Raw genomic sequence first — 103,070 nt, 5'->3', positions numbered from 1 at the left:
GTTAATTTTTCTCATCATCACCAGCCCCCTATAAAAAGCAGCACATTTTGTATCCTGCCCCTACTGATTTGTGGAAATAAGAGATACCCTATTAACAATCCTTGTCCAAACAAAGTGTTGGCCTGGTTAGTGCCAGCACTTTCCATCCAGCACTAGTATTTGTTTTTCCATGCTCTTAATCTTATAAATTGAATCGAGTCTGATAAAAGTGACTTCCTGAATATTGCATAACAGTTTGTGTCTGTCAGGGTGGAAGACAAACAAACCTGACCTTGAACTCGGAAAGTTTCCTCCCAGCAGGTAGGACCTTCCAAAAGTCTGTGCTGATCTGGGAAACGCCAGAGGGGGCTCCTGGTCTCCTCCCTGCCCTGGGACAGCAGTGGGACTTCCTGGGCAGCCACCCTCTCCCCAAAAAAACCTCTGGAAGATGCTATGGATCTTCCTCTGGGGACCAGAGAATCCCCCGGAAGGAGCTGCAGCAGGAAGACAGCAGTATGTTCTAGCTCCAAAAAGGAGGCAGTGGAGAAATCCTGTCCATATCTGGCACAGTTTAGCCTCCAGGGATTAATTAAAGGCTTTTTCAGTTTTTCTTTCAAACCTCACAACATTCATCTCTGCCTCACTGAATAGGAAAAAGGGAGAGGCATTTTCTCTGGTGAATCACCAGCCTGTTTCAATTTTCAGTTTTACATTGCAGTAATATTTTTTTCCTAAGGGAATACCACAAGGAGGGCAAACTTTGGCTTCTCACCATTGGAGCATTATGTCATTAATACGAGCTGGAAATCTGAGTAGTGGGCGAAACAAATATTGCTTAAATTTAGCTATCCCCACTTTCCTTGCTTCTGTCCCCTCTTCCCTGCCCAATGGGTAAGGCAGGTGAAGGTGTCGGCAGAGCTGGTGCAGGATGGGGGACCAGGGGAGTCCCCTGAGCTGCCAGCAGTGCTGGGACTGGAGATCTGGAGACTAATGGAGCTCTGGGGCAGCAAAATCCTTTTTTCTGCAACTCAGGCTTGTTGTGATGGATGCAAGGAGGGTGGAAGGAGCCACCTGACTCTTGGGGCTCCATGGGAAACATGTGGTGTCTTTCACACAGGTTTCCCAGTGCTAGAAAAGCTCGGGACTTGGAGACTGTTTTTTGGGCAGCATCCTGGAGCAGCACCACAGCTCCTGGCTCAGCCTGCCCTGAATGTGTGCATGGTGCCCTGTCCCTTGGGCCCTGCAGACCCTCTGGCTGTGCCCTGGCTGCAGCATTTGTTTTCTGACCCCATTATCTATTCCAGTTTGGATTTCAGCTGCTTAGGCTTGATTATTTTAAACCCCCTCTATCTGATTATCAGCAGCCCAGCCAGACCAGATAGGAAGCTTCCTGGGGGATCCCCAGCAGCATTGCAGAAGGATAATTTGCCTCTCATTTACGCTCCTGGAGGGGGTTGGCCAGCAGAGATGGGGGGGAATTATGGGGACAGCACAAGACTGGGGGAAGGCAGCTCCCTCTGTGCTGCAGCCTCACAAATCTGAGAAACTTTGCTGCGTGATTGATTACCTTGCTGCCGTGGGCGTGCAGGGAGATGCGCGCTGGCAGGCGCCCACCACCCCCAGGAGGTATCGGCGACAGGCCCCATGGCACAGGCTAACCCGTGTCAGCAGGGGAAGATGCTTCTGGAAGCAGAGCAGCGACAGGCTGGCGTGGCGGGGTGCAGCAGATTGGTACCAGGGAGCCCTGTGCAACCTTCCCAGAGCTGCCTTGCTCTTGCTTTTCGGTTTTCTATTGTTATCCTAAAGCCGTCCTCCTCCTCCCCCCAGCAGGATGAAGAAGCCTCCAGCTGGCCTAGGAGGCTTATCAGCTCTGTCTGGCTGGGTGTTAACAGTCTATTTGCATAAGTACCTGTCCCCGTCATATGCCGCTTGCCTTTGTGACTCACTGTATGTGTTTATTTTTCCTCCAGCAGCCAGGCTTGCGGTGTGCTGCTCCCCGAGGTATGCCAGGGCAGATGCCACCACCCCCGGGCACCTCACGATGCCCTGTGTGCTTGGGCCAGGGTGCACACCCTCCCTGGCTCACCTGCTCCTTCTGCCCTGCGGGACCAGCTTGGAAATTAAATGTGTAACTCCCTGGGTCCTATTTTCTCCTAGCTGTCAAGATAAAATTAAACCGAACCCCCCCTTTCACACCTTGGCAGCTGTCCCTGGCCGGGGAGAGCGAGGCTTCCCCTGGGAGCACAGTCCCAGCTCGTGTTGCAGGGAAGGGTGATGCATCTGGGTCGATGGCTGTGTGATGGGTCACTCTCTCCTCCCTGCTGTTAGGTGGGCATGAGTAGAGATCTTTAAAGCCTTTTCTGAACTCAGGCCTCAGCTCCAAAGGCAGAGGCAGCGTAGCCTGCCAGACCAACTCTTCTGGATTTGCTGTGCTAAAGCCAGTATCGCTACAGCTCCGCTCCAAGAGTTGGTCATGACCGTGGAGTCACCTCCTCAGGTAGGAGCTAAGCGGTCTTGTTTCTGCTCATTAGCTCTGAAAGGTTTTTCCATCCATAATAAGAAAGTCATTAATGTTAAACTTCCGCTGCCAGGTACAATTGATTTGAAGATTATAACCACTATAAAGGGGGTATGCGTTGCATATACAATGTGTTAAAGTCCTGGCATGCAGGAATTGTTGCTTTGATGGTTGTCTGTCATCCGTGGAGCTCACCAGAAAATGGCTCAGGTGGATGTGGGGCTGTTCAGCTGCCTGGCAGTACTAGTTACAAGTAGCCTGTTTTCAAAGGGCAAAGGTAAATTCAGATCAATAGCTGGTACGTCCTCTGCGGCGGGGCTGAAATCCTATCCTAGGACACGACGGACTCAGTGATTTCACAAGTCTTCATCCTCTCGTTGCTGTGATATTTTACAAATATAGCGCATAACCTCGAGGTCCTCTGCGCTTGCAGGAGGGAAGTGCTCAGTGTGGGATCCCCTCTGCAAGGAGCTACCGAGACTGAAGTATTTTCTTCCGAATGTGGCCCAGAAACCTGTCCTGCTGGTGTGTTCTACTTCCCTCCATGGCTGATGAGCCAGTGAATCAGCTGGCTGTCCATCCAGCCGCTTCTTGTATGTAAAAGTTATTTTAGACACACATTTCCAGCATTCATGATATATGATGAATGCGCCAGGCGTGTGTTGCTTCTCTGACCAGGAGAACGGATGGAGGAAGTTGGGCGAGAAGAATGAGGGATTCAGCTCAGCTCAGCACATCCAGGCTCAGTGTAGACTGTGTTGCCTGGGGTGTGATGTGTCGGGGCACACTGAAACACGCTCTGCAACGGAGACAGATGTGCAAGCGTGGAAAGGCAGATAACCAGCAATTTGATATGAATATGATCATCGACGAGGATCAGTGGACTGGATTGTCCAAAGAAAAATGCAATAGGTAACAGGGGGAAAATAGAGGGAGGAAGAAGCAGACAACACACCACATGAGCCATCCGAGAAGTGGCTAAAAGAGGAGCAGAATTGTAAAAGGATAAATTCATGAAGCCGGGAGAGGGCTGCAGGAACCCCATCCCTTCTTAGAGCAGTGCTCGAGGCAGATTCAGTGGCTGCTCTTGGAGGCTTTTGAGGGTGGTAAACCCACTCTGGCTTCTACTGTTAACCAGAAAAGTGTCTGATTTGTGACCAAAATTCAAATGCCCTCATTTTCCCACCCTGGCACTGATGAGTGCATGCCCATGGACTGTAAGGTGGCCATTCTGGCTTTACAGACAACAAAATAAATGTTATGGCTGCAGCTTTCTTGAATTTACAGGCAGACTTTGCTCCTAAAAATGATCTGAGAAGTACAGATCCCATAAAATGTGGATTATCTGGCTATGTCAAACGCAGAACAATTGAAATTAAATTAGGAGGATCACTCCAGAGGCCGTTGGGGCAGTGGGTGCCCCTTGTCTGCTCCTCCCGTGTCATGATGAGCCTCGCACCTCCAGCAATCTTGCTTTGGTGGCAGTGGAGAGGCAGCTCACGTGGTGGGTCCTGGTCATGTTGGAGCAGTGTTTTCCAGTCTTGGCAATGCCAGCAAATGGACCTGTGGTGCAAAAAGCACATGAGATGCGTGAATGGCAGTGTGAGCCTCATTTTAGTCTCGTTCTAACAGGAGACAGAAAGATGAGATCAATGTCTTCACATTTCAGAGGAGCAGAAATTGGAGATCTTGGATCCAAAATCTTTCTTACGGTCCCTCTCTCATAGCCCCGTGCACGTTATGCTAATGAACAGTGCTGCACATGCACAACTTGATCCAAACCTTGAAGAAATCAATAGGAACTGCCAGGTGCTCCATCCTCTGAAAAACAGATCGTGCATTTCGGTGACTAAACGTGGCTTTCAGAGCCAGCTTTCAGGCACCCTTTTCAAAAGCTGGTATTGTGGTAGATTGTATTGGGTCCTGGCTATATTCAAACCTGATGAATTTCCTTGAAATAAATATTGTGTGAGGTTCTAAATCCCAAGAAATCCCTCACTTTCCGTCTGTATCTCTTCTTGTCAAATGAATTAGCAGCTGATTTTGTCCTTTTGGCTACTCCCAGGTCTTTCTGAACCGTCATCACCTGTCCCACACGCCTCCCTCTCTGCTCGCTGCATCCAGGCTAAGTTTGCTGCTTGGCACTGTTGCTCAGGCGATGGAGTGTCCATGTCAGCCCCCCTATGGTTAAAATCAACCCCGTAAGCAAACCCTCATCATTTTATTTATGACTTTTGGATGAGATAATGGTTTTCCACTTTGAAAAGAAAGCTCTCTACTTCAACATTTATTTTCTATAAATGCCTTGGCATTTATATTGCAACAGGAGACTATTCAGTGACATTATCTGATAAATATCATGTTATACAGCTGCAATTTACAATGCATATATTTTTAACAGTGCTTCTAAGCTAAATTAAATGCTTCTAAAATATGGTACTTACGGAAAACAAATGTCTGTTCTAGCAATTTTGTTTTTCAGGGTACGCTATTTTTTTAAAACCAGATACCATCTTTATCCTGTCAGGCAGTAAATTATGCACTTGCACTTTCATAAACTCTCCCCTTGGGAACTTAGTCAATGAAATGGAAATGTCTTTTTCACACCCTCCAACTCCAGAGAAATACAGGGAAATAGCCAACTTGGTTATAAACCGAATGTCTAAAGGGAATCCATATAAAATGTGGATTAATGCAGTCTTGATGCATGTATTGTTTAGCATATGTACCGTTCACTCAAATGGTGCACTGAATTGTGACTCAGATCTTTAATGTCTCTTTTTTTTTTTTTTTTTTTTTTTTAAATGAGAGAGTAATTGCATGTTCAGTGGTGGGATCTGCAGGTAGGAAGACACCCGCTGGCACCTGGCTGTTAACCTCCCTCTCAAGCCTGGGCAGCTGTTGAAGGAGGAAAACTCTGCTGGCCTGCTCAGGGGAGTAAAACACAACTGCTTTTACACCTAGGTGGATCCTTCCCCAGGTCTCAGGGTGGGAATGGGCAGGACAGGGGTTTGCAATGGCATGTCCTGCCTTTGGGATAGCCTTCCACAAGGGAGAGAAGAGGTACTTAGGCAGATGATCCTTGTAGGTCCCTCCCAACTGAACAATTCTAAATCTACTTCTGTTTCCATCGTCCATCACCCAGAACTACAGAGTTTCCTCATAGCAGCCAGATGTCTTCATGTGAAACTCTGAGCGGTCCAAGGTGCCATGTTATCCCTTTACCTCATATAATGTGGAAAGTTTGAAATTCCAACAAAAAGGGAGCAAAGGAATGAAAGTGGGGGAGTCTGCTGTGATGCCCAAGGATCCATCCAAAGCAGGAGGAGCTACAACAGGTCTCCTGCCGCAGGAGCAGCACTGAAGCTGTTCAGCTGACCACTGATGGTTCTTATTTCCCCAAATCTACCCTCCAGAGAGCCCTTTGAAAGCCCCAGTTCTTGCAGTCTGGGGACTGGATGAAGCGTGTGCTGCATTAGATGTGCTTTGTAATAGAAATGAACTTAAACAGAGAAACCACCACCAACAAAACAGGAATCTTGAAATTTGGCAGAAAAAATTCAGTGCACAAAACCCACAAGGACGTGAGCATCTTTGCACAAAACCACTTACGGATGCATTCCTTCAAGGTAATCCCTTCAGACAGAGAGAGGCTGCCATTTCTTTGAAAGATATTAAAGCAGCTGTTGCTAGAACATAGAGAATTTTTGAGCTATGCATCAAGGGATGGACATTTGTAATGCTATATCCTTTTTGTTTGTTTGTTTACAGTTTATTTTGATACCAAATTTCTAGCTGCTGAAGGTAATTGAGACTGCAAACAAAATCTCACTATCCACTGATCTGCCAAATCAAATTTTCTTCTCCTGTAAGTATAGTGTTTTTCCTTAGCTTCAGAGAGGAAAAGAATTATGCAGAATGAATGAGAAAGAAAGGGGATTAGTTTATATGATGACCATGGCAGCCATCTCTCCCTTGATCTTCCTGTAGTAGTTCATTCTCAAAGATGGGAGTGATTATTATTGTAATTTAGAACAGAGCTTGTTATTTTTCCTTCTGCTGCATCTGCCTACTACTCTCCAAATTAACACATATTTTAATAAAAATGAAATAACCTGATTATAGCTGGGATATTGGACGACCCTACCTGGGATATGGATGCAGCAAGGTTTTCATCATCTTTGTGTTCCCCTCCTGGAATGGCTGTGTACTGCTCTGGTCCTTGATGGAAATTAAAGTAGCCATGAGGCTATTTTGGTGACTTCTGGCCACCAGAGGCCTCAGAGGAGGGTAGTTAAGGCAGTAAATTAGCAGCCACGTGTCTCCTGCACAGTTTTCAGGTTGTGTGGTGCTTCTGAGGATCTCCACAAGCTCTTTGTCATCAGAGCATCTCCCTGTGCTGTGGTGGTCAGCAGGAACAGGCTGAGGGAGCTGAGCTCTCCTTGTGGTTTCTCACTAGCTAATGTTAGTAAATAGATTGTTTCTAAAGGTCTTCAAAATGACACCGGATTTTCATTATATTTGGGGACTACTCGTGCTCCCTTGGACCTGTCCTATCCGTGTGTCTGGTACTACAGTAATCAAATTTGATGACAAGGCCAACTGAGTTTTCCTCTTCCTCTCCTGTGAGATCTGTCTGCACCGAGTTTTTCACTGGTCTCAAGTCTAGTTGAGAAGTTTTATTAACCCAGAGTGTTGGGAGATGAACTATTTTATACGCTTGTTCTCCTGAAGTTGCTTTAACAATTTTGTAATCGTAGCTCTAGGGTGAGCCAACTCACCCCTAAAATCAACACATTCACACCTGGTCACCCCAGAGCCTCGAGGCACGGGCAGTGGAAGCAACAGCTCTGCAGCACTTTAGGGGACTCGTGTTTAGTGGTGGGATTTAACTCTGCAGAACTCATACAAAACTCATAAAGACTCCGTCCTCCACTTAAAAACATCTGTTAATTCTACTTATGTGCTCATCATCGAAAGGTTGCCTATATTTTTCTTGCAAAAATAAGCACCGGTGAATGAAGATGAAAGGAAAATGTTCCTGGTTTCTTCCCTGGAGATCGTATTTCTTACTTGTTGCATAACTGCTTATTTTAGCATCAGTCAGCCGAGCCTTTGTTGTGTAGACAATTCTGTCCTTTTAGAGGATTTGTGCAGTATTATTTTTTCCCAAATGCTTTTTTTGGTTTTATTATTACATTTATTTCTTCTCTTAGCAAATACCAACTGACAACACCCTGTCAGAGCTCTTCGTAAGTGTTACATAAATACCATACTATGTAAACTGAGTATCATATGTATCATATACATGACCTTTCTGTAGAACCATCCGTCAGGTGTTATCTCTGTGTATTTTATATGTATGTGTTACATATGTGCATTTGTATACCAGTTTTGTTGAAGTGTGCATATATGGTAGCTAAAAATCTCTTAAGCACGTGATCGCTACTGCCCAGGAAAGTACTCAAAGCGCAGAAACATCCCAATTCTTGTGTCAGTGCAACTTAATCTACGCCCTTTTGTTGAAGCAGAGCAAGATTTTAATTGCATGTTCAGATACTATTTTTCTTCTGCGTCGCCATGGCGTGCAGTGCATGAGATGGTCAGCGAGGGGCTCAGCAATGCTGGCTCGTTCCTATTGTTCAGCACATGATCCTAGGCCTTAGCTCAGCACATTATTCACATGTCTGACCACTTTTGGATTTCGCCGCAATAGAAAATACAGCTCCAGTATGTCTGTGTGCACTTTTCAAAGCAGAACAAGGTGCTTATCTTCTGGATAGCAAAAATGTATTGAGGTTGCGTCTGGGGATGCTGCGGACCCATCTGCGCCGAGGAACTTGTCTGTGTACCTGGATTTTGACATCCTGTGACCTCCTTTAGAGGCGTTCTCCAGAAATCCTGGAGAAATGGCCAGAAGGGTCGTAAGGCTGTAGTGTGCTCTACAGGACCAGAGCAGGGACGTTGGCAGGTTCCTCTGAAGACAGAATTATTAATTTCCTCACGGCTTTTTCTACGGTACTTTCCACTACACTGCCTCAGTGCTTCAGCACCTTCATTAATCCTCCCCAAACACCCGTTATGAAGACAGGTCAGGGTGACACATGGATGGATTAAGGTCAGTTTTGACTAATTCAGGGTACTCCATCTGAGAAGCGTAATGTCTGCTTTTTCAGAGCATTTAACATGATACAGCACTTCATACATGCAAGCACAGCACCCACTGCTTCCAGCTGTACTAAGATGGATGTCAGCAATTCAGGCGAAAGGTTTCAAGCTCCACACCCGCAATGTGGGCAAGACAACCGTCAGCACCCAAAAGTTTGGTTTAATGACTTTGTGAGCGTTATAAAGCCTGTGGCAAGGGCAAGGAAAAAATCCTCTTCTTTGGGAGAGTTTAATCCTGTCCTCGCTATCGGAGTGTGTCTGCGTCTTGCAGCCCTTGCTTTATTCCGTGGGCAGTTTTTGGTTTTGCAGATAAGATGAGGATCTGGCCAAAATTTGTTTCCTTTTTGACTTACAGAGGTCGCTGGCATGCAGGTGTCATATGGAAAACAGATTGTGACAAAGTAATTAAGAACTGCATTAGAATATGCGTGCACAAGAAAATCTCCATAAATTGGTACAGAATGCCTCACTTTGGCCATTTCTGATGTTCTGACCTTCAAAATATCCCTTCCCTCAGTGTGTGCACACGGATGGGGTGGGATCTGCAGGTGAAGTCCTGGCAGTGAATGCTGCTGGAGCAGGGGGGCCAGCGCCCGCCCGGGTACCGGGGCTGGCGGGGACCGACAGAAAGGGGCCAAGCTCATGAGTCCCACCGCTCTTGTGCTTCCAGGAAAGGCTCTTTTCACTAGGGGCTGAAGTCTCCCCCTTCCTGGGGGGCTGCTGAGCAGGCTCTGAGCACTGGGGCTGCAGGTGCCCCGAGAGCAGTATCCTGAGAGATTTCAGCCGCCAGAATCATGACTAATTTGGATGGGCTCATCTAAAAGACCATGAAAGGCTGCCTCATGCCAAATTTCAAGACCCTATTTCCAGAGGTACAGTCCTAAAAACAAAACAAAACACCTCAACAAGCCCAAGAATGACCAGAATGACCAAAGCAATGCTCCTCTCCTGCTCGGCTTTCATCCTCGGAAGAGCCAAAGGACTTGGAGCGTTCGGAAAATGTCCAGCACAGGTTGCCAAGGCAGAAAGTTGCAGCCTAATTCATTCAAGTTTGGCAAATTATAAGGAGTCAAAACCAGGGATGTACAGTGGGGGACACCTGACTACTGTAGCTGCAGTGGTTCTAGCTGTGCTCCCAATGGTTTTTACCAACTAGTAACTCAGAGTTTTAGAGTTGACCGGCTTAACGAATTCAAGAGATGATGGCAGATTGTAACCCAAAGACTGTCTTTAACCTGAATTTTAATCTTTTGCAGCAATGGTTTAGAACGGCACAAGCCAACTTCTGCAATTTGTTTTACCGTAGGGCCTCCGGGAGTTTGGAAAGCTGTTCGCTGTAGACACTGCTCCATCCAATTATTATTATTTTAATTTCAGAAAGCGATTCTAGCTCGATAGCTGCGTTGTTGCTGTTTTTAATCCTGGGGAAACAACCGGCCCCAGCCAGCCCGGAGCCGCACAGAGCCCAAACGACGATTTGGGGAGCACACGGCGGGGTCACCCCGGGGCGTGAGGGACCCGCGCTGCTCCGCGTCTCTCCGCGGAAACTCTGAGGAGTTTGGAGGGGGGGGTGTGTGATTCCCCACCACCACCTCCCAGCTCCCCAGGGCTTTGCTGCTGCAGCCGCATCTCCAGCCCAGCCGCTACTCGCCCCTCCGCGGGCGCTGCGCGCCCCCACAGCGGCCGCGTGTGCCGGCGGGGCCCGCGCAGCCCTTCCCGCGGAGCAGCGCGGAGACACCGCGGCCCTCCCCGGCCCATTCCCACGCTGGCGGCCCGCCCCGCTGCCGCGGAAGTTTGCTACGCGGAGGGGGGGGGGGGGGGGAGCGGCTCCGCACCGCGGCCCCCGCCCGCTCCGCGATGGGCAAGAACCGTCTTTTTGACGCAGGAGAAATGGCAAATTTTAAGTACGTCATTAATATGGCGCCAAAAGGTTTTTTTTTTTTTAAGTATAAGCTTTTTTTTTTTTTTTTTTTTTAAGGTTGCAGAAGCGGCCCCGTGTACGCCTGTGCACAGCGCGGCGAGGGGGAGCGGAGCGGGGTGGGGGGGGGTGGGGGGGAGAAGAAGAAGAAGAAGAGGAGGGAAAGAGTGTGAGTGTGTGCGGGTGTGAGTGTGCGAGTGTGCGGGGCCGGCGGGCTCCGGGCGTGCGGCGCTGGGGCTCCGGGCAGCGCCATGGGGCCCCGGCGGCCGGCGGGGGGGTGAGCCCCGGGGCGGCGGCACGGCCCGGGATGGGACCGGCGCTGGCCGCACCTGGCCCTGCCGCTGCGCTTGGGCGCGGAAAACGGCGCAGGAGGGAAAGAAATTGAAGATTTGGGGCGGCCGAAGCAGAGCTGGGGAGGGGGGTGGTGGTGGTTGGGGAGGGGGGGGGTGGTGTGTGGAAGCGCCGCCACCATTATCCGTCCCCGCTCCGAAAGTCGCTTCCCCGCCTCCCTGCCGGAGCCGGGGCGGGCGGCGGGGCCAGGAGAGCCCTGAGGAAGTGCGGGGTAAAAAAGAAAGAGAAACAGGCGGGCAGGGCTCGCCCGGCCGCCGCGGAGCGGCCATCTCGGCTGGGAGCGGGGCCGCATCCATGGAGTTGCCGGGCGGGCGCTCCTGAGGAGGGCCCGGCCGGCGCGGCCCCGGCAATGACACCGGATTGAGGCGGCGAGGGGGCTCTCCCGGCCGGGGACTGCGGGAGCATCCCCCGCCCCCCGCCTCCTCCCCGCCCGTAACCCGAGAGACAGCCTCAACTCTTGGAGGACACTCTCCTGGCAAAGGTAAAGGCTCGGCGGGGCTGGCGTCGGGAATGGGCTTATTTTGCAGCGGATGGTTATTTTGCAGCTCCCCCTGCTTTGCTTGTATTTATTTATTTTTTTAATTTTTTTTTTCTAATTTTTTTTTTTTTCTTTTCCCTCCCCCCCCGGCTGCGAGGCGGGGGATGTGCAGCATTTCCAGGGGTGGATTGCGCATGTTGGTCACTCTTGTTTTAAAGTGTACGAGGGAGGCAGCGGGAATGTAAACAAGAACTTTTAAAGGGTCGGGCTCGCAGCTTCGCCTTTTTATTTTCCAAATTAATGACTGCGGCAGAGGCTGCCGAGCGCCCTGCCCGCCGGGGGGAGGGGGCGCGCACCGCGGCTCCTCGGGGCGATGTGCGGTACCGGGGGCCGGGGGCTTGGGGAGGGGTGGGGGGGGTGGGGGGTGTGTGTGTGTGTGTGCTCCGCGGCCGCGCAGCGCTACCGCGGGGCCGCCTTTGGGGCCGCGGGGAGCGGCGGGCCCGCGGGCGCGGAGCGCTGCGCGGGGCCGGGATGGCGGTGCCCGGGGGCGTGGCGGCTGCCGGCTCCCGCCTGCCCTCCCTCCTCCTCCTCCTCCTCCTCCTCCTCCTCCTCCTCCTCTTCTCCCTCCCCACCGTTCCCGGCCTCGGGGCTTTCCCCGCCGCCTTCCCCCGCCGCCGGCTGCCGGGCCCGGGAGGCGGCCGGCCGTCCCCCCCCCTCCTCCATCACCCGAAAACATCCCTCCCCCCCCTGCATCCGTGGCGCGTAAAACATCCCCCCGTAAAGCGTCTCCCCCTGAAACATATCCCCCCCCCCCCCCGCCGCGACCCTGCCGGGGGGTCCCACGGGGCGATTTCCCCCCCCCCCGCGTCACCCGACCGCAGCCGGCCACCTGCCCCTTCCCCGGGCTCCCCCCTCCCCCGGCGGCAGCCGGCGGTTCCCGCACCGCTCCAGCCCCTTCCCATCGGTGTTGGGATGCGGGGCTGGGACCACCTCACCTGCTCCCCCCCCCGCTCCCCGGGTCCAGTCCTGGGGATGGAGGCAGCGACCTGGAAGTTGGGAAGCGCCGCAAAGGCGGGGGGGGGGGGGGGCTGCTGAATTGTCAACCTCGGGTGCAATTGGGGGGGGGGAATTAAAAAAATGTATCTCCATACCTGCGTGCTTTTTGAGTGGGAGGGGGAGGATGGCATTCACGGGGAAAATTCCCAGCTCCTTCTCTCAGCACCCACGGTGAAAATTATTTATTTAGACCCTCCTACCGCTGGGACATTTCTAAGAGGGGATTTTGCTTGGGGAAAATATCAGTGATCTCAGCCTTTCTCCCAGGGGTAAGGAGCCCTGCTCTTAGGAATGGTGCTTGACCTTTAAGCATTTATTGGCTACTGAGGTTAAAATAAGCTTGAGATAGAAGTAAAAATAGCTTGCAGAAAGGTTAAATCAAAGGTTAAATTTGTTTTTCCTAGGAAAATTGAGGCTGATGTCCAAAAATGAAGGCTTGGAGCAAAGGGTGGGAGGGTACGCGTTAGGTCTGTAGGCGGGGAGACGCGATTCATTTAAAGTATTGGTGGCTGCTGGTAGTGTTTGACACCGAGTTCGGAAAGTTGGCGGATCGGTGGTCCTCAGACTACGGTATTGGAAATACGGTCTGGTCCTTGCCTTTCTCTGGGTGTTTGGTACAAAGCTCGGAGTGTCCACAGCTCCTGTTGATTTTCCTCTGAGTTGGGGATGCTCAGAGACCTGCAGGATGGAGCAGCCGACTGCGGGTGAGGAGCACAGTGTCCCTGTGTCCCTGTCCCTGCCCTGTGTCCCTGTCCCTGCCTGCTCCCTCCTGCCTGAAGGCAGGGGTGGCCCCGAGTGCCCGCAGTAACCTTTCTGATTACCTGTGCTCTGCCTGGGCATGCTGAAGAAAAAAAAAACCGGATAATTAGAGGGTAACAAGTCAGAAGAGGCAAGCAAAGTTGTGAGTAGTAAAGAAAAAAAATCCCCTTGTAGATGTGGAAAAAGGCAAAGCACAGGAAGTAAACGAGGGCTTGTTTTGTTTTAAATTTAAATGAGATTAAATTTTGCCCCAGGGAGCCAAGACAGCAAGCAGAGTTGCTGTGGAGGAGAGGAGGAATGGCTCTCTCTTCACCTGGGCAGCTGAGCTGCTGCTGAAGATGTTGGAGGTGAGAGTAGCCGGTGGAGGAGGCGAAGGCGCAGGCGAGCCCCGGCTGGCAGCACCAGGCTCCCGCTGCTCACGACACGAGTGGGGCTGGGTACCAGGATCGTGCCCTTCTGGATTTACACTTCTCAGGGTTACCAGGGAGGTGAAGGAAAGAGCAGCGTGGCTTCCCCTGAGATGGAAGGGCTGTGCACCAAGATTTACTGACGGGCTGTTGGCACAGCTGACGCGCATCCTTCGGTCGAAAAGTTTGTTCTGTTCTTGTGAAATTAGGGCTGTGCCTGTGTCAGGGGATGCTGCTGCTCTCTCCGAGCCTCCTGTAGCTCCTCTCTCTGAGCCTCCTATAGCAGCACTTGGCTCCAGAACTATTAAGAAGAAAAGGCAATCCGACGAGGACAACCCTCCTACAGTATAAAGGCTTGGACCTTTCAGCCCTCCACCCTTCATATTATACTTTCTAACAACTGGCTGGTATTCCTAGACAGAGCAGAGGAATAGTTAAGGCAGAGGGGAAGCGTGGAGAGCAGCCCCTTGACTCCATCCATGTCACCCACCCGGGCGCAGGCGGTGGGACGGGGGGTGCTGGGATGGGGGCTCAGGGACCGGGGGTCCCTGGGAGCGGGGGTCCGGGCTGGCCGGAGCAGTGTGGGTGCCGCTGGGGGCACTAGTTTCTGTTTGTGTTCCTATTTCTGTGCTGGAAGAACAAACAGGGAAGTGGTTTTTCTGCAGTCTCATTGCAGCTCACAAACAGAGCACATAATTCAGCCGGTGTTGCTCAACTGTCACAGCGTCAGAGGTGACGGCGCAGGGGGACCGAGCGCGGCGCATCCCTCAGCGTGCGGATGAGCGCTGGGAAGAGGTGATGACCAAATACTTTTTTTTTTTTTTTTTTTTAACTGCAACTTGTGCAGGTTTCTGTGCCTATTCCCTGTGGAAGCAGGGAGCGCAGGCATGTATGAATTTCTCTAGTTTGCTTGCCACAGTCCAGGCTGGTTCATTCCTGCAGGCAGCCCCTGCACAGGGTGCTGCGATGCCACTCCGAATCCCACGTGGACTTGATGTACAGAAGAGCTCGCGGGGAGCTGGGAAACATCAGCGGATTCCCCAGAGCACAGGGATTGTGGAGGGGTCCCCAGAGGGTGAGGAGTTGTTTGCTGGCTGAAGGCTGGAGGAGGCATCTTGGTTTGGTGAGCGTGGGGCTGGAGTGCCCGGGTGGGACAGGAGCTCAGGATTTGGGCACAGGCAGGGCACTGCTGCCTTCACCCCTCCCAGGTTGCATGGGCTGGGCAAAATTGCATCTCCAAAAGCTCCTCTTCAACCCTCCCCTGCTGAGAGGCAGGACCAGGCAGCCTCAGGCCATCATCTCAATTTTACTGCCAATCCTGCGGCTAATTTGTCCAAGGCCCTAGTGATTTACATTTGTTTAGGCTGATGGAGGGCCATCATCTTCCTTGGTTTAGCATTTATCTGCCTTTCTCAGCTTGAACAAAGGCAATGCTGAACATGTGTTAGTTTGCAAGCAGCTCGGTTTTTGGGTTTCCAGGCATTAGCACAGGACTATGCCTGTGGATTTGAGTTGCAGACACTTCAGGGGGATGTTCATTTGTTTATAAAAGAAACCCACATCTGTTTCTGTTTGAATTTTTTAAGCAAGCATACATAGAAACCTTTTCTCTTGGTTTCTGGCTCTGTAAAAGCTAGATTTTGGGCCAAGTTTGACCTAACAGTGACCTTTTCAAAGTATGACAAATTTTTTTGGTATTTGTTTATGACTTTAATAATGATGCCATGCGGGGAATGGGTCAGCTAAAGGTGAAATTAGCTTCTAATGTAAACAAAAGATGAATTTTGGAGCAGAGACCGTATTTTGTGGAGACTTAGTAGTTGCTTAGTAGTACACCAACTGAATTGGTCCTGAGAGCTTGCTCTGTGTGAGGCTTGTTGGGGCCAGAGCTCTGGCCCAGAGAGTGTGAGGGATGCTGGCAATGGGTCCCCTGAGCTGGATGCCACCACGGTCACACTTTATAACCGTGTGCTCCAGATGGGGAAATGGCCCAATTACCCTTCTTCTACAGTAAATTCCTCTGTTAAGTACCATGTGGTTTACTGCTGTTCTGCAGCTCAAGAAGATGAGTCCCTCAGAAAACAGCATCTTCTTAGCATTGCCTGGAAGTTAACCATTTTCTGAAAGGGGCTGCTTGAGCCCTGTGGTTTTGCCCCCAGATTTTGCTCCCTTCAGGCACATGGTACCTTGTGGGCCGTTGTCTGCCATCCCCTACCCAGGCAGTGGTTGCCCTTCAGTGCTGCTGTGTTGAGAGATGTCCGTACTTTGCTCAAGCCAGAATTTCATTCAGAGCCAATTTAATGCAGTTTGGTTCGGTGGATGCTGTCTTGGATCCTGCCAAACAGTGGCAAAATGATTTATTGAAGTAGGGCCACTATTTTACCTGCAACGTGAGCCACTTCTGTATGTGAATATAAATTCATACTGTTATATAGCGAGCACGTAGAAGTGTGTTGTGTAGGACAGGAGCAGGATGCAGGGACCCAGTTCATTAAAGGGATGATCAGTGCATCTTCTCACATTTATATCGGAGCCAAAACCAGTCCCAGCATTCTTACACCTGTGCTGTATCATATATATCATATATATTTTTCCCTCCCTTGGAAGGAGAGTGATGTCAATGACATCTGGCTGTAAAGGCAGAGATGGGAAACACTGGAAATCCCACTGGGTATCAGTAGCATTCCTTTGCTTCGGCTCAGGTGTTTCTTTTCCCCATTGACTTTGGCGTATTTAATCTCTGTGACTAGGAACTCCAGAGTCAATAAAATCGTTGTTCCAGCTTTGTGCTCCAAAAGCCTGTTTGCCACTTCAAACCCAGTAGGAACCAGTTTAAAAGGTTCAAGTAGGATTTCCACTAAAAGTAAGTAAACTGCTGTCTTCAATATCATTTTCCCCAAGCAAAATCTAATGGCTACTTGGGACAAGGCTGGTTTAATAACATGTTTCCCCTTTAATCACTGGGGGAAAGTATTGATATTGCCATATTCTCAAGGAATGTTTTAAATCATGTTTTGACAGGGCAGTGCCCTACCGCAACACTGACAGTTAAAATGTTTATGCTACTTTGTAGTATTATCCCTTACAATGCTGTGATAAAACATAGCACATATATTGTAAAATACAGGCATTGCAAGGGTTTTATATGCTTATGTAGGACTTTGCCTGTTGTCGGGGGGGAAATGACATGCTCTAGCCTGCTATCCAGTCTGTGTGCAGCTAGTACCTGTTGTGACTGTACCAATGTTTTATCATTCCCGCTTACCATTCGTGGAAGCAGTAGTGTGCATGCCATGTTAACAACCTTGGATTCTTACAAAGTATCTCAGAAAGCCCTAGGAAGATTTCCACGGGATTAACATTGTTTTCTGCGGGTGTATTTTAGCTCACGGCCTGTTGGACTGTTGTCTGGTCTGTGGTCCCTTTCCATCCAGAGCTCCCCAAGACCTGTACTGGGGACCACATTGATCAGCCACCAGCCACACTGGTAAACTGGGGTCTTCAAAACTTAAAGCATCTTTTTTCTTTCTTTTTTTTTTAAGCACCTGCTGGTACAGGTACTTGACTTTCAGCTCAAGAGGGGCGAGTTTAGGAGAAACTGCTGATTTCAAGCGGTTCTGTGGCTTGTTCAAAGTCACAAAGCAAATCAGCAGCTGAGCTTGAAAAGGGTCTCCTGTCCTCCTGATGGGTGCGGTGGTACCCGCTGCCGTGGTTTTGCTCTGAGAGGATGGAGAAGTCACAGCAGCTGTGCAGAAGCCACTTGCTGACCCCGCCGGGGGCTGTGGTGCCGGCGGGGGTCTGCATGGCTGTGCCAGAGCCAGCGGAGCAGCTTTGGGTGATGGGAAGGGTGCTTCAGGCTTGGCTAGCATGTACTGGCTGTGTGACAGATACACGAGAAGTCTTAAAAGAAGTAAGATACCGCCTGAGTGGGAAGATGAGTCAGAGGGTAAAACCCCAGGCTTGTTGTACACAGCAGTCCTCTTGGGCTCCGGGATGCTCGGACTTCCCCCTGCAGACATACTGAGAGCGCGCAGAGTTTCCATTCTTCTATCTATGTGCCTCTTAAATTTGCAGCCCAGACGAATGGTTCACAGGATGTCTTTTGTCCTGGGGTTCATGGTGAGGCATCCTCGGGTGGCGATGCTCTTGCAGAGCGAGAGCCCTTTGGTTGTGAATCCCACATGGGCAGATTGCCAGGCAGTGCTGAGTGATCGAAGTGTACTCACTGTGCCTCCTGGGAGCAGGGAAAGCTGGTAGAGAAGCACTGACACCCTTAAAGTTTTCTAAAAAGCCCTATGAGGACTATTTTCTTACTTTTTTTTTTGTTTTTTAAGCCTCTGGGTGGTTGTTTGTCCTGAGGGTAAGTACTGGCTGGCGCTGGGATAACATGGTGTGCAGGTATTCAGAGATTACAGTGATTTGGTGCTGAGAGGAGTTTCCTGGGCGTTAAGTGTAATGTTCAATTTCTTTTGTTACAGATGGAAGAAAAACGACGCAAGTACTCGATCAGCAGTGATAACTCAGACACCACTGACAGTAAGACCTTTAATTCAAGGCTTTGAATGAGATTCACCTCCAGCAGGGAAAACGCTTGAATAATTACTTTGCAAAGAGAGGAGGAAACTGCATTTACTGGGATGTCTCTGCACAGTGAATTATGCGCCGGGCTGGGTTTGTCAGAAATGCAGCAACAAGCTGATATCAATTTAAACACCCGGCTGTGGCTCCTCTTAACTGATGAGAGTGTCTCCCTCGTGTGAGGAGTCTGGGCGAGGCAGAGCTGCTGATTGCAAATCTGCTAACGAAGCAAACACCCTTTTGTAGACAAGTTGTCCTTTCCTGTGAGCTGCAGCCTGAGACTAGTTAGCTCTTGATTGAGTTGTACTGGGGGAAAGGGAAGTTTTTACTGGAGTCAGGGTAAAACCGGAGCTGCCTTGTTCCCTGCTTGCGAGCTGAAGAGCGATGTGGGAAAAGGGATAAGGCTCAAGCCAGCAAAGCTTGCAAGCCCATGCTTGCTTTTCAACATCTACCTCACTTCATCCTCATTCAGGAAAGCACAGAAGCATGTGCTCAACAATAAACATGTGCAAATGTGCTGAATTTTGGCTATAAATAGAGTGCTTTCCTCTCCCACTTATTCCAGGGTTTCACCCACTGCAGACATACTACAGTGCCTTAGTGTTCAGCACCCTCCAGGCACTAGTCTAATCCCTTGTCTGGGCTCTGGAGTTTCCTACTAGTTGCTCTTGGTTTCTTACAAATGTCACAGTAATTTCATCTGGGCCGTGCTGGGAATTTGCTCTCCACACTTTACAGGATCTGGCTTTTGGATATCTGAGAACGAAAGGGACTTTGCTAAAGACACTAAACTTATGGGCCTTTTCCTAACAGGATGATGGGGAGATTACAGGGGGTTATGGAAAGGCTGATCTCGCTGGGTTTGGCTGCTGTTCCCACAGCTTTAGCCAAAAAAATTGTCAGCGTGAGCGGAGTTTGCACCGCTCCTGCCGACGGGAACCTGCTGTTTGGCTGCTGGAGGGGACCCCCATCCTGCTGGAGCCCTGCGGGGGTGGGTCTGAGCCGTGCCTATGGAAAGCGTTTCAGGCTCTGTCAACGCTGCTCGTTTCTTGTAAAATAAAACATCTCTATCTCAGAAAGGGGTTTGTTTTGGAAGCAGTGCTCCAAACTTCCCGTCTCCTAATCCCCAGATGCTCAAAGGCTTACCAAGCCGAGCTGTGCTCGCTGGCTTCTCTGCCTTTCGGGGTAAGGCATCTTTAATCACGGTATTAAACAACATGGCCTTATCTCTGTTGGGCTTGGATATTTATGCTGCAGGTGATATCTAAGCTGTTGACAAATGCTCTCCTGCAGGATAATTGTAAACAATTGTGAACAATTTTTATGCCTCCGCCAGGGAAGCATGGTAGTGGCATGTTATCTGAGTCTGCATACTTGTAGCACCACGTTGCAGCTTGAGAAGAGGGGGCAAGGTGGAAATTAGTGACTCCATCTCTCAGTATAAACTGTGGCTCTGCTGCTGCAGTGCTTTGAGCAGCTCGCCAAGTAAAGCGGTAGTCCCCAGCGGCTGCGGCGTAGGGGCTTCTACTGTGGGCTTTGCTTACACAGTCCTGTTACTGATTTAAAAAAATGCATTTATGTGGAGCCCACTTTAATGATATCTAGCCTGATGCTGCAGTCCGAAAACAGCCATCCTTCAGGAATGACTGATGTTATCAGATCTGGTCTTCATTTTATGAAGTACAAGAAAGTGGGTTTATCAAGTAAAGAGTGCAAGGTGAACTAGTGCCTCTTCCCCTGCGAGCAAAAATAGGCATTTGAGAGTTACCTGGGCTCATGAGGGACATTTCCCACCACGGTGGCACCGCACCCAGGACAGCCCTTGTCCCTTGTGCCAGCTCAGCTCCTGGCCAGAGCCCCTCCTGAAGTCCTTGCGTGCATGGCTCCATCGTGTTTGGCAGTTGCTTATGTGGATAGTGGCATTTCCTCCTGTTCAGCCATCCAAGGATAAAATTAATTTTAGATAGGGCTGTCGATAGTTAGTTGTTGCACCCCCCCAAAAACATTTTTATATAGTAGAATCTGGAGGGATCCTGTTATACAGAAGACCCAACTGTCATCGTGATTATAAAAAGATTCCAGTAATTAGTTGATTATTTATTATTACCAAATACAGCTTTTTTTTTTTTCTTAACCAATAGTAACACATATGGGTTGGAAATAAAGATTCATAACATAATGGTCCCAGCACATTTCAGGCTTTAGCTGCCCTTGCCTCGTGGTAGCAGTGGTGATGATACCGCTCCAGTCAGGGTGATGAGTCCATTCATAAGACTTCCAGAGTAAAGTAATCCCAAATCCCAAAGCAAACGCTCTCCTACTGCTGAAAAGTGTAAAGTGCGCTCGCTCGAGGTGTCCTGTTGCGTGGTTCCTGCTAGATGCTGATCTGCACACAGGCGTGGAAATAATTAGTCCTGGTATGGGCAGAGGAGTTTTACCCAGTTTAGTCAATATTTTTGACCATGGGGTCTGAAGTCCTCGAGCAGCTCAGATGCTTGTCTTTAAACATCCTTGTTAGAAAATTTTTAGTCTTATCTCCTTAATTCCTGATCCCAATAGATTCATGATTCCAGGAATGAGCCCTGGCTCATTCCCTCTTAGAACCTGTTCTTACTCATGATTTTTGGTTTCTCATTTCTGATGTCTGAACTTGAAAACAGTGCTTTTAAATTTCAGAGGCCTCTGTTTCATCACCTATAGCAGCAGGAAAGCACCAAAATGTATTTTGGCGACGTACCCTGGGATGTGCACAGAAATAATGCCATGTCAAGGTGTTATTGCCTCTTAGTGTTGACCCAAAGCATTGCTTGAGTCTGGGTAGCAGCAGTGGGGCTGGTGACAAAGACAGGGAAAAAAATTTGTCACTTCTCCAGGTAACCTGTCTCTGTTGCCTCGTTGCAGGTCACACCACGTCCGCCTCCAGATGCTCCAAAATTCCGAATACCAAATCCACCTGGTCACGGCAGAAGGAGAAGAAGCCTTCTGAGGTACATGGGCTTTTAGGCTTTTGCCAAAGGAGCGTTTTCTCCTGGGGCTGTGCTTGCCCAGCTGTGGTGGCCACCAGCGTGCCCACGGCTGGCTGTGGGTGGTGGGTGCCAGGACAGTGCATCCTCCGAGAAGCCAGAGCCCAGGCTGCAGAGCCACAGCTCCCACCAGCGGTGCCGGCCTCAGCCGCCTGCTCCGCTCTGCTGGGAGGAAGCGGGCGGAGGTACCCAGTGGGCATCTCTGGTGAAGGGTGGGGGGGTCCTTGTGCCCTCTCCACCCCTGTTGGTGCAAGTGGGGAGAGGTTGAGTTCGGTGGGATTGGGAGGATCTGCGGTATCGGGGTGGTCACATGCTGAGGTTGCCCGGTTTGGGTGCCCACCCGGGTGCCCTTTCATTAACCGCCCAGGTCATAGCACTGATGCCAGGGGAGGCTGGCTCGGTGGAGGCTCCTCCCTGTGAATAAGGGGGAGGTACAGAGCGCTGTGAAATGAGAGACGGCACAGCTGAGTTGCAGATTATGTTGTGCTGGTTTCCTCCTGTCACGGGGCTCAAGGACATTAAGCTGAGGCCGTTGGTGCCTGACCTTGCTGCAGGGTTTCTCCTCACTCCTGGCTGGTACAGGCAGCGCTGCCCATCCCGCAGGGCATTGCCCAGGTTGCCCTGCCAGCTCTGCAGTGCCAGGACTGGGATGGCGTCAGGAGGAGCTGTGTTTCCTGAGGGCTGTGCTGGAAGGGACGATGCTGTTTTACCTTGTGTACCTCGGATACATTTCCACTAGACATGGAAACTATACTAGGCATGAGCTGCTGTTGTAGCAACTGCAGTGTTTAGCAGTGGTCATCTTTGTTTCAAGAGCAGCGTGAGCAAAGCCAGAGGGACATTGTTCTCACATTCCTCTGGACCAGGGTCTGGAGTCAAACAGAGCTCACTTCAGAAGCAGGTGAAGCTGGCATGGCTAACGCCTGCTCGCAGGCTGTAAACTCTTCCCAAGCCCCCACGTTACGCCTCTGCTGAGGCTGTGGCCCGGTAAGCACAAACCTCTCTAACATCTTCCCTTTGCATCAAGCTGAGTAGAGATTTTGAGGTTTTCCTGTGGTCACTGCCTGAATTACAGCTGCACTTAGTTCTTACCACTCTGACAGATTTACATTGATACATCTAATGTGTTGGCGGTGGACAGACACTTAAAAAGTTTGAGTTGTTTGTGCCTTGGGTAAAGAGAGGGGCTGAAAAACTGTTACTACCAGCTGAGGTAATTGGAAACACTCCGGAGAGCAAAGAACCCTGGGTGCAGATGTCACTGGCTGCTGACAAGGCTGTTGGAAGGTTGCCCGCTGGGGCTGGTAATGTCATTTTTTTAGTTATAGATGTGTCTCTGGAAATGGGTGAGGGGGTGTATTCTGTGAGCTGAATCCCCTGCTGAAAAAGTGAAGCGTTTAGGGCATCTCCTCCTCCTGGGACAGCGTTACCCCCTCTCTGAAATAACTGCCCATCCCTGTGCCCGACATGGCTGTGAAGGCGTCAGATCAGCTGTGTCGGTGCTTTCAGGAGTCCTGTGGAGATGCCCAGCGTTAGACCTCGTTAGATGTGTGAGGATGTGACTCGTGCGTCCCCAGCAGCGCCATCCTGCCACCCTGCTGCTGCCCTCCAAAAGAGCCTGCCTTGGGAGATCTCTTTCTGCATCACTGGTACAGACTTTTGTCTTTAATGTGAATTAGCTTTATCAACCTAGGAGTTTACCTGACTGCTAATGAAGTTACTGGATATAAGTCCAACACTCCAAGTGAAAATGCTTCTGCACTTTATGAAGGATGGTCAGACCCGGATCCAAGCTTTGCTGCTCTGCAACAGCTGGAGTGAAAACTAGATCTTAGTCCACGGCACCCGGGGAGACATCAGATGTGGGGCCTGCGGAGGCCAGGCTCAGCCCCCTGCTTCATGCTGTGTTGTGCCCAGAGGACAGTTCTCAGTGAAATGTAGCTCTGGAACAAATAAAGTGGAGCAAAAGCTTAATAGTGCCCAGCTTAGCAACAGTTGAGCCAGAAAGCGAACTCCGGTGGCATATCTGAGTTGAAACTCCAGGGGAATTTGGAGAGGCGATGTGTAATTACTCAAGTTGGAGTTTGGCCAGGATGCTCAAGCTGACAAACTGTCTTTTACAAAAGCGTGGTGGGAACCTGAGCAGATGGGAGCGGTCCAGATCTCAGCTTTACTCCCCTTACCCTGCATCTCCCCCGTGGCCACTGGCATCCGGGTCTGCTTGAATCCAGCTCCAGGTGAAACCCAGGAGTCAGGAGAGTTTGTCCCTGGGGGTGGACCTGGGATTGCCCCGTGTGGCAGGTCCGAGACCTGTAATGGTGCACGGTGATGGTTTGAAGGTCACCCCAGTGCGTGCTGGGTTATGGATTTCCTCTACGATGGCATCTTCCAAGCTTTTCCATGAGTGACCCAACTTCTGCTCTTATGGTGAGCACCTGTCTGGTCCATGGGTGGGATCCACTACCTGTCATCTGTGAAATGCTGAAGGATTTGGCACGTCCTGGGGGATTTGTTGCAGGAGCCCTGGAGGTTTTCAGGCACAGGCTGGGATGGGCATTGTGTCCCGCTGGAGCGAGTACTGAGAAGTGTACAACATAAACCATACCACTGTCAAACTACTTCACATGAAATAGTGAAGTAGCTTTCTCTTTGCTATCCCACTGAGGATGGAAACCACAGGAGGGTAACGGGGAGAGCATCACTAATGTATTATCAGATGTTAAACCTCCCCGGGCCAGTCTGCCCCAGACATTTCTGGGCAAGAAATGGCTGGACAAGCCATTTCAAACAGTAACTCAAACTCCAGGTTTGCACATGGCTTGTAGCTTTATGAAGAGCTGAGCTGCTGTCGAGGTGCAGAGGGTCCGGGTATGTCCTGAGGAGCGACGATGCTGCAGGACAGGTTGGGGGATGCTGGAGAATGGGGGGGTTTGTGTGTGTGTGGAACCGCCGAGCTCTCCTGCCCCTCTCAAAGTCGTGTCCCCATTTCTCTGCGAGCTGCCATCTGCATTCCCCCTGACAACCCGAGCAGGAGATAAAAAAATCAAAGGCATTAGTGTTGCATAGTTATTAGCCAGGTCAGGGGGTGATGTTTATTATGAAAGACTCTGTGAGAAGGGATTAACTATACACATTAAAAACCACCCGATACAAGGCATCTGGAAAAACAAGCTTCTTAACATGGAAAAGTACTGAGCTGTTTGTAAACATCCGCGAAGGGGGCCATTGCCAGGGAGGGTGATTATATTTATCTGTGCCTGTCACGGGGCTCTGCCCGGGCTCTTTCCTGACGTGTCCCAGGCACCAGGCTTCTGTCTCAGCTGCCTCCTTTGCAGAGGTGACACTTGTCCTCCTCTGCCCCACGCCTGGGCAGCAGAGACCTGGGGGCAGAGCCTGGCAGGATGCTGATGGTGCCCCGGGCATGGGCATGGCTCTTCTGCCCTGCCTTTGCCTGTAGGCAGGGGATGGATGTGGGCAGCTGCGAGCGGCTTCTTGCATCTGCAGTGATAGCAGCCTACCAATCTGGTCATTTTAATTAATCTCATTAGAGCTCATTTGTCTCTGAACCTGGCCTCAAACGGAGTGTGGTGACTGGTAGCCATCCCCGGGCTCTGCTGGCCCAGGAGCCCTGTGAGGCGATGCTGGTCCTGCTCCCTGCCCCAGGAGCTAGAGGGAGGGGGATGCTCGCTCAGGTCCTCCCTGTCTTGGATCCTGAATCTGCAGCGGGGAATAAGATGTGCCTGAAGTATGGATTTCTGCTGCTTTTAGTGGCACATTAGTGCAATCCTGCCCCTGGCTATAGGGCTGCTGGGGATATGAGCACAAGCCTCACTGGTTAGACTGCAGTCATCAAGCCCTCTCTCCTCTTTTCTGACAGGGAACAGTTGTCAGTGTCTGAGGAGAGGATATAAGAACAAGGCAAGTGTGTAATGATAGTTCGCTGGTTCTACCTGCCAGCTCCCAGCCATCAGCGGCCTGGGGACTCCCTCGGATGCTGCCTCTGAGTCACTGCCTTAGCCGTTGGGCTAGTCATTAGCTCATGAACTATTTGGGATCCCAGTGACTATCCTGCACTGAGTTGCACTGCTGGAATATATTGTGGGGGGGAAAAGCCCTGCTTTTTTGTGCAAACTACCTGCCTGAACACCCCTCCAGCAGTCCCTTTTCTAAGCTGAAGAGCCCTGTGCAGTCTTAGCTCTCCTCTGTGGGTGCTGCTTCTCTCACCGGACATCCTCATCCCCCTTCTTCGGGCTGGACCTTCTGGAGATGAGGGGACCACAGCTGCAGGCAGGGTTCAAGATGAAGGGGAAACCACAAATTTATACAATTTACATTATTTTCTGCTTGCCTTGTTTAGATATTACTTCCATGTTTTGAAAAATGTCTTTTTATATCTCTTCACAAGGATTTAACCCTTTTAACAAACATCCTCATCCTTCTAAAAAGTAATTCTTAGTGCATTAGGTCTTGGCTTTTGCCCTGCAATAGGTATATATATATAATGGCCCAGTGAAAAGTGAATTTAGTCCCCACGCTCTGCATGCTTGAAGAAGGGTTTTTATGAGTATGGCCAAGCAAGACTGGACATGCTTTTTACTGGGCTGGATGAGGAGAAAATCCGTCTCTGTTGAAAGGTTTGACTGCAGCGGCTTTGTCACTTTTCCCAAGCTGGCTTGGGGATAACAGATTAATACCATTGTCTTCTGAATGCTGAGAAGGGCCAGACAAAAATGCTTCTTGTTCCTATTTTAAATTCTGTTGTTCATTGAATCTTTAACATTCAGCATTTTGAGAGGAACAAGACTAGATGAAGAGATAGCAGGCTGGCTCCCAAATGAACATGAGAGTAAGTATTTTTTTCCCCACAGGCAGATAATATCGCTGCTTACACACACCAGGCATTGCCGCGTTTCGGAGCCTTGCTACTGAATATTGCTGCTTGTCTCATTTCGGAAAAGACTGGAAAAATGGGATATAATGGAGGGAAATAGGGCTGAGAGGCAGGAGGGGAGCAGAGCTGGGCAGCTGAGGGCTTCACCCACGGAGGTGCTGGCTCAAGCTGATATGAAGACAGTTTGTACAACCAAAAACTATTCCCAGGTTTCCCATTGTTCCCGTTGTTTTCTCTTTCTCTAAAAATCCTTGTGACTCATGAGCTACAACAAACAATTTTATGCTTGAGAGAGTGAAGGGCTAATAGCACTGGCTGGAAACGAGGAGGGAGCCCTGCAAAAGAGGCAGCCGGAGACTCCCCGTGTCCCAGCGTGGATAGAGGAAGGGGGTTATGGCCGGAGAGGGGTATGTGGGACGCGGCTGCCAGAACTGCAGTCGAGGGAGGAGAAAAAAGAGCGTTGAACCAAACCCTAAAGAAAACCTGTTATTTTGGCATCAAAAAACCACTCCCACATCTTTGTGCCATGACCCGCTGCTGCCCGTCCTTCAGAGCGATGCTGGGAGCTCCGCGCCGCCCGTGCTCGCCGCGGGGAGGTCATCTGGGTGAGATCCCGCATCGCTGCGAGGGCGTCGCGGCAGGGCTGCAGATTCCTTGGGTGCTAGGAGGGAGCAGACTCAAATACGAGATTTCGGATGCGGGCTGTGGCCAGGCCCTTCCCACCTCTCCTGTCCACCCTCTCCCTAGTGAGCATGTTGTGCTTTCCAGCATGCACTTGATTTTGAACGATGGGTTTAATTTCTTTTTCTCTTACATTTCATACCAGTGCTTCGGAAAGGGGTTTTTTTTTTTGATGCTAAAACTTTTCAGGGATATGGATATTTTTGCATATAAACGAAATTGCATCCCATCCTGGGAGTGGGGATGGAGCTTGTCCCTCTGCCCCAGGAGCAAGGTCTAAAAGCTCTTAAGGTCATCTGGGTGCAGATGCAGGGGAAGATGGGTAACACAATTCCTGCTGGCTCGGAAAGCCTCGTGCGCTGGGATCCGGCCTGCTGGAGCCCATCTGTGTTTGGCTGAGCTGCCTGGTCCCTTCAGAGCCGGTTTTCCCCCGGGCTGGTTTGCGGCAGGCGCCTGGAGCCGACGGCCCCAGCTGAATACCCGTGTCGGGTGATGCTGAGGCCGTGCTGCCTCGCCGGGTGCGATTGTCTGCGCCAGATCCTGCACGGCAATCCCTGGGCTGGCTGCTGTTTTAAAAGCTGATTAAAACCAGCGCTAGACGAGTGTTTCTTTTCGTTTCGATTTAAAGCTCAAAACAGATACGGCTTTTTGGCTCTCGCCCAGGAGCTGGTTTCGTACGAGCGGAAAGTCCTTACCACGGGATCTGAATTCAGTGTTTTTGGGTTGGTATTTGGGGCTGAGGGGATGATCGGTGGGCTCGGACCTACAGTGCAGTCACTTGAAAAGCCAAGTCCTTGACAGTAGAAGCTGAATAGCAGTGAGATTGCCGGGCCTCTTTATTAGAGGGGTTTGTGAATGAGTCAAAGAACCTGGAAATTGATAACGAGGATTGCACAGAAAGGTGGTGGAGAGGCTCGGAGAGGGGCTGGTCAGCCGCAGGGGAGAGGCAGAGGAGGAGGAACGCTGCTGCAAAGCAGTGCAGCCTGTGAGCCCTTTGCTGAGGGAGGGGTGGGATCCCACGCAGCGTTTCGGATGCCTCACGGTGTGCCCATCGCCCTTCCCATCCCATGTGCCATAGCATCTCCTCCCAGGGGTCGGTGTTTCTCTCTGAGGTTGTCCAGGCACGGGACAAATCAATGCTGGTCCACGCGAGAGCTCCTGGAGGTGCCTCGCAGCCGTCTCGGGGTGCAGGGAACGGCCATGTCTGGCGGGGGAAGCAGCAGATCCTGTGTGAGGTGGAGTGGCCGATGTATGAGGTGTTTGTGGCTCGGGGAGGAGCTGAATCCAACCCCAGCCTTGCAGGTCCCTGCCATAACCACAGGCGCATCCTTCCCGCGCCAGGCTGGATCCAAGTAAAGCGTTAGGATGCAAAAATCAGAAGATGTGTTACATTTAATCAGCTGGGGGGTATTTAAATTTTTTTTTTAAGAGAGGAAATCCACATAGCTTTTTCCTCACAACAACAAATTACAGAAATAACAAAAAGTACTGATGTGTCATTGGGGAATGCAATGGCTTTGGTGTCCCAGTGACTTTTCATGTTCATGGACCACCGGGACCAGCAGTCCAAGTGAGGCAGTCAGTCCAAAACTGCAAACTGGTGGGCTGAAAGGATGGGGAAACAGTAGAGGTTGGGAATTCGGGCTTGTCCTGCCTGTGAGAAGTGAGTGCCAAGGGTGATTTAAAGGCTTGCAGGCCTTGGAAGTGGAGCCACCCCAGAGCAGCTGGATCCGCAGGCTGTGGCTGGCAGTGATGGTGTTGGGACAGGAGGGGTGAGCTCGAGTGCCCGGTAGTTCTTTGGTTCAGGGAGCAGTAATTGCCTAGAACTTGTTTCCTACACAAAAAGATCTGGATGGGACTGTGTGTGTGATCAGGTGGCTGCTCCACACAGGTGGTGGGACAGCTGGAGCCGCAGGACCTCCATGTTGGTGGCCTGGGTGTTGGTGTCCTCCTGGGGCTGCTCTGGTAGAGCCTGGTGCCTGTCGTGAGGTCAGTGTGATCCCACTGGGAATTAACCTGCTGCCTCGTGTGTGAGCAACATGGGGGTGAGCAGGGAAACCGAGTCGTGAGGCCGATGGGCTGCTCTGGGAATGGCAGTGGCAGAGGAGGTGATTGAAGCTGCTACATCGATTTCATCCAGAACATGATGGTTTGCTGCTGCCGCCTCGTTGGGTACACTTGTGCTGAGGAACGGTATCTTCTGGAGTATTTTTATCAATTCTTACTCTTTATGCATCGCTGTAATATCCACAGACACCTGCATTTTGCATGTTAGAATCTGTCGCTCTGCAGACAGTGTGGGAAGGCGGTGGTGGGTGCAGGACCCGTGGTGGGGTGCAGGGCTGATCCTGCCATGGGTGCCCAGGGCTGCACAAGCACACCCGACTCCTGGTCCCTCTTGCTTGAAAGTACAAAGGCAAAACTATCTTGGGATTTTGCAATTTCTTGTTCTTTTTCCCCATCTTTAAAGCTGATGCTAGGAAAGGGTGAGGCTGGCCCCTGGGCATCGGTGCGATGCATCTCCAAGCATCGCTGAAACCTGCCCGAGGTTCCCGAGCAAGCAGAGGTAATAAAGTGAACGTCTTGGTTTGGCCTTCCCCGTTGCCGGCAGATCGATAGGCAATAAACTGGATCCCACTGCTGGGCTGGAAGGGGAGGACGGAGCCTGGCCAGGGCTGCAGCGGTGGCGGGGGGAGCGGGGAGCAGGGCAGCCGAGCCTCGGAGACAATTTGTCAGCTCCTGCGGACGGGGAGAAACAGTAAACACTCCTATTGAGGGAAAATTGCTTGTTTTCTGGTACCCAACTTTCTCTTCGCCGCCAGGTCCTCGGTTCATCAGTGCCCAATTTATCCTTTATTTGGTTTTCATAAATAATTCAGAAGAGTTTGAGTAGAATAATTGAGTCTTTTCCCAACCCTAATCCCAGACAATTGAAAACAAAAAGACATTTAGATTACAATTTGAGCGTATTAGCTGTTGGGAGATTTCCAGACAACTGATCTGCTTTCCTTTACAATTTCTGTGCCGTTCTATCATTTCTAAAGTGTTCTGCTTTGATAGTTAATAATTTGAGCATTTCCAGTTCTTCATGAAAAGACAGAGGCATTGCTGTGATAAAGTGCGGGCGTGCATGCTGCCTTTGGATGGGCAAGCTTATCTGTTTTCCAAGAAGAACTAAATAAATGAAGTAGTGAGATTGCAAATCCAGCCCGCGATGTGCCTTATCATCTTCAGGGAAATAGATACAATCGTGCTTATTTGGCTTAAAATTAAAACTAAGCTTCTATGCCAATGTGAGCTGAAAAGCCAGAAGGGATGAATTTGGGGGAGACTTAATGCAGGAAAACACAAGCCTGGGATCCACTCCATGCAGAGGGGAGAAATTATACCAAGGTCTGATCCCGTTGCTGTGTTTTCCAACGTGGAGGCTGCGAGTTACACACGGTGGTTTGCTGGAGGGTTTTGCATCTGCCAAGGATGTTGTGAAGCATTGGTGAGGCTGGTCCTGCTGGTTCGGAGCAGCAGTGAGCTGTGGGATGCACATGGGATGCTGCCAGGATGCTTGGACCACCAAAGCCATGACCCCAGCAAACAGCCAAGAGCACTAAAGGAATTATCTAAGTAATAGCTATAAGCAAAGCAGAATGTGTTTAGTTTCTGACACAAGGATCGGATGGAGCTGCCTGTGGATGGCAGCCCTGGGGGGGGACCAGGTCTTCCAGCAGCACTGCCAGCTCCTCCCCAACACGGGGCATGTTGGTGCAGCTCCTCCATCATCCTCTTCATCAGTAGGAGGAAGGTGATGGGCCACGCATTGACATAAATCCACCCTGGATGCCCATCCCTGGTGTTACCTCGAAGCGATGGGGCCCGTCACCTCTCAAGCTGTCTCCTGATGCTGACTTTAAAAGAAAGTGGGGATTGTTGTTTGGGGTAAAGCTCTGGCAATGGTGCTGCTGCGGTGGGTGCCAGCGTGCCGGGGACGGGGGAGACCTCTTGGAGCAGGTTAGTGACATGGCTGGACCCTCCTGAGGGCCAGTTGCCCTGGAAAGGGCAGTCCTGTGTCCCCCATGGCTGCTCCTGCGCTGGCTGCCAGGCCGTGTGCCCTGCAGCAGAACACGATCATGCCTGCTGCCCGCCGCCCTGCGCTCCCGCGGGGCCCTGCCTGCGCTGCCAGCACCACACTGGGCAGGTTCCCGGAGGAATTGTCTGTATTTGCATGCCGTGAAAGAGTGATGCAATGCTCCTGCGCCCCGCGGCATTGAAGGGGGTGTCCTCAGGAGGTGACTGAGTTGATGGTGAGGGAGGTGGAGGACACTTAAATGTCAGCAGGGTCCAGTCTGGGGAGTTTTGAAAACCTGTTGGGTGCCCAGCACCTTTGGAAACCATTCCTACTTGGCTTTGCCCACATATCCTGAGGGCAACTGTCTCCAAAACTGCATTTTCTGTAACAGGTTTGCAACTGGAGCGGCGTAGAAGTGCTGCACCACTCCTGCCTTGGTGCTGGTGGCCAGAGCAGGGAGGTGGCACTGGCCCCCGATGCTGCCCTCAACCACATGTGGTCCAGGCACGGGGGAGCATCTCATCCACCAAAGCAGGGCAGTGTGAGGTGGGGAGGCTCGCTTGGGTTTGTGTTGTCCTCGTCAGAGGTGGGCACTGAAACTGGGTAATGGAGATGCTGTTTGCCTGAGCTGTGACCCTGGCAGTGTAGGGGTGTTAAGAACAGGGTGTATTTCTACACTCTATTTTAGAAAACAAGCTACAGCAGGGTTACTTTGTGTGTTTTGATATGCAGACACGTGGCACTGGAAGGACCGTGACATCTCACATATCCCTTCTCATGTTTGATTAACATTTATCTTAATTTCTATTTTTTTTTTTTTTTTAAATTTCTCACACTGGCGACACAGTAAAAGGTTACTGTGGTATCTGTAACCATGCATTTGTAGCACATGGAGACTTAAAGGAGCCTGATCTTTTTTAAACTGAGCCTAATTCTGACTGTAATATGTAGGCTGTTAATTATGTTTGTTGAAGGATGTGCTGAGACTGTGTCTGGCCAACTCAAATCAGGTTTATATAGACGTAGGCAAAAATGTCTGCAAGCAGATGCATCAGGAGGAAGGTACCAGTAAAATTCACAAGAGGTCCCAACATAGAAAAGGTTGTTTATGTATTGTATTTAACTCTAATTGGGTTAGCAGCTGAGACTCTGAGGATTAAACAAACTGACCTAAATACTGGTCTCAGTGGTCTTAGTTAATGTCTAGTTTCCTTCATCTCAGCCGATTTAGTTTCCCAAATACTCTCCAAAGCGTGTTATCTTTGTATCGAAAGTGAAAAACCATATTGTATCATTTATCGTGGTTCTGACAAAGCAAGAGTCGTTTGGAGAATAGACTCTGTGAAGAGATTAAACCACGTCTGAAGAAAACACCTGATCCATCCCAGCCCTGCAGAGGTAACGCAGAAGTACCCAGGATGGAGCAGATAGAGGCGAGATGGTGTCCAGGCATGACTGCTGGCACCGTTGGTTATTATTTCAGTTAATAACAGATGGTAGAGAGGAGAAATCATCCATTTTCATTTACAATTTATTTTTATGCTGCAAGAGGCAGGATTGCTCGAGTCATTGCTGTCAGGCAACCCTCTGGAAGGAAAATCTTATTTGCCGTGAGGGATTTTTTTGGAATGAGTTTTTCATCATAGTATAAGGGGGGAAGACTCTGCAGGGCCAGAAGTGAGATGGAGAATGAGCCCATTCACTGTCCGAGGGGCTGGAGGATTTTTGTAGAGGAGGGGTCCAGTGTCGATCTCACAGGAGGTTTATTGGGTCAGGAAAAATCTCGGTGTGTTTGGCTGTGTGGATGTGTAAGCAGGCCCCTCAATCACCTTTTAGTTGGATATTTTCAGCTCTAGTGTAATGCAGCCTGGCTTTATTTTGCCTTTTTTTCTTCAGTGTGCAATCACTACTGGAGCAATCGAGCCCCAGTGGGTACCTCCAGCTTTTGGCTGTCCCCGCATGGGGCAGTGAGGTGACATGATGGGGACATGAAGGTGCTTGGGGTGATGAGGTGGCTCTGTGTTTAACCACAGCTTCATTCAAGTCAAGAACATCAATTGCCCCAGTAAGGCTGAAGGTGGAGGAGCCCAGTTGCTGTACATCCCTTGGCATTTGGAGTAGATATTCGTGTGGCTATGTTAAAATGCTGATCCCCTAAGAGAAATCAGCCCATCATTTCTTTAATACTCATTTTCAGTCCATGTTTTGACTGAGCTTGCACCCTGTGGCTGGATTTCACATCTGCCTGGGCTAGGGGACCTCGGAGGGGTTGTAGCCACAGGGCCTTGGGCTCTCGGCACTGCCTGGCCAAGCAGGGGAGTCCTTGCCTGCGCACCTTGTTCTCCCCAAATCCTGCCCAAACCTCACCCTGGAGGTGACACAAAGTGACACCCCGAAGCCATGTTGTTGGGGATGCAAGGACCCGCCGTGCTGTTCCTTGGGGACCGTTTCCCCAGGGCACCCTCCCTCCCCCGCCGCGCGTGCACCCAGCCTCTGTCAGACCCCTTCACTCTGCCTGTTGGATGGGTTTTTTTTTCGCCTATGCAGGTTTTCCGTACGGATCTGATAACGGCCATGAAGATCCCTGACTCCTTCCAGCTGAGCCCCGACGAGTACTACGTCCTGGCCGATCCCTGGAGGCAGGAGTGGGAGAAAGGCGTCCAGGTGCCGGCGAGTGCTGAGGCCATCCCCGAGCCCGTGGTCAGGTAAGTGAGGGGGATCCCCTCCATGGGGTCCCCTCTGCCTTGGAGGGGTGCAACACTATCTCGCATGGAAAGGGGATGCACGGGGACCTCCCACCACACCCTGCTGTGGGCAGTTGCTTTCTGAAAGTCCCTCTCATGCACGCCTGGCTTTTCCCGGGCAGCAGCGAGGAGCCGTGCCAGGCGGGCCAGCTCCTCGTTTGCTGTTGATCAGGGAATTTTAAAAAGACCTGATAAAATCAAAGGGAAGTTAAAATAATCCCAACAGAAAACCACCCAGACGTCAGCCTCTGCCTGGCTGGTTGATGCATCTCTATGTCTAGAAACACGTGGCTGTACCGCTGGTATTTCACGGCAAGGGTGCAGGAGTTGGCCCTTAAATTAAAAACTTCCCTCTTTACCATGTAAGCTGTTTGTGCGTATTGGAAACGTGACAGGCATGCTGAGACTGGGGGCTTGGGAAAAAGGAGCCCAGCGAATAGACAAGCATCTCCCAGACCTTGTAGAGACGACGTCTATCGGCCTAGATCGGTGTCTCATTAGCTATTTTAAAATAGGGAACTGAGTTTTAAAATAGACACTTCAGCAGCTGCTCGGGCAGAAAAGAAATGTGGGGGAGCCGCTACCCGTTTGCTGTGTGCAGGGGATTATCCCAGGGTGATGACCGAAGCTGTGGGGGAAAGGCTGGTGCTGCCGGTGGGATGAGCCAGGCAGATTGGGAAGGGACCCCAAAACTCGCAGGGTCGGACCCGAAAACTCACAGTATGGGACCTAAAAACTTGCAGGGTTTGCAGGAGCTTTGCAGCTCCCATGTGCTCCCTTCATGGCGTGCAACCCTGGGCACGCATCCTGCGAAAGCATCGTGCTGGCGTGACGCTGGGGCTGCGCGGGGGAGCGGGGTGGCTCTGGGGGGGACGCGTTTTGCCGAGGGATTTGGGCAAGACGCGGGGGCCGGCGGAGGCTCCGCTTGTCCCACAGCAACAGCAGCTGCTGCTGCAGCTGCCGACCCCGCTTCTGAAGTAAACTTTTGTGTACGCTCCCCTTCCTCCCCCGGGGAAAACAGAGAAAGAAATGAAACTTTAATGAGTCTGAACACATCAAAAGGGAAGTTGTAAAGGGGGCTGTTGAGTTGATTTAATCCTTGGGAAAAAAAAAAAAAAGAGAGAGGAAAAAAAAACCCCTATGTGTGGAATATCTTTTTTTAGTTGTCTTTGATAGCTAACCGCAGTCTGGGCTCACAAGGGCTCTGCTCCCCAGCTGAGGGCTCACGCCGGTTCTATTTCCAGCTGAAAAGTGATAGCTCGGCGCTGCCTGGGCTGGCAGTGCCCGTGTAAAGCCAGCCTGAACAGCGGCCTGCCCACGGGCGCTGCTTCCCGGCCTTCCCTCGGGTGGGTTTTGCATCCCAGACCTCCGAGCCGAGGGCTGCCGGGGCGTGGGGCAGGCTGCAGACGTGCCCCTCTGCTTTCCCCATAGCTATTATTTTCAGGGGTCCCCAGGGCAGGGATGCTCCTAAAGCGATGCCTGGTGCAGGTCATTCCCCCCAGGTCTCCATCCCACCCTGTCCCGCTGAGGCACCAGGCCTTTCCCAATATCTTTCACATTTTTTTGGACCACTATCCTGTCTCTTCAGTCCTCTTTCCTCTGGGCTGAGCAGATCCATTCATTTTAAGCTTCCATCAAAGGTCATGTTTTCTGGAGTTGTGAACGTTTGTGTCACCGTCTTCCAGGCTTCCCCTGGTGTTGCCCATGTCACCACAGGGACATGCCCACAGGCTTTGGAGGGAACATCAGACACCCCACCACAGCCTGGTGCTGCCCACTCACCTTGAGCTTGGGTTTCACTTCCACTCTCAAGATCCTCCTCTGAAGAATTTCCTAATTCTTGGGGTTATTTTGCTGAGTTGATTATTCTAAAGCTCGGTGATACTCCATAATCCTTGATGAATCGCCTTTTGCAGTAGTTCCAGCTCTTTCTTCAATTCCTCAACACTGTTTTGACCTCAAGCCTTGCTCTCCAAAGTGTTTGTGACTTCCTCTTCGTTGGAGTTAGTGTCTGCACGAGGAAGCGTGGCCCTGCAGACGTCTCGGCACGGCCCACGGACACTGACGGGCATCTCCTGATAGGTAGCGTCGAAGCCTTGCTAAGTCAAGATGGGTCCCATCTGCTCCTCCCCACCCACCACAGAGGTCCCAACCCATGTTGGATGGTTCTTATCCTGTGTTATTTTCTGCGTGCCTTCATATAGATTACTTATTTGTGTGCTCCAGTGGTTTTCCCCGAGTTTTATTTTTAAAGGCAGATAATGTGTGTCATCTTCTGAAATCTGACCCGTTCTCTGTGACCTCTCCAAGATACTCGTTAGTGGCTCCATCACTCTCAACTAATCCCAGGTGGATTTCTGCAGCCCCTCTGGGTTGCAACATGCCCTGCTCATCCCATGCTGCTCCTCCTGGGCTGCTGCAGGATCGTGGTGCTTCCCCACAGCCTAAGCTTCCTTGGAGGTCTTTCCTTTCTTGTTGGTCCATCTGTCTGTCCTGCATCGTGTCTCTTCTGCCTGAACCATCTCTCTTTGCTGGCAAGACAGCGAGCATGGCCTGCAGGGCTTTGTCCTCAGACTGAAGCCTGTTCAGGATATTTTGCCTTCTCTAGTGCAATGTGAGTGGAATGAAGAGCTCATTTTACAGCAGCGTTAATGGTTGCACCTGGTTTGTGGCCATGATGCACATCCCAGGGGAACAAGCGGTGACACTGCCAGATTTTTTTTTTAATCAGGACAGCATCTCTCTGCCTGCACACCAGAAGGCACAGCAGAGACGGGTGTGCTCTTCCTGAGCAGTTTTCCCTCCGATAGCATCCCAGCCTTCAGTGTTTTCCCACTTGGGCCACCGGTGTGAGGCGGAGATGGAGAGAGCAGCGTCCGGGCTGCCAAGGACAGATGCAGACTGCAGTCCCTTTTGCATCTCCAGTGTTAGACAACTCCCTCCTGCAGCTTGCCCTCCTTTGGAGAAATGTCAAGTATTTTTTCGCAAGAGATGACTGTATTTCATTCACCTAAAGAGAGCAGCCTTAAAAGGCCTTACATCTCCATTTACCTCCCTAGTTTAATTGCTTTAATTTGCCCCATCTCCATCCCGGCAGCAGTGAGCGGGCACCTTCCTACCACCCTGCTGCCGTTGCCCCATGGGCTCTGCACCAGTTTCCCCCCTTTGCTTCCAAGCTTTCCTCCTCCTCAAAAAATTTCACATAAACCCAGTGGATCCTCTGTGTGTCAGATTGGGGCAATCCAAATTCCTTTCTCTGCTGATAAAAATCCCAGCACTGATGTTTTTGTAGACTGGGACATTTGGAGCCCAGCAGTTGCTGCTCTTCCTCGCTGTCAGGGCAACGTTCTGCTTTTCCCCCTGTCTCAGAGGTGTAATGCAAGGGTGTAACAGAGTATCCTGCCCTTAGGCTTACAGCAGCAGGGGATGGATGCCCGTGGTAATCCAGTCCTAATGTTGTCACTCCTGACAGCCATTTCCATGTGAAATCCTAAAGGGAGGTGGGGGGGAGAAGCCACTAGAGCCCCAGGAGCTGGAGAGCAGGCAAGCACTGCCTGCAAAATAATACTCAGCCCATCATCCTGTGACCCTGGGGGTCTGGTCCTTGGGCTGAGTGATCGGCAGCGAGCAGATTTTTGCCGCAGAGGGTGCGAGAGTCACTTCCCACTCCAGAGATGGATCTCGCCCTCCGAAAGGTGCCTTGTACGCAGCCGCTGCTGCTCTTTTCATCTCCCGCCTGGGCGCTTGGAAACCAGTTCTTCCTACCCGCACCCTGCCTCTAGGTTTTGTGCCTCCAAAGCTGAAAATTAGATTTTTGAAACATTTTATTTTTCTGGAGCTCTAAAATGTCAGAAGCTGGGGGTGAGGCAGAAGGAAAGAGCTGTATTTTAAGGAATGCTTTCCCCAGAAAGCAGCCGTCTCAAAATGCCTCCGCTGAGAGCCACCTTAAACTCGGGGGTCCTTTCTAGGTTAGCACGAATCACAGTGCAGTAGCAAGGAAAGCAGTGGGGGAAGAGGTGCAGCATCTCTTGGCTCAGTGTCCCAGGAGGCAGGGATGCTGCTGATGGCCACCCGCATGCCAGGGTTATCAGGCAGCGCAGGAGATCAGCTGTTTCCTCTCCACAATCATTTCTGGCTCATCGCTACTGAAAAGGGTTTTATTTTGTACAGTAACACTCCTGAGAATTGCCCAAAGCTCGAAGGGCTCCAGCATGGCGAGAAAAGCTGCTTGCAGTTGGCTGAGAGCAGGGGAACGAGGAGTCGAGGCGAGTTTCCCTTCTGATGGGCAGGGAGTGGCAGGCTGGCGTCTTCTGCCCACGCGTCTCCAGGTCACCCACCCTGGGATGTGGGTGGGGATGGCACCACATCCTCGTGGTGACAGCACATCCTAGGGATGACAGTACATCCCACCTCTCCTAGAGCCCGTAGCTGAAGGGTCTCCACAGGATTTCCAGAACTGGAGATGAGCCTTACAGCTCCTGTGTGACCTCTGCAGTTATTTTACAAATAGGTAAACTGAGGCATGGAGATTTCTACTGTGAGTCAGTGGTAGAGCCAGGTACGAGATCCCAACCTGCTGTGGGGACATCGCTGGGTGCTGGATGCAATGTTGGAGCATCTCAGCATGGCTTGAGTTTAAGGATTATGCGAGGTAAAGTAGCAGAAAGAGTTACTGCAGCGGTCTCGGAGCTGCGGGTACCACTCCTGTCATAAATGGAAAAGAGAAGCTTTAGGTGAGCTTTGTTTTCCCAGAGTCGCACTGTGATACACCCAGGAGGAAAGTGGGCCTTGCTGGTTTGCAACGGGTGCTCGTAGGAGGCTGTGAAGCCATTTTTGCAGAGCGGGTGTGTAGGGACCCAACCCGGGCTTGTCCTTACCCGCTGGCAGTGATGCCGGTGCCGTGTGTGGTGGCACGCTGAGCTTGCTCAGCAGAGAGCATCACTCCGTAAAGCAGCAGCACCTATGTGGGATTTTACGCACCTGTACGGGTTTTAATTCCTCCTTTATTTAATGATTTAACATTTCTGGCATGCGGCTCCTTCCCCAGGCTGACAGGGATGCAGGCAGGATCTAGAGGTGGCTCTTGGATCTCGCGTTAAGCCACATTAGTATGTGCTGTAGATTCTGTTTCCTGTGAATTTGCACACAGCGGGAGGACGAGCAGGAAGGCTGCTTCTTGCTGGCAGGCTTCCCAGATATTCTTGGCGTTGCAGATCTATACTTGCATCGTTGCTGTGGCCCTGTTTTAACAGAAAACAGAAAGTGCTGTGGCAACAGGAAGGCACAACCTCTGCGAGTACCAACTCGGCGATGGCGGCGGCACCAGCGCAAACGCCGTCTGCCACGTTGGCTTTGGTGTTTGTGTCCCTGGCCTGTCCTCCCCCCTTGGGTCCCCTCTGGCCCTTCTCCTCTTCTTCTCCTTCTTCTTCTTCTTCTGGCCACACACATGCAGGTAAAGTGGCTTCTTGCTGTGCTGCTGGCCGTGCGTCAAGCTGGTGCAGGTGTGGGGCTGGCTGTGGTCGTGATGTGGAGCTGCCCGGTGTTCATCTCCTTGGAGCTGTGTTGCTCTTTAGTGGACTTCAGTCCCGTGAGGAGCTGCACCAGCATCTTCAGGAGGCCCAGCAGTTCTTTGAGAGGGTGCAGAGTTGTTGGCAGGGATGTTCGTGTCATGGTTTTGTGATACCTCATTGCAAAAGGGAGCACGAGGAGGCAGCAGAAAGGGTCTGCCTGTGGGGAACAGTGTTGGAGATGAGTGTACTGAAGTGGGGAGGAGAGTTAACTGGTGCACCAGCAACGGGTGTAGGACTGGGGCATGTCCCTGCCCTTCTTCTCTTCTGCTCCTGGTGAGCAAACACCTCATCAGCAGGCCTGGATGCAGCATCCAGAACACCCAGCACAGGGAGGGAGCCATTCGAGCAAAGGGAGAAAATATCACCATGCCTCTGCCACGGTGCAGAGCGTGGTAGTGCCGAGAAGCTGTGGCCAGGCTGGCCCGGCAGCAGGGCAGCACGATGCAAATGTCCCAGCAACGCCTGGACTTCACCTCTCCCTCGTCCTCTCGGCGTGCAGCGGGAGCCCTGGACGGCGGCCAGGCTGTATCCTTGCAGCCGCGCAGCTCCCAGCCCGGGGAGGGCTTTCCGAGGCTTCGTTCTCAGCATGTACTGTATGAACCAGCACACTTTGTTCTCGAGTGTTGAGATTGGACTTCCTTTCCTCGGTCGGCGACGCAGGCTGGCTGTTGACTCATCAGCAGCTTCCCTTGGGTTTTGCTGCAGAAGGAGCAGGCAGGATTCTGCAGCAGTTTGTGTATCTTTTGGAGCAGAGCATTTTTTTCTTTTTAACATGATCCTTTTTTTTTTTTTCCCTTTCCCTCCCTCTCATCATGAAAAACCTGTGAGTTTGGGGCTTGCAGATGGCATGCTGGCGATTTTACAAAGGGCTATTTCTTGGGTCAGTTATCCCCATTCTGTGGCTGCCTGCTCTTAAATATGCCTGGATTCTGGTATGCTTCAGAAATACATGTACGCTTCCCTTTCAAGATCTGAGACTCTGCTCTGATCAAAAGAAATAAAAATCCCAACTGCCCTAGGCCTAAATGTTTAGATCACAAGCCCTGGGACATGGGAGCGTGGGGAGAGGGAAGCTTGCTGCCTGCACGCTCCACACTCCCCATGGGGATGCCTGGCTGTGGCGGGGATGGGCTGGCTGGTGGCACTGACCCAGGACAGCAAAAAAACCTCACTGATGTAACATCAGTGAGTTCCCTCTGCAACTGGGAAAGGGAGGTTTCCAGTCGGGTCTGCTCAGGCAGTCCTTGTCCCTGCAGGCAGCGGGGACGGGGGGGTGGTTTGCAGGGTGGTCTGTCCTGCTGGTCTTTTCGATATCTGATTTAGGATGGGGTGAATCGCCTGCGCGGCAGCAGCAGTTCAGTGGTTCAGAGGGTCTGGGCAGTGCAAGAGGGGTATCGGCGCTGTAGAGGGTTCTTAGTTCATGCCCAGTGCCTGTGAGTGCTTTGCAAAGGAGTAAGTCTGATTTACTCCGTTACTTGTAATCATTTCTGTTTTACAATCTGCCTGACAAGTTCTCGTGTGGGCTTTCAGCAAGTCCTCACCTTTATTAGTTTGCTACGGGAAACGTGTTAATCCAGCCTGTTCTTACCTAGGACTCAGCCACTTGGACTTTTATTTTGAATGTTTGCTAATCCTCCCAGTGGATGCCTGTGGTTTATACTGGATCAGGCACACAGAAAGTCAAGTGTATTTCAGCAGTAAATGTACAGAACGAGCAGGCTTGATTTTCCGCTGCTCTGTAACGAGGTTTATGGCTCTTGGGACGGGCTCCGCTTTGGTACAGCCTCGGGAGCCTCCGCATCTCTCTCCGTCACCTCCACTCTCCATCCAGAGCCATGAATTTAGTGTATAGCCAGACGAACACTAGTAGATCTGATTGCTGCTGCTTGCAATCACAGCAGTAATTAAATCACCTCTTAGTGATTTAGTGCGCCTTGTGTCCCCATTGAACAATACAAGAAACTATTACTCTTAAGTGCTTTTCAGAGTGATGAGAGGACCAGGACAGCCCGACAGCGGGGATAGCTGCTCAGTCCTTGGTGCTGCTGTGATAGTCCTGTTGAATTGAGGTGAAGGCTGCATTGCTGGGAAGTGAGCTCCACCATGTTCCCAGGACCTTGGTGAGGTGGAGAAGAGCTGGTAGGTGATTTTTTTTCAGTGCACGTGAAGGAGATCTGGAAGATGCACCAAGGCAAGTGTAACTCTATAGTAGTACGTGGAGCGCGCAAGAGGCAGACAGATCCCTCCTGGTTTTGTGGGATGGGCTGTGCACTGCTTGAAGTGACTCAGTGTCAGAACTGTTCTCATGTGTTTCAGGGTTCAGCGTTAGTGCAGTGATTCAAAACACATTAAAAGGCTAGATGCTGCCTTTTCAAATTCCTCAAAGGTTTGCTTTCATGGGGTTGGTTTTCTGTAAGGAGACGCGTGCGATGGCACCGTGCTGATCGCGGGAGTAGTCATCTTGTGCCCTCGTCTGTATTTGGAGCTTTGCAATGCTCAACTCCATTAGCAGCAGGGTCGGGGGGATTTGGCTAATTCCAGATCTGCTTTGGCTCGTGCTCACAGCCCCTGCTCTGACCACGGCAGGTGTAGAGCTGCTAACATTGCTCACAGCCTCTGTCCCTGCTCCCCTTTAGTAGGTGGATACAAATACGAGTGGAGCTGTTTGCATTACTGAAATAATAGTGGAAACATTATCTGGCTGAGATAATTAATTCCAGATGCTTTAACGTTAGTAGCTTGGCTTAAGTTACATGAAGAAGCAACATTTTTTGGTCTTTTTATATCCACAAAACATACGTTCAAGTGTCCCTGGCTTCCTGAGTAGCAAATCCAAGGTATATATTGCTTAAATGGAAATGAGCAGAATACCAGCAGCTGGCTGGCTGGGTTTGGAGAAGGCTGGCATGCAACATGGGTCCCTGAAGTGCCACCAGGTAGGTCTGTGATGCTCTGGGAGAAGGAGGAGAGCAGCACCCATGGGTGCTGGCACTGATGCTGGCTCTGCCCTGCTTGCCCACAGGGAGCAGATGCTGCCTGAACATCCTCGGCAGCTGCCCTGGGCTAGGGGGCTGCTGTGTTTCACTGGATTTGGGAGCCAGAAGAGCAGAGCAGGCTGTGCCTCCTCCCAGCAGCGGGTCAGAGCCCCCTCCTGCTGCCTTCGACGCTGCTGTTAAGGCTGAATGAAACAGAGAGAAAAGGAGAAAAGAAATATGAAGATGTTCCTTGCACAGCATCAGAAATGATGTGTGTCTTTTGCTCTCAGCCCAGACGCTGCTTTTGTCTAGTCAACCAGAAAAACATCTGCGTTTTGTTGTTCCAACCAGCCCACCAGCAAACCGCTGCCTGGCCATCGCTGTCTGTCCATGCAGCCGTGGTTTTCTTCTGCGCAGAAGTTGTGCAGATGAACCCCGCTGTGAAATGGTGCCCGTCCTCTCCTCCGCCTCGGGAAGGCAGATGCTGCTCTGCAACATCCCAGTGCTGCACCTGAACACTTCTTTTAGCAGGTCCCTTCTCTGGTCTACATCGAAATGATTTTCTGGGCTCTGAATCAGAGTGGAGACTTAAATAATTCATTTGTTGAGCTAAATCTCGGTGAGATTTCGGCTGGAATATAAACGTGAGAAAGACAGGGACATCAACACTCTGGTCTTTATCTAGTCTGCTGAGTATCAGGCTTTTTATATGGTGATAAACAGCTCAGAAACGAAATTGGAAAAGCTGTCTGGGTTTAACAAGATGGCTGTTTAGTGCCTCCTGTTCACTTGTTTTCCTCTTTTTATCACATCAAAGAAGAGTGAATCACTTTCTCCTTAGAGGATTACATTATTCCAGAGGCCTGGAAGGACCCATTCTGGTTACAAGCTGTTACTGAAGGAGATTTTAGATGGAGAGAGGAAAACAGAGCATTCTTCTTATTGCACCTGTTAATTGCAAATTGGACCTTCAGCTGTGTTTCTGTAGAACTTCCAGAACCTGCCTCTGTAAATCCTCAACCACCATCAGCACACAAGGGGCCACCTTACCCTGTCCTTAACATTTTTGCACAGAAATGGGATTGTCACAGGGGGATTTCCAGACCCAAACAACGAGACCCTGGCTGGTCCCGGAGCCAAAAGGAGTTTCTCAGCTGAGACGTGTGCCCGGCGCCGGCAACGCAGGCGGCGAGGCTGTGCCGGAGCCCTGCAGAGCTGCGCGGCGCCGGTCGCTGTACGCTCCCTATCACTGGGGGTGTTCTAAAAGCTGGTAGTGATTGTTTCTAATATTCACTGGATAGCACTGAGTGTCTGGGTTTCAGCTGGGAAAAACAACAGTTAAAGGGATGGCGGGTGTAGCTGAGCTGCGGTGTCCTGGGCTGGTCCCTGCCTGACAGAGGATGCCAGGATCCCTGACACATCCCGGGGTCCCCGATGCATCCCGGGGTCTCTGACACATCTCCAGCGCAGGAGGGATGGAGTGTGCAGCCTTCGAAGCCACCCAGCATTACGTCACCCGGAGCCACACTCACTGGCTGCTGGTACCCGGAGGGCAGGACAGTGCTGCAAGCAGCGTTAACCCCTTCCTGAGCATCCCGAATGCCACATGGGTAACACAAAGGGACCTTCACAGGGCTGAGCATTGGCCACCGATGTCTGTACAGTCAGGAGATGCCTTTTGGGCACGGGTGCTCCTGTTACAGGAGCTCAGTGGATCCTCCTGGGGCCAAATCCAGCTGCTTTGTTCTCCCAAACCAGCAGCAAGAAGCCAAATGAGAGCTTCAGAGCTGAACCAAGTGTTTACTGCCTGTGTAGGTTTTTGGGCCAAGCAGTTTACTGAAGGTTTAGGTTACACCAGAGAGTAGTGCCAGCCGAGCCATCTATCGCCCACATCAGCAGCGGTGCTGATGAACCACGCGGCTGCACCCGGCTGCTTGCTTGAGCATGGATGTACACGGGAAGGGTTGATGTTATGTTACCTCCATGAACTATTTTTGCTAGAATTGTGCTTGTTACAGCCCCTGACATGAGGATAGCCTACAAATGGCACAAAGCAGGGTGGCAGACTGGGCCAGCAGACTTCCCAGACACACTTTTGAACCCCAGGCTGAGCCCTGTGCCTGTGACCGCTCTGTAACGTACATACGAATTTTTATGGATTTGCAGAGGCTGCTGCCAAATCTTGAGGGGTTTTGGCTCCAACAGCCAATAAGGATATACTGCAAATTCTTACTTTTCTGCACAAAATGGCCCCAGCAGTGCCAGCTTTAATTCTGTTGAGGTTCTTGTTTTAAAATAAAAGGGTTTGGTGACAGTGGCCTGTCGAGATGCACTGTGTCATCACTGTCCTCCCCAGGACCAGCCAGCTCCAGTCCTTTCTCTGCTCCATTATGCAGGAGGATGATGCATTTGCAGATGCTGGGTACCAGTAGTCCCTCCCGTGGGGTCCCAGGTCTCTGGTTTCAGGTCTCCTGCCACTGGCTTGTGCCAGGAGTGACAGCAACATGCCCACAGGTCTCTGAGCTCTCGACCAGCCTGCACTGGGGACTGGGGTGCTCTTGATGTTACCTGGAGTATTGTCAGTTGAGGAGGGGAGTGATGAAGTGCAGAGGCACCCGTTAGCACCAAGACCTGGATCCTAAAGATGCTTTTAATCTCATCCAGCTGGTCCAGCCAGCTTGCACGCAGGTCTAAACATCAAGCCAGTTAATTTAAAACTTAACCTATTTAATATCTTCTTGGCTTTCCCTTTCTTCTTTGAACCCAGCTTTAGGAGTATAGTTTTTGGCTCATGGTTTTACAGACTTTACTAGAAGCCATAAAAGTGGAATAATTAGGTGTAACATGGTCGGTAAATCTGGGCCTGGGTACGCTGAGGGTCACAAAATCTTGTGTGTGGGTTGCAGCTCATTACTGTGACCATCTACCACTGTCTGAAACCCTGTCTTTTGCCTTTATGCCACCAGGCTCTTTTTCCAACATCTTCAATTCTGCTCCACTATTGAGAAGCAATAGCATCTATAAAATCTATTAGCTTAAGTTTGTAAGAAGATTGGGCATCTGGTCCAAATGGCCTGCTAGATACCTTTTTAATAAACAGAAAATGAAAATTATCCCTTTAAATTGCCTTTTTAAAGTTGTCGTGTGCCACAGGAGAATTCCCCCTGTGAGAGGAGCTGGCAGTAAGAACAGTATCAGCATTCGCTGAAGGTTGCTGGTAGAATTATCTTTCTACTGATTTTCCTAAGCTGATTTATTTATGGACACTGGACAAGACTAATATAGACTGGAATGTAGGTAAAGAAAAGATGACTGACTAAAGCCTTCATTGTACTAAAATCGAGTGTTTTCAGAAGAGGGACACTACGCAGGATTAGTTATTTCTATCTAGTGTATTAAAAGGGAGCATATAGAAAAAAATGCCTTCTCCCTTCAGCCAAGTGAAGCATTCAGTTTACAGAGATGATTAACCATGGGAATTTGCTGAGTATATTTTATTACTGCGTAATCTTCTCCAGGGATAGATGTGATCCTCAAGAGTGTTGGGGTCCACTTACTCCTTTTCCTCAAGTGCTCTTGAGACCCACTTTCAGACTAATGGCCTCAGGTTTGTTGTGCTTTTCAGGCTGATCCCAATTTCCAGCCCTCCGTTTAAATGAGCCCTTGATTGATACAGATATTTTTTTTTAAATGTCGTGTCTCTGGTTGGCTGGATAAACAAAGGAGTAAATGCTCCTTCAGTGTAATTGAGCTTCTGCAAGTGGTTCGGCGCTCGGCAGAGGCTTCGCCTCTGTGATGCTTTGCCATGATGGTGCAGGGAGAGCTGCAGCATCTTGGTGGTGGCACCTCACCAGCAAAAGCCGGTAGTGCGATGGGAACACGTGTGGTCCCACCATCCGAGCCCTGCTTGGAAAACGAGTCATCGAGGGTGTCCCAGGTCGTTAGGGTGGCAGCAGGGTGCTAATGGGAAGCTGCCTTGCTGGAGTGCTCTGGCTTAAGGAGGGCAACCAAACTCACCAGCGGCTTGCTCTGGATCAGCAAGAAATGACTTGTCTCATGGTTGTGGGTCTGCTGCGTTTGGGTGCTCTGTGACAGGTAGAGCTGCTGTGCTGCTGCGGAGCTGGGCAGGTCCATCCCTTTCCAGCACCACATCCTCAGCTCTAGGGGCTGGAGGGACGAGCAGGGCTTTGGGAGTCACTCGGGGGGTGGTGGGGATGGTGTTGAGCGCTCGCAGGGCGAAGAGCAGGGGCACCTCATGGCTCTCTGAGCTGTTTGGTGACACTCCCGAGAAGCTGTTGCCCAGAACCATATTTTTCCCCCCCAAGAACAGCATCATTTGGGGAGCGTGGTGCTTGCTGTGTGCTGTTTCTTTTTAATTTCCCAGTAAAAGCAGGCTTTTTACCCGAGTAAAACTTAGGGGTCCAGCCAAGAGGTTTCTGCTTGAATTTTTTTAAGGTATTTTTTGAGATGAAGAAAATCCTTGTGTTGCTGTAATAGGGTAATGACTCTCTGTAATGCACTGATGCTGTACTAATGAACTTGCAGGCCATGCCATTTGTTTCAGTAGTGTTTTCATTTCCTGCTCTGGCATTATTTCTTCTCTGCCACCTGCCCAGTTCGGTGCATTTGAGACATTCCCTCTTGGGGTATGTCCCCACCCAGGCTTTCTGATGCTTTCCATCCCCAGCCCAGGGTCATGTGTGATACTTTCTCTTCTCTCAACACCCCCTGCACATCACAGAGCCTTGGAAACTCAGGATCTTGCCTTGTCCGTGTGTCTCATAACACATTGCTTGCTACCTAAGACGCTTTTGCTCTAATTTAGGTTGAGAGAGGTGGTTTAGGGCTTTTTGGAGCATGTTCTTGCTTTTCCTGCAGACCCAGTTTGGTTGGGTTGGTTGGTCATGCCCTGCACAGGGTCCCTGGCTGCAGGGATGCTCGTGTGTCACCATCAACCATTTATTTGGAACATGCCAGGACTAATACAGCCTGGGGCTGAGCGTGTCTTGCCCTCTTTGAATTGAGTCTAGGGATGAATAACTAAAGCATCAAAACTCAGGGGAATGGGAAAAACCGTCAAAGAAGCATGAAATTCCTCTTGTGCTATGGAGATCTGCTCGTGCAGGAGTTGGCCCCAATGGGGATGGCAGGTCAGTGCCAACGAGCTGGACTGACGAGATCTCAGCCTCACAGATGCCCCAGTAATGAATTTCCTAGCACTGCTTTTGCTGTTTACCTGACTGCTTCTGCTTTTTTAAAAAGGAGGAAATTTTCTAAGCAAGCCAACAGAAGCCCTTTGATATGGATAAAGGGAAATGGGAAACCTGGTAATTGAGGTAATTAAGAGCTTGACTCTTCCTTTCTCTACAAGAAAGGAAAAATCAATGGAGCAGCTGGGCGGCTGCATTGGTGCCATCAGCAGGAGGGGGTGTGGGCGCTCTCCCAAGCCGAGGCAGGTGCTAGGGCACAGCACAGCCATGCCACTGGCTCTCACCGAGGGTGAGGAAAAGGTATTTTCGCCAATCTTTAGAAAACCACCTCCTCAAGCATGTACCTGCATATTGCCAGACTCCTCTGGGCACCTAGTGCCTGGCAACAAGGGTGGGCATCCCTTACCACCCACATGCCACACCAGGGGTGGTGTCTTGCCATCCTGAAGCAGGTAGGAAATCCTGTATCTTCCCCACCACGCCTGAGGCTGGAATAGGAGAGGAAAGCTAGAAATAAGAAGGAAAGGTTGATACCTGTGGGATCACCGATGCCTGAACCTGGGACGTGAAGAATATTTGTACATAATGCAAGATTCACCACAAATTTGTGTGAGTTGGTGGCACGTGTGGAGACATCCTTATCACCTAACCTGGGTTTTTCTTTTTCCACTGAGCAGCTATTTTGAAATGTGGATGTTTCCAAGGGGGTTAAGCCCCGTTCCTGCATGAAAGCGAAGCCCTGGTGATATCCCTGCCAGCCCCAGCTCTTGGAGCCCAGTGGGAGATGGGCAGGAGATGCTGGCAAGGGCAGCTTCGGTGTTTTTTTCCATTGCTGTGTCTCCACTGCAGTGTGTCTGGAAGCACAAAGCTTAGAGCTTTTCGGGCTCCAATTTTCTTGGTGTTATTGTAGACGAGGAGGGGTGCACAGCATGGTCTGTTTTCTATATTGCTGTAAATCAGGCCAAAGGAATACTCTCTTGTATTAAATTGTAGGATCTCTTCCTTCCACTGTTTCTCCTAGCCCAAGGCAACTGTCTCTGCAGTCATTGATCTTTATATCTGAACACCGAGAAGCTCTTTGGAGGTGTGTTAGCATGTGTCAGGGAGGAACGGGTTGCTTTTTAGGAACATGATTCTACCCGCTAAAGCAAATCCAGGAATTGATGGGAGGCTGCTCACCTCCAGGCATCGTTGTCCTGCTTGGTCTTCCCAGAGGCTCAGGGTGTCTCCTGTGTGAACCCCAGCCTCTGGCAGCCTCCTGCACCCCTTGGGGCTGGAGGGACACTCGTAGGAGCAGGCACAGCCTCTTGTATGGTTTGCTGAATTGTTTGCCAGTCATAAAAACCTCATGTTTAAATAAGTGGTGTGGATGAGTCAGGGGTTTGATCTGGACCAGGCTTCCAGTGGGTCTTTGTAGGGTTATACAAGCTACTCACTGTATAACAAAGTAATTTTGCAGTTATTTCCGAGGCGCCGTTGGGCAGCACATATCAGCACCATTCGAGTCACAGCTTGAAGGGCAGAGTGTCCCAACAAAAGGCACTGCTGTCCCTACTGAGGTGCAGACCTGGCGCTGAAGTCTCACCAGTGCAATTCAGGCTTAACTACGCCAGAGTCATAAAATTAATGTCAGTAGAAAATGAGTGTAAGAGGAGCCAGATCCTGAACCTGCAGTTTTTGCTTTCTGAGTAGGTACCTTACGTCAGGTATGGCCATTGCTGGGTGTGTGTAATGTGTGGGTAAGGTCTCAATAGCAGCTTTTGTCTTCCTGGGACTGAGGGGCACCATGTCACCCCGGTGTGGGCATCGCCTGGGGAGGCTCCAGCTGACGCACTTCCCTCCTCCATCACTGCATCGGCCTCAGAGGTTTCATGCTGAGGGGCTCAGTGGGCTGTGGACCACTTGGGATGTCTTTCCTTTTTCATCTTTTCCCTTGGTTATGGACAACAGGCTTGGGGTTAGAAGTTCACTGTCAGGTGCCTTCTTTGTGCAGTTTCTTCATTTCTGACCTCCTCCTGATACTTGAAATGATGAGACTATGGCCCGAATGTGTCCCAGCATCCCCAACTCTGAATTAACTCTGGGGGATGCCAGCTCATGCTGTCAGATGGGCACAGGGACATGGGGTCCTGCCTACGAAGAAGAAACCTCAAAAGTAAAGTTTAGTCATTCTCTTAAGGAGACACATTTCATATTAATAATTATTCCTTATCAGACTAATGGAACGGAAACAAACTGCAGTGAGACAGGAGCTGTGCAGGCAGCGCGGTGCTGTGGTAGCCAAGGGCTGCAGCACTTGATCAGCCCTCCCTGATACGTGTGTTTCCAGACGGGGGAGGCACCTGCCATCGCTGCGTTGGCACGTTTCAAACCTTTTGACTGAGCGCCAGCGAGCGTGTGGAGCACGCCGTTAGGTCTTTGTATCTTAATTAACTTGATCTTCATCATCGGTGACGTGGTGAGAAGCAAGGAGTTGCTCTGTAAATTCCAGTTCCTGTTAAACGAAAGCAAAGGTGGTTTAACGGCGCAGCGTTAGGAAGGGCTGAACGTGGAGCTTTTGCCGGCAATGCCGTTTTCATCAGTGACCCCTGAAGCTCCCTGCGATCTCTGCATCACCAGGGTCTGGGCAAAGCCAGGACCTGAGGGTCTAAACACACATCCAGGTTTTGGGGGGTTCAGCAGGCGGCTGCATGACCGGGGAGAGTCACTCATCTCCCATCTCTGAGCATCAGGTTCAGTAAAAGATGTTTTTCCACGAGAGAGCCACCGTAAAGCGGCGGAGGCTGCAGCCACGCGTCGGGGCAGGCTGGCCCGGGCTCGGTCCTGCACGCGGCGGCTCGGCTCTCGGCGGACGGTATCGTGTGTACCACATTATAGATAACCCAGAGAGATTTCTCCAGTCACCATCAGCATCCTTATCGGACTAAGTGCATCTCAGTGGCTGTCAATACAGTAAATGACCTGATTGGGCCACTCCTTTGATATGTACACAGAGCATTAATCTTTGCACTTTGATACGTACACAGAAGATTAATCTTTGCACTTTTATGCCAGGCTAAAAATAGCGGCTCCTTTCTCCCGCTGGCCCTGTGTCAGACCATCACCTCTCGCAGCCGGCTGTTTGGCCAGCAGCTTGTGTAACTCGGCTTCATGAAGGCTTTCAGTGCCATCCCCGTGCCGGCTCAGGCAGCTCTTTCCAACAGGAACGTTCATTGCAGTTGGAGGATTTATTTTTTTTTTTCTCAGCAGCTTTGAGGTTCCTCCTGTAAGACCGCTGTGCCCAGCCTGCCTGCTGATGCACCAAGGGCGCTGTGCAAAGTTGAGCTGGACCTGGGCTCGTGGGACGGGGAGGTTCAGTCCTTCTTGGACCAACACACGTTGCACCAGTGACTCCTGTATATTTTAGGAGGTTGGGAGTTCCTTAGATGACAGTCCTGAAGCCTGACCAGAGCATGCCTAGTTTCAGTGTTATTACTGCTGTCTGCATTAAATACAGACATTACTGAATCCCTAAGCCCCGTCCTAGATTACAGTGAGCTCGTTTTAAAATCTGGGGACTGAGAGTTGTCTTTTCATGGGGTTGTTTTCAGATCCTGGACTGAAATTTGGAGATATCCTCAGGGCATTAGGACACATCTTTATTTTCAATTTTCTGGTGGGGAAAGTAAGGCAAAAGAGGCAGAAGGAACCCCTTGATGCTTCCGTCTCCGAGCAATCAAATAATTGCTTCTCCCACTGGTGGCTCTGGAAGTGCCTCCAATGGTTGTGACTGCCAAGGGCAGCAATTAAACTACTTGTCGGGGTCTGGAAAAACTCGAGGTTCATTCTCCTGCCCTGCTACAGATTTCATTCCCAACCATGGGACAGGTAGGGTCCTGTTCCTGAGGGCAGCTGCGCACAGATTTCTTCCCTTGGTGCTTACAAACCTTGGAGCGTCTGGTACCAGGTTTGAGCTGGTTACGTGATGGACACGATGGCTTTGCCCCAGACACATCTCAGAGCATGAGGCACTCGATGCTCTGACATTGACTTACATATTGGGAGGGAAGGCAGATAAAAGTCTTGCAGGGGCCAACGGGCTTCCCAGCTGGTGCTGCTTCAAGAGCAGGGCTGGATCCTCAGGCTTTGGACGGCAGAGAAGCTGCTTGGAAGGGGGTGACGTGCTGCAGCGGGTTGCTGTTTGCTTATTTGTTTCTTTGCAGTGTCTTCCTGTGTTGACATTTGTGCAGGGAGGTGGTGTTTCGGGGAGGAAATGTGAGCTGTGCAAATACTGCAGCGAGCTCCAGCTCCCAACTTCGCAGAGATCTGTCAGCTGGCACCACAGGCTGCTTTTCATTTCCAGCTCGTCCTCTGCTTGCATGTCATTACGCGCGACACTGTTGACGTGTGCGTGGCAAGTGTCATGCATGTTGCCTCAGAGTTGCCAAGAAAAGGCAGAAGAGCTGACAGCGAGCGCCTGTTCGCTTTCTGTGCAGGGGGTTTGCAGCAGATGAGGCAGCTCCCTCTCCCCATCCCTGTGGTTGTGACTAGAGAGCGCTCAGAACAAATCTCACAGACCACAGTGGGACATTTTCCATTGCTGAGGCTGCCGAAGCGCTGCCCAGCACGGGGTGAACGTGGCAGTAAAGGCTGTGGCACGCCGGAGGCATCCCACGGCGGCGGGCAGCCTGCCTGCAACGTGGGGCTCGGTCACAGGGGCTTGGCTGGAGGGTATTTTAAATCAGGGTCATTCTGCCTGCAAAGGGTCCTCTGGGGAGTGGATACCTGCATGGAGTGGGTCGGGCATCTTGTCTGAGCAGCCCAAGACCGGGATGTGATCTCAGTTGTGCCCCAGTAAATCAGCAGTAGTTGCTTCTGAGGAGTTAATGGCTGGAGGAGTTGCTGTTGCTATCAGTATTTGGACCATCATATCCACTAGACCTAATTTTTTCATGTAAAGACTTAATTTCTGTAGAAAACTATTGCTGAAGGTAAAGGAAGGTTGCCACAGACCTATCCTGGGACTGTCGCTCAGCGCGAGCCCGTCAGTTGACTTTGGTGGTGTGGGGCTGGAAGTGGAGAGTCCAGCCAAGACTGCCTGCATTGTTGGGAAGACAGCAGCAAGCAGAGCTGGGCGACTTCTGGATGCCAAACTGTAACTCATTTTTCCTGCTGTCAGGTCCTGGGCCAGGCAAGAGGGGAAGCACTGGCAGAACTGGGGCTTCCTCAGCCCTCAGAGACCTCCAGAAGGACTTGACAGACACCTCTGCTCCCGCCGAGTGCTTCGGGCAGGGCACAGCAGGGAGAAGGTGCTGGCTGAGCTCATGTTTCCAAATGTAACTAGAGCAGAGCATTGCACTTAAATTCATCCACTGGGCCAAGAGTCTCATATTCACAGGGCGCAGAGCACGTGGTGGTGCCAGACCCAGCGCCGGCATGCCACTCTCCTGCCCAGCGGGTGGAAGGAGCTGTGGGTCAGCAGCGTGGCTGAGATGGCAGTGTGGTGAGCAGAAGCCCTTGCCTTAGCCCTGTCTAATCCCATGGCTCGGGTGCATCCTGCCTTTTGGGGGGTGTGGGATGCCCCTCGTGGCCATGGAGCAGGGATGGGTTGATGCCATGGTCCCCCCTCGCTGACAGGACCACTGGTCCCAGGCAAGAGCATCACTCTTCATAACAGCCCCACTGCTGTGTTTGCATGTGCTTTCCACATCAGATTTCCCAGTTTCACAGGCAGGACAGTGTATTTCTCCCGAACAGGCTATTTCTGCTCTGATGTACTCCTGCATGAGCCTCTTTGTGAGCTCCCATGGGGAGAAACAGCCTTCTAATGTCAGGGGGAGCAACATGAGGTTGATGCCAGCAGCTGTAGCTGTAGGTCGAGTTATTTGTCTCAGGAATCCAAACACGTAGGAGGTAAGGCAAGGTGGGGAGGAAGAAAAGAGCCACGCAAAGTGGAAAAGTGGCTTAATTTCTCATGGTGTGAGGGGGAATTGGAGAACTGTTGAAGAGCAGGCCTGTTCCTGCGGAGAGCCCGGCGCAGAGCCGCCCGCTCAGTGCTTCCCCGGGGCTGCTCTGCAGCGTGGAGCTGTGCAGGGCACGGGCTGGTTTGTACCAAAAAGCATCAGTGGGTGTTAAGGAAGAATGAGATGCAGTGGTAAAGCCTGCGTGCGGCACTGATACCAGTTTTATTTCTGAAGGGATTGGTGTTACATGACCCATCTGCAGGGAAGAATACACTGAGGCAGATGGAGGCACAGGCCAAAAAACAAATTCCTGATTCCCAGACTGCTCGTTCCCCTCCTGATGGCAGCCCAAGGCTGGTGGCCATGGCACTGTGTAGGAAGCCAGCCCAGTGGGAGCAGGAGCCGCGCCGCTGCGAGCTGGCCTTCAGCAGTGGGATGCCCGAGCCATTCCACCATGCTCCTGCTTCCCCGTGCTGCTTTTCTCTGGGACACTAGGAAAAGCACAAACTCTGGGTTTGAGCTTCCGGGAAGGGTTGCTGGCAGCCGGGCTGTGCTCAGCGTTTTCTGAAAATCAGCTTGTTTTGATGCATCCCAATGCAAACCATCACATAAGGTGCCCAGACCAGCAGCCTCTGGGAAAGTGCTTGTGTCCCAGTTGTGGTCCTCAGAGCATTCAAGGCACAGGAGACAACACCGAGGGCACAAAACCACTTTGATTTTGCTGGGCTTGCTTTTGTTCTTAGAGCCAGGTTTGTACACAGTGTGGCCGCACCCTCCACGGCAAGAAACAAGATACTTTTGTGAGTTGTAGCTCTTTCTCAACCTCTCCTTCTTTTCTTCCAGGATCATACCCCAGCTGGAGAACTCGCCTTCACAGGTTTCACCGAGTAGCCTGCCCGGCTCCGAGATTTCGGAAGCTACGAGGACTTACTTGCAAGGAGTGAGCCGCTATGACCTGGATGAGCTCGATGCTTGCTGGTTGGAACTTGTTAATATGGAGCTCAAGGAGATGGGTGAGTATTGCTGTTGTTTTTCTCCTTGCATGGGCATCCCAGAGTGGGCATTCAGGCTTTTTAAGTGATCATGTGGAACAGAAGGCCTTGAAGAAGAAATCTTCATTAAGGCTCTCCAGAAGAGATTGCTGTAGCTCAGGATCTTGGGTGTGTCTTAATGCTTCTCACTCACACAGGGGTTTTGGGATGTGGTACAAGAGTGGGGCAAGTCAGATGTGGTAGGAACAGTGCAGCATGCCCCATGGAGTGGGGGTCTGATTTGCAGAAGACCCGGTAGATTCAGATCACTCATGTCCATGCTGTGATGGCATGACCATCATCATCTCCTGTACTGATCCCTGCAGGAGGAGGTGTTGGTCAAGATGCGTGTGTTGAGTCTGACTCCTCTTCCTTGGACTGGCTACATCTGAAAGCATTTCTCCAACATTTTTCCAACCATAGCCAGCTGGGCAGATGGAGTCAGAGGAAAGCGGATTTCCTAGTCAAAATGTGTGATTCTCAGAAATGCTGGTCCTGGGTTGCCTCTCCTTTCCCAGGTGTCTCTAAATATCACAGCATAACGTTGCCTGCATCACTGCTGTTATATCACTGCACATTCTTAAAATCCATTAGTGCATTTCGGTTGAGTGCAAGTACCTGGACTTGGAATTTGACCATTGGCACTAGTGCTTAGCATGGTCTGCTGGGCAGATTTGTTGGCACAGGCACATGGGCATGTAGTCTTGCCAGACTGTGGAGGGATTTTCCAGTCCTTGTTAGGTAAGGGTTGCTGTGTTGTGGCTGCTGCTACGCAGGTAAGAATAACAGCACAATAAAACATTCACCTTGTGAGGTCAGTGAAAGCTGAAGCGTGCCTACATGAAGCATTACTCCCCATTACAAAGGTCTTTCAAGGGTGGCACAAAGTATGCTATCAAGTGCTTGAGCAGATGGGATCGTGCACTGCTGAACAGGAAGGTTGTGCTGAGTCTCACAGCCTGCTGGCTGAGGGCTGCAGCGAGATTCAGTAAGACTGCAGTAAAATTTAGTTCAGTTGCACGGAGCATAAACGACCTCAGAAGTTGGCCACCACATTGGCTGGTCTTGGTTGCAGAAGATCTCTGTTCTTCTGATGTACTCAGGATTTACAACCAAATTTTGTTACCACGATCTCCGGGACCTTGGAAAAGTTGTAGAGGCTGCTTTTAGAGTTTGGCTAATTATTTATTTTATGTCCTGTATATTGGATTTCCCATAATCTCAGTGTTGGGGAGCCCATAGTATCACTAGCAAATCGCAGCCAGCTTTGCCCTCATTAATTGGTCCTGTATTAGCAGCCTCAGCTCTGTCATTAGCACACCCAGGTTTTGAGATACTGGCAGCTACAGTCAAGTCCTTGGGCAGAGCAGGGGGTGCTCCTGGGCAAAGCCGAGTGGCTCAGTCCTGCTCAGGTACCTGGCAGAGGATCCACTCTTCATTACTGCATCAAGAAACCAGCTTGTACCACCCTGGACATCCTTCTGACTCCACTGTGCTTTCACTGTATCTCCTGCTGCATTTCCCTCGCCGTCTCCATGGCTGGGTGGCTGTCAGAGGTGTCTCTGGGCTCCAGAGAAGGGTCGTCTCTATTTCCACTTTCCCCTTGCATGTATTTCGTAAGTCTGTAGAAAGGCAGCGGGCAGAGATTTGGCTTCTCTAGCTCAGCTGCGTTAAATTTGGTTCACTTTATTATTTCTTCAAAGTATTAGGTTACAAATGCAATGACTTAAATGGCTTTCAGATGTGGAGCTCCCATGCTGGTGGATAACTGGGAGGTTGAGGTGGGACGGGTGCCGTCGGGGCAGGGATGCCCCTGCCCCACACCAGACGGGAGCTGGCTGTCCCCACGTCACCTTCGGGCTGGCGTGTGCCAAACTGAAGTGGTTTTGGGGGGATAGAAGCAGCTTCGGGGAGCGTGTTGGGTTTAGGAGGGGAGCTTGAGCATGGTCACACCTGGTAGCCCTACTTCTTGCAGGTGCTCTGGGTGGGCTGGCATCACCCCGAATGCAGTGTCAGGCACAGGCAATGCTTTGCCGCTGACACTCTGTGCAGTTTTGAGCAAGCTGCATTTTTCTTCCTCTGGCTCCTTGTCATTTATCAGCCAGCCAGCTTTTATAAGGACGGTCCTTAGGAGATGTTTTGTACAGCACCAAGCTGGATGGGACCATGGTCTCTGATGAAGCCTCTGAGCCCTCCTGCCGTAACCAGCGATAGATGGTAATAACGAACCCGTGGGATTTCAGCAGTGGTAGTGCAAAGAGCCTCACTGTCCATCAGCTGATTCTCCAGCCCATTTCTGTTGCTGAAAGAGCACTGTAATTACTGGCTGAGCCTTAAATATGCTGGGGAGAGAGTAGCTTTGAAAACCAGTGTTTGGTGTGTGAAACCCACTGCGGATATGGCTTCAGCCTGGAGGATTCTGGTATCTCACCCCATCCCCCAGCCCTCCCAGCTTCTCCAGCAGTGCGAGGGCTAGTGCATTTTTTCCAGTGACTTGAAAGGGAAAACATATGGCACTGATTAATAACCCATCCCCGGTGCTGCGGGGAGCTGGGGGTCTGGCAGGTAGGGAGCAGGATGCTGGTGCTTGTGGCTGTGGGACCACGGTCACATCACCCACGCTGGCTGGGATGGGTGCTGCCCGGGGGGCTGGAGTGCTGTGGGGGGCTGTGGGGCATCAGGGCTGCTCAGGTGTTGGGCTTTTTGAGGGGTGGGGGATGCATTTTCCTGCCCGTGGAAGTGATGGGGTTTGGGTGCACGTAGAGGAAAGCTGTTGCAGCAAATCTATCGCTGCTCACCTCCTGGGCTGTGCCGGAGCAGAGGCTCTGCTCCCTCTGCTTCCCAGATGGGAGAAGCCATGCAGCCGGGCGCAGTGGGGGGGTGGGATTTTGGTGCCCTTCAGCACCCAACGCAGAAGCTTGCCGCCTGCCTAGGTTGGTCTGAAGGCCCTCCATAAATAGCGCTTTCTCCCGGAAGCCCTCGACATTAATGACATACTGAGATTTCCAAACCAGCTTTGCTAATCTCTGAGATCATTAACATGACTTAACTGGAGAATTGCAGCCTCTCCTATTCAGAGAAGTCAGGAGTTATCTCCCGGCGTCCAGAGATATGCAGAAGTTTAAATTCCTGCTGGGTGTTTAGCTGAACTGTTGTCACTGGGCAGTCCAAGGGCACAATGTGTCATTCCCAAAATATTTAATGACAAAGAAGGAGCCTGATCTCTGACTGGCTCTTGAGGAGCCGCGGGGAGGAGAGCTGGAAAACACCTATGAGATCATCCATCTCGCTTTGCCGTTAGCGCTGCGTTGATCCACGTAGCACATAGCACATGCCTTTTCCAGTCCTTTTTAGGTCACCCCAGGGATGGAATTTTATCACCGAGATCAGATAAACCTCCAGATAGCTCCAGCTCTCTGCGCTCTGCCGGCTCCTCTCCCGGTTAGGTGGAATTGCTCTGAAAAGCAAAGTTCTATGCATAAAACAGCTTTAAATAGTTTTAAACCCCCACCCTGTAAGGTGCCTCAATAGGTGTTACTGTAGTCAGTAGAAATGTACTGTTTAAAGAACTTCCGTGCACTAGAGATGAAATCAATATTTAAGCATGCCTAAATGTTTTATTTGTTGCTGCTGCAATATGAGATAGTAAAAAAAAGTGGGTCTGAAGGAGTCTGAATGAAACCCTGAACCAGATTTATGTACATGCCACTCCAGGCAGCACAGGCCTTTCCTTTTAGAGAGGAGCTGCGCTGTAAGTCTTTGTTTTTATATTAACATTTTATGCTGTATTTTGTGATCAGCTATTGTAAGAGAGGGGTGAGAGAGACTTCAAAGACCAAGGCTGAAAGATCTCTTTGCGGTGATTGGCACTTCATAAACACACGGAAAATCCTCAAGAAATTGCTAAAAATGTTGCCGGAATCAATTTTGCTGAAGGCAGAGTCGAAGTTTCTAAGTATTCCCTTGACTTAATCCATATGGTGTATGCTGCTCACATATGCCCACCACAGTTTCTATCTTGGGAGCTGGAGGTGTTCCTGGTATTTTATGGCAGGAACATGCAAAGGTCACATGTATTGCTTTTGAAGCTCCGGGGGGAATTCATCACTGCATACTTGAGATATGTCTGTGTACTAATGAGATGATACCTCCCTCGGCAGAGGTGAGACTGGTCAAGTAGACGTGGAATAAACCGAAGTCAGTGGAGTAACCCCGGGGAAGATGTGCTCAGTGGAGCAGAGGCTGCTGTTAAATTTATGCCTTGGAGAGCAGCTGCTTGCCTTCCTGGCTGCGCTGGGAGTCCCTGTCCGAGGCTACCCCTATCCCACTGTGTCCTTTTAGGATTCGGGGAGCCCCTTTTTCCCCCCGAGGCAGCACGTTGGCACTCCCCAGGCAGAGCTGTCCCCACGCAGCTGCCACCCACCCACGGGTGCCCATCACCATAGCCAGGCTCCATCCACTGTGCAGGGCCCCCCCCTTATTGTCATTTGAAGCTCTTCCATTATTTTAACGACTCTGGGCACCATTCCCCCGCTCCGTGCTGTGGTGGCAGCAGAGGTGCAGCTCAGTCCCCTGGACGGGGCTGCTGCCTGATGATGCGGGGGATCCAGGGGCTGCCATCCCCCCCGGGATGCTCCCCAGCCCCGGCTGGCAGGAGGATGTACAGAGTCTGTCCTTTTTGTAGTGGGATCCGTTCCCTTTAACCACCAGCTCGGCTTCCCCCTTCCAAGAGTCTCCCCCCCCAGCCCCCAGCCATAGGGGACCGCTCGCAGCGATGGCCCTGCCACCCCCTTCCCTGCCGTGCCCCCGCACCCAGGCTCACCCTGCGTGCCGCTCATCGCTTGAGAAAGCTTAGCCCATTAATAATTCAGGGTCTGTTTGTTTGGATTTTGTTGTTGTTGTTGTTTTGAAGAAATCCTGCCAGTTTGGAGCTGTTTTATAACATGTCTGTGCTGCAGCCCACAACAAACAGCCGCGCGTAGCCTGAAATCTTTGTTCTCTGCCGAGATCATAAGCTCATTGCACGAGTTATCGTTTCAGCCGCAGACCGGTTTGGTGCGTGGCTAGATGAACCAACAAATCCTCCTCTGCTTGGTGGTACGTTACAAGCAAGAGATGTATTTAATAGAGGGACTGATGTACAGCGTAGAAGTATCTTGGGAACAGATTTAGGGCTGGAAGCTGTTCTCAATTCCATCGCCATTGATCTGGATTAACGCCGTTGGTACCGATGGGAGGAGGACTCACCTGAGCTGCCCGTAGGCAGGTGCCACGCTCAAGCTTGCTGGCAGGCTGTTGCTCTTAATGTAGGGGTCCATACCCAGAGTTAATGCGAGAGCAGAACTCACCTTGTAAACAGGCAAGTCAGCGACCCCAGGGGTTAATGAGGCACAGAAATGATGGCAACCAGAAAGGATGGAGGTGAGAGCCCGCTGTGGCTGGCCTGTGGAGCGTTGCTGAGCAGCACGGTGGGCGTCTTGGAGAGCCGGAGGTGGGTGCACAGGGCTTCTGCTCTTCTCCTGGGTGAACAGCATTGCCTCCCTGACCACCTCCACCGATTCTGGACAGGGTGCTCCTGAAGCAGCGGGAGCCACCGTGCCCCTGCCCGGGTGAAAACGGGTGAGATGTGGCCATTTGCTGGGGTGTTGCAGCATGGGGCGGCTGAAGGGAAGCAGGGGAGGAAGAAGAATAGTTCAGGCTTAAATAATCCAGGCTAATTTTGTGTGAAGGTAGCCTCTGCCTTTAGGCTTATCTTTAAGCAAGGAAATCCAGAAATATTTTCAGGTGACAGTTCCTTAAGTTGTTGGCAAACATGAAAACACCGTGAGCCTCTGGAAAAGAAAGCTAAGCTTATTTAACTCCTTACAGAAACAGATATTACAGGAAAGCCGTGTTAGCGTATAGATTAGCAGGGTTGGAAATCAGCAGGAGAAGCTTTAGCCATTCTACCTCCACGTTTTTCAGCACAATCAGTTTTTATGTCAAGTTGTCGTTTTGCTATTTCCATAAATTCCTCGCAGTAATTGCGGTAGTTTCTGGCAATACTCAGAGTTTTGCTGCTGGATGGAGTGAGGAGGCTTTCATCAGAAGTGCTCCAGGACAGCTCTGTCAGTGCCGAGCATCGCTGGAGAGAAACAGCAGCTTATAAAGCGGCTTCTAAAACATTTTGTCATCATCTTAAATTTGAGCAATAATTGATGTCGGTGGGTGGTAGAAAGGGTGATAATTGGTTCCTGTAAATCTTTTAAGTGCATTAGCAGGCTTTGTTTGTAACAAAATATCTAGAAGTTTCAGTGTGGATGCTCAGCTCACGCAGGTTGCGTGTCACTGTTCGTTGTGTTGGTTGGGCTTTACGTTAAGGGTCTGATATAAATAATATTGATCCAAGATTACTGTACAATTGCTGCATCTCCCAAGCATTGTGTGCCTGCAGGTGACGGGTTAGAGGTGGTTGGGACAGTCCCAGATGTTCTGGTGTGGTGTTCGGGTGGTCGTCTGTCATCCCCTGACCTTCCGAAAGGATGCTTGGGACAGGACCTGGGATGCCCAGGGGAGCAACCGGCCCGGGGCAGGGGAGGCTGGTGTCCCCACGGGTGCCTTGAGTGTGTGGGTGCTCAGCTCCCAGCCTTATTCAGAGGCAAAACGTGCTTCTCCCACAGCATCCTGCACAGTGGTGCCTAAACTCAGTTTTAGCATCTAGCTAGTGCTTTTTATCTTTGGATTGCTTTCATTCTCCTGGCCTCCAAGAGGGGCAGGATCCTCAGCACAGCTTTGCAGAGGCAGAAGCCGAAGCAGGCAGGTTTGAAGTGACTGGCCCAGGGTGGGCTGGAGGGACATGAGCTGGAAGGAGGTGTCAGGAGGGAGCCTGTGGGCCCCATGCCGTGTGTGAACACCCGTATCCCATCAGGGAGCTGGCATCCTTTCACTCTCAGTTTTTCAGAGATACTAAGAGACAAGCCTACATCATCTCACAAGTGCTTTCCTTTTTTTTTTTGTTATTTTAAAAACCCAATAGTTTTGCTTGTTTATATGTATTTTTACTCAAAAATAGACTCTAAGGTTTATAGTTTGTGAATCAGCTAATGGCACAGCCAGCAGTCCTGATGACTCTTTGTTCATGAGCTGTTTTATCTCCAGGTATCCTCCACAGGGTAAAAGGATTTATTGTTTCAGTAAATTGATTTTAGTGGAGCACAGTTTAGTCAGAAATAGGTCTCTGTTTTGTGAAAGGTGGCTCTCCAGCTGGTTTTTTTCTCCCTGCGCAGTGAGTCGGCTCACACCACGATAAGGAGTAGCTGAGAATTCATTTAGCAGAAGAATATTGCTCCTTCATGCCACATAAATTACGATATTACAGAAATAATTATAACGGAGAGCGGCGTTGTGTAAAGGAATGTGCCTAGTGGTTCTCCCAGACCCAGTGCTGTGGCTTCGGCGCCAGCCCAGTGATCCCAGCTCCTTTGGGATAAAATATCTAAATTCTGTGTTTCAGGCGATGTACGGGCAGCTGCTGTGAGGTCTGGGGGAGCTGGGGTGCGTGGGGTCAGGGCCGGACCCCTCAGGAGCCCCCCGGGAATAACGGGGATGCTGGGTGGCTGCGGAGCTGCAGGGATCACGGCAGACCCTGAGATACAGGGAAGAGTTTTCTGCTGGGAGCAAAGTTCAAACAAAAGGCCGGGTTCCTACATGTTTTCCCTTCCTGAATCAGATCTGGAGACCTCCTGCAGTGCATCATCGACTGGCATCTCTTCTCCTCCTCCAATTTCCAAAGCAAAGTCTCCCTTCTCCTCCGGGCATGCTTCCTTTGGCTGGGCACGCACTGCCCACCAGCATCCTGCTCTGGGCCGAGAGAGGATAGCCCTCCTCCGGCTGGGATGTAGTGGGAGGCAGCACTCTGGGGGTGACAGTCCTTCCCACCGTGGGGACAACGTTGGGGCGTCCCATCAAAACCAGCCATCGTTAACACACTCGGTGTTAATGGGGTGAGGATGCGGGTGGCCTCCTGGAAGGGGTGATGGGACATGGAGTCTTTTATCCCTGTGTTAGTGCTTTGAACGTGGCTCCAAATCGCTGTCATTATATTGGTGTGAGATTAAATTCTCGCTTCTGCCTATGTCCCTCTGGACAGGAGCTGTGGAGAAGCGTGCACTAGACTGCTCTTCTCCGCGAAGACTCAGAAAAACTTCATTTTCTCCCCGCCTTTCATACAAGACCCTGACATACCTTAAGCAGGTAAAAATACCTTTCTCTTGGTCAGCAGGTAGAGTCCACAGTCCTGGTGATGGTTTCAAATGTGACTTATCCCCTGGACATCACTGCATTTATTCATTGTAGCCGAGATCAGTATCTGGGTCTTTGCTTTTCCTTCCCCAGTGACAGTAACAGTGTCACTTGTACATGTACACAGGGAGTGTTTTGGTGGAGTATTTTTTTGGTTGTGCTGTTTAGCTGGCCACGATCAATACAGATAGCATTTTCTCAGCCAAAAAGATGACAATTTTATGAATGGAGTTAATAGCACAAACTTTATATGATGCAGAAGGAGATAAATGGAGCACAAACGGAAAAAGCACTTCACCCCCAGGCCCCATTGTTTAGTGTTTCATAAACGATTAATCGCTTCATCCCCATCAAGTGCAATTGTCAATTCAATAAGCTCCGAGGTATTCTGAATGGTGCTTGGCAAACGAATTCCTAATGTAATTACATCTAAATGGAGTGTGAGAGCGTGCGCGCGTGTGTGCGTGCGGGAGGGAGAGATCTGTGTTTTCTGATGTAACGGTATAACAGCTACACTGCACGTAGGGTGATAAGGAGCCCTGCTGGGGTGCTGGTCTTACTCCGGCACAAGAGTTTTGGGATCGACGGGGATTTTCTCCCCAGGGTTAAGCTGGTGATGCCGGGGCATGGCTGTGGATGGAAAATGCAGGAGATGGGATGGGTGCTCTTGCCTTCCACTTGAGGTGACACGAAGCGGTGGCGATGCCGGTGCGATCCCGGCGATGCCAGCGCGATCCTGACCCTGCGGGCAGGTCAGGGCCATGATTCCTGTGGAAATCCCCCTCCCTTTCCTTCCTCACGCTGCCTGCAGCTGCCTGCTCTCTGCCTGCCCTCTACCCTGAGCACAGGGCGGCTCTAGAAAGTGCGTGGGGAAAAGCACCAGGGACACTTTAATGATCATTTTGCCTTCCAGAAGAGCAGAGAGAGCAGAGCCTGAAATGTCGGGAGAAAAGGAGCATCTCCAGGCTGACATCCCAGTGCCCAGGATCATAGTCACAGATGCAGACTTTAAACACTGACCAAGAGGAGAATACTCTTGCTGGGCTTGTTTAATGCTCACATAAAAGTCATGGTTTGTGGCTCTCCATAGAGCAAGTGCAACTCGGGTGGTGTGTTTATAAAGGGACACCATTAAGGCAAAAATAATGCTCTGGCTTTGTCTGTAACTCAATCCCTGCCCTGTTGCATCCAACCAGCACAATGCCAAGAGCGAGCCGGCGGCTTCATCCTGGCTCAGGCGTGCGGGGCTCGCTGTGCCGCCGTGCCAGCACAGGATGCTTCACATCGCTGAGCTCCAGCACCCCCGGGCAGCCTGTGCCAGCCTGGGGCTTTGCAGAGATCCCGCGCCCATCGCCGGGGCTGCTCCGTAATAAAACAGGTATCGTCAGGTTCCTCGGCGTGTTGCGGCACAGCAGCCCCAGCGCTTGAAAGGGCTGTGATAGGGAACAGTGTTGTCTGTCTTAGATGGTATCTCAGACTCGACACAGACATGTAAAATGCCAGGCTAGATGTTTGCAGAGACTTGTCAAGCCAAGGGAAACTGTGCCAATGTGAAACATTGGGGAAGAGCTTAAAAAGACAGACAATGGTGTGTTTGCTTGCCGAGCTCGCCTACGGGTTGCTTTCCCCCTTGACAGAGTTTTTTCAGCCGGTCCATGGCCGTCGGGGAAAGGTGCAGCCCCTGCCAGCCCCATCCAGCCAGAGGTGCTGGGGGGGATGCCCAGGTCCCCCACGGCCCCGTCCCTCCCCAGCCCTGGGGACCTCTCAGGGCCCCAGAGCTCGGCCTGAGACAGGGACATCACACTGTGGCACCAGAGATGTCCAGGATGGCAGATTTCTTACTGCACATTTAATTAATAAATGCTTCATATGAATACTTCCTCAAACCTTTTTTTCCCCTTCTCTGCTCATAAATGAGATATTTTCTCCCGTTGCCTTGCAACAAGAAAGGTGGACAGCAGCACGGGTCAGGCTCCTCTGCTGTCTGGAGCTTTCTGGAGCATCCTGGCCATCATCAGGGATAATATATGTAAATGAAATGCAAAGAGAAAATGTTTTTTATTGCATCCTGCTCATATCTCCATCCCTATCTCTCTGCCTTCCCTGGTGATGAAATAGTGCTCATGGGAAGATGGGGTGCGGTGGGGGCTTAACTCTGCCTCTTATCCCTCACGGAGAGCCTCACTCCTGCTGCTGACAGATTTTTTTCCTTTCTTTTTCCATACCTGGAGTGACGTCATGTTGCGTTTGTGGCACTGGGATCTCTGTGTGCAGGTGAGAGGCAGCATTTTTGGGAGCAGAATTCAGCATGGCACCGTTTTGGTGCTGCCGAGCTCCTGGCAGCAGCATCCCCTCTGTAACAGTGGCTGGGTAGCCCGCTGCTGGAGGTTGCTGCTCTGAAAAAGCCTCTCCTGGTTATTGGCCTTGTATTCTTGGTTGTCACTCTGGAGAAACCTCTGGTAAAGCACCTCTGCCACTTTTATTCACTAAAGAACCTGGTACAAGGGGAGTAAAAGACAACACAGCCAATCTGAGCCCACCCCCACCCGGGTCTGACCTTCTGGTTCCACTAAACCCAACCAGGAAAAAAAATACCGTATTTGTCCTTAATTTCAGCCTTTGGCTTCAGTTTTACAGTTCCATTTAATTGGCCTTAAAAGGGTCAATTTTCAGTCTTAACAATTAAAGCATTGACTTTGTGTTGCCAAAGCTTGTCTGAGCCCTTGCTGCAGAAAGCATCTTTGCAAAACTTGTCTCCTTGAACATTTAAACTGTCAGACCTAATTATCCGCATTGCTTCAGCTGAATGGGTTTCTTTCCTCTCAGCCAGCAGCAATATTTTGTTACTGTCTATGAAACATAAACTGCATCCTGAGTTAGAAGCAGCCGTTTTCTGAATCGCCGCTCTTACCGTCACCGTGGATTTGCCTCTTGAGTTGCAATCTAAAATGCTCAGCCCTTTGCAAAACATTCCCCGAAGGCGATTGGGCTCCCGCGCCGGAGCCGCATCAGTGTCCTCCTCTGCCTTCTGCCTTGCAGAAAAGCCCGAGCTGGACGAGATCACCCTGGAGCGAGTGCTGGAGGAGCTGGAGACCATGTGCTATGAGAACATGAACATCGCCATCGAAACGGAGGAGGGCTTGGGCATCGAGTATGACGAGGACGTGGTGTGCGATGTCTGCCGCTCGCCGGAGGGGGAGGACGGCAACGAGATGGTGTTCTGCGACAAGTGCAACGTCTGCGTGCACCAGGTGAGCCCCCGCCGCGGGGGGAGAGCGGCAGGTTTTGGCTGGCTGCACGTCACGCTCCTAAACCCTCCTCTGGGTTCTACCCATCCCCACTGTCCCCTGAGGTGCCCTAGACCCCTGTTACGCTTTTCTGATGGATTCCCAGCGCGTCTCCAGTGGAGCGAGGATAGCAGGTGGGGTCTTGGATAGCGGGTAGCAAACTGGCTTTTCTTACTTCCTAAGTGCCCAGAGAAATATTCAACCAGAGGTTGAAAACCACTTCCTGCGAGCTTGCTTTGCCCCCTCCTCCTTACTCTGTGATATTTTATTTTATGCCTCCTCTTCCATTAATGTGCTTATTCTTCTTTCTTTACCCCATCTTCCTTCGTTAAACTGCAGTGAGACCTTTGGCACCCAGGGGTGACCAGCATCATGTGTGGGACTGCTGGTGGGCTGGGAGGGATGTGGGTCCACAGCCCAGCGCTCGCCCTGCGCTCACTGGAGGGGAGGGGTGGGCTTGCACGGACCTCCAGCCTCCTCCACAGCATTTTACTGGGGGTAGTAGGACCTTCCAGCTCCACTAGCACTGTCTCACATCGCAGGGTTTCTGTCCCAGCTTCCCTGCTGTACAAGTGTAGGATTTCATTTTCTTTCGCTGCCTGGAGGAAAGTAATTTTATTTTTAGACTTGAATGCAAATGCTTCAAGCCCTTGCTGGGGGGGGGGGTCTGTGGGCTCCTGCACTTGGGAGAACCTTGACAAGGAGAAAGCAGCTGTTGTGAGGGTCTCCTGGGTCCTGCGTGGGTCCAGGGAGGTTTTGCTGGTTGTGCTTCGAGGGGAAGCACTATGTAGTGCTGGGACAGCAGCGGCAGCTCCTGGGCTTCACTCTCTGTGTGAAGGGGTTTTGATTTTTTTCCTCTAAAGAGAGCCATTTGCTCATCTTTTGGGCATCTTTTCCATCAGCGCTTCCTGGAGGTGGGAGAGCGCTGGAGATATCTATAGTCGCGGGAGGTGGGTGTTTTGAATGGTTTCCATCAGTGAATCAGATTCCACAAAATACCAGGACGGTTCAGGGTTGGGGTTTGGGGTTTTTTTTTTTTTTGCCTTGGATTTTTTTTTTTTTAAACAAGCCCAAGTGGCCATGTCAGGCTGTGAGCTGACACGTGCCGGCGAGCAGGGGCTCGGGGGAAGGCGGTCAGCGTGCGCAGGGCTGCCGGGGGCACGTACGGACCCCGCCGTGCCCACCACGGGTCGTGGCACCCCGTGGGCTCTGCTTTCTGCAGAAGGGGACACAGCACGCTGGATTTCAAGACTGTTGAAAGAAAAGGGAGATTTTCCATTGTTTTCAGGGAGCAGAGTCCAACCCTAAGCCCGACACCAGCCCGTAAACTGCCTGAGATTTAATCTCTGTCCCAATTTACACCCTAAGCCACAAAGTCCAGAGGCACAGTGCAGGGTGTTACGTGGCATCGTGTTTCTTATCTAACCTGCCCCATGCCTTTGCCAGTCCCACATCCAAAACCACCTGAAGTTGATGCTTTCCTGTGGATGTCTGGGTGCGGATGCCACAGGCTTCATGTATTCAGGCAGCGGCGGAGAGGAGCTGGGGTTCTGCAGAACGTGGCCAGAGCCATACCTCGTCCTCCTGCATCCCAGTGGGACAGGGCAGGGGCAGGGTCATGCTCAGACACACATTGGTGGGTTATGGTGCTGGAAAGGATCGTTGTAATCATCTCATCTGCGTAACACAAGCCATGAGGGTTGCTATTAATTAATTCCTATGAAGCGTAGCTTTTAGAAAACACATGCAATCTAAATTTTAAAATTTTCAGAGAGGAGGAATCTTACCCCCCGCTGCTAAATCGCTGTGGTTCATCGCTCTCGTGGTGACAACGTCGTGCTTCCCTTTAGCCACGGAACCATCTCCAGCCTCCAGCCACCGTGCTGTGGTCGTGTCATTACCAAATTCCCATTCCCTGGCCTGAGGACATGGCCAAGCCTTTCCTCTGTTACATGGACCACACCAAGCTTTTCCGTGGCTCAGCATCCTTCATGTTTTTTTGGCATCCCTTTCTCGGTGATGTTGCACCCATGACAGGCACAACGATAAAAATAGCTGCTCTTCTCCTGCTCAGTGTTACTCTGGCTCCATGTTCCCAGAGCATCTTCTGCCTGGTGCTGGACTGGGAGAGCATGTTTAGCTGATAACCCACCTCATTTCTAGAGCCACTCCTTGTCCAGGACAGAGGACCTGTAATATTTGCTCCTAGGAGCAGAATTGCACCTTCAGCTGCTCTAAAACCTGTGGGAATAAATAACTGAGAGCCAGGACTCTGCTAGCAGTGAGCACCTTGTCATAATTCCTCTTTTCCCCTGGATTTTGAGATCTATCCACCAGTTTATTCTCCTGGTAGTACATACCAGGCTGATTTTTGTCTGGTACTAAAACACATGTTTTATAAAACTCTGTTACAGAAATGATTTATCTGTCAGATTTGGAGGCGCTGTGAAACACAGTTAAGTCTCTCTGAACCGTGTAGACTCGCAGCAATAATATTACCTCCTTTAATTCCTTATTATCCCAATAATCTGTTCGCGAAGTGGCTTTTTCCCTTTGGAAATCACTATCAGAGTGAATTTGTGCTTTGGGGCAACCTGAAGTTGCATTACAAAGTCTGTTCTTGGCCAGTAAAGACTGAGGATACCCTTTTCCCACACTCGCACATCTCCCCGTGCCCCCACTGCCCCTGTCCCCACCTGTAGCACCGTCACTCGCGGTGATGGTGACCTGCAGCAGCAGGATGAAAAGCTGTTCTTTTTTGGTGTAAACTTCAAGAAGTGGAGTTGACAAATGCCTGGGCTCAATTTACAACCACCAGCACTGGGGATCCTTATCAGCACTGCCCGCTTGCCTTCTGGAGGGACGTCAGAGCAGCCAGATCTAGACTTAATTACATTGCCTCGTTAAAAATAGTGACACAGCCCTGCGTTAGCGCCCAAGGCAGTTGTCTGCCACTCCCTGTGCGAGTTATCGGGACGTTAAAAACTGTCTAGTTTTAGTAGTAGCTGTTTAATACAGTCGTGAGTTATGGCTAAAGTGGGAAGTATTTTATCATTGTCATTATGTGATACAGCTTATCATTTGGCTCTCGCCCAAGTATGGAAGAGAAATATTTATGAACACTTGGGCTTCTCTGCATGCTGTGCTATCGCAGCAGGTCAGGGAGCTCCATGGGTGACCCAGGTCCTTTAGTTCTCACTCTCTTGGCCGTAGACTTGTCCTTGCCTCCTTTAGATTTATTGTCTTTTAGATTTATTGCCCTTTAGATTTATCATCCTTTATGGTTCCTCTCTTCTGATGTATATTCATGACTATTGGTTTCCCCCTTTTTACCTTTCCATAGTTATTTTCGCTTCCCCTTTAGGCTGTGTTGGGTGTGTAACTGGTGTGGCCATCTTTCTCAATCATGGGGTTGTGGCTTTTCAGCCCTCAGCTACCTCAGAGGTTTTTTCCACATGGCATTTCTTACTTCTCATGAGTTGTCGTGGGTCTGGTAGCTGTTCAGAAACAGCCAGGAGACGACCAGTGGTGGGGGCTCTGATGGAGCAGCCTGGTTGCCCACCCGTGACCTGGAGCTGGGTGGATGCTTGGCATGACACACAGCATGTTTTTATACTTAGCTTTTAATTAAAACTCAGGACATATTGATCCAGCATGAGTATCCAGGTGAAAATAGGAAAGGTAGCAAGGAAGGAAGAACTTAACCTCGCTGTCTGTGACTGCGGCGCTGCTTTACGTCTGCTGTTTATTAGGATGCCCAGGTGCGGTGGTGATAAGCCAGGGGTAGTGAAAAATGTGGGAGTGAAGGAGGCGGTCTGGAAGGAGGATGCTCTTCCTGGGCTGCTGGGACTAACCCTCCTCCCTCGTGTCCGTGCAGGCGTGCTACGGCATCCTGAAGGTCCCCATCGGGAGCTGGCTGTGCCGGACCTGCGCCCTCGGTGTTCAGCCAAAGTGTCTACTGTGCCCCAAGAGAGGGGGAGCGCTGAAGCCCACCCGGAGCGGGACGAAATGGGTCCACGTTAGCTGTGCCTTATGGATACCTGAAGTAAGATGTTTTCCAACCTCCTCTTGACATGCGGGTGGGCACAGGTGGTTTCCAGGTCTCAGCCCGGGATGTTCATTAATGGTCTAAATAGCAGGTCCAGCTTGGCTCATCAAGCCGTGCTGAGGTCAGAGCTGTGATGCTGTGTGTTTAATTAGCAGCCAAGGGGCACCTTGTTAAGGGAAGACACAGAGGTGGGGTGCAAGGGCACAGAGGTGGGGGGCAAGACCTCTGAGCAGGGTAAAGCTAATTTCATGTGCCCATCTGAGATACACAGCAGCATCCAAATGAAGAATTAGTTCAGAGGAAGCACTGACATGAATTTTTCCTTCCATTTCATCTAGATTTGTTTCTGGGTTTTGAGGTTTGGGTTTTTCTTTTCAAATTACAAGTGACACTGGAAAATAACAAATAAAATAAAAATAAAAAATCCATCCCTCATTCAGACTGCCACAGACATGCCCCTGTAGGAGATTTGGGATGGTAGCCAGTATTTACAACTTGTCTTCTATTTCGTGGCCAGGTTAGCATTGGATGTCCTGAAAAAATGGAACCCATTACGAAGATCTCACATATCCCAGCAAGCAGATGGGCTTTGTCCTGCAGCCTCTGCAAAGAGTGCACTGGGACATGTATTCAGGTAGGTCACCTGGCACCAAAGAAACTCAGACCTCCGGGGTTATGCCTGTAATAGCCACAAGAGATTCTCGAGATGTTGGTGGACGTGATCTGGCCGAGGCTTATTCCTGCTCTGAGTAAACCTAATGAGAGGGAGCACGAGCACCCATCAGACATCATCAGATGTTGTTTGCAATCATTTAATGTATTGACTGCTAGGAATCTAGATTAACTTTCTTTGCATAACACAGTGATGTTGCTGTAGTGACACTAATTACCGGGACTGCAAATGACCTTGGTTTGAAATCAGGAACCTCCAGCAGAAAGGCTTGGCAAAGCTGCCAGAAAAGGGAGATACTCGTGAGATACATAGGCCAAGTATTTCGGAAACCAGTGGGGGTCAGCTGGGAAGCCTTTCTGTTGGGGGGATATCAGGGAACCCCAGGATTAGGTAGTCCTCACTAGACTGCCGGCTTGCAAAATAGAGTATTTACCACATGTTACATTCCCACATTTTCTCCTGTTTTGCCACACCTAAGCAAACCACTGCAGACATCTGATCGCCTGCTCTCCCTGCAACAGCAGCATGCTAAAAAGGAGGTGAAATGTTCTCATTTCCAACCGAAAGCAGGATGCTCTGAGCTTTGCTATTACAAAAGTGGGATGGAGCTTCCTGGGCCATGATCTCTCGGGGAGCAAAGAGCAGAAGCTCCCACCCAAAATGCAGCACGCTTGGTGTGAGAGCATTTGGGGAGCCCTGCTGCAGTGATCCCCCTGCTCCCCCCTGCTCAGCCAGTGTAATGTCCTGGTGGTCCCTGGGGATGGGCTGGGGGTTCTGCTGCTCCACGGTGCCAGTGCCTGTTGCTTTTGTTGGCAGACCTGTCATGGAAGCAGTCTTGGCATGCAGGGAGGGATTAAGCTTTGAAAATTAGCATTAAGCTTTGAAAAATTGGGAGAAAGTTTGGGATGTGTAGCAATCCTGACTGCTCAGCTCCTGTAGAGTAGGAGCTGCACCTGCGAGGTCGGCGTACGCAGCAGTAACTCCTGGGGACCAGAAGAGCTGGCTGGTTGCAGAAGGGCAATAGGAATAGGAGGTCTGCAGGCTCTGCTGCGTTTGTGCCACCGCTTTGGGTTTAATACTTTAAAGGGAGCTATTTAAAAGCAATCCCCTTAGCTTGAAATGAAATCTCACAATACTTCTTTAAATCTCTAGCGTTGACTCACTTCTTTTTTGATGGCTCTGGGTGGATCTGCTTATTCACCCTGCCAGATGGAGATACTGTGTCATAACGGCAACTGCTTTCAAAGAACGGAAGGGCAGGGAAGGAGGCAAACAGTCTTGGCAGCATCAAAAAGACTTCAGCTTCTTTCAGGCTTCATCCTCTTAGCGCTGGCATGGCATGGGAGCTGTGAGATCCCGGGGACTGAATGGATTTGCATTAAAGGTCACCTGAGATGGAACAGGAGCTTTATTGTCTCATGTGCCGGCAACTCACGGTTTATAAGTCTTCGTGAGATTGTTACCAGAGCGTTTGTCGAGGCCACCCTGGCACACTTGGGATGGTTTTGCTTCAAGGAGAAGAGGGAGAAGGGTAAAAAAAGCAGGCAGTGCCTTTATCTAAGGATTTATGGGGTGAATCAACAAGTTCACCCATAGATAAATAAACACGCTCCGTAGTCACCAGCGGTACAGAGCTCTGTTTTGAAAGCTGATGTTTATGGAGCATATTTTTGATTAGTGCCTGTTTATACAGGTGTAATCTAACTACCTTTGTCAGCGTTTCAGGTTTATGACCCAGCTCTGAAAGGAGGAGGTTGTTTTCTGTTAAAGCACTGAGCTTTTATTCTTGGCAGTGGGAATCAGGTGCTGCAGGTGGGGCAGGGCAGGGGAAGGAGGCGTCTTGCTTCCAGGAGGGGCTTTTCCAAGTGGCTGGTTGGAACTGGGCTTCATCAAAAAAGGGAGGCAAAATCTGGAAGGCAAGCTGGAGGAGCAGAAGACTGTCATCCCAGAGGGGCACAGGGATGCTCAGAGGCAGCACCACAGCTTAAAAAACTCCCACCTCGACCACATTTACAGAGAGGAGTGTGAGACATTTTTGCATGACGCCTCTGTGCATCGAGATGTTTTTCCCCATCCGAATTCCAAAAAGGGAAACAAACCCAGGGAAGCCTGAGGAAGGGCTCCCCGCTGCTCTCCATGCCTCTGACCTTGCTGCTCGCACGGAATGCCTTCCCTTGCTTTCTGGTACAGAGCTGTGAACCCAGTGTTGCTCAGCATGGCCACGGTCGACCCAGAGCTCCCGGACACTGGGCAGGGATGCAGCTCTGGAGGCGCCCGTTCCCCAGCTCCTGTTAAGGGGAAATCATGACTTCATGGTGGTTCGTGTGGTCAGACATCAGGAGATGCCAAAGAGAGCTCAGTATCCAGCAGGAATTTTCTCATTTGCATTGCTGAGATGGAAAAGAGAGTGCCAGGAGCCAGGCTCCAGTGCAGCCCAAGTCCTGACCATGCTTGCTTGGGACCCAGCTCCCCCCTCACCCACTCACTCCTCGCTTGTCAGAGCAACTGGAAGAGATCACCAAGGCCTTTCAACGCAGCACAAAATGCCAGACTCTCTGTTAGTTGCTGGCAGGCTTCTCCAAAGGGCACATTTTTTTGCTGTCATCATCTTCCAGCTTTCTTTTTGTTGTTGTTTTTTGGAGAAAGCCCTCAGAAGTGTCCTCCACCACTCACTTGTTCATGGTCACTCCTCTGCCCGCTGCTTCCTGCTCCCCTTGAGCTGCTTGTGCCACTGGTCCCCATCCACTGGTATAACTGGTATGGTGGTTCCTGGAGCTGTTGTTTGATTGTTCCCTGAAAACATACAGCATGGCAGCGGGCGAAGAGCAGCGTGTGTGCACCGTGCAGCCCCCACACCATCCTCTACCTCAGCCCCTCATCCTCCGAGGATGTCTGCGATGCTGAAACTGCCTATTTCAGCTGGGAAACGCTACCAGGATCCAGACCATCTGTGGTCATTAAAAAATCACATGGTGGTTTTTGTAAGGATGCAGAAGTGTTGTGGCTGATGGCTTGGCCAGAGTTCAGCACCGGTAATTAATTTTTCCTTCCTGAGTCCCCCTCGCAGGTCTGTCGGAGGAGCCACTTCCTTCCCCTCCGGCCCCAAACTGCAGCGGAGCACCACTATAAGCTGGTAGTCTTGTGCCTGAATTTCCTTGGCGAATAAAATCATCCCTCTATTTCTTCCCAGTAAGAGTGGTCAGAGGCCTAATTAACTGCCCATGTTAATCTCTGGTGTTCACCCTCTCTCTCAAAATTGTGTTTGGGTATGGATTTGCTTGGATAAGCAAGTACGCTGAAATCCTTGAATGAGAGGTGCTCTAAGATAACAAAGCGTGATCGATAACGAAGCAGACTTAGGAACTGCGCCAGGCTTTTGAGCCTGGTTTATTCTGTGTGGCAGATCCCTCCCTCCCACAAAGAGCGGCTTCGTTCCAGCGCCATTCTGGGATGGATCAATATGTTTTTATTGTCAGTTTATGCAAGGTCCTTGGGTAGCCGTGGCCGACCAGGTACCTTTCTTTGTTGCCCTGTCAGCCGAGCTGCCTAATTATTTTCTATTTGCATTTTGGGCACAGTTTCTGACAAGTGCTGCTTGCCATCTGTCGGAGGAGAGATCCAGGACGGCTGTCATTCCATTTGCTTTATTCCTAAGGTGGAGTGATGGTCGTTCCTGTTAGCAGGACGTTGTCCTGGCAGAAGCTGCAGCCGTGTTGCTAATACTGTTATTAGCACTGGTGGCAGAAACAGGAGGGAGGGGACATTCCTGTGTGACTTTCCTTAGCTCACACAGTTCACTGATGGCGGCGAGTTCTCAGCGTCCACTTTCTCTGCCGTGGATATTTACGTGCATAACAGCACAAAAGGTTGCTGTAGTTTGAAGCAGTCTCAGCTGTTATGCCAAAATAGCCAGGATGGAGTACGTCAGCAGTATGTCAGTACGTCAGGAGTACGTCAGGAGTACATCAAGAGTACGTCAGGAGTACGTCAGGAGTACATCAGGAGTACATCAGGAGTACGTCAGGAGTACGTCAGGAGTACATCAGGAGTACGTCAGGAGTATGTCAGGAGTACATCAGGAGTATGTCAGCAGTACATCAGGAGTACGTCAGGAGTACGTCAAGAGTATGTCAGGAGTACATCAGGAGCTCCGTGGTTCCATGCAGTACCATTATTATCGTGGCTACCAGAGAAGAAAGCTCAATTACAGGAATTTCCATCTGGCAAAGGCCTCCAACCTGAAAGTGCCTTTGAAGTGAGGATGGGGGGCTCCGTCAAGTGGCATCGCATCTCCTTCTTGTATCGGCTGCAGGAGCGAGCGCCAGCGCTTTGAAAGCCGGTGTGTGATACACTGACCGCACCGAATAAATCTGGAAGCTGCAAGTCAGGCTGGGCTCCCTCTGTCCCTCCCTCATTACCAAAAATAAATGCTTGAGAATGGAGCTGGTGCTTCAGCCGCGTGGGAGGCTGTGACAGGGCTCATCCCACAGGCAGGGCAGTGGGTGCACCGGGCTGGCACAGGGAGCACTGATGGGTCCCACACGGTGCCAGGCTCCATGCAAGCGCTGTCGGCATCGCAGAGGGAGCTGATTTTTGTAAGCTCTCAGCTATTTTCACGAGCAATTTCAGGATGAAATTAGGACCAAATGGCCATGTTTAAACAGGGTAAGTGGGGGGTAGGAGCACATAATCCGCTTGCATTTGGTACGTGCAGGAGTTAGCACCCAGCATTGCTGCCCAGAGTCGTGCTGGTAGGGCTCAGGGCTCAGCCACGCCGGGGCTGCATCCAGCTCTTTGCGCTGCTTTCGGAGGCTTTGGAGTGGGGCCTGGAGAGTCCTGGAAGTGGAGGACTTGGACACCGCTTGCCTACGCTTTTCTTGGCCTTGGCAACCACACGAGTCTCTCACTTTCATAAGCACCAGCAGATTCATAAACAGAGTCAAGGGAAAATATCTAAAAGCAGCAATGTCAAAAGTTCACACGCCGGGTGACCGAGCAGGAATTCAGGGCTGATGGGATGAAGATAGAAAGCCATAACATTTCTGTTCCTCAACTACTACCAGAATTTTTATTTTCTTTTTTTTTTTCTTGTCGAGAATTAAAGTGCAGCAAAGCCCCAGTAAAACTCTACAGCATCCCAAATGGTTTGTCATCAACATCCAGGAAATTTCACATGCCTCCGCCTGGTCCTTCAGGCCACAACTGCATCTTCATCCCCTGCAAGAACAATTCATCTATAAACGCTGAAATATGGTGCCTGCAGTAACAGCCCACTTAAAATGTCTCATTATTGCAGTTTAACTGGTCATTAGCAGCTGGAGTAGACTGATTTCTTATGGGTTATGGTTGAAATAATTACTTGACACTCTGAGCCATTAAAAACCAGTTAATGAATAGAGGGGGAGAAGGTGCTGATGTGGACACGGGCACAGCACTGGCTGGAGGGGTTCCTCTGTGGGAAACCAGGCTAAGGTTTGTTGCCTGTGGGGTCCAAAGCAATTTAAGCATGAGGCAAATTAGGGAAATTGTTGAAAAATTAATCTGATACAAGTTTGACAACCGTCTAACCACTGTACTAGTTCTAAAAAGTTCATTTCATGATGTTTTGCTCTGTATATGCTGAGTTGCTTTTTTTTTTTTCTTTTTTAATGGAGTTAATTAGAGGCTGTGTAATTTCCAGAGGAGAAAGGTATCGTGCTCCAGGATTGTTGGCTGCTTCTGAGATACCACGTTCACTCATAAACCTTGACATGTTCTGTGCACTTTCAATAAAAATTGCATGTTAGCTTTTGATGTGGTAACAGAGTGGAGTAGTTTAAGGGTGAAATACGGATGAAAAATTCTCCATCAGGAGAAATCCACTGACAGTCTTTGAGCATCCCGTTGACCCGCGCTGTTGTCTGTGGCTGTTGACATGTCTCATTGGAAAAACCATTGGAAGCCCCTGTTTGTGGTAGGTGAAAGATGAGCAGGGCCCGTCACAGAGAAGGATTAAAGCAGATAAGGTGGGAAGGTGCTTGCTGGTATCTAGTGCACAATGGGTTTCTTCTGCTTGGGTTTATGGTGTCTGGCTCTTGGGTGTGAAAGACTTGGGCAATACAGGTGTTCCTCCATGAGGAGTACCTGTGTGGAGCATCCATCACTTCATGGTAGGTGTTGTCACTCAGGTGGGTGTCACTGGGTTTGTCCTAAGCACTTGTGGTCCCGTTGTGTTGGTAAACATCCCCCTCACCGAAGGTGCTTTGCCCTGGCTGTAAGCCCTGTCCTTCTCCCTGCAGTGCTCCATGCCCGCCTGCGTCACCGCGTTCCACGTCACCTGCGCCTTCGACCACAACCTCGACATGCGGACTATTCTAGCGGACAACGACGAAGTGAAGTTCAAGTCTTTCTGCCTTGAGCACAGCACCGGTGCCACCAAGTTGCCCGAGGAGGCACGGACAGAGCCTGACCAAGCCCAGCTGGACTTGGAGAAGGTCACGCTGCGGAAGCAGAAGCTCCAGCAGCTGGAGGAGGACTTCTATGAACTTGTGAAGCCTTCGGAGGTGGCGGAGAACCTTGACTTAAGCGAATCGCTGGTGGATTTTGTCTACCAGTACTGGAAGCTGAAGAGGAAAGCAAATTCCAACAAACCGCTGCTGACACCAAAAACAGATGAGGTGGACAACTTGGCCCAGCAAGAGCAGGACGTTCTCTACCGACGCTTAAAGCTCTTCATGCACCTCAGGCAAGACCTGGAGAGGGTGAGTACAGCTTTTCCTTCAATGGTGTATCCATATGCTCCATCAGGGCTGCTTCAGTGTGTGCTGGTGCCTACAGACAGCACAAGCCCTGTTCCCCCTTGACTCAGTTTGACTCCCCTAGCAGTTGTGTCCCTTCATCTAGAGTGTTATTCAGAATAACGGTGCTCAGCGTGCGTGTATCACTGCCAAAACACTGACACTGATGGAATAAGTTAGTGGCAGTCTCAGCTGGGGGTTCAAAAGAGCAAATATCTGCGGGGAGGGGTGCCTCAGCAGGGCTGGGTGGATGGGAGGCAGCTGATGCTGCAGCTTATCTCCACTGTGTCTTAATAGTCTCAAACCACAAAATTATCCTGTGCTGCCCCTCAGATGCTTTCCAGCAGCAAGGCACAGGAACAGTTTGTTATTTACTTAACATTGAAGATCAAAAGCGGGTGAATGTCAGGAGTGAGCAGCAGGGCCAGTGGGACTGGGCAGTCCCTGCCCTGCCGCAGCCGAAAGTGGGTCGGCTGCTGGGGGAGCTGCCGGAGGAGGCAGAGCCATGCTGGAGGATGCAGCCGGAGGATGCAGGTGCCCGCAGCTCCCCGCGGTGTGGGGTATCCTTACACAGGGGAAGGAGCAGCCGCCTCCACAGCAGGCTTTTGGGGAGAGCAAGCATCGGTGCAGCAGCAGGACCCCCCCGGCACCGTGCTGCCTGCCTGCGGGTTTGGCTGTCATGGCTGCACGGAGGGAAGGAGCAGGCAGGAGCAGGGATGGGGCAGAGGCAGGCTGGAGAGAGGAGAAGGGGTGATGGGAGGCGAGAAGCAGGGAGGGGAGGAAGCACAGGGGATGAAGCACAGCACCTGGAGTGAGATGGCAGAGAGCGGCCAGGGGAGGGGACAGGTGCAGTAGTGCCACTGCTGAGGGTGGGCATGGGCACAGCATGGGGGAGCAGTGGGCTGGGGACAGACAAGGCAGGGCTGCCAAGTCTGGCAGGCAAGGGCCAAGCTCCCTTTCCTCCTGTGCTTAAAACCCAAGTCCTGCCTGCTCCCCCCTCTCCTGCTCCTGCCAGAGGGGTGAGTCCATGGTCCCTGCTTGGGTGGCCTCCTGACAGCCCACCCGGGGTGCAGAGCCATGGAAAGGCTCAGGGCATCACTGGGAGCAGGCAAGGAAGGAGGAAAGCAGGAAAATGGCATTGCTTTGAGCCAGTGTAGGTGGTGCCTTGAGCAGGAGGGGGCTGCAGGGGCCACGCTGCTCCCTGAGGGGGCGAAGGTGGCGGTGATGCTGCCCCTGCAGCGATGCTGACCCAGTGTATCCCTGGACCCTCTTTTCAAGCTGCTGTGGGTCTGCAGCATAATTCAACCCATGGGGAGAAAAGGCGGTTGTGGGTGAGCAGCGTGTTCATGTCCAGGTGGGGGTTCAGCTCTGGACCAGCCAGCCCTGGTCCCTTACTGCACCCACCTCCCCGAGTGGATCTCAGAGCCTGAGAGCCTTCTCCTGTGTAAAAGCAATTGGATTTCAAGTCTCTTTTTGGTGGCTCTATCAGCCTTCAACCCTGCGTACATCATTGCCATCGCTCTGCCAGTTTGTCCCTCCTTAGCTCCTGCCTTTACTGCATCATTTCCATCTCTGTGTTGGGCAGGACTGGTGTCACCGTTAATGGGTCTCCAGCACCAGGCTATAGGCAACAGGCTGCAGCTGCTGGATCTGAGGGCAACAAGTTCAACTCACTTTTTCCCCTCATCTGCTTCTCTATATTGTAAATCTAAACCAGGCTGCTCTACCTCTCTCAGCTTCCACTTGCTCCCGGCTTCACTTTCCTGGCTGCAGTGAACCACTGCACACCTCTGGGTACGGCGCTTTGCTCCAGGAGCTGCCTAATTCAAAGATGTGCTATGGCAGCTCCTCTTTGATTTCTTTCTGTCAAAACTACACGTTTTACCAGATTTCTCATTTTCCAGAGTTGCCTCCGGGCTCCGTGGGGTCATTCCCCATCGGCGTTGAGCCTCTGCTTAGCAGCTCCCTGCCAGGTTTCACTGCCTGGCCCTGGAAGAGCTGTTTGTTTGCTTTGCTTCCGAGAGGGGGAACAATAAACACTGGCTGGATCAAAGTTCAATGCTCAGATGGGTGATACAGGTTTAAATCCAATCACTGCCAGTGCATCCCAGGTCTGTCTGTCAGCATCACTCACGGCCGCCCCGTTTCACTTGCAAATAGTGAGGCATCACATCAAATAGGGGTTGGAGAAGGACAGCCTGGAGGGGTGGCTTTCAGAGGGTGTCCATGGGGTATCACATTCCATTTTAGTGTTTTCAGCAATTAATCTGGCAGAAACAGTTGTGATTTGGGGGCTGATAATGGTATCTGGATCCAGGAGTTGGGGAGGCAGAAGAAGCAGTGGGTCAGATGATGCAGGGACAGCCATGGTGAGAGCATTTCCCTCTGCCATCTCTTAACCACTGTCCTTTCTGCACTTCAGCATCACCAAATTAAAGCTATTGCCTGGGAACCCTAATACAGTTCCCCCATTTTCTTTTTAGCCTTTTTTAACCCTCTTTGCCTTTTTTTTTTAAGCTTTTTCCAAAGGCTGGTTGTTTAAATCAGCTTTAACAAAAAGCTATAGTTTCCAGGCTTTCATACCAGCATCTAAGCTTGGCTCGGGGAAGCAGCACTGGGTAGTGTTTAGCTGTGTAAGTGTGTGTAAATACCAGCAGTCTGTAACAGAGCACAAGTAATGTTTTCTTCCAGGAATATCAAATCATAGAGAAGAGATACCACCAAACACTTTGAGATGCAGGTTGCCAGAGGCAGTTGTTTTCCTCATAAAGAAATTTTAGTTTGATGTTTTCTCCAATCCAGAACAAAAAAAGAGAACATAGAAAAATAGACAGCATATAGCTCACTGCTTTATATTTACGGCTAGGGGATTCAATTAAAAAAAAGAGGAGCTTTTTCTCCCATATTCCTAAGTGTTTCCAAATTGTCCTTAGGTAAGATCAGTGCCATTAGGGGATGGCTGCGGTTGCCCTGCTGCCTTCCCAGCCTTTGGTGGCAGAGATTAGGTAAGCGTGGGATGACATCCTGGCTTGCTTTGTCATTGGGAGAGGGACAAAGGCTCCTGACCCTGTAGGGGCAGTCCCCCAAGCCTGGAAACACCCCAGCCTTCCTCTGCAGAGGGGTTTGAGGATGAGGAGGGGGAGAGATCAGAGACATCAAGGTCACACATGAGTGTGGACATACCCACGCACGTTACTGCCTGTGCCTTCATTCAGACCACCTCCTCCTTACCTTATTACAGTCAGTTTTGCTCTTTCAGAGCATCAGGAAGCTGAGTAGATGCTGTCAGATCCTGTTAGCTGCCATTAGCATTTTCTGCTTCACAGCCGAAACTCTCTGTTTCCTCCAAAAGCTGTGATGCTTTCTGCAGCCATGGTGACAGAGCCTGGCCCTCCAGCCACCCGTACGTGGGGCTGGCAAAAAGCGTGGCACTGAAATTCATCACAAGGCAAATGCCAGCGGGTATCACACGGCAGCTCTGTCGTCTCGGGCTGCTGGGGGTGTTTTATCAGCAACCCTGTGTGACGAGCAGGGTTTAACCACTGCTGCGCTAGCTCACGAGAGCATTTACGTCTTGTGCTTTACTGTTTGCGTTGAGGGCTTCCTGCTTGGTTCATTAAATTTCTTGAACTGGGACAAAACGCATCAGCGATTTGTAGGTAGATGTGGAGCAAGTGTGAGTAACCATATAGAGGGGCCAGATTTGGGGTAGGGGAGCTGCGCTGGCTGCTGACCTGGACCAGCATCACCTGGATATTTTACTGTATTTTCTGTGCTCTGTCCTGGCATTTGATGTAGGGCAACAGGCAGCTTTGTATGGCTCTGACGTACAGCAGATTGGTAACCTCGTACTCGCAGCTCCATCCCAGCTGTGCCCCTTCCCTGCACTGGCTGTGGGAAGAGGGTCTCTCCCTCCCTGCAAAAGGAGCAATTTATGAATGAGAACTGGTGTAGTGACCTGGGGCACCAAGGTACTTCTTAGCATTTGGCATTTTTTGGGGCAGGTTTTTATGTCAGGTGTGAACAGGGCACATGGGGATTGCAGCTGCTGGGCCAAGGGCTCAGCGCGATGCTCGGATGCTTGGGGCTCTGAGTGTCTGCTGGGCCTTTGCAAAACTATATTATAATGCTCCTTCTACAGCATCTTCCCTTCCAAGACTTTCCAGATCTTTTAGAGACATTAACTTCTTCATATAGGTCTGTGAAAATTAACAGGAGATTAAAACAGCCTGTGTCCCCGCACCATTGCCGTACCTGTGTAAGATCACAGAATAATTTACCTGTTTCTCGTGGCTCTACTCACATTTTGTGGGTCTTGGTCACTTTGTGCGCTGATGTGTATCAACAGCAGAGTTAAAGCATGTGCTGCAACAAGTACTGGAAGTTAATCCTGAATAATTGGAGCAGATTAGCAGCGTGCTTGGCCCCATTTGACTCCCTGCGTGCTGTGTTATTTGGGCTGAATTTGTGCCGTTGAAAGCACTGATGCTGAAGGGCAAACCCTGCCTGTGAATTCAGGCCTTTGATGGGAGAAGTTAAAGATTTAACTTGTTTATTCTTTGTGTTCAGAAGAAGAGAGGGGAGAAAGACTCCCCTACATGCAGCATCCGCCTGTGTGGGGAGGATTTGGACCCGGGGCTGCCCCAGCCCCCTGGGCAGGACAGTCCCAGCTCGCTGTTGCCCAGAGCACTGGGAGCAGTGGTGGCCAGGTTGTCCCTCGTGCCGGGGCAGAGGCTGGTGGAGCCCTGGTTGGGGTCTCCAAGGTGGCTGCTCTGGTTTGGGGTGGGTGCCCCAGGCACGTCAACAGGTATCTGCAGGACTTTGCAGGGAGACCTGGTGCTACAAGAGAGACATGCTGTTGGGGTAAGCAAAGATGTATCTCTGGAGATATCGTGCTTCCGTACGGCTTTTGTGTGCCCAGTGCACGCCTGGAGAAGCCGGCCAGCCCTCCTTGTCCCTGCCGTGGGGTCCTGGCTGTTGGAGTCAGATCAGAGACATTTAGGCTTTGAATCATTCACTGCATGTTTTTTCCCATATATATTACACAGTTTGGCTCAAGAGCCCTCACCTCTAGTCCTGGCTCATCCAAAGAGCCCTGGTAGGAGTTTTGGTGCAGTGCAGATGACGGTGAGATGAACCAGGACCGAATCCCGGGGAGCGGGGATTTCCCTGGGCAGCAGAAGCAGCAACACAGCTTGAGGGGACCCACTTGGACCCTGCCTAAACCAGACACTGTTTCTTGTGTTTCTGTAGGTTAGAAATCTCTGTTACATGGTGACGAGACGGGAGAAAATGAAACACACCATTTGTAAACTCCAGGAGCAGATCTTCCATCTCCAGATGAAGCTTATTGAGAAAGATCTTTACCCAGGTCAGTACCGCTTACCAGAGTTTGTTCTTGCAGACGCTGTCCCTGCCATCCTCTGAAGCCAAAGACTGGTGCCCAAGCCTCAGCCCCCCACCTCAATGACACCAGAGCTGCCCCCTGTGGTATTATTTAAGCACAATTCATATGTTGACTCTTTGCCCGTCTCCAGTTTTGTTCAGAAACACACAATAAAGCCATACCCTGGGTGACCGGAGTGTTGGAGCTCCTTGTTTCCACAGATCCCTCTCAATTCTCCTCTTCACAGGAATTGGTCAGAAAGACCAAACGTTTGGTTAGGTGGTAAAGCTAAGGCAGTGTTTGGGTGACTTTCACGGAGATGGAGCTGTCTGGGAAGAGATGGCAAATCCTGGGCATGGGGCTGCTGATACTGGGGCTGATCCACGGCAGCTGGCTCCCTGGCACGAGTCAGCAGCCCTTGCTTTGGACTCTTTGCAGATGCCTTTGGCTCTGTCAAGAATCAAAGGTTAAGCTGCTGATGGGATGTCTGTTGCTCCTAGAGACCAGTTCCTTTAGCTCTGGTCAACTGCAGTTCTCTGCTCCACATACCTGTTAGTGGAGAACATCACGCTACTGCATGCAAAGCCTCTGGCAACTTCTATTAAGGAACTGAAATAAAGTTGGTTTCCTTCTGTCCTAATTTTTTTTTTTCCTTTTGCACAAGCGGTGCCGGAGCCCACAGCTCCTGCTCCCTCCTCCTTTCCGTTCAGTTGCAGGGCAGACCAAACCCCATGGCTGCAGAACAGTTTTTCCAGCAGCAGCATCTGGTGTTTTGGCAGGCTCTTCCGACAGTTGTTGTGTTTGTGGCTTTGGAGTTGCGTTTGAAGCCATCACATGGTTGGGGTTTCTTCAGGAACCGTCTGGGCTGAGCTTTCCTTGACAAAAGTTTCCTTTGACTGAAGTTTTGGAGGCTGAGAAATGCATATGTTGAGATGTTTGTGACTCGGAGCCTGTGCAAATTCCTCTCGATGGCCAGAGCCAGGTGGCAATGCAGGGCAGGGATGGCCAAGACCCCAAGGTGTGCTCTGGGGTGAGGTGGGTCCTGTAAATCTCGGTCCCCATGACAGAGATCAGTGACACTCACTGTTGTTCCGTACGTCCTCGCTGAACCAGTGATACTGGACACCAGCCTGGGCACCCACAGAATGGTGTTCCCAGCTGTTCCCACCAAACAGAGACCCTGCGTTTCACATCCCAAGAGCCATTCCCTGGCACCCAGGAAACTGGTGCTGGGTGGTGGTCCCAGCAGCGATGCTGTTGGCTGGGTGGCGAGGTGGGAGATCCAGCTTGGGAATAACGGTTGGGTAAAAGATGAGAGCAACAAACTCAGATCCTGAAGGCAGATGCCATGCGGTGTTGCTGCTGGGTTCTGCAGGTTTTGGGGGGGATCACAGGGGACCTCATGATGCTCTTCAGTTCAGCTGGACCAACCCAGCTGAGCATTTGCAGCTCTCAGAAGGAGACGGGCACGGGGCAGTTTGCCAGGAAGGCTTTCTGAGCTCACCTCCCTCATAAACAGGGTGTTAGATAGCTGGAAATGCCCTTGGGGACCTGTGTTCCCCAAAATGTCTTGGGGAGTCCGACCTCCAGTGCATGCCTGACCCTCTCTCTCATGCAGCGATGGGGTGGGAGTTGGCAGCTCCTCCCAGGGAGGGCTGGGGCTGGGGTGGGTGGGCCAGGACCCTCCCCGGCAGGGTGTGGGTGCCGACCAGTGATGGGGGGGCTGTGTCGGGGCTCTGCTGCTCGCGTTTCGGGGCTGTCTGCGCTGCCGATTGCCAGCGCTGTGCAATTGCCCTTCCTGAAAATGTTACATGTGTATTCGGGGGGGAAAAGCACGACTGCCATCGCTGTGATGTTTGTTCTGCCTAAAGGTGAGTGATCAGAGACAAACCCGCGGTGAGAGGATGACTGGCGTGTGGGCTGCGGGATTGCTTCATACGTTTGGATGCAGATGTTCTTCTTTCCTGCCCCAAATGGTTGGCGTTTGCCAATTCGTTTTCTGCTCTGAACCGACAGAGCTGAGCTGCTCATCTCTCCCAGGATGGGCTTTTTGGTTGAGACTGATGCTGCCTCTGGCACCCAGCCCTTACAAGTCACTGCTGTCAGGGAAAGTGCCCGGCCCTGGGAATTTGGTCCTGGGATCTCCAGGTGGTTTGGGCATCTGGGTCCTTCCCATGCCAGGGGAACATTAGGGACCTGAGTGATTTTTGGCATCGGTGCATAGGGTCTCCCGAGCTTGGGAGGAGTTCCCTTGCCAGGACGTAGCACCAGGCCCTAAGTTGCAATCCCAAATGTGGGAAGAGAGGGTGGCCCGGTTAGCTGTGACAGTCCCAGTGCAGGCAGGGGCACAGCACTGGGCTGTACCTCCTCCCCGGTGCCACACGTCCTCACGCTGATCGCCAGGTCCTGCCCGACAGCAGGAGCAGGCGCTGAGGCCAGCAGCAGCATGGCATGGAGGGTGTAAAGGAGATCAGAGGAGGGCTCAGCCTCCAGCCGCCCTTCCTACGTAGCCATGCCCATGCCTGGCATCGCACAGCGGAGCCGCAGAAGGCAGTTTGGTGCTTAATTTCTGCTTCAGCTCCTAACTGTCCCATCCCGGTCCCATCCCGAACACGCACCATGTCGACCCCGATCCTGCCAGGTGCTCCCAGCACCCACGTGTTTGCTAAGCCTCCTCCATGCCAGTTGATGATACTCGGAGCTAAAGAGACTTGACACCCAGTGGGACCAAAGCTATGGATGACTCACTGCTGCATTTTCCATCATTACAAAGTGCTGACTGGTTTGAAAACGGGGGGATGGTTCCTGTAGCATCCCCTCCGCACAGCTCCTGTCCGAGCTGCTCTGCACACCTGGGGTTTCTTGGAGGAAAGAAGAAGTCTCCATTGTTTTGCCTGTGGATGAGGCCAGTTTTTAACTGCTGTTACAGTAGTCATCGATCAAAATCTGTTGGGGTCATTCCAAAGATGGTTTTGGCACAAAGGTTTTTTTGGACTGGCTCCCACATAAAACTCAAAACGGGGTTTATTTTTCCCTGCTGACAAATGATTATTTAAGCAGGAGATTTTTAATAAAATTAATGAGAACTGCCCGTGTAAAATGAACCCACCTCTCTCCCCTGTATTTTTCTTGCATGGAGTGGAAAGCACACACTGTCTGGCTTTGAAACATGGCTACTGTTTTGACAGGTTCCTCTTCAAAAAGTACTGCTCGGGTTTCTCTTTAGCCCCATTGTGCTGTCTAAACAAAGTTAGATTTTTATTTTGTAAGTGAAGTGAAAAATGTGTCTGCCTTTCTCCAGTTACTTGGCAGGAATGTAGCAAATACCAATTTTGCTTTTGCTTTTCTTTCTTTCAGTGAGTCCTTTGGTCAGGAGGGGTTCCTGGCTTGGCAACCCCAGGACTGTAAATCCTCTGTTAATCCAGAGTCAGGCAGGTGCAATGCGAATTCCCTCCCCTGCTCTCCCAGTACATTTCCACTGCTGCAGCAAGGAGAGAGCAGAGGTTTTTCCCTCTGACCCATCCAGTCCATAGTCTCTCTGCTGAGGCTGTTTGCAGGTCTGCTGCTGGCTGACACAATAAACCAATTTGTTTCTTAAAATCACTGCTCTGGTAGCTGCACAGCTTGTGCAGGTTCAACCTATGGGCCAAACTCTGAAAAACTGCATCTCTTGCCTCCACTTCCATCAGCCACCCACATCTCAGTTGAAGGGCAATATCCTTCCCCTTCTGAAAACTAATAGAAATTTTAGCATGGACTTCTGTGGGAGAATGACCTGACAGAGTAAGTAAAAACTGTTGAAGTATTTTGCTTGGCAATACAAGTTGTATTTTTATAGGGTATTTATCCTGTTTACCCAAGAGGAATAAATCCAGTAGGAGTTCAAAGCCATTTAGGAAATACTGATTTTAAGCTGAATGTCTGCATAGCTAAGAGTTATATCCCTGGCTTTCCATAGGCAATGCTGGTCATCTTTCCTACCCCATTTATTTACGCTCAATACAGTGCTTAAGTTTTACAGCTCTGGGTTTTTTTCACTCCCTCACAGTATGAGTGTGAGCAGTTACTATCACTGAAAGGTCAAATCAAATCAGAGTCTGCTTTAAACCGCTGCCAGTACCCTTGCTGTCAGATGGCTTTGCAGCTGAATCCCTCTGGGAGATGCTCGTGTCCGTGATGGGTGACACACTGCTGGGTTTGGAGGTCCCCATGCCTCCCGGAAGGTGTCTGAGGGTTCAGGGTTACTCCCTTCTGCTCCCACAGGTCCTCACCCCAAAGCCACAGTCCAGGGGGGCATGTTGGTGGCTGTAGGGTCTCCAGTGAGGCACCTGCCTTCAGCAGGACTGCTCCTGCAGCCCCGTTAAGTTCACGGCCAAGGCCCAAACCTCTTTTTTATATAACCTACGGGATTCAGGTTTTCTTAAGATGTAGAGACTTTAGCCTGCACTTGACCAAAAGGTGGCTGCTGTTCTCCCTTTGGCTTGGAGTAGTTTGCAGGTCTGATCCAGGTCTCCGCTACAGGGGTGTGCCCCAGGGGAACTTGCTCACCGCAGCATCCCTGATGCCTCGTCTCACATGGAGTTTTCCTTTTTTTCTAAAAAATGCCAGAACAAACTGGGAAGAAGACAAAGGGTAAGAAAAGTGACCCAAGAAGGAAAGGAAGAGATGGTAGAAAAAATAGTCCCGAGAAGAAAGAGAAAAGGAAATCAGTCAACGAAACTGTATTGGGACAACTGGGTAAGTCTGATTTTATGGGCGCAGAGTTGACCCGTGGCGCTGGAGGCTCCCAGTTTCAGGGAGCAGGGTTAAGAGTCCCAGGCCCTGATCCCTCCTGCACGTACACGGTGGAGTTACACCCCAGGCTGTGGGAGCCTCTTCCATCTCTCCTTTGTGGGCATCAGCCCGACTTACTGAGGTCCTACGGGAGAGATCACATCAGAGACGTGGTCCCTGGTGGAGCACGGGGTGTAAAATTCCCCCCACTGCTTGCACCCAGATTGGGAGAATGTGTTACAAAACCTGCGATGTGCTGCTGAAGCACAGTTTTGCTTTCTGGTGATAAAATCAGACTTACCCACCCTGCAGTAGGACTTAAGCCCTCGTATCTTCTGTGCTGTGAATTCAGCACATGGGCTATGCATTGTCATGGCAGATACTGTCCAGGACTGTGTGGTTGAGCTGGTTGTGCCGGCGGTCTGGGAGCTTCCAGGAGGCAGGCACAAAGCGTGCCCGGGCTCTTGAATTTGCTCAGGGGGCAAGGAGATGCAGGCTGGCTCTGCGGATGCTTCACCCATCCCCAGCTCTTCCCCATCAGCTACAACTCAGCAGCAGACGGGACTGGGGGGGGAAGTGAAAAAAAACAGTACAAAAAGGTCTTTTTTGACAAGGTGCTGGATAACTGCATATGGTTTTTAGACGGATTTGGGTTTTTGTTCAACTTCTTCAGACGCTGTCACTTCTGCCAACACGTGAGGCAGGAGGTGATGAGTTCACTTGTTCTCAGCTGCCCTGTGGATGCACAGGGGGTGCAGTGGTCCCGTGGGGCTTTTGGACAGTCTGGAGTTGTTAGAAAACCTTCCTGGGAGTACAGAGAATTTCTCTGGGAGATCTGGGGGTCTGGGCCACCCTGCCTTGCTCTGCTTTGCCCATGACTCGCCCCGAGCTCTGCTGCTTTCTGTTCATCTTAAAGCTGCTGGGTTTTAGGCAGGAGCCCCTTTGGAAATGGAGCTTTTGCAACTCATCCTGTCTGCACTGTTCTCTGCTAAAGAAACTTTGGATTTTCTGGAGCAAATTCCATCAAATGATGGAGGGCTGGGGCATCTCCACTGCTGCGAGCCAGGGAAACCAGGCAGCTGACCTAAAGCTTCACCAGGGTCTTGTAACCTGCTGGATTTTAAGGGCTTGAAGCATCCCTTGGGGCTGCAGTCATCACAGAAGGGCTGGGGGAAGGCGAGCTTGGCAGCGCCCTTGCCAGCAAGACCTTGGGCTGTTGGGTGCCTGGGTACCACGTGATGCCCTAAGTTCATCCCTGCTTCTGCTTCTCCCTCCCTGCATCGGGGGTACCAGGGTGGGAGGGCTGTCTTCTCCAAAAGGACCTACCAGGAGGTGCAAGACAGCCACCGTGACAGTGTCACCTCCAAGGGGGGATCCGACCTGACCGACCTCCCCAGTGCAGCCCTGGCCTTGCGCAGGGTGTTTTGTTTGTCCCCACTGTGGTGGTCGCTCAGTGTGGAGGTGTGGGGTCACGTCTCGCTGCTCACAGGGGAGGGTGATGCCAAGATGTCATCGAGACCGGCCGATGCTGTGGGCGTGAGTCACCCTGCCCGTGCCACTGTTCTTTCCCTCTTTTGTTGCTAGACTGGCTGCTTTGAAAGGAAAGCCCTTACCTGAAACCAAAAATCAAACCTAATTTTTCCTCCATTCCTAAAACCAGCTCTGATGTTGAACCCATAGGTCGCTGTTTCTGGGATCAAAACTGCAGGTGCTTGTGCAGGTGCACGCCTTTCCTGTTGCTCATTAGACCCAGCCCAGCCTCTCAGAGAGAAATATTAGCAAGTTTTTCAGCTTTTTCCATTCCAGCCTATCATCTCTGCTCCTCCTCTTCAGTTTTCACGCCTCTCGAGTATTCAGAGATGTTCTCAGACCTGCCTCCTGCCCTCCCTGCTTTGCACACAGATGTAGCACCAGTCCCATCACCCCACTGACCGCCTGGCTCGGGTGATCTCTGGGCTTCTGGCAGCACGTGGTGGCCCGGCGGCAGCTTCTCCCTGGGGAGCTTGTCACCCCTCACCGGGACACAAGTCCTGCTCTGGTAGCTGTCACCAAATTTTTAGGCTTACACCTGGGTTGTTTGTCTGCTGCCTTTGCATGGGAATGTATTTTCCACTCGTGCTGAGGTGGGTTGGGACTTGGCATCTTCTCTGCAGAAAGATGCTCAGTTTAGATGTGAGGTTTGTGGAGCGTTGGATGTGGGGAACCACTCGGGTTGTTGTGCTGTGACCTCAGTGAACCCCAAATTCAGCATTAGTGCTGGAGTAGACCCTCTTCTGTGTCCTGATGTGGTGTGTTATGATTGACTTTTTGAGCATTTTTCTGGTGCCGGGGAGTTTGTCTGAAGTTGGTGGTGGTGTCAAAGGGCAGCATGGCTGTTCCTGGCTTCTGAGGCAACCTTCCACTTTTGTTTTTTCCAGGCTTGTCGACCTCCTTCCCCATCGATGGGACCTTCTTCAACAGCTGGTTGGCACAGTCCGTCCAGATCACCGCCGAGAACATGGCGATGAGCGAGTGGTCCCTCAACAACGCCCACCACGAGGACAGCACCCCCGGCCTCTCCGAGGAGCTCCTCCAGGACGAGGAGACCTTGCTGAGCTTCATGATGGACCATTCCCTCAGGTCCCCGTTCAAACAGAGCGAGGCCACAAAGAAAGTGAAAAGCAAAACGAGAACGAACACTAAGAAAAAGCTGCCCAGGAGCAGCCCCCCCGCCGTGGGTGGGAGCCACCCAGAGAGCTCGGAGCCCTGGACTAACAACGCCAGCGACTTGTCGGATGACGCCACTAAGCCCTTGGCTTCGGATTCCAGACCCAGCAAGTCGGAGAAAGGAGCAGCGAAGCTTCCCACCGACCGCAAAGGGACGGGCGAGGCGAAAAAGGCGGCCAAGAAGGGCTCTCTCCCGAAAACCGGCGAGCCTCACCCCTCGGCCGGGGCGAGGGGCTGCATCAGTAAGGAGGAGGAGGAGGAGGAGGAGACGCCGCGCTGCGCTCAGCCGGAGCCCAGCCCCGCGGCCAAAGTGCCTGACTCCATAGGTAGCCCCAAAACCGTCGTGCGGTTCAAATTACCAAAGGAGAGCCGAGGGACTCGGAGGTCGCAGCCCCCCAAGCCCGACGGCGCCGGCGGAGCTCCCTTGCGTCGTTTCGACGCCGAGACGGACGGCTACTTCTCCGACGCAGAGATGAGCGACTCGGACGGGGAGTCCCGCGGTGGCAGGGCGCAGCGGGGCCAGCTGGATGCAGCCAGCGAGGACATCGTCAGGATGAGCATCCTGGCATCCTAACTCCTCCCAACCACGCTGGCTCGACGAGGCCTCAACCCAGTTACAACTGCCATGTCCAGTTTCTGCCTGGTATCATAGCAAGGGGAGTTTTTAATATGTGTATATAGTTGGAAATTCGGCACTGTTGTCTTTCTCTTCTCTATACGCCTGAGATACAGCTTCAGCTTCACCAACATCGATGACCGTGACAGTAGTGGTCCCTCCCCGGCTCCCTGCCAGCCCCCACTTCCCGGGAACGCGAGCCGGCGCCCGGCGGGACCGATGCCGAGGGTGCCGAAAGGGCGGAGTGTGCCGGTACTTGTGCTTCCTGCAGGGATGACAGTTTAAATAATGGGCATTATTTGAAGAGGGGTGGATTTCTGCCTGGGACGGTTGCCCCTGGAGCAGGGAGCGAGCGGAGGGTACAGTAGCGGCCAGCTGTGGGAGGGGAAATACCCGCCGGTGTGCGCGTATACGAGGAAGCAAAATAAGCGATACTAAAATAAATAATGACTAAAGCACAAAAAGCTTGTCGGAGGAAAGCGCTTGGGGTGGAAGAGAGCAATGTTACATTTCTATTTTTAGAAAAAAAACCAAACTCGGTCATTATTTTTCCCCTCACCTTTCCATCTGGTTGGGATCCATCCAGAGGCCAGGATGCAAAATTTCTCCCCATCCCTGCCCTGTGGGTCAACCCCATTGAGGTCGTTAGAAAAAAACTGAAGTGATTTTCTCAGGTGAATTGATCAGCTGTTAGCAAGCTGGAAAATGGAAATGTGGGGTAGGATGGAGGAGAAAAGCATCCTTTAAAAACACCGTGGGGAGTCGGAGTTGGTTTAACCCAGGAGGTTGAGTGAAGTTTTTCTGCCCATGCTTCTCTCCGATGGCTGCCATGGTCCCACCGTGCCGGGGTGGCACGTTTGAAATCCCCTTTGCACAACGAAATGCTTGGCCCCGAGGCCAAACGTACCGTCACCGGGGGGAGATGGAAACGCTTCCCTTCACCATTTTGTTTTCCTACTAAACGCTACAATGGAAATGGTGAATTTATTCCTCCCCATCCTTTTTTTTTTTTTTTTATTCCTTAAGTCCTGGTTACAAGCTGTTGACTCGTGGGAGGGTGATTCACAGAAGCTGACATTATAAATATTACAATAATTTAATGCATAAAATGTCCCCAATAAGCCTTAAATGTTGTTTAAAAGCCCATGTTACCTACAAGTCAGGCGAATTTCCATGTTTGCACTTAATTGCACCATTACTTCGGTTTTGGCTTCAAAGGTCACAGTTAAGTCGTGCTACGTGTTTTATTGGAGTGACCCCAGTGTGAGCTCAGGGAACAAAAAAAAAAGGAATTCACTGAAACTTTTGTTGTTGTTGTTTTTTAAAAATAAAAAATGTTTAAAAAAAAAAACTAAAAAAAAAACCAAACCTGGGACACTTCTGCAACCGGTTAAACCCATCACTAAACAAAAAAACCTTGCAATTGTCAAACCAATCAGTCAAATAATTTTGTGGATGCCAAAGAATATTTTGACAGTCAAGCAGCACAGCCAGAAACCGGAAACTTGTCATTACAAAAAAAATTGGAAGTTATTTAGCAACAAAGGATTAAAGACACACTCATAACACACTGCTGCGGCGTTAGGTTCCAAGCTTGCTCCGAGGGATGCTGCTGCTCCGAGACCGCATCCTGCCATTTTGATTTCCGATGCTTTTTGCTCATTTCACTGTGAGCTTTCTTTTGAAACTCTGAGACTCCTTCAATTGATGTTTTAGAGTAGATCATCTTTATCAGCCTTCCAAAGTCCTTATTATTGATAAAATTGCAGCAAAGATAAGCGATGACAGCCTAGCTCATCCCAGGCATGGCGAGCGGCGGGGCCTTTGGGTCGGATGCTGAGCGCCTGCACCCAGCCCTGGCTAAGCCCAACACTAACCCGGCTGAGACTGACCATGCCTGGGGAGGAATCTTCCTCAGATGGGAAAAATGTTACACAAGTTAGCAGGAAAAAAAAAACCAAACCACACAACAGAAAATCAACAAAACGGGAACTACCTTTGTTATAAATTAGCATAATCCATTGAGGTTGGAAATGAAAATCTGCTCATTAATTAAGGCTCAGTATGTTCAGATAATGTTAAATACAGTAAATAGGACTTAGTTTATCAGGCTTGCTAGCTTTAGCTACAGTATCCTAGTATAAGAGTCATAACAATAATCAATATGCTGCCTTTTAATGAATCTTGCTTCCGTGTGCTTCACTCAATTATGGTTAAAAAAAAAAAAGCAATCCACAAATTTCACTGTACACAGCTCCATTCATCAGCTTCTGCACTACTTGTCTTCTCAGTACAGGAAAGCAAAGAGGGGGAGACTTTAAAGAACAACCAACCCAGCACCGCCAGCACCAGGCAATAAAACAGTTTGAAACACTCCCAAAACATCGAGAGACAGCGGTTAGGTGGGGAAGGCTAAAGGGGGCTGGTGGGGCATGTCAAAACCGGGGAGGAGAAGGGGGTGGGGGGAAGAGAGAGGAGAAGAGGGGCTCTCATGAGGGACTGAGCGAGGGCTGGACTGCAGCAGGCCGGCTGCAGCCCCCCTGGTGCATCCCCTGCCCGGTGCATCCTCACCACCGCCTCAGAGCAGGGGAGCCTGGCGTTCAGGAGAGAAAATGCACAAGGAAAATATTTTTGATGTTACTGTAAATGTATTTTGAAATGAATAGAAAGAAAAAAAAAAAGGGTTTATTTTAGTAGAGAAATGTTGTCTTTTAAGATGTATAAACTGCAGGAATCGACATTTGCACTGTAAGAGCACCCGTTTCCTTGGAGAAGCAGCAGCCCTTGTAGGTGAGATGAGGATGCAAACAGCATCATGCCCTGACCGTGGAGCACAGCCCCAACACCAACCCCAGCCCCAATGGCTGCAGGAGTTTCCCGAGGACAGCTCCAATTCCACACGCCCATTTTCCCCCACACCCAATTTTAATTTTAATTTAATTTTTTTTTTTTTCCTTGCACCTATTTTATGGGGTTTGGATGCCTGCTGTCCCACGGAGCTTGCCCCAAGGCAGGGTGCAGAACAGAGCCGGGAGGTGAGGGTGGGATGCGGGAGCAGCTGCTGCTGCAGGACAGGGCGTGAGGTTTGGTTGTTCTTTAAGGAAATCCCCCCGCAGTTTGCGCCATTCCACATCCAAAACAGACCCACTTCACATCAGTTACAGGAAACGATATGAATGTCACAGGAGGAGAAACCCTTCTGTTTTCTTTGTTTCAAAGAACGTGATGTGCCATTTGTTAATATAAAAGAGAAATATTGAAAATATATTGAAAAGAGCAATTTTAAATTATTTTTGGCTTATGTTGCAATATTTATTTTCTTGTATTAGAAATTCCTTTGTAGAGAAAAAATGTATTTTTCATTAATGCAAAAACCTATTTCTCCTTTTTGTACATTTTCCATGTTAGTTAATCCTTAAAGCAATATAATGTTATCAAACTCGTTCTGTGTGAGACTGTATTATGCATGCTATTTGTGTTGCCTTGGAATAGCTCTGTCTGCCATTATTTTCATCCTGTTTAGATACAGTGTATGCTTTAATACACATTGGGACCATGGCCCATTGCTTATGAAAAAAACCCTTTGCATTCCTCAATGTGTTGGCAAATGCAGTCAATAAAGCAGTGTTTTCTGTGTACCTCCGTGTCGGCGTAGTGAGCAAGGGCACACAGAGCAAAGTCACCCGGGGACCAGAGGGCCCGTCGGAGCATCCCAGGGGATGCAGCTCTGTGCGTGGGGATGCGGAGCTGCTCCGGCCCTGCTGATGCAGCCACTGTCTGCCCGCGAATAGCAAATTTCCAAATTGTGTTTCCATTTACATTTCCGTTGCCAGACCTCAGCGAGCCCTCGGGGAGCTTGGCTGGAGACTTTTGAAGCTTGGCTGGAGACTTTTGTCGGTGCTGGAGGGGAGACCCCAAGCAAGAGGGTGCTCACAAAGTCCCCTGTGCCTCAAAGTTTCTGGAATTCAAGGAAACCACCTTTCTCGTGGAGATTTAAATCTTGTTTTGCAGACTTGGAGCAAAACACACAGGTGAAGCCCCACTGCGAGCCAGGAGATTCAGAGGAGCAGCCTCTTGCAGCAGGCGAGGAAACACACTTATATTTGCTGTTCACAAGAGTGAAAAGCTGTGAAATCCAAACTACTACAGCAATACGTTGCTGTAAGATGCTGCAAATACTCGAGCTGGGCGGTGGGGCTGGGTGCCAGGATCCCCCCCCGTGAGTGGGAGACAGGTGGCCACGTCATCGGGGCGGGCAGTTAGTCATCAAGGAATGGCTGGCCAGTGGCTCTTTTACCTTTTTAGCATTTCCTGTAAAATTGACCAAGTGGCCAAGCTGCTGAAGGAAAATGAGATATTTAATAGACATACTTTGTTCAATTTATTACCAAAAAGTGATTAATTGGGGAAGTCACGTTCCATGGTGAAGATGGTGCTAAAATCATCAATCTGAGATGGGCCTTCTGGGGGATGGGGGAAAGAAGAGAAGGAAATCCACCTGTAAACTACCATGGCCTTATATTTTGCTCTTAAATGGAAAGGAAAAGCATCAGTTTATTGGAAACTAAGGATTTTATTATGGGCTGTGTTATTGGCACAGCTCTCCAGGCACCCCAGTGATGAACTTGAACTTCTGGCCAGTCCACGAAGCCCCATGGTGCAGGCACAATGCCCACAGCATCCTGCATGAACCCATCTGTCCAAAGCTGGTCCAAGAGTTGTCTTCTGTAGTAAGTTTTTCACCTGTACAAGGCAGGGAGATGTGAAAGAGTTCGAGTTTGTAAAGCAGGGAGCGAGGCCAGCCTGCTCTGCTCCTGGTTGGAGAAAACCCCTTTGGTTTTACAGCACATAGGGTTTCCCTGTGTTTCTTGCCTGGGGTTTGCCTATAGTAACCTCATCACAGATAGTGCTGAATGCCTCGATCTGGAGCGAGAAGGCAAAGAATCATTTCAGTTTAATTGCAAAACAAATGTTAGGTTATTCCCTCTATGTTTTGCATAAGGATTGCAAGTGCCACCATAAATACTAAAGGGGCAACTATGCCCCGGTATCAGTAAATCATCAGCAACAGATGTGAAACTGAATTAATTTCCTTTCAGCTTATCCTGAAAGAATTGCAGTAAGATCTTGTTTTATTGTGTTTGATTAAGTGCTAGTGGTATAACATAATTTCCCCTAACCATTAAAAACACTGGTGCTGTACTTCTGCATAAACGCCTCTAATGCGATGAGATGTATTTAATATTTACTCTTCCAAAGTTAATACATTTAGGGGAGACATTTTGTGTGCTAAAAATAGTTCCTTGGTCTTGGATTTCCATGTAGGGCTGTGAAGTGATGTATCTGCTGTGATTGCAACCGATGAATAAGAAAAAAGCCCTCTAAAAAAATAAACAAACCTATGACTAACCCACAAAGCAACTCCAGCCAACGCTGACCCTGGCTGAACCAGCTGGGTTTCACAAGCATTGCCTCTGCCTTGACGTCTTGCCCGTCCCAAACTCCACTTGACAAACTCATTCCCTGTTCATTTAATGCACAAGTTAAAAATAGACTCCTGCGGGCGACGTGGAGGGTTTAACCAGGCCCCTTGTTTCGTGGAGGATTAGGGTGATGTGGAGTGATGAGATGGGGCTGGTTTTGCTTGCTGGCAGCTCTTTCTGCTCCTGTGATGGCTCCGAACTCTGGAGATCATCCATGGAGTCGTGGTGGGGTGCTCAGCCCCCAGCCAAGAGCTTTTGGGGGCATAAAGTGAGCCCATGGCTTTGCCCGTATCAATTCCTCATCCATGGGAGGCTGCTGCAGGTGCTGATCCTGGACCTTGTCTGCACAGGAATATAAATCATGCAAATGGCAACCAACTTATCGGGGAATTAGAAAGAGGTAGGAGGAATATATCCCCCTTCTGAAGTCAGGAGTCGGGTGCAGGGGGTGTTGTTTGTGCTGTGGCTACCCTGAGAAATGAGCCCTGGCGGTGTCCATGAGCTCTACTGATGCCGGCAGTGGTGGGATGGAGTTTCCCAAAGTGGTGGGACGGCATTTCCTGAAGTGGTGGGATGGCATTTCCCAGCCAGACCCACTCTGCTGAGTATCAGACGCAGCATTTTCGTTCGGGAGTAGCTGCTGTACATCCAGAGGTAATAAAGATTAAAGTAATTGACTGCCTGTGCTTATATGTTAAGTGGTACTTTATAATGCTGACACTGAACACTAGGAGAAAATGCAGAGGTTAAAATATTGCTGTTACGGCTTGGTCATTAGCAGTCCTGCAATGAGCTTGAAATGGTCTGATCAATGAAATGGAGTTTTTCCTGGGAGAAAGGCAGGTCAAAGAGCAAAATAACACATCTGCAGCCATAACTCGCAGGAAAATGATTCTCAGAAGGGAGATGCTGTGTTTGTTTAGGACGCTGCTGCCATTGGAGCAGGACACCAGTCATCCACGTGCTCTGCCGCCGTCCAAGCATCCCCCTGTGCTGGCTGGAGTGCTGTGAGCAGCTCCAGGCACCCTGCAAGTGAGAGAAAACCTGCGGAAAACAAGATACCGAAACTCCTTCCAAGAAGGCTTCAGCTAAAAATAGGTGTTTGTTGTATAGGATACCACAAATAACCCTGACGCTGCGCAGAGGGACCGGCAGGCGGGGGATAAATTCCTGCCCTTAATAAGCAAGCAGGATCAATAAAGCATTTCTAAAAGAGGGAAATCAGCAATTTTCGCAGCTCCAGCTTTAAAATGACTAAGTTTGGGGGATAAGGGATAGCAGCAAGGATGCCAGTCCTTGTGCCGCGCATTCCCAAAGAGAGCTTGAGCCAGGTGTCATCCTGGGGGACACAGGGACACCCAGAGAGGCCAGCACACAGACCTGGGGTGGGCTTGTCCCCCTGAAGGGCTTTCTGGAGATCTGCGGGGAACGAGCTGGTTCCAATCAGCTTTTTAAACCCACCATACAGAGATCACCCTCCAGAGCAGCGCAGAGCCAAGAAGCATCACTGCATGGCCAAAGACAGGTCAGGGACACGCATCCCCTGTGCCCCGAGCATCACCTCCTCGGCACCAGCTCTTCTCTAGCAGCAAGAGGGATTCATGGCTGATTTTTTTAGGCTTTCTGAGGTACAAGAATGTCGAGGCACAGTCAATTGCAGAGCAGCAGCGCTGCCGTTTATCAGCATGGCAAGAGCCAGGAGTGTGCCAAGCCGTGAGGACTTTGGTCATTCCTCCGATTTGAAGCCTGTGAGCATCTCCCCAGTCCTCTCTATGTGCTAGACAACAGCTATAAAACTGGTTCATATAAATACACCAGGAGGAAGAAGCGCTATAAATAGCCGAGATCCCGGAGCACGGGCTGGGAGCAGCATGGGCACGGCACAGCACCAGCACAACCGGAGCCGAGAGCGGCCGTGCCTCCCCCACACCAGCACCAACCACAGCCACCTCTCAACATCCCACCAGCCCACCTGCCAGGCCTGTGCAGCATTTTCCATCCCAAGCATTAGAAAATAGCTGGTGATGATGAAGTAACTGCCCCACCTGACACCAAGGGAGATGTCACTGCCGCCTCCAGCTCACAGCTCTTCTCTACGGCTGGAAAACATGACCTGAACTTTGAAACTCGACAAATTTGGCCCCTACAAGGGGGAGCAGCTGGGGTGGAAAATACCCTGCAAAGGTATTTCCATCCAGCTCCTGCAAAGGTGAAGCTGGATGAAAGGGAGAGGGGATGTGGTCTGTTTGGGAGCAACCAGCCACCAGCATATGTTATGGCAGTAACTAAATATAATTATCACTTGAAGACACCCTCAAGCTGGGAAAAGACTTAACTGCAGTGCTGACACAGATTATTCTCGGCATCGGTGAGTGGTCGCAGGTAAAAAGAAAATCTCTTTGGAGCATGAAGTGTTTCTGCAGTGCCTAGCAAGACCCAAGCGAGAGGTGGCTGCTTGGGCCATCACCTTCTCTGAGGGAGAGGAGGAAGATGCTTCAGGGTGGGGAAAAGCCCCCGAGCAGCGCGGGCGGCAGCAGCCACGCTGGGTCAGGAGCAGCAGAGCTGTCTGGGTGCTTGGGATGGCACTGACAGCCCAGCGCAGTGCTGGGCATTCCCTGGAAAGCCCAGCGACAGTGCAGACCTGACCTCAACAGGGATTGCAAATGGCTGGTGAATAACTTTCCTGTAAAGTCATTTGTTCAGCCTGTCCCTTATAAACCTCCTCTGCTCGCCAAACACTGCTGGGAGCAAAGCAAGGAACAAGCGATCGGCTCCAAACCTCAGAGGGATGATCTCCTTTCCAAGCCTGGTTGGGCTGAGCTCTACCTACTTTCCAGCACTTTAAAAACTAGTTAAATTAGCTTGTCTAGCTCAGGCATTCAAAGTTTCCCAGATTGAGTGGCGATGCGAACCCCGCAGGTACTGTACACTGTGGTGTTCTTGTTCTTGCCGATCTTCTTGTCTTTTACCTAATATTTAGATGTTGAGCGACTCCTTATTTAACTGCACCATCTTATCTGTGCGATACAAATCTGCAGCTGTGACATTTCAGGCTTATTGCCTTTGCAGCATCTGTAATAACAGAAGGATGAAAAATGTCAACATGCGTATGGGACAAGGCAAATATGCACTGAGTATTTGGGGTTGTTCTACACAGAGAAAAAAGATAATGGATTGTTTCCCATGAGACGAGTACAGCAGTTGCAAGGGGAAAAAAAAGGTTGGCTCTGAGTGTTTTTATTGCTCTAGCCCTCCCTGCCCACCTCCCCTCTGGGTCTCGGCAGTGTCCCAGCAGGAAAGCTGGAAAAGAGCCCGTTAAATGCAAGGCACAATACGGCAAACCACCGGGAAACCCAGCAAAGTCTATGTCAAAATGTCCCTTTTGCAGCTCTGCTTGCAAGGTTGCATTTGGGTTTGGTGGTAAATAACAGGAGAGTAATGGTAAGCTGCTCAGCTTTCATGGTGGTTTTCTCTGAACTTCTTCAAAGAGAAGGCAAATTTTGGCTAAGGTGCCTTAAGAGCAAAATTAAAAGTAGTTTTAAAGGCTAAAAACTTCACCAAGAGGACTGTTTTGGACTGGAACAGGGTGTGCGGTGGCCAGGAAGCTCAGGAGTAAGATGGGTGCATCTGCAGCTCCTGGCAGAAATGCCTAATGGCCCGATAGTCAGCAAAACTAAGACAGAGTCTGGACGAGATGCTGAAAAATGTTTGTTCCTTCATTTTGGGGGAAATGGTCTGGATAAATCAACAGACTCTTTTTTTTCCCTTTCTTTCCTCTGGCTTTTGTTCAGCGCCAATGATGCCAGTTTCTGCCAGTGGCTCTGCTTTCCCTGCCGGGTGCAGAAGGAAGGGGCCAACGCACCCACAGGGACAACACGTCACCTTTGGGGTAGTTCATCACCAACAACAGCCCCATCTGCACCCTAAGCCAAGCCCAGCTCCTCCGGGACCATGCACAAGTGAAGATGAAGGGGTGCAGTGCTGGTTGGATTAATTGCAGTGGGGACTCTGTTTTTTTCCAATCTCCTGGCACCTGGGGGCTGCTCATCTGCAGGGAGTCCCTTGACCCTGGCTGCTTTTATGGACTGCATAGACTAAGAGCAGATTTATTTCCCAAATGAAATATTAACCTCGGTGTAACTCTCTGCTTTCTAATGAGGAGACATAGGATGCCATTTACCAGCTTAGGAGACTGCTCGCTGGCTTTTTTTATACTTTCATAAAATCTTTGGCATAGCTAAGGATTCCCATCTCCTTTCAATTAAGTGGGCAACACCACCTGCTTGAGCAAACAGAATTACCTTACACTAACAAACACGTGGCTAAGCGAGCCCAAGGGCAGCACTGCCTGCAAGCCAGAAGGAAATACGCTCGGACCCTCCCAAAGATCACATTTCGGCTGATTTCCCAGTCTGAAGGTAGTGTTTGCTGGCTGCTGAAAAAGAGATGGGATGCCGGGGACTGGCAGCAGTGAACTCATCACGCATTTACAAACTCATTTTGCATTTTTGGTTTCTGTATGTATCAATGAAAAGGATTTGTTGGAAATGAGGGAATCGGGGCACAGGGAGAGGTTTGCTGACTGCGGCTTGTGTGGATCTGAAGGGCTGTGCCACTGGGGTAAATAAGCAAGGAATTAGCTCATTACTGAGTGAACCAGGAGTTGGTTCCCAGCAGCCACTGAAACATCTCCCAGACTCGGCCATCAACTAAACCCAGCTCGAATGAGCTTTCACAGCTCTCTGGAGGTAAGTGGCAGGAGTGAAGGTCTCACTGACAAAACATCTTCATCCTCTTCGCTTCACTTTGTGTCTCTTTGCCTTTCCTGGGAAGGCACGTGGGGCCGGGGCCGTGTACCCCCCCATTGGACATTGGCACTTGGCACAGGGCTGTCCCCACAAGGACGCTTCCTCAAGCTGGTACAAGCGGAAATCCTGCCGCAGGCAGCAGTTTCATCTACATTTTGCTCTGAGACTTTGACTCATCCCAACCTGAAAGTCAGAATGAAACTCACGGCGGAGGGGGAGGGATCCGAAACACCGAAACCCGGGGGAGGCTTGCAGAGGGCTGACACCGGCTCACCGGTGACCTCCAACAGCCAGTCCCTCTGTGTCCAAGCCTGGCCTCACGTGGGTGCTGCAGCCCCTTTTAGGATGCTCTTGGACCCGATCCGAGCAAGCGGACTGACAGGCTCGGCTCCTCCTTGGAGGAATATTTTTCAACCTGTGGCACCGTCAAATGTAAACCTAAAGGAAAAGCCCAGATTGAAACACTGCTGTGGCCGACCCAGCCCCGGCTCTGCTCCTCTAATGACTGGCCCAAATTCCCCAGCCAGCACTGCTGGCTTTGCCCCACACAAATGCCCTGCACAGCTGAGCTCTGCCGCAGCTCGGTGCAGCATAGCAGCACGGGGGAATGCCCAGCTCCCACTCCAACATATGCAATTATGACCCCAAATTATCAAGACAGAGAAAATAACATCCCCTTCCTAACCGAGACAAGGAGCCCACAGTGCTGCCTGTCCCAGTCAGGGCTCAGCCCCCGCCTTTCCCTTCCCCAGGGCCATCGTCTCCCCTCGGTGCAGTTTTGGCACCTTCACCTGAGGAAGGGGAGGGAGGGGAAGGCATCACTCGGCGACACCGAGAGCATCATCTTCCCCGCAAAACGCATGAGTCATCTCCGCAACGCGCAGCCGGTGTCAGCCCCAGACACAGGATCCCAGCACTCTGCCCACACGCTGCTGAAGAGAGCCAGCCAAAATGAGCATGTTTGGCTTCCCGGCAGCACCCGGCCCCCTCCTTCCTTCCTTCCCCCGCCGCCACTTTCAACAGCCACCAGCTCTGCTCGAAAGGATGCTGCTTTTCAGAAAGCTTTTTTTTTATTTTTTTGCGGTCGATCTGGGCCAGCTGGCTTCAGAAGGAAAAACTGGGGCTTATCCCCCCCCCTCCCCGCCCTTCCCTGAGTTATACACGCAGCTCTCCAAGCAGTTTGTGTTGGGTCTAATGCGATGGAGAGAGGCTTTGCTCCAAGAGAGCTTCCCCTCGCTACTGCACACACGCTCCGCGCTGGCAGCACAGCCCTGCTGAGCACCTTTCACACCCCAGCAGCAGGGATGGGGACAAGGATGGTCATGGGGACAAGGACAGGGATGGAGACCCCTGAAGTACACCAGAATGTTCAGCCTGAGGACCGTCATCTTCCCGGTGCTCTGTGCATGCAGCACTCTTTGCTTAATGATGAAAACAGTGTGAAGATCTTACTGCAATAATTTCACAATTTCTCAAGTGTAATTTGATGGCAAAGTGGCACTCCAGCCCTGAAGGCAGGCGATCACGCTGCAGAGCGTGCCAGAGCCATCACTGCTCCTCCAAATGACACCGGGTTGTCCCCATGCATCCGTCCTAACGCCTCACCGCCTGGCAAGCCAGTGGGTGGGAGCCAGGCTGGATCTAGCAAAATAAATCCATAAATAAATAAAACCCTCAGAAAATGCAACACTCAGCCTGCTGCAGGTAGGGCTTGCCTCACATCACTCCAGCTCACTCAGCCCAGCCACCCCCAGGATGGACAGGAGCCGGAGTGACCCAAAGGGATGTGGGGCTGTGCATGAAAGAGTGGTTTTTGTAGTAGCAGCACATAGGAATTGCTCTTTTCTGCAGAAATATGAGGCCCCAGCAAGGTCACTGGCCAAGGTCCCCAC

General features: G+C 50.9%; 1 protein-coding gene across 4 annotated transcripts; it reads left to right on the top strand.

The window, feature by feature from the left end:
* The first annotated feature begins 10,695 nt into the window (after positions 1–10,695).
* On the top strand, positions 10,696–94,525 carry JADE2 (jade family PHD finger 2). Of its 4 annotated transcripts, none has more exons than XM_074883738.1 (12): positions 10,696–11,415; positions 18,113–18,170; positions 21,114–21,199; positions 33,418–33,575; positions 54,155–54,324; positions 65,662–65,873; positions 69,787–69,954; positions 70,475–70,591; positions 76,909–77,370; positions 82,660–82,777; positions 87,401–87,529; positions 89,983–94,525. In XM_074883738.1, exons 2-12 carry the CDS (start codon positions 18,113–18,115, stop codon positions 90,843–90,845), a joined length of 2,541 nt encoding a protein of 846 aa, XP_074739839.1. In that variant the 5' UTR covers positions 10,696–11,415; the 3' UTR covers positions 90,846–94,525. The 4 variants fall into 4 exon arrangements, with proteins under 4 accessions (XP_074739839.1, XP_074739843.1, XP_074739841.1 ...); XM_074883740.1 differs by lacking the exon at positions 10,696–11,415 and adding an exon at positions 12,936–13,172; XM_074883739.1 differs by lacking the exon at positions 10,696–11,415 and adding an exon at positions 14,283–14,429.
* The last annotated feature ends 8,545 nt before the right edge of the window (positions 94,526–103,070 follow it).

The sequence above is a fragment of the Strix uralensis genome, chromosome 14 (assembly GCF_047716275.1).
Source record: "Strix uralensis isolate ZFMK-TIS-50842 chromosome 14, bStrUra1, whole genome shotgun sequence".
Taxonomy (NCBI): domain Eukaryota; kingdom Metazoa; phylum Chordata; class Aves; order Strigiformes; family Strigidae; genus Strix; species Strix uralensis.
The sequence above is the reverse complement of the archived record's forward strand: the minus strand, read 5'-3'. Positions and strand labels throughout refer to the sequence as shown.

Bases quoted from the DNA above. Each gene is read 5' to 3' on its own strand.
- JADE2 (XM_074883738.1), top strand. From the start codon at position 18,113: ATGGAAGAAAAACGACGCAAGTACTCGATCAGCAGTGATAACTCAGAC. The intron at 21,200-33,417 runs GTACATGGGCTT...TCGCCTATGCAG, and splicing joins AGGAGAAGAAGCCTTCTGAG to GTTTTCCGTACGGATCTGAT. The intron at 54,325-65,661 runs GTGAGTATTGCT...TCTGCCTTGCAG, and splicing joins TATGGAGCTCAAGGAGATGG to AAAAGCCCGAGCTGGACGAG.